The sequence below is a fragment of the Etheostoma spectabile genome, chromosome 3 (genome assembly GCF_008692095.1).
Source record: "Etheostoma spectabile isolate EspeVRDwgs_2016 chromosome 3, UIUC_Espe_1.0, whole genome shotgun sequence".
Taxonomy (NCBI): Eukaryota; Metazoa; Chordata; class Actinopteri; order Perciformes; family Percidae; genus Etheostoma; species Etheostoma spectabile.
Window position 1 is genome coordinate 33,420,144 of NC_045735.1, and position 144,179 is coordinate 33,564,322.

The window sequence follows — 144,179 nt, forward strand, 5'->3', positions numbered from 1 at the left end:
ACATTTGATCTCAATGTAATCAGGATTTGTTATTGTGTAGTAGTTAAATTAAGAAACACTCCTTATTAACATATTTTACCATCTTTATTCATCAATGTTGGCCATAATTTAATGGTTTTTTAATCAGAAATTTAGACTTACAGTGTTTCTCTGTGCTGCAAATGATCTTTAAATATAAACTTTTTGTGGGCATTGTCTTTGTAAACCTAGGGACAAACATTGCTCCAACAAGCAGAAAACCCATTGTGCAGTTATTGGACGAAAAAAGCCCACTATGCAGCCAATCACAACTCTATAAACAAATCTGGTCTTGGTTAGAAAACATCCTGAATTACCTAATCATATTGAACTTTTATGTATTTTTTTAAACTTTTTAACTAAACTCAGCTTTATTTTATTAGCAAACCATTTCACATCACTATTTGAAGCAAAAAAGTCAAAGCCAAATCTAAAGTCTATTCAATACTGAATTCTGATTCGATAAAGGGCTATTCAAACCCAACCATATATAGCACATCCTGCAAAAATAACTAAGCTCTAGTACTAGTAAGCACTAAATTCTTAAAAGCTTGAAAACAATCTAAAACAAACAGAAAGTTAATTATGTGATACTTGATAATCATCTTTAAATCAAATCGATTCCTTGACATTGAACTATGAACACAGCCACTGTGATCTAAGTAGTTGAGCCGTACCGAACAGTCATGGTATGGGGGTCATGATTCAGTCACACTATGAAGAGCACAAATGAGACTCCGGAGCTGGAAGACCCGCCTGCAGGTTCCTGGTCAGCTACAACAGCAGCAGTGAGAGATGTGTCCGCGTTGCTCCACCACTCTAGTGTATGTGAATTGAAACACATCCAACGCACATTAAAAGGCATCACCCAGATGTGCCAATCATTGGGATGATAAATTATTGGGTGCTTTGAATGTTTAAATATATTAAAAGATGTTTTTCAGTTTAATAGCCTTTTGTGACTTGTTCCCTTTTTGTTGTTGACGTTTGGTATACTATTTTCAATATCAAATAGACAATATATCAAATATGCCAGTGTGCAAAATGTTAGCTCAGTCCCTTGCAAGAGGACTTTGTCTGTCTTCGAACACTTGCACTACTCTGTTAAATGAAAATAAACGTATCCTTATGTGTTTGGTTGTTTTTCCCGTTGTACTGCACTTGCATCAAACCATGACACATAAACCAGTGAAAATGAAAAAAAAACTGTGACTTTTGTGTACTGTTACACCCATAGTAAGTGATGACTAGGGGGAGTCATGGGGGCCCATAAGGTCCTATCTTATCAAAGAGTAAAAGTTGGCTAACAGTCAGGGAACCCTTGGCTATTGGTAGTACTTTGTAATACGAACATCTGATGATTAAAAATGTCAGGTGAATGCTTTGCACTTAGTGCAGTAGAGGTTTGCAGGGGCAGTACATGTTATTTCAGTATAAAAGCTTGAAAAGACATTTCAAGTGTTTTTTTAATTCATCCCCACATAAAATCAGAAAGGTGTGGAGGCAAACAAAGCAAAGTTACTGAGCCCAAGAGGTAGAGACCAACATGGTGAATCATTAATATACATTTTCACACAGTGCCGCTGTGGTGAAATAATTAACAATAACAAAAAAGGCTTCTCCCTAATTATATCTACAAATCTGCTGTACACACAAAATACAGTTAACATGACAATTCTTTGAATCATTACAGGATCCTCTGTCCATTACAGATCCCAGTTGCAGGGTTAAAATAAAGACAACATATACATTTGTATGCAAGTTTAAAAATAAAATTAACTTCACAGCCTTAGAAATGTGCAGGCTAATACAAGTTATATACAGTGGTATTGTTCTTTAGGTTGATGTGTAGATTTGCTTCTCTATTTATATACATAATCATACTTTGAGGTGTGAGAAGAATGCATGCCATAGAACACAAGAACAGGAATAGAAAACAGTTCTAAAAATATATTAAATCATTTACTTCAAAGTTTTTTTTTTTTCTGGAGACAGTGTACATGTATGAGTAGAAGCGGGAGCACACTTTAGAACTGCATTTTAGAAAAATAATCCATTTGGGTTTTTCCATTTAGAAAAACCCAAATGGATGAGACCATGCCATCATTTATACGTCATTCATATGCTACTGTTTCCGTTCTATGGTGAGCTTGTCTAATGCAATTCATGATGACATAGTTGGTCAATAGTATGTGGTTATATTCAAGTAGACATAAAGAATTAACAACCTTAAATAATGATATTGCTGGTTAAACTGCTTCTTTACCGTAGTAAGTTTTCTCATTTTCATATTTTGTTCCTAACACAATGACAGCTCCCCATTTGTCCTTATAGTCAAAAGAAGAACAAGCTGAACAAACCTATTTTGACAAAGCAGGCTCCAAAGGAAGACTGGATCTTGACTTTAGTAAGCTACCACAGCCATGCTCGTTTTATGCTTCTGTACTTTTAGAGATTTCTTTACAATCGGGGTCTGATTCTTATACTGTTGGCCATCATCCCCCATCACTTAGGAGAACATCTGGATGACACTCCCAACACCTGTAGCTTTAACACTAACCCAAAGAACAAAACAGAATGAGACAATTACTCAAAGAAACAAAGAAATACACATTTCAGAGATTTGTGTACAACAACGTAATTGGTCTAAAGTTAGATCACACGTGACTGTTGCTAATATGACCCATTAAAATGTTTTAAAAAATCAACAGAGCCGTGTCCATTTATTGCACTGTTTGGAGTAGGATGGATATCTGAACAAGTCTCAAGCTAATTTGGTTGCAGTCTGTTATTTCCCCACCAGAAGAATTCTACTGTTTTCCTCAGGGTCATTATGTAAAGATGAACCTGTCCAATTCAAAAAGATTTGAGATTTGTCCTCCCTGAAATACACCACCATAATTCATTTGTTAAAGCAGTGATTACACCCTATATTTGCGTTTTTAGTGACAGTGCCCCCTAGTAGCCGTAGTAGTTGAGGAGAACAAAGCAGGAAGTAAGGTGAGGAAGAGGGGGATTTGTAAAATAAAGGCAGGACTTTCTCCCAGGACCGGGGATTTTTTAAATAATTCACCCGTTTATCTTATAATTAGGCTTAAACTTCTGCATTATTGAAGGTGTTCCGCTTTAAGTGACAGGTGATCTCCCATCGCAGGAGGCAAGTATAAACTGCAGGTTTCATTCAGCCTGCCTTAGCTCCATCCACTTTTCACTTCTTTTCCTATTTTTGGATTAGACAACTTCAGGCACCGCCAAGATGGCTACAATTGGAGCCACAAGGAGCCACACAATTTGAGCTTTATTTTGGCTCTTCAGAAACCAATGGGTGATGTCATGGAGAATACGTCCATATTTTATACAGTCAATTGTTTAAAACTGTGACCATTAGGGACTGTTTGGTATTTATGGATTGGACCACTGGAGGGAAATAGGGGGGGGTCATGTCTTTTTGTTCTTTGTTGATGGGAAGGTCATCCAACTTTTTTTTTCTAGGGGGGAGGGTGACCCAACTTTTGTATTGAAACAGCAACATTTCTAAGTGACTTGTTTGTTGCATATTTTTCCAAGTAGCTCATCCTTGGCCCCTCATCTCTAGCAAATGGGTCCCTCCCTGTTTAGTCAGCAGAGTCCGTGCGATTTCCCAAACTGAATTAATTAGGCGCACATATAAACACAAAACTACTTTGCTAGTTTCATCGTGATGTAACTAAGACATCTGCTAAAAAAATATTGTATTTATTAGCATGATTGCCATACTGTTTGTGAAAACATCCAAAACACTAAAGTACAGGGCAGCCTCTAGCTTATCCAGTAAGAGTGTTTGCCCAACGTTGGCTGAGTTCTGCAGTGGCTCGGGTTCAAATCCAACCTGTGGCCCTTTGCTGCGTATCAACCCCCATCTCTCTCCCCCTTTCATGTCTATCCACTGTCACTTAAGTAAAGGGAAAAAGCCCCCCAAAAATAATCTTAGCTTTAATTTTTGAAAAGTTGAAGCAAGCTTTCATTTTGAAAAGTCAAAGCTTGGGGACAGCCCCAAATGGTAGGGCATGAGACGAGAGGCATGAGATGGTAGGTCCCCAAGCTGTAGCCATACACTCTTGGCCATCCCCAACTCAAATATTCTTTAGTTCCCAGTGATTATTTATGAAATATAATTCGATAAACAACAAACAAATAATAAACAACAGCCTTTTCAAGTCATTTGAGAAGGAAGAAGTGGTAGCATGCAAGCTCCCAAACTGTTATAGAAAACGCCTCCGGTAGTCCCTTAAAAAAAGCTAACTAGTCCCTTACCTTCTGTGGTTTGAATATGAGGATGTAAAAATGCTCCTGTGGGTTGTATTTCCTGCCACCACCAGGGGTGCTAATTCATGAAACACTCCTATAAGTTGTTAAGAGGGAAAATGTTTACTCAGATGTCTCATGTTCTGTTTGTGGGGTATTAGTTGACAAAAAAGACCATGCTTAAAAAAGATCAAAAGTAAAATGGACAAAACCATTGTAAATAAATGCATCTTATGACCACTGGCCAACATTACGCTCCACAATCAAACTGTTGAGTAAAAGGTTCTTATAAATACCAGGAAGGGTGGCCCACTCTACAGAAAAAAAGATCTTTCCTTTAACTCTAGCTATGGAAAGGCCAACAGGTTTTCATTCAACTCCATTTAGTGGTATGTACATAGAGGAATTCCATTGATCCTGAATTTTTATTCTTCCTACTCTTTGGGGCAAAATTAGTTCAGTTTGGCTGAGTGATTAAATAGTTACTACCAAACAAAGATAGGAGGCACACAAGAAGACAGCTAACTATTCATTCATAAAAATAAAAATGATTTCGCTAGGCTGACAGGATTGTTTAGCCATACACTAGTATTGAACTGAATATTAGCAGTACAAGTAATATGGTAGGTCAAATTAGGGGGCAGAAGTAGTAGTGGAGTAGTAATTTCCTGTTATGCTCCTTTTCCCTTTGTCAGTACAGTACAGCTTTCCGAAGTCAGATTGTTTGTGTCATCTTGTTGGCAGGGCGTATAAGAATAGTTTTTAATCTGATTCCTTTTAAACTTATTTCCTATTCACAGAAATAATCAAATGTTCTTCTTGTAACTTGCAAGTGTACATTTAAACCCTCAACTTCAAGACCGAATTATCTCAACAACAAAACAATTTATCTAAAAACCTAACCTATTAGGGGTATACCTGACCCTTTGCACAATGACTGACTGACAGATTTAAATATTGGGACAGGTTCAACTTAATATTACAAACAATATTTATAAATAAATATTGAGGGGCCTAATATATAAATGTCTGCATACAATCATCAAAATAGCATATACATGCATACATTTACTTGTTCTAATACGTGTGTATTATACATATATGTAAAACTTCACATATGTCTGAACTATAATTACATTCCTGTACGCATGTCCTTATTTTAAGATTAAAAAAACACTTGTTGATTTGTCACCTTCTTTGGTAACAACCGTGAATAGTTGCTACGTCCAAGGTTGCAAATTAGTTAAATTCTATTAATTTCCCTCCAATATATTTAATATAAATAGACAAAAGTGCCATGTTATGGCCTTATAAGTAAATGACAAAAGCTTTGCAGACTGTGACATGGAAGCATACTACTATGAATAGATGACAAACTATGAAAATAAAGAAGAAAGAATGACCTTCAAGTGGGTATGTGCCACAGTGTGACACACAGCCTTGACTTCTTTACCCCTTCTAAAGTTCTAATGGCTAATGTGATGAGTGTTTGCTAACACTCAACAACTAACACTAAACTAAGTGATTCGAACAAAGTGTTGGACCATCTTATAGTCTCTGAACCTTTCCTAAATCAGAAGTGGAGGCGAACTGTAGCTGACAATTCTTGTGACTTAATGTCATGACAAAAAGACACACAAGTGTCTGGATAGAGAACAGTTTGGGGCAGTGTGATTCAGCCAGGTGGAGGCTAAGATGGCAGGCTGCCGCTTCAAGTAAGGCAAGTAGCAACACCTTTGCCTTATCAAAAGACATACAAACTAGTATGTGTCAAACACACTGAATCTCTGAAATGTGTCTGTCCATCCAGACACATGAATATGTATAATTTAAAATATGTGCTTACGGATAGCATTTTATGAATCTCACACCTTGCAAATCTGCCCACAACATTGAAATGTTTGTATAATTTATACATGAGGCTCCTGATCTTTGGCAAATTGAAATTTGCAAAATTGAAATAACACTAACTTGCATAAAGACCTTGAGCCTTTATCTTTAAACCAATAGTGTCATCTAGCGGCCTCAGATAATATATAAAATGGTTCAAGAAGCTTTGTGAGGCTTATTTTGTCCATCACAAAAAATATGGGGAACGTTCAGCTTTCAGATCAATTCCAATCGATTGTCTGATTTAATTTATCAGTGCAGAGGTGAAGCAGGGCATAATAATGCAGAATAGCTTGATTGCATGGGAAATTAATCCATTTGTGATTACAGATATGTTAAAATAGACATCTTTTTAAAATTTATATTAATCTATTTAGCAAAACAAATGTACAAACTATTAAATTGTATCTGCCTGGAAGTAACCAGATGAGTTTGTTTAAAACATTCTGATTTGGTATCCAGAGCATTTGTCCCATTAATTTGCAAAACACCCCAATAAAGCAATTATCAGTGGATTTCTCTTCATTTGTTTCATATTTCAGCATACACACAGCAAACCTGTGAGTCCTGCTCTCCAGCGAAATGCTACGATAGAAGACGTTGAGATGTGTTCTTGTTCCCAGTTTAGCAGCTTGTCAGTTGGGAAAAATTATGACACGGAAGCAGCTATTCCCACACCAGTGGAGATGGAGGCATTTCAGAGGGCTGAGCCACTGTGGAACTGTTCAAAAGAAGGCAAACAAGTGCGTGAAGTTAATATTAGTTAAACATGTGTATTTTTAGAAAAAATAATTTGTTACTTGGTTGAATGTATGTGGTTAGTTATGTTTTGTTCCTCACATGATAAAAAGATGATTGAAGAGAGGCTTATAAATCTCCTAATATACTTCTTGGAAAGTACATAATTGAATGAGCTTAAAGTTTTAAAACTACTTACATGGAAGACAACATAAGGTAATGCACTTACTTGTAGTTACAGCTTTACATGTTGGGACTTTTATAAAGTAGTAGTAGGACAATTTCAAAAGAGTTTTCAAAGTTGCAAAGTTTGTTCTCAAACTCTCATTTGTCATTTCACCCAGAGTCAGACAACACAGTTGCAATCAATGCTATGTAAATGGAAATGGTGTGTGGCTTGTTAGCTTAGCCTAGCACAAAACAGGGAAACTGCAAACCTAGCTCCATCAACTATAAAAAATATACTCCTACAATTCTGAAACCCAAAGTCTGATTAACATGTTGTATATTTAACCTTAAACACATACATAATCTTTAGTTTTAAGTTCTACTTCTGTGTATTAAAAAACCTCATACCTGATAAAGCTTTTAAAAGCAGCTGATTGAGGGTTAATGCAGAGTGGCACTCGACTCCCCTTTTGCTGTTCCAAAATGAACTGATGGATAATCTCTGTGAAGGAAAAACACAGACCAGCAGAAAAAGACCAGTTAACTAATTTGAAGAAATCAATAAGTAAAGCAATAAAGTCCAATACTGTTTTTAACTTTCTTTAAAAGACATTTCTCAAATGTATTCGTAGCCAGAATCTTGGTTGCCTTTCTTCATTACTGTTCTTTTGACTACCATTACCAAAATGAATGTCATTTTCGAAATGCCTTTTAAGTCTAATTTAAAAGTCATCTGACCTTAGTCCAAGTCATTTAACTGTAGTCCAAATCATTTGACTGTAGTCTAAATCATAGGACTTGATTCCAAATCATTTGACTTGTCTGCACCTCTGCTGTGAATATTCTCTAAGTAACTCTAATACCTGATGTACCAACTGAGCTATCAGGGCGCCCAAAAACATAATGCTATTACCCCAAGTGAAGGAGTTTAAATACCTTGGGGTCTTGTTTGCGAGTGAGGGGACAATGGAGCTGGAGATTGGTTGGAGAATCGGCGTAACAGGGGTGGTCTTACATTCAACTTATTGCACCGTTGTAACGAAGAAAAAAATAGAGCTGAGCCAGAAGGCAAAGCTTTCGATCTACTGGTCAGTTTTTTGTTCCTACCCTAAGGTTGGGTCATGACCAAAAGAATGAGATCCAGGGTACAAGCGGCCAAAATGGGTTTCCTCAGGAGGGTGGCTGGCATCTCCCTTAGAGATAAGGTAAGAAGCACTGTCATCGGTGAGGAGCTCAGAGTAGAGCCACTGCTCCTTCGCGTCGAAAGGAGGTGCCTCCCTAGGGAAGTGTTCCAGGCACGTCCAGCTGGGAGGAGGCCTCGGGGAAGCCCAGGACTAGCTGGAGGGATTTTATCTCCAACCTGGCCTGTGAACGCCTCAAGGTCCCCCAATCGGAGCTGGTTAATGTGGCTAGGGAAAGGGAAGTTTGGGGTCCCCTGCTGGAGCTGCTCCCCCCGCAACCCAATACCAGATAAGCGGCCAAAGAAGAAGATGCTATTTCCAGACTTTTCCAGGGCTTCACAGAAAAAGTGCATAATCTTTTTTTCTTTTTCTCGGCTCTCTCATGAAATGGACTGGCTCTAATGTGACACGCTGGTTGGAAGCCTACTTGGACATATTTTCTTTTTTTTGGTAGCATTGTACGGGGAACAGAGCATGTGAAGTGAGAACTGAAATACTTTGAGGATGTGGAACAGCATTTTAGAATCCCTAGGTCAAAATCTTTTTTAGATATTTGCAACTTCGTCATCTGTTTTTATATCCAGTTCTTCAGCCCCAAAGGCACCAGAATGTTTAGATGAGGTGTTGAAATATGGAAAGGTCATGAGGCTTTTGGGGATTATTCTATGCTTATGCAGAACCTTGGGGTTGGAGCCAGGACCGCCCTCAAAAAGACATGGTAAATGGATAAAATGGATGATGAGAAATGGGACAGAATCTGTAAGAATATGAAAACTATGTCACGCAATGTGAGGGTGCGTCTCATTCAGTTCAAGATTATGAACTGCTTCTTGGACTCCTTCCAGATTGTTTAGAATTGGTCTAAAAGTTACACCAAATTGTTGGAAATGTAAGACAGAGGACGGACAATTACATCATTTCTTATGGGCAGGATAAAGTCCAGGAATTTTGGACTGGGATACATGATAACCTTTGTCGTATTGCAGGGACCCAGGTTTCATTCAGTACCTTTCTGGTGGCTCCTCAGAAGCTTGGTGCTCAAGAGAGACGTGTATGATGGGTTTATGATGTTGTCTATTTTAATTACTATTTATACATATGTTTGGTTTATGGTTGATTGTCTATTTTGTTACTATTTTGTTGAATTGTCTTGAATATTGTAGTTACTGTGTCATCTTTTTTGTTATAGTCATAGCAGGTTAATAGATGCTTTTGATTGAAGAACTGTTGTAAATCAATATTGCTCAAGTTGAATAAATTCTATTATACTTTAAAGAGCAGATGTCTGTGATTATTTGTGTATATATTGTCCACTGTTCACTTAATATAAACATGAGATAAATTAATATATATATATCTTTATTTTGAAGAGGACACCACCTTTTAGACTATATTCACAAATCAGTTACTGGTCCCTGAGTCCAGGGTGGCGCCCCGCTTATTATTTATTGATTTGAGTGTTAGGCCTGTTTAATATAAGCTCAATTACAATATTTAAGTGATAAAACTATGTCATTCGTATGCTGATTATTTTGGGTTGAACAAAAGTCTGTCTTAGTCTGAGTCTTATTCCCTCCTGTAATCCTTGTTCACGCACGACTGCCTGGCCACTCACAGCTCCAACACCATCATAAAGTTAGTTGACGACCCAACCATAATTGGCCGGATCAACGATGGGAATGAGACGGCCTAAAATACATCAGAGCCCTAACATGACATGAGTACATGACATGACAACAACCTCTTTCTGAGCATCCGTCTCACTATCTCAACATCAGTAAAACAAAGCAGCTGATCGAGACTACAGGAATCAACAAGGAGAAGGACACAGCCTCTATCTCCATCAACAGGACTACAGTGGAGAGAGTCAGCAGCTTCAGGTTCCTTGGGTTTCACGTCAGCTCCGCGAGAATCTGACCTGGACTCCCCACAATGGCAAGACTGCTAGGCAGGAAGGTTCAAAATGGACTCCAGGATACTCTGCAACTTCTACCGTTGCACCATTATTATATTGAGAGTATGACTATCTGCATCACCACTATAGTATCATCATGGTATGGCAATTGCCCTGCCATCAACCACAAGGCTTTACTGTCATCCATATATATATTTATATATATATATATATATATATATATATATATATATATATATATATATATATATATATAGATAAGTGTGTGTGTGTGTGTGTGTACATGTATACTTTACTTTTCATTGTGCATACATACATTACTACATTCTTTTTTTAATTTCAGTTTTATTCATTTTCAAACTATCTAGCCAAGGCAGCTTTTTTATACAGCACAATTCAGCAACAAGGCAATCCAAAGTGCTTTACATAGCATAAATACACTTAAGAGTAGTTAAAAATAATAGAGGATATAAAGCTAAAAAGCCAAAAACAAATAAAATTGAATAAGACAGGTATGCAATACAATAATAAAAGTTAAAGTGTAGGAAATGAATAATTACTTAAAAAAGCAGCATCAAAAAGAAAATTATATTACTTAATTTATATTTTAATTGTTATATTTTAGCCCTATATCTTAACTTTTACTTGTGATTTTCTTTTTAGTTATCTAATGAGCATTGTTGGAGGTGCCTAAAGTCAACAATTTCTTCTATTATTGTTGAAGAACCTTGAAATACTGGAAACACTTCCTCTTAAACTTCAGGAATTCATGCAAACTGGATTACAATACAGATTGGCATTTTCTAAGAAAAATAATTATATCATATCATGTTGGGGGTGGCATTGGCTCAGTCAGTAGGGTGTTTGGTTTGGAACTGGAGGGGTGCTAGTTCCAGTACACGTACGGACCAAAGCACAAAGTGGGGATTGATCGCTGGAGAGATGCCAGTTCACCTGCTGGGCACTTGGTCTTGAGCAAGACACCGTACCCCCCAACCACTCAGGCTGGTCCAGCACAAATAGGGGCAATTAATGTGCATAAGGTACTGAGCATGTGTGTGTATTTCAGGCCTGTGTATAGTGATTCTAACAAAAACAGAGTGTAAATTGAAATTTCCCCACTGTTAATTCCTCTTCTCCAATAGCAAACAGCAGTCTGCTCTGTGAGCATCATCCACCGTCTCTCACTGGCTCTCTTGCAGTAGGCTACACACCAAACTATTCCACAAAAAAGTGGAACAATACGCAACAAATGTTTTGTTTTTTTCCACTACCTGTTCCCTATTTTTTCTATTGTTGGTTCCCTAGCAAAGATCTGCTGATTGGCTTCTCTGTTGGAGCCCTTATGATCTCTCACTAATTTATTCTGCCTCGTTCTTCCTGATACAAATGTTGTGTCTGCTTCTGTACTTACACTTGCTATTTTAAGTGCATAGTGTGTTTATACTGACAAAGTATAGCAAAATGCAGTGCACTATGAATACCTGGATGGTGTACTCAAAAAGTTGAGTGTAGAGGGAGCCACTAGGCCTCTAGCTCACCCAGTAAGAGTGTTCGCCCCATGTTGGCTGAGTCCTGTAGCGGCCAGGGTTCAAATCCGACCTGTGGCCCTTTACTGCGTGTCGTCCCCCAACTCTCTACTATCCACTGTCACTATCTAACAAAGGGAGACACCCCAAAAAAGTGGAAAGCTGGACACTGCTCAACTAGTAGCCATCTTTGTTATGTTACAATGGAAATGTAGTTTAATGTGAATTATAACGGCCATGAGAACAGCCTTGATCGCTAGCTTACTTTGCCTCAGTTAATGTGTAAAACCACAGCGATTGAAACAGCAAGCTGGTTAAAGGAATTTGTCTGCCAATCTAGCAATAGCAGGGCACCCTCATCCCATCCTGAGTCATTTTGCAGGTAAAATATACTGCTATTACCACAGCCCGTAAGAGGGGATAAAATGCAACCTGATTCAAGTCCCCTCCGCTTTGCAGTGGGCTACTGCATCACCCTGTCAGGGTTGTCTCACTCTACATTATCCCTTATTTAATAATATTCAGGAGGAATAACGTTAGCCAGCTCTATCAATGCATCCATGGAAATGCCCCTCCCTACATCAAAGACCTACTCACACCAAAAACCTGTAGGACCTGACATAATTCCACTGCTTTTCAGTATAAGTATACGTATGTCACTACACAGGTAAAGATTTCTTCAGCTACCTGTCTTTTGGACCACATCCCAACTAGGCAACCTAAAGAAGCACACTTTTTTACTAGATAAGATCAAAATGTCTTTATTAACAGGTTACAGTGGGGCTCGAAAGTTTGGGCACCACAGGTAAAAATTTGTGTTAATGTGCATAAAGAAGCAGAGAAAAGATGGAAAAATCTCCAAAAGGCATCAAAAGACAGATTAGACATTCATATAATATTAATGCTGCTCAAACAAGTCCCTTAAGACTCTCCCACTAATCCAGAATGCTGCAGATATGTACGGACAAGAACTAAAAAAAGATCATACTTTGTCCCGTATTAGCTTCTCTGCATTGGCTTCCTTTAAAATGCAGGTTTTGAATTTGAAATCCTTCTCCTGACCTACAAAGCTCTTTATGATCAGGCACCATCATAGCTTAGTGAGCTCATAGTACCCTATTGCCCCACTAGAACACTATGCTCCCAGAATGCAGTTACTTTTTGTTTCCAAGCTCCAAACTCGCCACTTTGATAAAAGATGATATTACCTTCCTCCACATACTGTAGTGGAGGGTCTGTCTAGTCTACATAGTATTCCAGGATGAGGTAAAAACGTGCTCTGGTTTATTGGCATTTCTTTAAACAATCACAATCGTCTTGGTTGGTTCTAAGCACTGGACACAATAACAGAGAAAACTGTGCAACAGAAAACTCAGACTGGACAGTTTGGCTAGCTGTCTCGATTTACTCAGCAGAGATATGAGGAGTAGTTAACCATAGTCCTCAATCCACCAGAGTTTAGAACGCCAACACAAAGAAAGCGGAAGTGTGTGGGACATCCAGCCTAAAAAGAGGGATATCTGGCAGAACCTGGATAATCCCGGAAGTGGAACATCCTATAACCTAGGTAATCCCAGGCATGGGCCGCGTTGTTTCCTCCACATTCATCCTATGACTGAAGAGAATTTTGCTGTGCTGACGTTTAGAATAAGCGTGTTGTCTCATTTTCCGCTCCAATCTCACAGACACTATTTTTCTGCTCCAGCAAAAACTTACTGATCTCTGCTTTATTGTTTAAATCTGGTGGCTAAGTGTCTGAGTGTATTTAAACACTAGTTATACTCAAGCACTTATAGTTTCATTATCTTACAGCGAGTCTCTCGCTGATCTCAGTTGGTAAAACGCTGTTAGCTACTCCCGCTTAGCCATTAGCAATGGTTAATTCCTGTTCTACTCCTGCTCTCTCTAACTCTGTGTGTCAAATGTTTAGCTATTCCTCTGCCTCCTTTAGTGACGACAGTATATGAAATAAATGTAGTATATTCGCTGCTCGGGAGGCGAGGCTTAGTGAGTTTGAGGCATGGCTCCGCACCATGGAATCAAAATCATAATAATAATAATAATATAATAATAATAATACATTTTATTTGTAATGCACCTTACATTTAAGACAAACCTCAAAGTGCTACAGGTAAGATCATAAAAGCAAGATAAAAACATCAGTTTAAAATACATATAAATAGTGCAACAACATTGGGCTGCTGAGAGGATCTCAGTGAGCGGGCCGAGGTTTAAAACTTCCAGTTCTCACAATAAAGCAGTGCGAGACCCCCTCTCCTCCTGGGTGAGTGGGGTTCACAGATGTAAACAAATCCATACATGGAGGACTGCTTGGTTCAGTTGGAAAAAATCATCGCTCCGCTGACACACCTCCGCGAGACACAGAAAGCCCAGCCCATGGTCCACAGCGAAGTCACCGAAGATCTCACGTTGACCAATCCAGCTTTCATTCGGTTTGACTGACCGTGCATATCCAATCTGGGCAGACAGACAAGCACAGTATGGTCAGTCCAGAGATGGGGGAATATTTTGCCATCCTTGCGAGCCATGTAGATTTTTTGGGCATACTATGGGAGTCGGAGAAAGTCGCGTTGACACAGAATCTTTGCAGAAGGTGCACAGCTCCCCCGTAGCCGGTAAAGTTCACTTATTAAGTATTTCCTCATCCTCCAGCAGATGTAGCCTATGCATGAAGTTATTGTGGGTAAGTAGTCCTACAGGCCTGGGCTGGGGGCTTAGGTAAACTTAACTTGCATCCTCTGGTCACCATGGCATCCTCCAGTCATGTCAGACTCCAACCCCGTATAAAAACAAAATACGGTGGAGAGATGATGAAATGCGTCGCTGTATATAACTATTACTATTGAACTTGAACTAAGTATGAACATCAACTAAAATTATCAACGTTTTTGTGAGAAAAAGTAAAATTACTGAAAATAAACAAGCCAGACGGAGCGGCGTCAATCTTGCCAGCGTTCCCGTTACTAGGCAACCTCAGACTTTAGACTCTGTTGCTCCTCTCAAAAAGAAGATGATGAAACAAAGGAAACTAGCACCTTGATATAACTCACAAACTCGCAAATTAAAACAAATCTTGCAAAAACTTGAAAGTAAATGGTGTTCCACCAAACTGGAAGAATCTTGTTTACATTGGCAAGACAGTATGAAAATGTATATGAAGGCCCTCAGAAATTCCAAATCAGACTATTACTCATCATTAATAGAAGAAAATAAGAACAACCCAAGGTTTCTTTTCAGCACTGTAGCCAGGCTGACAGCTCTATTGAGCCATCTATTCCTATAGCTCTGAGAAGTGACGATTTCATGAGCTTCTTTAATGATAAAATTATAACAATTAGAGATAAAATTCCTTTTGCCCTCAATTTGTAACAGTTCACCTTTAAACGCAATAGCACTAAAAAGAACGACAAGACCTGACAAATACTGACTGCTGATATGACTGCCGGGGGGACTTCCTTTGACACACTGAGTTCCTCTTTTCTCTCCTTTATCTTTCCATTTGCATGTATCCATGTCCCAGAAATGCCTGTTACTAACTAAACTCTGCAGTCATTCCCCGGAGTCCTTATGTTCCTTTTCCCCCAGCATATTTCCTTGGATCAGGGAGGCTCCAAAATCATGGTTGCAGTTGTCGCCGTTGTCCTGCTACACGTCCTGCAATTCCCTGTTAAATCCTGCTACACTCTGCTGCGCCTTGTAATGCCATGCAGTGCCCTGCTATACCATGAACTACTACAAACTACTAGTTTTAGTCACTGTTCCATTATCTTTTACTGTGACTATTATTGCCACTATTCATTTCAACCCCAACCGGCCCGTCAGAGACTGCCTTCCAAGAGCTTGGGTCTGTCCAAGGTTTCTTCCTAAAAGGGAGTTTTCCCTTGCCACTGTCGCACTGTTGCTTGCTCTGGAGGAAACTACTAGAACTGTTGGGTCCTAAATTGTAGAGTGTGGTCTAGACCTACTCTATCTGTAAAATGTCTTGAGATAACTCTTTTTATGAACTTTTAGGAAGGGCGGCTGTGGCCCAGTGGTAGAGCGGTTGCCTGCCATTCGGAGGTTCAATCCCTGGCCCTGCAGTCCCATGTCGAAGTGTCCTTGGGCAAGACAATGAACCCCGAGTTGCCCCCGATGCTGCGCCATTGGAGTGTAAATGTGTGTGAGTGTTTATCTGATGAGCAAGTGGCACCTTGTACGGCAGCCTCGGCCAAAGTGTATGAATGTGTGTCAATGGTTCCTGTACTATGTAAAAGCTCTTTGAGTAGTTGTTAAGACTAGAAAAGCGCTATATAAAAATTTAACTGATACTATAAATAAAATTGAATTGAATCTTAGAATATCAAGTGGAATGTGTAAACCTCTTCTTATTTATTGTATGATTCTCCCTTACTAAATGCATAGGCATTTACAAGAAAGACGCAAAGACACACTGCAAACACTAGCCCAAACAACATGCAGACTGTGACTCCAGCCTGCCAAGTCTGCTTGATAAATACAGCACATTTGGGACCAAATGCATCACATCGGCCCCTGAAAACAGGCACAAAAGCTGCAATTGAAGTGGATTACCCTGAATATCATAATTTGGGATTATTTACAAAAAAACTTCACACCTTTAATTACATGTTCAGTAGCCACAAGCTGGAATTCTCACTAGTGCTACTACCAGATTGCACCAATAGATAAAGGCATGGGTGTTATGAGTAAAGATCTATACAGTAGATGACATAGCTCCAACACCTTGGATGTGCTCCTTTACGTGTCATTTTGATCTCCTTTTAAGATTTATATGAGTCAGCTTTGCCATGGAAGACAAACATTCTGAATGTGCTAATAGCTGCTAGTGCTAGTACTCGGTTTTGTTCTGTTTTCTCTGCATTTCACTCACAAAGAGTGGTGGTAGAATATTTTACAGGCCATGTCTGGCAGATTGTGTTGTTTAGTGAATGTGAATAAAATAGACTGAATAGTAAGAAGCCTGCATTTTGTTATTACTTAAAGGATCATAAGAGTCAAAAACTGCTCTTTTTTAGATCCTTTTGTCAATGTTAAAATTAAATGTCTTAAAACAGCAAACATAAAGGCTACCAGTAACTCAGCTCAGCAGATAACTTACCTTTAACCTGTCTCACAGAGCTCAGATTCTTCTCAAAGCCATCATCAAACTTGGGATTAGTGACAGGCTCAAAGTCACTGGTGTAAACACGGCCAGAGGATGTGGTGTAGCAGCATTTGCACATGCATGTATGGTAGCGCAGTCGACCCTCGTCCAGGTAAGGGTGAGCCAGGGCATCCTTTGCTGAAATCCTCTTTGACTAGAGACCAAAACCACAAGTTGTGTGTGATTAACAAGATTATTAACTACATTTTACATTCATCTAAGCCTCAGAATACATAAAAGAAATCAAATAGAAACTTTGTTCAGCTCCTTAATGACAGAATGAAAATATTGAGGTGAGGAGGGGGCTAAAACTTGTCTTTCACTTTATACAAAAGCAAGAACCTATATTATTAAGAACACCCTCTCCCCAACATTCCCATACAATATTGAATTGGTACAACTTGTTAAAACTATAACAAAATAAGGCAAAGCATAAACAATTTCAGATGTTATCTTAAAACTTAATATGTAAATGGGATAAAAGTTTCATTTTAGTCACCAATATGCATATAATATGGGTTTAAAATGGTAATTGTTAAGTTTATGGCAAATATAATAAAATGGTGTCATTAGTTCTGAATGAATGAACTGGGCACATGTATTTGGCAGCTCTCATCGCAACGCTGTGATGGTTTCTTCCCACCAATCAAATTATGTCAAATCGTGACAAAAATATTAATTAGATCAGATTATGTTAGAGCTTATGTATAAGGTTAGTTGTTTTATAATTAGATCAACATAACGCATAAAGTGGTGGAAAATAAGAGGGGGTGTTCTCCAGGCAGCCAAGTAAAAAATTGCACAGCACTGCAAATATTAAAACACAAGTCAATTACTGTAAGAAAATGTTTCAAATCCACTGCTCACTGACTTAGGTTTTTCTCATGCCGTATACTACCATTAAGCGCTGGTTTTACACATAGCTGAATTAATTTTAGGCACAAGGTGATATGTATAATTATTGCTTTGGTTACCATGCCTTGGTTACAGTTCAGCTCATCTGAGAAAACAGATGATAACAAGTATGTGTGTTCAGATCACCAACACATTGCACATGTATTGCCACAGTAGAATAAGTGGGGAAAGCATGATGCTGAACTTAAAATATAATTTTACTTTACAGTGGTGTGAAAAAGTGTTTGCCCCCTTCCTCATTTCCTGTTCCTTTGCATGTTTGTCACACTTAAGTGTTTCGGAACATCAAACCAATTTAAACAATAGTCAAGGACAACACAAGTAAACACAAAATGCAATTTGTAAATGAAGGTGTTTATTATTAAAGGTGGAAAAAAATCCAAACCATCATGGCCCTGTGTGAAAAAGTGATTGCCCCCTAAACCTAATAACTGGTTGGGCCACCCTTAGCAGCAACAACTGCAACCAAGCATTTGCGATAACGTGCAATGAGGCTTTCACAGCGTCCTGGAGGAATTTTGGCCCACTCATCTTTGCAGAATTGTCCTAATTCAGTTACATTGGAGGGTTTTCGAGCATAAACGGCCTTTTTAAGGTCATACCACAACATCTCAATAGGATTCAGGTCAGGACTTTGGCTAGGCCACTCCAAAGTCTTCATTTTGTTTTTCTTCAGCAATTCGGTGGTGGACTTGTTGGTGTGTTTAGGATCATTGTCCTGCTGCAGAACCCAAGTTCGTTTCAGCTTGAGTACACAAACAGATGGTCGGACATTCTCCTTCAGGATCTCTTGGTAGACAGCAGAATTCATAGTTCCTTTTATCACGGCAAGTCTTCCAGGACCTGAAGCAGCAAAACAGCCCCAGACCATCACACTACCACCACCATATTTTACTGTTGGTATAATGTTCTTTTTATGAAATGCAGTGTTCATTCTACGCCAGATATACTTGGACACACACCTTCCAAAGAGTTCCACTTTTGTCTCATCGGTCCACAGAATGTTGTCCCAAAAGTCTTGGGGATCATCAAGATGTGTTGTGGAGAAATTGAGACGAGCTTTGATGTTCTTTTTGCTCAGCAGTGGTTTTCTCCTTGGAACTCTGCCATGCAGGCCATTTTTGCCCAGTCTTTTCCTGATGGTGGAGGCATGAACGCTGACCTTAACTGAGGCAAGTGAGGCCTGCAGTTCTTTGGACGTTGTTGTGGGGTCTTTTGTGACCTCTTGGATGAGTCGTCGCTGCGCTCTTTGGGTAATTTTCAGAATCAGAATCAGAATCAGAAATACTTTATTGATCCCCGAAGGGACACTCTGTGTTGTAGTTGCACAATATTATAAATAGTGTAGAAATACAAGAAATAAAGAAATATAAGGAATTGGATACGTACGGTATTTACATAAAGGAATGTTATTATACATTATTTACATAATTCACATAATTAAGGATTTGGAATGGTGAAAAGTTAAATAATAATAATAATAATAATAATTGTGGTATTTGAGATTGCACACATGTCAGGCCAGTGTTATTGCACAAAACAGATAATACAGATAATATTGTCCAGTTTCAACCTCTCTAAGTGTGTGTGTGTGTGTGTGTGTGTGTGTGTGTGTGTGTGTGTGTGTGTGTGTGTGTGTGTGTGTGTGTGTGTGTGTCAGACACTTAGAGGGAGGAGTTAAAAAGTTTGATGGCCACAGGCAGGAATGACTTCCTGTGGCGCTCTGTAGTGCATTTTGGGAGAATGAGTCTGTCACTGAAAGTGCTCCTGTGATTGAGCAACAAGCCATGGAGTGGGTGCGAGACATTGTCCAAGATGGCATGTAGTTTGGACAGCATCCTCCTATCTGACACCCCCGACAGAGAGTCCAGATCCACCCCCACGACGTCACTGGCCTTGCGAATCAGTTTGTTGAGTCTGTTGGCGTCCGCTACCCTCAGCCTGCTGCCCCAGCATGCAACAGCAAAGAGGATAGCACTGGCCACCACAGACTCATAAAACATCTTCAGCATTGTCCTGCAGATGTTGAAGGACCTCAGCCTCCTCAGAAATAGAGACGGCTTTGGCCCTTCCTGTAGAGGGCTTGAGTGTTCTTGGCCCAGTCCAGTTTATTGTCCAAGTGCACTCCCAGGTATTTGTAGTCCTCCACGATGTCCACACTGACCCCCTGGATGGAAACAGGGCTCACTGCTGCCTTGGCTCTCCTTAGATCCACCACCAGCTCCTTGGTCTTTGTCACATTGAGCTGTAGATGGTTCTGCTTACTCCATGTGACAAAGTCCCCCACCACAGCTCTGTACTCAGCCTCGTCCCCCTCGCTGATACATCCAACCACAGCAGAGTCATCAGAAAACTTCTGAAGATGGCAGGACTCTGTGTGGTAGTTGAAGTCTGTGGTGTAGATGGTGAAGAGGAAGGGAGAGAGGACAGTCCCCTGCGGGGCCCCGGTGTTGCTGACCACTCTGTCTGATACACAGTGTTGCAGGCGCACATACTGTGGTCTGCCAGTCAGGTAGTCAACAATCCAGGACACGAGGGGGGGATCCACCTTCATCGCTGTCAGCTTCTCACCCAGCAGGGCCGGCCGGATGGTGTTGAAAGCACTGGAGAAGTCAAAAAACATGACCCTCACCGTGCTTGCCGGCCTGTCCAGGTGGGCGTAGATGCGGTTGAGCAGGAAGATGATGGCGTCCTCAACTCCCAACCGGGGCTGGTAGGCGAACTGGAGGGGGTCCAGGAGAGGTCTCACCATGGGCCGCAGCTGTTCCAGAACCAGTCTCTCCAGGGTCTTCATAATGTGGGAGGTCAGTGCCACGGGTCTGTAGTCCTTGGCGTCACTGGGACGTGGCGTCTTTGGCACAGGAACGAGGCAAGATGTCTTCCACAGCATGGGGACCCTTTGGAGACTAAGGCTCAGGTTGAAGACATGGTGAAAGACTCCACATAGCTGAGAGGCACAGGCTTTGAGCACCCCAGGATGGATACCATCAGGGCCTGCAGCCTTATTAGAGTGGAGTCTGGTCAGCTGTCTTCTCACCTGGTCAGCAGTGAGGCACACAGAGGTCACAGGAGGGGTAGGGGGAGGGGGAGTCAGGCTGGAGAGAGGTGTTAACCGGAGGGCTAGAGGAGGGGGAGGTAGGGCTCTCCTGGAAGGAGGACAAGGGACAGTGAGGGGGGGAGGGGGAAGTAGTGGGGTTGGAGGTGAGACAGCAGTTGTGTTAATGGGGGGATGGGCAGGAGCAGGAGCATCAAATCTGTTAAAGAACAGATTGAGTTCGTTGGCCCTGTCCAAGCTGCCTTCAACTCCTCTGCTGCCAGCTGGTCTGAAGCCAGTGATGGTCCTCATTCCGCTCCAGACCTCCCTCATGTTGTTCTGCTGGAGTTTACGCTCCAGCTTCCTCCTGTACTTCTCCTTAGCCTCCCTGATCTTCACCTTCAGGTCCCCCTGAATGGCCCTCACCTCCTCCCTATTCCCAGCTCTGAAAGCCCTCCTCTTAGCATTCAGGATGTTCTTGATGTCCTTTGTTACCCACGGTTTGTTGTTTGGGTAACACTGAACAGTCCTTGCTGGGACAGTGCAGTCCACACAGAAGTTTATGTAATCTGAGATACACTCAGTCAGCCCATCTATGTCCTCTCCATGTGGCTCACAGAGTGCATCCCAGTCTGTCACCTCAAAACATCCCTGAAGTGTCTCATAGGCCTCCTCCGACCATCTCCTCACTGTCCTTGAGGTCAGAGGTTGCCTTTTCACCAGAGGCACATAGCAGGGTTTGATGTGAACCAGGTTGTGGTCGGATCTGCCCAGTGGGGGGAGGGGGGAAGAGCTGTATGCGTCCCTGACATTAGCATACAGCAGGTCCAGGGTCCTCTCCTCTCTGGTATGGCAGCTCACGTACTGGGTGAAGTTAGTTAGTGTGGAGGTCATGGTGACATGGTTGAAGTCACCCGAGATCACAATGAGGGCACTCGGGTGTTGAGTCTGGAGTTGGGCAATGGCGGTGTGGGTGACGTTACACGCCGACGTCGTGTTGGCAGAGGGCGGAATGTAAACAGCAACGGCGATGGCATGTGAGATTTCACGTGGCAGATAATATGGCCGGAGTCCCACAGCGAGCAGTTCAATGTCCGGGCTACAGATACGCTGTTTAACCGTAATGTGACCGGGATTACACCATCTGTTGTTAACTAGAACGGCAAGCCCCCCGCCTTTACGCTTACCGCTCTCGGTGCAGTCCCTGTCGGCCCGAACAGTCTGAAAGCCGTTGATGGAGACGTTGTGGTCGGGAATGTCCGAGTGTAGCCAAGTCTCCGTGAAGCACATTAGACTACACTCCCTGTACTCCCGCTGACTCCGGACTAACGCTGTTAGCTCGTCCATCTTACTAGCCAGTGACCTCACATTGCCCATGATGAGAGAGGGGAGACACGGCTTAAAACTCCTTCTCCTAAGCCTTCGTTGCCTGGACCCCTCTCTCTTCCCTCGCCGTTTCATTCCACCTCTGCATCCTCGATGTGTCCTCCTCCAGATTTCCGTGGGGATGTCTGTGGGCCGGGGCGCCCAAGACGGCGCCTTGTTCGGCTTCAGCGCAATCAGCTGGTCCCGAGTGTAAACAAAGCGGGCATTAAGTTGCTTCGCGACGGTGCCATGGCTTTCCAAAATTCTCCCAACTCGCATAATTTGGGAGAGTGTAGTAAAGTTGTGACTTAGTGTCTGGAAGTCACACACGTAAGAAACAAAAAAAAGACGGTTGAAAAGAAACAAAAAAGACAATTAAAGTTAAAGTAAGAAGACTGAAGACGGAGCAACTACAACAGGCTGCATGCACGTTGGCGCATGCGCACTAACAATTTTGGGCGGCCGGCCACTCCTGGGAAGGTTCACCACTGTTCCATGTCTTCACCATTTGTGGATAATGGCTCTCACCCTTTCCAGACTGATAGATCTCAATTACTTTCTTTCTCAATTGTTCTTGAATTTCTTTGGGTCTCGGCATGATGTGTAGCTTTTAAGGATCTTCTGGTGGACCTTACTGTGTCAAGTAGCTCCTATTTAAGTGATGCCTTGATTGTGAACAGGTGTGGCAATAATCAGGCCTGGGTGTGGCTAGAAAAATTGAACTCAGGTGTGGACAACCACAGTTATAGTATGTTTTAACAAGGGGGGCAATCACTTTTTCACACAGGGCCATGATGGTTTGGATTTTTTTTGCACCTTTAATAATAAACACCTTCATTTACAAATTGCATTTTGTGTTTACTTGTGTTGTCCTTGACTATTGTTTAAATTGGTTTGATGTTCCGAAACACTTAAGTGTGACAAACATGCAAAGGAACAGGAAATGAGGAAGGGGGCAAACACTTTTTCACACCACTGTATGTGCATGGGGCATTTAACTTGACTGTTCTGCTTTCTGCTGTTTACTAGGAACAAATGACACACTGTTTGTAGAGATAATGTTCATTTACTAATTACTACAAAAGTGTGTGTGTAATATGTGTTTGTCAAAACTAACATATTGGTCCCATTACCTGCTGGTAGTAATGTGGAAAATTAAGCCCTGATACAGACAAGATTGTTGTACTTTGCATATGTCAAACCTTTATTCATCATTAGTCTTAACGATCACACTCAGTTCAGTAGTCATTAAGTGTTTTTAAAGACTGGTCCCACAGCATATCAAAGGGGGGAATTTTCATCAGATGTGTGCTTGGCCATCAAGTGCATATCATACTGGACATGCTGCGATGATAGCTCAGTTATGACAAAACACACAGCTCACTTTGTTCTTGTCAATGGAACCATTTGGCAACTTTTAAAAAGTAAACTTTCCATTAAGATTCTTATTGGCATCTATTTTGGTATCTCACACTCCTCATCTACTCAAAACGTAACGTTACTACTCTTTGGCAAACCCAAACAAGTGTGTGTGACGTGGCTGTTGTTTTTGTTTCCGGTCTAGCTAGATCCAATGCTATCAGTAAAGAGAAAATGAAAACCATGGGTGCTGCCTACACTGTGTTATCCTCCTGCTAGAGCCCAACAGGCTTAAGATAGGCAAGTTTTAAACGTGTTTTTAGCCTCTAAACATGTTCAAAATGTCATTTAAAGTGCCTAGGCATGTGCAGTGATTCCTTCCGAGTGAACACAGTGAATCTGACTACTGTAGATGTGAATGAAATGCATGAAAGTTCTGCTAATTCAGCTGTGTTTAGTTCCGGTGTTGATACTGCAAGGAGTGCTTTGGGACCGTCTACAAACTACAACACAGAAAGAAGATAGAAACATATTTTGTAAGTGCTGTAGTAAAACTAGCAAGAGATAAATTATAACTTATAATTATAACTTATAACATTAAATTGATAGCCTACGTATTTTTGTTTTATCTCTTTTCTGTGTTGTAGTTTGTAGACGTCCCTAAGCACTCTAACTGCCGTCTCAACACCGGAACTAAACACAGCTGAATTAACAGAACATTCATGCATTTCTGTCACATCTACAGCAGTCAGATTAACTGTGTTCCCTCGGAAGGAATCACTTCACATGGCTAGGCACTTTTAATGACATTTTGAACATGCTAAGAGGCTAAAAACATGTTGACCGGAATTCTCCTTTAAGTCTGTTGGGTGCTAATGCTAGCACCCATGTTGTAGGCAGAACCGATTGTTTTTGTTTTTCTCTCTACTGACAGCACTCCAAATTTACTCATATCTATACCCTTCACACCCTCATTAATAAACATGCCCACCAAAACAAAAACATTTTCTCTTTTTTTTGTTTTGTAGATTTAGAAAAAGCATTTGACTCAAATTGGCATTATGGTCTGTTCTTAAAATTAATTTAAAAAAGTTGTGATACCTGTGAAATTATGAAAACAATGTATATAAATAATAAATGCTCTAAAAATTGGAAATATGGAAATATATTTTTTCTTTCAAAGCAAAGGGATTCAACAGGGCTGCAGTCTCAGCCCCACCCTGTTTAACATTTATAAAAGTGAATTGAATCATTAGAACAATCAAATATCCCTGGTCTCACCCAGTCTGGCACAGAAATTAAATGTCTACTGATGATCTAATATTGTTACCCCCATCTAAGGAAGCGTTACAAAAGCAACTGGATCATCTACAAAACTTCTGGATCTGGCCCCTGACAGTTAATCTGGAAAAGACTAGAGTTAAGCTCTTCCAGAAACAACCCAGATGTCAGAGAAACCCAACCAGGTTCTTCCTGGGCTCCCCTGACATAGACACATATTTAGGACTGAGAATTACATCTACAGGGGATTTTAATCTGGCATCTAATGATCTCAGGGACAAAAGAAGAAGGGCATTTTATGCTATAAATTTTTTTTTAATTAATTAATTAAATAATTAATTGGGATACAAAAAAGAGCAATTGAATTCTACAAACACCTAAAATAAAGTGACCCTCACTTCTACCATTATAAAGCCCTCCATAGCCAAGAGGAGAACTGTCCCCTCAGCCAGCTGATCCTGAGGCTCACCTCTTCTAACAGAACAGCCCTCACACAATCTGGCCCAACCAAATCATAGCTAAAGAAAAGATACAGTAACTATTGGACATCTACCACAAAAAACTGTAAACAAACTTCACTGCTATTTGCCTCCAACCAGACAGTACACAGTGGCAAACTACCTAAGCACTGTGACTGATCAGAAGCTGAGAAAGACATTAACTATGTATTAACTATGAGTCAGTGATTACACTTCAGGCGTGTTTGTTTCGCATGCACAAACAGGCCGCACTGAGGTAAAAGGGTACAATAGATTGTTTGCTTTAGAGCAACAGAAGTCTGGGACAAAATGAAAGAGTATGGTGTAAAGTTCAATGTCTCTTATAAAACTGTAATGTCATGGACAATAGTGTTTTAGAGAGATATAAGGAGCTTATACAAATAGTTATATGTATAGTATGTTTTAAGTTATGGAAGACAAGGTGCTGTATGACCCTACAACCGACTGTCATAACCAGCGAGGAAGTTTGCAAGCAAGTGCTCACTGAGTTGAGAGGATCATCATCTCTGGATAAAAAACAGCTCCTTCCTTGGGACATTCTTAACTTGTAATGTTTGCACTTTAGCACATGCACTTTACCACATCCATTTTAAGTCACTATTTGCACTTTATCTTGTTTGTCATGTTTGTAAATTGTTGTTTGCTGTTTTTAGTGTTTTTCACTCTCTAATGTAAGCCAACTAATAATAATAATAATAATAAATTTTATTTGTAATGCACTTTACATTTAAACAAATCTCAAAGTGATACAGGTAAGAGCATAAAAGCAAGGTAAAAAACATCAGTGTGAAAAATCTGTAAATAGTGCAACAACATTTTTGTGCAAGGTTAAAACTCATAAGTTCTTTTTTACAAATCTCGATAGTCTGTGGTGCCCTCAGATGGTCAGGGAGGGCATTCCAAGTCTGAGGAGCGGCAGAGCAGAATGCACGATCACCCATGGTGCTGAGCTTAGTTGAGTTTTTTGAGCCGAGGGATTGTGTTGTAGTGAGAGGGATGAGTAGTTCTTTCAGGTAGGGGGGGGCATTTCCATAGATACACTGGTGGGTGAGAATTGAGACCTTATATTCAATCCTAGCAGAGACGGGAAGCCAGTGAAGTGAGTGGAGAATGGGTGTGACGTGGTCGTACTTACGCACTCTCATCCGTATCCTTGCAGCACTGTTCTGAACATGTTGCACTTTCTGCAGACTCTTGTTAGGGATCCCGATGAGAAGTGCGTTACAGTAATCCAGTCTGGAGTAGACAAAGGTGTGGACCAGTTTTTCAGCATCAACTAGGGTGAGTGTAGAACGGAGTTTTGCAATATTTCTGAGATGATAGAAGGAGATCTTGCAGAGGTTTTTGACATGGGCTTCAAAGGTGAGTTGTGGATCAAATCTTACACCAAGATTGGTGACTGTTGTGGAGAGGGGAATGTCTTGACCAGAGATAGTTATACCGGTTATGGAAGATGACTGGACTTGATGTGAGGTGCCAACAAGGATTGCCTCGGTTTTGGAGCCGCTTAACTGGAGAAAATTGTGTTTCATCCACACCTTTATCTCCTCCAGACAGGTGGTGAGTGTTGAAGACGATGATGCTGTTGCTGCAGTGGGTTGTGAGTCATATTTCATGTACAGTTGTGTGTCATGACTCCATGGCGACTGATGACAAGGCCGAGGGGGAGGATGTAAATGATGAAGAGGATGGGGCCAAGGACTGACCCCTGGGGGACTCCGCAGGTGACTGTGTGTTGCCGGGACCTTGCGCTTCCAAGTGAAATGTACTCTGTTTTGTCAGTGAGGTATGATTTAAACCAGTTCAGAACAGTGTCAGTGAGTCCAGTGGCTTGGTGTAGCTGGTTGAGGAGTAAGCCATGATCCACAGTGTCAAAAGCAGCAGACAGATTGAGGAGCATGAAGAGGAAAGGTGAGCCAGCATCAGCTGCCATTTGTAGGTTGTTTGTGACTCTGACCAGGGCTATTTCAGTGCTGTGAGCAGGGCGGAAACCAGACTGGAATTTTTCAAAAAGGTTTTTATGCTTGAGGTGGTCCTGGAGGTGTGCGGCAACAACTTTTTCCAGTATTTGGAGAGGAATGAGAGATTGGAAATGGGCCTATAATGTGTAAGTGTACCGGAATCAAGGGTGGGTTTTTTCAGAAGTGGTCTGGTTATGGCAGTTTTGAGGGCAGATGGAACATTGCCAGACTGGAGGGAGTGGTTTATTACAGTGGTAATCAGAGGGCTTAGGGCAGAGGTGTTTGCTTTGACTAGAGCTGTAGGAGAGGGGTCGAGGGCACAGGTGGTGGGTTTCATCCTTTTGATGATCTTCTCAACCTCTTGCTGGGAGATTTCTGGAAAGCAGTGTAGGGGCTGGAAGTAGACGAGCTGAAAGGACTATTGCCACAAGGATCACCGTTTATCAGTTGACTGAACATAAAATCATTAAGCGTTACAGATTAAGCAGCCATGCAATATTAGAGTTACTGGAGAAATCAAAGATAACACAAAATCTCCGAGCATTCACATCCATTCCAGCAGTTATTAAACTCCTTGCTACATTGCAAATGTTGGCATCAGAATCATTTCAAACAATTATAGCATCAGCAATGGGAATTTCGCAGTCGACACTCAGCCGTATCATAGCAAACGTGCTTAATGCTTTGCTACAGCGCAATTCACGATATAGTGGGCGGAGAAAGGCGCTGCTTAGCCAATGAACTGGAGGTTTGGTAAATGCGATGTAAGCTGTTGAATCACAGCGTGCGCTTTCTGCGGGTTGGCCATGGCGCTGCTAACGCTACATTCGCAAATGTACGTACATCTGGACCTGAGAGACAACCAGCACAACATCTGTTCATCTCCTCACAGCTCTTACCTGCTCATTTAGTCCTGCACTTTGTGTTTTTCATGTGTTTTTTTCTTTCTTACATTTAACGATTTTTATATTAATATACTGTTCTTTATTGACCCTAAACAAATTAGTTATCGACACACACACGTTTTTTTCTTTCCTATAATGTTCTTGTTTTTTATATTTACATATCTCGGTTTACTCAATTTAAACTTAATATATGTATTTTTTTATGCATTTTTTCTCATCATTGAATTGTATTATCCTTTACACTTTGGCAATGTTTTCCTGACATTCAAGCCAATCAAGCAATTTCAATTTGTGAAAGAGAGGGGAAAGAGATAAATATATTACTCTGTTAAGTTCTTTCAATCATCCCATATTACTATATATATATATATATATATATATATATATATATATTAGAATAAAGGTCTAGTGAACCAAGATAATGATTATTTTTTTGACTTATATTGCCTTTATTAATAGGACAGATTAAGTAAGGAAACTGGGAGAGAGAGGAGGATGACATCCAGCAAAGGGCCACAGGTTGTTCCAGGTTGGAACATTAAAGAATATTCACTTTATCATAAAATGCCTGCACTCTACAGCCTAATAGCAATAATTTCTTAAAAATCAAATGATAATAAATTTGGGGAACAACACAACAGTAGAGAACCTGATAGACCACTTTATTTTAATCTCATATCCTGAAGGGTCAGCTACAAAGCTGACTCCATATCGCAATGAAAAGTGTACCAAACCACAAAAACACGTAATCTGGTTCTTAGTAAATCAATAATTTATTTATCTATGAAGAATACACACTACTAAATCAGCATAAGCGTAAAAAATTAATGAAAGAATGGAATGGATGAAAACATAGAAATAATTTATTTCGATGGATAAAATTAACAGATTAACACGTGGACAATAAACAGAAACAAGGTAATTGGCCAGATGTATAAAACCAGCACAGCGGCTCAGATTTAAGAAGGGAGACTTTAATACAGAGAGCCCTAATTTCCCAACTTCTTTCAAACAAAATCCAGCGAGCATCAAATCTGTTTAACAGGTGAGCAAGGTTTGGAGAGATATTTGTAGACACTGCCTGCGGGAGGATGATGGTGAAAGTCTGCGGTGGCGGTTCTGTAATGGCTGAGAACTCACTTTCCTCAACTGGCTTGTCCTTTCGTAGTGGCTTGGCTGTTTCTGTCTCGCTCTGCAGCAGTAGGCAAAGCTTCGGGTCACCATCAGATGACAACCGAACGATTTAGAGCTAGTTCTTTAGTTCCAACTTTTGGCGAGTCAGAACACAAAGATGGAGAAGATGATCTTGGTTGAACTGGAGCAGTTTCTCAAATTATTTGCACTTCCTCAGCCCTTCGTTGGGACTTAGTCCGTCGACACATGGGCAGCTTGTGTTTGAGAAGGGGAAAAAAAGGACAAAAGGATGTCCGGATAAAGGGGTTGCAAGAGAAAGTAAAAGAAGAATATGACATATTTTATTAATCCCCCAAGGGCAAATTACATTTTTACACTCGGCTGTTGCACACATTAAACACAGGCCTTAAATACATACACATGCCCAGGACATACAGTATACATACACTAATTAGAGAGATGTCAGAGTTAGGGGACTGCCCTCCGGTTCCCAAGCCAAATTCCTACGCACTAAGCTACTGTCAACCCCCTCTTCCTTTTCTTTAAAAAGACAAGAAGGAAGAAAAAGAAGCATGCAAGTCATCTCTTACTTAAAAGGTCTTGGTCCGAACAGGGCAGTGTCCAAAGACACCAATCCCTCCCCTCATAACTTTCTGACCCTCAACATATTTTAAACTCAACTTTCTCTTTCTGATATTAAGTATATCTAGACTCACTTACCTAAATCTCCCATAATTGAAACCTAGAGATATTTAGCTGCAAGTAGAAAACAAACATCACTAACATTATTATTCAGCATGAAAACATAATGGAATATTATACATTATACACATCAAAACATTGAAAAGCATCACATAATTAGTGATGAGGTCACAACAAAAAAATGGAGGCACTCTTACGATTATATAGATGACTATATAGATGTATATAAATGTATGTATGTATGTATGTAAGTATATATATATATATATATATATATATATATATATATATATATATATATATATTAGAGCTGGGCAGCGATTAAAATTTTTAATCGCGATTAATGGCATAATTTCCCTGATTAATCGCGATTAATCGCAAAATAAAATAGTGAATTTAAAAGTCGTGTATATAGTGCAATTTTTTTTTAAATGTTCCGCCATATGAACAAAAGTGCCGTAACATTTGTTCTGCAAAAACTTACCAGCATTTTGTTTATAAAGTAGCAGTTAAATAAAATATTTAGTGTACATCTCAACTTAAACATAATGTATTTATCATGTCCAGAGTTGAATTCCATCTGGTTGGAACGTGTTGCATAAGTGACTCCTTCTTATGTCCACGTTCTTCTGTTGTTGGTCTAACTCTGCAGCACTTACTGGACTGGGTTTAGAGCCCCACAACTTTTCTGCACTTCACAAGGACACTGTCCAATGCACTGTTAAGCAGAGACACTATGACAAACGCTGGAGACCGTGCGCAAAGCAGGGGACATGATCAGAAGGCAGAAGGCTCGCAGCAGTGATCAGATTTCATATCTATTCGTACAATCCGTGCTAACTGCGGGGACTTTATTTGACACATTCCACTGCTGTGCAACTTCAATAAAGTGTTCCGCGTATGTTTCAGCATAATGTCTCTCCTCTGTTTTCATTACAGTCAGAGCATGTGAATGCAGCGCCCACATTTCATCAGTATAAAAGCACTGGAACTCTGAGATAATTCTGGTTACCCAGTGAGTCCAGTAGTTCCCAGTATGAGAAACAGCGGGTGCATGTTGTAGGGTGGTCGCTTTTGCAGTCCTCTCCTTTTCATTCAACTGGGAGTCTGATAGTGCGTGTTGAGGGAATCTCATACCTGCCGTCATTGTTGGAATTCTCAGACCGATGTCCTCCACCAGACCGATGTCCTCCATAACACTAATGGGCCTGCAGTCTGTAGCTATCCACGTTGCTATGGCATTTGTTAGCGTCTCTGGCCTTTGTTTATCTAAACTTACCCACACGCTGCATCTAACGTAGCCTGTCAAAGCCTTGCGCCACTGTGTGTTTCGTTGAATGATTTGCTGGTATCAACTGTCAAGGTGATATTTCAGACTGGAAGTACTCCGGTGATAAGAAAATTTAACTTTGCAGTATTTACAAAGCCTGTGAGCAACAAACTTTTACAATAATAAAGAAATAATAACAACTGCGTTACCGTTACATTAATTAATTAATTAGTTAACGCGATAATAACGCGTTAACTTGCCCAGCCCTAATATATATATATATATATATATATAAGAATGACAGATTGGAACTTTAATTATGTAGAAGCTGTAGAGGCAGTGGTTTTTCCACGGGCGCTAACGCTGTGTTAAATGCTATGTGTGAACTTGGTGCATGCATTACTAGGGGTTCAAGCCCGAGGGCCTGGGAACGTTCACACAGCAGGGCTGTGGAACACTGTTGTTTTTCTAAGGATTTTTCTCCATCTCCTCATCTTCCATTATTATTATTCTCCACGTGAAACTAATGCTACAGCCTAAACCCGTTTCCTGTGCCTGTGTGTTGGTTGCGTGTTGGTTGCTCTGCTGCTCACGACATACCAGTTCAGTTTGTTAGATTTGCTATTACAGCGGCTAACTGTCCGCTAAACACTTATTCTTATAGCAGTTCTGCCTAAGCACTCACATATCTTCTCATTTTTTAGCGACTTTTGTTAAATAACAGCTGTTTTAACGCTTGGTAGCTAACGCTACCTTACTTTAGCTTAGCTGCTAACAACTTTAGCTTAGCAGTTAGTTATGTCGGCCCCCTCTCCGACTTTCTCCTGCTCGGTGTGTGAGATGTTTAGTTACTCCTCTGCATCCTTTAGCGGTGATGGCGTGTGTAACAAGTGTAGTTTATTTTTGGACGTGGAGGCGAGGCTTAGTAAGTTAGAAGTCCGGATCCGCACCATGACAGATCAGTCGTCAGTTACTGTAGCTAACCTCCCCCCGGTAGTCAGCACGGGCCGGCCTGAGCCTGAGTTAGCCTCTGGTAGTTCCTCGCGAACTCCGGAGCAGCCAGGACATAGTGGCTGGGTTACTGTGCGAGGACGAGGAAGAGACAGTCGTAAGCTTTCCAAGGCGTCGGACCGCCACCAGCCTGTTAGCGTTTCTAACAGATTTTCCCCACTCAGCAACCCCCCCGCTGAGAAACCAACTCTGGTTATCGGCAGCTCCATTCTGACAAACGTGAAGTTAGCGAAGCCGGCGGCCGTAGTTAAGTGCATCCCGGGGGCTAGAGCGGGCGTTGAGTCTTATCTGAAACTGCTGGCTAAGGATAAACGTAAATACAGCAAGATTGTTATTCACGTTGGCGTTAATGACTCCCGGTTACGGCAATCGGAGGTTACTAAGATTAATGTTGAATCGGTGTGTACATACGCGAAGTCAATGTCGGACACCGTAGTTTTCTCTGGACCCCTGCCAAATCTAACCAGCGATGACACGTATAGCCGCATGTCGTCATTTCGCCGCTGGCTATCGAGGTGGTGTCCAGATAATGATGTGGGCTTTGTGGATCACTGGCAGTCTTTCTGGGGAAGACCTGATCTGATTCGGAGAGACGGCATTCATCCCACTTGGACTGGAGCAGCTCTCATTTCTAGAAACATTGACAAGTGTATTGGTGGACCTAATCCTTGACAATCCATAGTTGGGACCAGGAGGCAGAGTCCCAGTCTAACACACTTCTCTGCTCCTTTATTCCAGGTGTTACCTAGTAAAAATCCCATAGTGACGGTGTCTGCCCCCCGACCATTAAAATTATTTAAATCAAAGGTAAACAGAAGAGGAGCTGTGCATGAAAACCTCATAACAATTAAAACCACAAGTGCAATAGTTCAAAAGAATAGGAGAATTAAATGTGGACTCTTAAACATCAGATCTCTCTCTTCTAAAGGGGTACTAGTAAATGAATTAATATCAGATTCTAATATTGATTTATTTTGTCTTACTGAAACCTGGCTGAGTAATGGAGAATATGTTAGTCTAAATGAGTCCACCCCCCCCAGTCATATTAATACTCACATTCCTCGAGGCACAGGCCGAGGAGGTGGAGTTGCAGCTATCTTTGATTCCAGTCTACTAATTAGCTCTAAACCTAAACTAAATTATAACTCATTTGAAAGTCTTGTTCTTAGTCTTTCACACCCAAGTTGGAAATCAATGCAACCAGTTCTATTTGTTATAGTGTACCGAGCACCTGGTCCATACTCTGAATTTTTATCCGAATTTGCAGAGTTTCTATCGAACTTAGTGCTAAAAACGGACAAAGTTATTATTGTAGGGGATTTTAATATTCATGTGGACGATGAGAATGATAGCCTTAGCACTGCGTTTATCTCTCTATTAGATTCCATTGGCTTCTCTCAAAGTGTACATAAACCGACTCACCGTTTTAACCACACCCTCGATCTTGTTCTGGTATATGGTGTTGAAATTGAACATTTAATAGTGTTCCCACAGAATCCCTTCCTATCTGACCACTGTTTGATAACTTTTGAGTTTATACTGCTGAACTACACGCCGTTAGGCAAAACATCCTATACAAGATGTCTATCTGATAGTGCTGTAGCTAAATTTAAGGATACGATTCCGTTAGCATTTAATTCATTACCAAGTCCCAAAGTAACGGAGGACTCCTATGCTATTAGTCCCTCCCGAATCGATCATTTTGTTGATAGTGCAGCAGGCTCGCTACGAATGACTCTAGACTCTGTTGCCCCTCTAAAAAAGAAGATCATAAAACAAAGAAGGTTAGCTCCATGGTATAACACTGAAATTCGCAAATTAAAGCAAATATCGCGGAAACTTGAGAAGATCTGGCGCTCCACCAAACTGGAAAATTCTCGTTTAACCTGGCAAGATAGTCTTAAAACGTATAGGAAGGCCCTCCGTAATGCCAGAGCAGCGTACTACTCGTCATTGATAGAGGAAAATAGGAACAACCCCAGGTTTCTTTTCAGTACTGTAGCCAGGCTAACAGAAGGTCACAGCTCTACTGAGCCAAGTATTCCCATAGCTCTTAGTAGTAACGACTTTATGAGGTTCTTCAATGATAAAATTATAACTATTAGAAGCAAAATTCACCAAGACCTGCCTTTAACTGGCACTGACTTATCTCTAAACTCAGGAACCTTAGAAACAGCTGTAAAACCAGATACATGTTTTGACTGCTTTGCTTCACTTGATCTTTATCAATTTAATTCAATTATTTCTTCATCTAAGCCATCAACCTGCCTCTTAGATCCCATCCCGACTAGGCTACTTAAAGAAGTTTTACCATTAGTCAACACTTCACTACTAAATATAATCAATTTGTCTTTATTAACAGGCTATGTACCACAGCACTTTAAAGTAGCTGTAATTAAACCTCTTCTGAAAAAGCCAAACCTTGATCCAGATGTTTTAGCCAACTATAGACCTATATCCAACCTTCCATTTCTCTCTAAGATTCTTGAGAAAGCAGTCGCCAAACAGCTGTGTGACTTTCTGCATAGCAACAGCTTATTTGAGGATTTTCAGTCAGGATTTAGAGTTCATCATAGCACAGAGACAGCACTTGTGAAAATTACTAATGACCTCCTAATTGCTTCAGACAAAGGACTTATCTCTGTACTTGTGTTATTAGATCTTAGCGCTGCATTTGATACCATTGACCATTATATCTTATTACAGAGATTGGAACATTTAATTGGCATTAAAGGGACTGCTCTAAGCTGGTTTAAGTCTTATTTATCAGATCGATCTCAGTTTGTTAATGTTAACGATGAATCCTCTGTGCACGCCAACGTTAGTCATGGAGTCCCACAAGGATCTGTGCTCGGTCCAATCCTGTTCACTTTATATATGCTTCCTTTAGGCAGTATTATTAGGAAACACTCCATAAACTTTCATTGTTATGCAGATGATACTCAATTATATCTTTCAATCAAGCCGGATGAAACTAATCAGTTAGCTAAACTTCAAACGTGCCTTCAAGATATTAAAACCTGGATGACCTGTAATTTTCTAATGTTAAACTCCGATAAAACTGAAGTTATTGCTCTCGGACCCAAGCACCTTCGTGACGCACTATCCAAGATATAGTTACTCTGGATGGCATCACCCTGGCCTCCAGCACCACAGTGAAGAATCTTGGAGTCATCTTTGATCAGGACATGTCCTTTAATTCCCATTTAAAGCAAATTTCAAGGATCGCCTTTTTTCACCTACGTAATATTGCAAAAATCAGGAATATCCTGTCTAAAAATGATGCAGAAAAACTAGTCCATGCATTTGTTACTTCTAGGTTGGATTACTGCAATTCTCTGTTATCAGGCTGCTCGAAAAATCCATAAAGACTCTACAGCTGATCCAGAATGCTGCGGCACGTGTTCTGACAGGAACCAGGAAAAGAGATCACGTTTCTCCTGTTTTAGCTTCTCTGCATTGGCTTCCTGTAAAATTTAGAATAGAATTTAAAATCCTTCTTCTCACCTACAAAGCTCTTCATGGTCAGGCTCCATCTTATCTTAAAGAGCTTATAGTACCTTACAACCCTAGGAGAGAACTACGCTCCCAGAATGCAGGGTTACTGGTGGTTCCTAGAGTCTCTAAAAATAGAACAGGAGCCAGAGCGTTCAGCTATCAAGCTCCTCTCCTGTGGAACCAGGTTCCAGTTTGGGTCCGGGAGGCAGACACCGTCTCCACATTTAAGAGTAGGCTTAAGACTTTCCTTTTTGATAAAGCTTATAGTTAGGGCATAGAATCGAATATTGTTAGGGAGTAGTAGTTAGTCACATTGTTTTCAGATTTATCTATCATATAATATAACTAAAGGGAGACTTGGCATACAGCCCGATCCGGTTGGGGAGAGTTCTGGCCCGGCCGGGCTGGAGCTCTCTTTACCTCGTCTCTCTTGGTTTTGTTGTAATAGTTTTAGACAGCTGGGGACTTATTTTGATACACTAGTTAGGGCATAGAATCGAATATTGTTAGGGAGTAGTAGCTAGTCACATAGTTTTCAGATTTATCTAACATATAATCAAGAATATAATAGAACCAAAGGGAGACTTGGCATACAGCCCGATCCGGTTGGGGAGAGTTCTGGCCCGGCCGGGCTGGAGCTCTCTTTACCTCGTCTCTCTTGGTTTTGTTGTAATAGTTTTAGACAGCTGGGGACTTATTTTGATGCACTGAGCTCCTCTCTCCTCTATCTTTCCATCTTTTCATTTATGTGCATCCATGTCCCAGAAATGCTTGTTACTAACCTATTTCTGGGGAGTCATTCCCCGGAGTCCTTATGTTCTTTTTTCCCCAGCATGTTCCCTTGGATCAGAGAGGCTCCGAAATCAGGGTAGCAGCTATTGCCATGGTTCCGCTACACGTTCTGTGATGCCATGTTCAACTGCTACATTGTGGTGCCCTGCTACGTCCTGCTACGTCCTGCTACGTCCTGCTACGTCCTGCTGTGCCTTGTAATGCTGCACAGCGTCCTGCTATGCCATGAACTACCACAAAGAACTGCTACAAACTACTAATTTTTTCTATTTTTGTTATTGCCACTCTTCATTCTAACCCCAACCGGCCCGTCAGACACCGCCTACCAAGAGCCTGGGTCTGACCGAGGTTTCTGCCTAAAAGGAAGTTTTTCCTCGCCACTGTCGCACTGTTGCTTGCTCTGGAGGAAACTAGAACTGTTGGGTCCTTGTAAATTCCGGAGTGTGGTCTATCTGTAAAGTGTCTTGAGATAATTCTTGTTATGAATTGATACTATAAATAAAATTGAATTGAAAATTGAATTGAATTAAACCGTACATGGTGGCGGTGTGCCATTTTCAGGACTGGTCCAAAACTTAGGCGGACCTCAGGCGCAACAATTGACCCACTTACACCACTGGGTGGCGCGATACCGGAAAAATGCGTTTGGCCCTATAACTCCCAAACTGTCCATCAAACATTTAAAAACCATATATTCACGCGTTACGTGGATACAACTGAATCTCGGGATATAGGCCACGCCCACTTACGCCTAGAATTTTATGTGTAAAATATCCCGATTATCGAAAACCAACTTTTTCAAACTCCTTGTAGACCATGCGATTGATCTGCATGAAACAAATTTGGTACAAATCATCTCCAGACCGACCTGACAAGAAGTTGTTAAATTAATATTTATAGAATAAAAATTTTGCATATTACGCACAAACAAATTTGTGTAGCTAACTAACACCAACTTTGCCATATCTCAGCCAAAATAAATCCTGTAAAAGCCAAACTTGACATTATTCTTTGGTATAACGCTCTGAGGCTCCAAAACAAAATTTAACAAGAATTGGCCACTAGGGGGTGTTACAAGTACAAAATCTTTGTATCTCATGAATGGCTCATCCAATATTTACAAAATTTGATGGGTACCATCTAGGGCCACTCCTGAGGCCACCCTTACAGTAGAGTATTGATTGGTTAAAGTGGTCATGGCTTATGGGTCCCATGTTTGAATTAACCACTTACACTAAAGTGAATTACCTTAAATCAACAGGGCAGATGTAGAATGGGTAGTTAACCTGACTTACCAAAAATAACACATGTGGACCACTAGGTGGTGCTACAATGACATCAAATGTGTTATTGCTTATAACTCCCACAATACACATCGCACATTAAAAAAACTTTACACCCACATGTTCAATAAATCAAGTTGAGTTGCCATTTCTGTTCAAGGTTTTTTTTTGCTTTTTCGAACGCATCCTAGGCCATACGACAAACCTGTCTTTAGATGGCCACCACAAAAAGTTATTCACAGAATAATAGCATTTGACGACTAAACAAATTTTCTATTGCAAGCTATCAAACACATATTATATTATTTCTCGGCCAAATTAAATGTTATCAGCAAAGAACTTGAGGGCAGCGTTTCCCATCCCACCCCGATGCTCTGTACCAAATGTGGCGAAGATTGGCCATTAGGGGTCGCTATAATCAACATGTATTGATTTTGTCTAAACTCAATGCATTTAGATGTGAAATATGCAATTGCAATATCTCTGTCACAGTAAATGCTATCAACACCAAACCTGTGGTGACTGTTTGGCATGCTGCTCAGAGGCTCTGTACCAAATGTGGTAAAGATAGGCCATTAGAGGGCGCTATAATCATTGTAGACCATTTCGGGCTATTTTATCCCTTCTGAGGTTTAGTGTGTCGTATATGACGCCAAACTGCACCTCTGATTCCTAACTTTGTAACTTAATAATATAACTAGTAGAAACATACAGTCTTTTGGAGCTAAAAACTAACAGTGTTTTTTTTTACAGAAGGTTTTGTATCCAGCCTAGAAACCCAGAGTTTTTTGTGGTCATTGTGCAATTAATCCATATTGTGACATGCAAGATTCATACACTGTATGTAGGAAATGTGAATAATTTTTCCTTTATATGAGTTATAATGTTCAATATGTTTATTTGGGCACTGGATGACTCCAAATATTTATAATTGTTTTAGACAACACAAATGTTTGTGGGGCATTGCTAGGGCTGCACAATTATTCGAATTTTATTCGCGATCACGATTTTGACTTCCCACGATGAAATTTGCGTGATCGAGCTTATTTTTTTTTAAAGCGTCATTTCATAGAACGCTCCGGGTTTTTTGCATAGCCCATCTAACGCTCCGTTAACCTCTGTCTGATCATGTGCCAATCAGAGTAGTTCCCTGCACCCCGTGCAGCTTAGTTTTTAGATGTAGACAGTCCCAGAGGACAGAGTAACTGGAGGAAAACTCAACAGATAGCAGTCGGTTATACGTCGGTCTCAAGGTTTACCAGTTTACCAGTTAACGCAAAATGTTGTCCCGTCTGTGTTTTTTCAGAAAACAGCAGTGACCAGTGCTAGTAGGTGCTAGTAGCGTCTGTTAGCTGTAAGCTCCTTTAGCGTTGCGTCCTCGCATCCGCTGCATTGCTGTTTATATGGATATGGTTTAATTTTGCGTTACATGACCCATTTCTTCTGTAAAGCTGTGCCTGTGTTTGGATCTCTCCTCTACTCTCTCTCCTCATTCTCTTCGCGCCGCCCGGCCACACAGCGGCCGCCGGTCCACACTTCTGACATTTGTCTACAGTTTTAGTTTTATATTAACACAGCTGTATATTGTTAAGTATGAGGGGCAAACCTGTATTTGTACCAGTGTTTCCGCGGGTAACTGCTATCGCGGTGGCCATGGCGAAGAACACAGAAGAAGTTATTGAATGCAACTAACTTATGGGTCAGCGCAGTGACGATACAGACATTTCATTCACACGCCGTGTGTGTCCGCCATTCGACCCGTGCTGGACCCGTTCATAATGAGTCAACCGTCTCTCTGTGAGTAGCGTCCATCACACTCCCTCTCGCAGTTATAAATAGCCTATGTGACGATAAAATATGTTTTGGTTAAAATCAACAAATAATCGTGAGAATAATCTTGATCAAAATTTTGATCAAAATAATCGTGATTATCATTTTGGCCATAATTGTGCCACCCTAGGCATTGCTGTGTGTGTCATATGAATATATGTCTGTGAGATTCATGTTGTTTTATTTTTTATTTTTTTTATGGTCCTACAACTTTTTTAACATTCAAGTGACCTCAGTGCAGCACAAATATTCTAATAGCTTAATAGTTTTTCCTGAAAAGAAATGATGTTCTTAGATCGATTATGGACAACAGGGTTGAAGCTTTTATAGAAAATGAAAACAGACTGACCAAAAAATCCTTTAGGGCACTGGGATATTTGTTATGCCAATGTACTGCCGACCTAGCGGCTCACACCTCTTGATATTTACTGATGTTTGCATTTTGCATCGTTACGCTTTGGGTTCTGGTTTTGTTGACCAAACAAATTATCCTAGCTAGCTACCAAACATGACATGTATCATATCTCAGTCAATTTAAATTCTATCAGCAAAAAGTTTATAGTTCAACATTGCATTACAATGCGCTATGCCTAATTTGGTAAGTATCTGCCATTAGGGGGGACTTATAATCAATGTTTGTGTTTTGGCCTCAATACATGGACTCGATACCTGAAGAAGATGGGCCATTAGTTGGCGCTTTTGTCAACGTAGATCATTTTTGAATTTTTTCCTCTAATCAGTTCAATTCAATGTTAATTATAGTATTAAATCATAACAGTAATTATCTCAGGACACTTTACAGATAGAGTAGGTCTAGACCACACTATAATTTACAAAGACCCAACAATTCCCCCAAGAGCATGCATTCAGTGTGACAGTGGCAAGAAAAGAACTTCCTTTTAACAGGAAGATACCTCAGACGGACCCTGGCTCTTGGTGGGTGGAAATCTGCCTCGACCAGTTGGGGAATAGGGTATTTGATCAGACATTTGGGAAACTATCATACACATGTTTCTTATAATATAAACATCCTTTTCTTTTAATTGTAGATTAGAATTTCCAGTTGTGTAGCCTGATGCAGTTTATACTCTTCTGGAATGCTGCAGCACTAGCAGGTCTCAGGGTGGGTGTTAACAGGGTCATAAAGTGGAACTTCTGTCCTGGGATGTCCACTGTCCTCTTGAAGTCTTTAACAGACTTGCCCAGAGTTCAGTTCACACTTCTATTTCATCTTTGTTAGGAGTCACACATGCGCAGTATATAGGTAGCTAGCTAGTCAGTTGCAGAGTATGAGGGCGTGCCACGCTAGCAATTAGGCAAGCATTATAACATGTGTTACAAAGTGACTACAATAGAGCTGTTTGGAGCAGTTTGTGAACAGTGTTTTCTTAGAGTCTTTGGGGTGGACTGGGGTTTTTCAATTTGTAAACCTATTACATGCACAAAAAGGCATTAAGATGTCTGAAAACATGGCGGCGGCGCGTGAACAACGCGAGGCTCAGCGTCTCTCCAGGATTTGCTATTTAGTGGTTTTTTATCTATTTTTCACCGGACTTTTTTTCCAGAACAGCACCACGTTGCTGTGCTACAGCAGACAGGAGCTTCTGGAGCTTCGTAACTACAATGCTGACAATTTTATCGCCGATCTCCGACTCATCTCAGAGATCTCCAGAACACCGGAGGCTGCCCACTTCTCCCGGCCGGGCGGAAGGGCACGTAGGCGGCGACGAGAACGTAAGCAAAGGCGGGGTAGGCGCGGAGGAGTGCGAGCTAGGCTAAAACTAACACCACACCGGCTGCCTCTACCCAGCATTTTCCTCGCCAATGTCCGTTCTCTGGCCAATAAAATGGACGATTTACGATTATCCATCACGAATGACAGACGGATTATGGACTCAAACGTTATGATCTTTACTGAAACATGGCTAAAAAACAGCTGCCCGGACAATGCTATCCAGCTAACTGGACGCCATACACACCGAGCTGATAGGATAGCAAATGACTCTGGCAAGACCAGAGGCGGAGGTTTGTGCATTTATATTAATAAAGCTTGGTGCACAGACTCTGCTACTACCGAGAGTCAATGCTCAGAGAATGTGGAGTTTTTAATGGTCAAATGCAGACCTTATTACCTCCCAAGGGAATTAAGTTCGATTATCCTCACTGCTGTGTACATCCCCCCAGATGCTAATGCTAAGCTAGCCAACAAAGAACTCTACGCGGCCATTAGCAAATATCAAAACAAACACCCAGAGGCTGCCTTTATTGTTGCCGGTGACTTCAACCACTGCAACTTGAAGACAGTCCTCCCCAGATTCCACCAACATGTCTCCTGCCACACCAGAGGAGACAAGACCCTGGATCATGTCTATTCCAATCTGGCTGGAGCTTACAAGGCGACACCCCTCCCCCACATCGGACAATCAGACCATCTCTCCCTATTCCTCACACCTCGGTATTCACCACTAATCCAACGTGTGAAACCTACTGTGAGGACATTAAAGGTGTGGCCAGAGGGCTCAGATGCTGTGCTCCAGGACCGGTTCAGGAATACAGATTGGAACACCTTCTATCACACAGATTTGGATCGGTACGCCTCATCCGTACTGGACCACATCTCTGCAACCATTGACTGTGTCACCACCCATAAACGCATCACCATGTACCCCAACCAGAAACCCTGGATGAACAGAGATGTTCGTCTACTGCTGAAGGCCCGCAACACCGCCTTCAGGTTAGGGGATGCACAGACCTACAGTGCAGCCAGGGCTGAGCTGAAGAGGGGAATCAAGAAGGCCAAACACCACTACAAATGGAAGGTGGAGGACCACTTTTCCAACTCAGACTCCCGACGTATGTGGCAAGGCCTTCAGATTCTCACAGATTATAAGAACACAAACACCTGCCCCGTGTCCTCTGATGTCTCCTTCCTCAATGAGCTTAACATCTACTATGCTCGTTTTGAGAGAGGGAACACCACATCTGCAATCAAGGCAGCCACTACACCAGACCAACCGCCACTGACTCTTCTCTCTACTGACGTAGGAGCGGCCCTGAGCAGGATTAAACCCAACAAGGCTGCGGGTCCTGATGGCATACCGGGACGTGTCCTCAGAGCGTGCTCTGGGGAACTGGCAGGAGTGCTGACGGACATCTTCAACCTGTCCCTGGCCCGCGCTGTGGTACCGACCTGCTTTAAGACTACCTCCATCGTCCCGATTCCTAAGAACTCCAACCCAACCAGACTCAATGACTACCGCCCGGTAGCTCTTACCCCCATCATCACTAAGTGCTTGGAGGGGCTGGTCCTAGCACATCTCAGATCCTGTCTACCCCCCACACTGGACCCCCACCAATTTGCATACAGGCAGAACAGGAGCAGAGAGGATGCTATTTCTGTAGCACTGCACTCTGTCCTTTCTCACCTGGACAGCAAGAACACTTACGCCAGAATGCTGTTCTTAGACTTTAGTTCAGCATTTAATACTGTCATCCCATCACAACTCATTACCAAACTTACAGACTTTGGCATCAGTTCACTCATGTGTAACTGGTTGCTCGATTTCCTGACCGGTCGACCTCAACATGTTCGGCTGGACAACCACACCTCATCCACCATCATTATGAACACTGGAGTGCCACAAGGTTGTGTGATTAGTCCCTTCCTCTACTCTTTCTTCACCCACGACTGCAGACCTGTCCATGGCTCCAACGCCATTATCAAGTTTGCAGACGACACCACGGTGATTGGCCTCATTAGAGACAACGATGAGGTTGCCTACAGGGAGGAGGTGGACCGTCTGGCTGACTGGTGCGACAAAAACAACTTGCAGCTGAACACCGAAAAAACCAAGGAACTCATTGTGGACTTCAGGAGAAACGCTGACCTACACCCACCCATCCACATCAAGGGGACAGCGGTGGAGCGTGTGGACAGCTTTAAGTTCCTGGGTGTCCACATCTCTGAGGACCTGAACTGGACGACCAACTGCTCCAAACTTATCAAAAAGGCGCACCAGCGCCTGTTCTTCATGAGGACCCTGAAGAAGAACCATCTGTCCTCAGGGATCCTCAAAAACTTTTACCGCTGTACCATTGAGAGCATCCTCACTAACTGTTTTACTGTTTGGTATGGGAACTGTTCTGTCGCCGATCGGAAGGCACTGCAGAGGGTGGTGAAAACTGCCCAGCACATCGCAGGGGCACCACTCCCTACCATCAAGGACATCTACAGGAAGCGGTGTCTGAAAAGGGCCGGGAAAATCACAAAGGATTCCACTCACCCTGCACATACACTCTTCTCCCTCTTGCCTTCTGGGAGGCGTTACAGAAGCTTACGGACCAGAACCACCAGGCACCGGAACAGCTTCTTTCCTACAGCTGTCACGCTTCTGAACGCCTCCTGATACAACTATAAGAATGGCAACCCCCCCGTCCACCCATACAATAATAATACATGGACTGCCCTCACACGCACACACATACCATGGACTGTCCCACACATACACATATGTATATAATCGTTATATATTCTGTAAATCGAATCTGCCATTATTTATCCTGTATTATAAATCCGCTAATACATATATAATCCTTTTACTAACAATCCTTTTACTAACTCTCCTGTATATTCTGTATAATCTGTGCATAGACCTCCCATAGTTATATTTATACACTACATTTTATAGTCCCTTACAATTATTTACTTTTTTGCTTATACATATACTTTATACTCTGTATAATCTGTATAAATCTGTCATAGAGCTCCCATATTTATATTTATATATTTTTACACAACATTTTAAAGTTCCTTACTATTACATTTGCTTATACATAAAATTATATACAATATTTATACCCTGTATAGCAATTCTGGATAGATGTGGATCACATTTCGTTGCTTGTACTTGTGACAGTGCAATGACAATAAAGTTGAATTGAATTGAAATTGAAAAAGATATAACACAATAAAGGAAAGGGAAAAAGCCAAAAAGTATAATATCAGCACTTATTATCACAAATATTTTATTATGTGTTCATGCTAAATAATAATGTTAACTATATTTGTATTGTAAATGCAGCTAAATATCTCTAGGTTTCAATTATGGAAGTTAGGTTAGTGAAACTAGTGATATTTAATGTCAAAAAGAGAAGGATTAGTTCAGAATAATTAATTTGATCTTTGACACTAATTTTGGAAAAAGACCTTTAAATAGAGACGTCACCAGGATGGCATGCTTTTCCTTCACTTCTTCTCTTTTTACAAATCTGTGCACCTTTCTGTTTGCGTCTCAATGACCCTGTGGCCGAGACCCCCTCATCCCCATTTTTCTAGGGGCTTTACTGTTCTCTTGCACACAATTTTCTTTAACGCAATCAGCCCAAAGTGCCTGTGAGAGACTAAACTCAAAACAGATCCACTGAATTGGAACAAAGCAAAGAAGAAGCTTGCAAATACTTTAAGAAACTGCTTCAGTTTAACTAAGACCATCCTACTCTAGCTTTGTGTTAAGACCCGTCAAGTAGTCAAAGCTGGAGAAACCGTTCTGGTCCATCCTTGTGTTCCCACTCGCCAAAAGTCAGAGCTAAAGAAACAGTGACAACAGCTCTCTGGTAAACTGGTTGTGACCTGAAGCTTCACCTACTGCTGCAGAGAGAGACAGAAACGACCAGGCAAAACTGCTCCACAAACTATGAAAAGCGAGTTGTCAGGCCGTTCAGGACAGCTGCGTCATCCTCCCGTAGGCAGTGTCTACATCCTTCCATCCATCCAAGTTGTTCAAAGTTTGCTTACCTATTAGGGGTGATAATCCAAACAAGTTCATTTAGTCTACTATTTAAATTTATAAGTGATCTTTTTTTCTTACACGACAGGCTTATAGTTTTTTGTCATACCTTGACAGTTTCAACTGCTGACTCTGCAGTCATTTTCAGAAGCATCAAGTGATGTTGCTGTGATGACTACTGTGTGTGTGATGTATACAGTTTGTGTCATTCTACCTGTGTGTTATGCTTCTAAAGAGGACTGCAGTGTCAGGGTATGAAACAAAACTTGAACTCTGTCATATAAGAAAAAAGATTACTTATAAATGTTAGGGTTGATGCTCTCCTGGTTTTGTAGAGATGATTTAGGGAAATTTGGGCTCTCTGTAGTATAGTATATTCTTCAATGTCAGCGGCTGTGTTGGTTTAATACAAACCCCAATTTGTAGGAAGTTGGGACGTTGTGTAAAACGTAAATAAGAATAGAATACAATGATTTGCAAATCCTTTTCAACCTATATTCAATTGAATACACAACAAAGACAAGATATTTAATATTTAAGCTGATACATTTTATTGTTTTGTTGTGAATATTCACTCATTTTGAATTTGATGCCTGCAACACATTCCAAAAAAGCTCAGAAAGGGGACATGTTTACCACTGTGTTACATCACCTTTTCTTTTAACAACACTCAATACGCATTTGGGAACTGAGGGCACTAATTGTTGAAGTTTGGTAGGTGGAATTATTTTCAATTCGTGCTTAAAGTGCGACTACAGTACGTAGTATGCATTGTCGTATTTTGCGTAATGCGCCACACATTTTCAATGGGAGACAGGTCTGGATTGCAGGCAAGCCATTGTAGTACCTCTTCTATTACAAAGCCATGCTGTAGAATGTGGCTTGGCATTGTCTTTCTGAAATTAGCAGGGATATCCCTGAAAAAGACATTGCTTGGATGGCAGCTTATGTTGCTCCAAAACCTGTATGTACCATTCAGCATTAATGTTGCCTTCACAGATTTGCAAGTTACCTATGCCATGGGCAGTAATACTCCCCCATACGTTCACAGATGCTGGCTTTAGAACTTTGCGCTGATCACAAACAGGTGTTTTTTCTTCCTCAACTTTCCCCAGTCTTTTGTTGCCCCTGTTCCAGCTATTTTGGAACGTGTTGCATGCACCAAATTATAAGTATATAAGTATAAGTATTATAATTATTAAGTATTGAATTATGTTTATATTTACCTTTTACACTGTCTCAACTTCATTGAAATTGGGGTTTGTACATCTTGCAAATACCTTGTTTACTGTTTGTTATTTATGCAATAATCTGTTAGTTTTCATTCATTCATTCATTTATGCAGGTGTTTACTCAGTAGTGTGTATTCCTAGTAGTTAAATACATTTTTCATTTACAAAGACCTTGATTACGTGTTCTTGTGTTTGAAAGTATATTACACCACTGTACACCGAGCACAGGTGCCCAAGTTAGTCTCCTCTGTCATACTTTTTTGCTTGCATCAAACAGGCCGTTTTCATAACAAGCACACAGACTGTGTATACTGCTTTAAGCAGAAAATTTTCATAATTAGGACTCACTGAATGAGTTTCATTCATTAACAAAACATAATACAAAACTATGTATAATAGAATGACTCACCGGATCAAATACCAGCATCCTACAGAGGAGGTGGACAGCTTCATGGGTTGCTTGGCTAGATAGTGTGTAGAGAACAGGAAGAGATGGCTGCAGACAAAACAAACATCACAACATCAACCATCGTTCTGTTGTCTTTCTTAGCTTCTGGTATATCTTATAAACATGTGTATCAAATAATATCTCTTAATTTCTTGCAGTTCTTAAAAATGTGTTTGACAGATAAGTGACATTTTAAACTAACCACTACACTTTTGCTAAGGACTTTAAGAAAGAGGCTTTGCTCAATGAGGCCCAGAGCTGGGTGATGCCACCTGTGCACCATGTACAGGGCTTTGCTCTTTAGAGGCTGCTCTTGCATGTGGAGGTGTGGCTTCCGCAGGGAGCATTCTATGGACGACATAGGGAACGTGGTTGCAGGAATCGGCGGTGCCTGATGTTACTGCAGGAGGCGGGGCCTGAACAGACACTCAGGGCCTTATGTACTAACGCTTTCGAACCCACTTTAGGCGTATTTATTTCGCAACGTGCGCGTAAAAGCATGGCGAGGTATGTACACACATGCTGCACTGAGGTGCATCATAATTCAATGTGTTTATGGTTATAGTTTGCAAAAACAGAATTTTTTCCATGCATTTACAGATAACGTTGGAAGAAATCACACATAGCTAGTGGTTTTCCAAAATTATTAGCCACATTGCATTTTCACTAACCATTATTTTGTGGGAAATTACATTTTATTTGAATAAAGTTGACTATGGTGTGCTACAATTAACTTGAACCAGATTTACAACCCTTTAAAATGTAAATGGCCACTGTAAACACCCAAACAAGACTACATAAAATATATAAACCCTGCAGACATAAATTATAAACTATGATAAGCATGAAAACATGCAACCAATTTAGACAGACAAAAGAGTATTGCATAAGGTTTGTATTGCATAAGTGGTGCAGGGCTGTTGAAGATTAATTGAAAGTTGTTTGGATCAAGCGCCTGCATGTCACTCAAGCTGAATTAGCAGCTGGATTGGCTCTTGATCTCAATCTTGTAGTGCTAAACTTAACAGAGGACACTTAACAAGTTTCTGAAATAATAATTATGAAAGTCAACCTGTTTCTCAAGCATCTCTCTTAGGATGCATTTACAAATGAAGCTGTGTGTCCGACAGTAGCTCTATGCTCACATTTTAGAGAATGTTGTTATTTTTCTCATTATTCTCTTATTTCACCGACCCACTATTAATCAGAATGTTAATTTATATTATCCGACCGGCCAGATATAACCATGTTATCTCTCACCCTCTTTTCCTTTCGCTATCACGTCTTTGTTTACATGCCACAGGTGAAAACTAAGTTTTCCGCAGAGGATATAGCTCCTCTGGGGAGCCTCCTCGCTCCTCGATGTGCATTTAAGGAATCGGGACATCCTTCAAGATGGCGTGCTGAGATTAATTTCCAGGGCCCAGTTTTTCAAAAGTAATCCACTAGGATTTTGGATAACGATTTGGATCAAATGTTGAAAATGGGTTTTTCAAAAGAAAAAACGGATTACATAATCGGATTAGATCACATAATCCAATCTTGGTTTTGATCTGGATCAAACCTTTAGTTTGGGTTTTTCAGAACTTTTTTGTAGGATTTGGATCACTTTGATCCAAAAAATCTGGATTAAACTGATCCCATCAGAAGGGTGGACTCAGCGTGGATTTCATGCCCAAAATGTAATGAAAACTTTAAAAATGTATCAAATAATACTATATTTGGATCATGCAGTATCTTACAAAATATCCTATTTATTCATAAGGTTTTAATTTTATTTGTTCATCCGTCAGGCTACAGTGATTAGGTAGGCTTTAACGTAATCAGCCTTTCAGTATAGGCCTACAGCAAAGTAGAAAGAGTTTGGCCTCATAAAATAATCCCCCAAACAGCTGTCAAAATTGACCAAAAACAATAAATTTTGTTCTGTCAATAATTGATATATATATATATATATATATATATATAGGCCTATATATTCATCACAATCGAAAATATTTTGGTTTTTAGAATATTTATTAGTGATGCATGCAATGATTACAGAATAACCAAAAAAATGCAAAGAATGGCAATCACTGATTTTTGAAATCCAAAACAAATCCAAATCAGAAATAGTGTCTAACTATTGCGTCCCTTGTTGCACGTCCTGTTTGCTCGTTCTTGCAGAATGCCGGAGGTTGGTTAGGTCTCCAAGGGGCTCAGTGCATCATTGTCAGCACAGAGAGGGACATTGCGCTTAGTAGCGTGTGCAGGACAATACAGGCAAGGGTTATGTTGCATGCTTTCTGTGGTTCCGCTGTCAGGTAGCAAAGCGCCTCTTAAGAACTCCATTTAAACGCTCAATTGCACATCTTGCTCTGCAATGAGCAGTGTTGAAGCGTGCCTGCGCCGGTGTATTTGCTGTTACAAAAGGAGTCATCAGCCATGGTAGGAGTGGGTAGGCACCGTCTCCTAATATTATGCCATCTGGTCGGTTGGTTTGGAGGTCTCCATATAGGATGCGTGCATCATGGACAGACCCAGGCCACTTGACAACGCAGTTGGTGATGATGAGGTCAGCATCACACACAAGTTGGACATTGATGCTGTGCCTCCCCTTTCTGTTTATAAACTCCCATTCATTCTCACGATGTGCTTGTATATGCACATGTGTGCAGTCGATTGCTCCAATAGTATTGGGCATATTCCCCAAAAGAAAAAAGCTGCGCTTGGCCTGGGCAATCTGGTTGTCCTTTGGAAAAGAAACAAATTCATTGACCAGGCTGGCCAGTGCGATTGACACATCTCTCACCACATCACACACAGCTGATTTCACCACTCCCATATAGTCACCAACAACTTGATAGAAAGTCCCACATGCATAAAATCGGAGAGCAATGAGGATCTGGTCTTCCACAGACAGACCGTGACTCCTTTGGGTTCTGTGTTGAAGTTTTGGCCTGAGAAGGTTCACAAGGTACTCTATATCAGCCTTCCCAAAGCGAAACCGGACATACAGCTCCTCAGTGGTGTATTGCTCCAGTGGCTTGGTACGTTCAACATACACCCTTTGACGGTATCCTCTCCTGGCAAAGTGGTGATGACGGTGGACAACACCTGCCATTTCACTGGCTCTCTGTGAATCCTCTGAGAAAAGCTGATTTATATGGCTGTGTAATTGGTCTTTTTCAAACACACCTGATACAACTGATTAGTTTTGGCTTGTGTTCAATTGAGGCAATTGGACCCAAGGCCTATAATTGATGAACAATGTTCACTATAGTAAAGCAACGGAACCATGGACTCAAGAAGCTGTAACTTCACTGCTGCTGAAACCAATGCACTACTAGAGGGTATTCGGTGCCATTATGGAACAATAGTGGGAAGTTTTAATTCTGCTAAGGATACCAACAAAAAGAAAAATGATGTTTGGATTTTAATCACAGAAAATGTGAATGCCATAGGGTCTGGCCAGAGGAGGACCACAGACCAAATCAAATTGCGGTGGAAGAATCTTAAGGCCAGGGCAACAAAGGACCATGCTGAAGCCAAAAACCCACAAACAGGCAACAAGCCATTTAAGAGGGGAGATTACACAGATGTGGTCCTTGACATCATTGGAGGTGAGAAGTCGCAAGCTCTCCATGGTATACAAGGTGTTATAGGGGATGGCGAGCCTTGGATTGAGGAGGAGGAGGAGAATCTGCCAGTTCCTCCTGAGGCTGATCCAGAGAGCGTATTTATATTGAATCTCAGCTCTGTTCCTGAGGAAGAAGCTGGATCCTCATTGGTTGAGCCAGTGTTAGTTGCCACAGGATCTCAGAGGAAAGGCTTGAAGCGCCCTTCATCAAACAAAGATGATGATTACAAGGCACTTCTGCAAAAAGAGACTGAAAGGGCAGAAGCACAGCTTCGTCTGGCAGAGGAACAACTGACTCTGACCAAACTGCAGCAAACCAAGGCCAGACTTGAGATTCGCCTCCTAAAGGCTACGCTGAGACAAGCTGGTCTCTCCACATCAGATGAGGAAGTCTGAAATTATTGTTGAGTATTTGACATTAAGTCTTTTTTTTTTATTCAATACATCTATATATGAAACTTGTTATAAATATCCTCAATGTACAGTGTTTGTGTTAGTCTCAGATGAGCAGACTGCTGGAAGAGGATGGGGTGGGGTTTTTCTTCTTTTTTATTTTTAATGTGTGTGTTTTCATTTAAAAAAAAAAAACTTATATTGACCCCACACTGGCCATTCTACTTGTTGCTCTTTACATATCTATAGTTCTACATTGTGATTTCCTATCCTGTTTGAGCACTGGTTATCCAGATTTGGTGATCCTGAAAAGTTCCTACCCGGAGCAGATTGATCCAATCCGATGTTGCTTTGAAAAACTGGCTCAAAAGTAAGCTGGATTACGTGATCACGGATTATAAAAAAAAGGATTACTAAATCCGGATCAATTTGATCCAGATTAAATTTTTTGAAAAACTGGGCCCAGGTCACAAATCGGAGGATTAAGGATTAAGGAGTTGACGAGGCACAAATTTGGAAATCAAGAGAGGCGGAGGGTTCTGATTTTTGACAGGAGGCGTGGTTGCAGCAAGGAGCATGACCGAAGCAGAGCATGAAATGTGCCAGGCATGGATTGGCCATTAGGAGTACCGGGAGATTTCCAGATGGGCCGGTCTATTTTAATGGGCCGCACTCCGTTGAAAACGTTCTTGCCATCAGGAGCCAGGCAGCCTTTTTTGACTCTCTTACTTACCACTCAGCTAACTGAGAGTATTAGGAGCTGGTATGCAGGGTTCAAAATTAACTTTTTGTCCACTAGCCAAAATACTAGTGAATGTTAAATGTTTTTTTGGCTGGTAAGGCAAGCAAATCTACCATCCACTTGCATATTTGGTCTGGGTCACAAAAGTCCAGGGCAGATTATTTACCCCAGTCCAGTCCTGCTTGCGGCTGGAGTATCTACTTATGTGGTCATGGCCGAGACCGATAATGGGTGCGGGGAAGCTTCCTAGAGATATTTCCAGACACCATATTTTAGAGATAATTAGAGAGTTAAATGCAGAGGTGCAGGGCTGTAGGGTCTATGCTGTAATATCCTCTACTGGCTGTTGTATGTCAGCGGCAGTTTAAATGCTATTCGCAAAAAAAGAAAACCTCAGTATTATTTAAGCTTTTCAGAAAGTCAGGTGGGAAAGTTCAAACCAAAATAGAAGGCTTACCTGCTTTTGAGGTCCTCTGAGAATGTGTGTACGAGCGCCTTCACACGCCGTCCTCATCGCTTCCATAGAGGGAATCCCCAACAGGTCAGTGATTAAATCCAGCTACAAGCAAAATGGCAAAACACATCACAGACACCAGACTAAGATAAAAAGGTTTGTTTCTGCATGTCAGGACTCAGAAGAAGTTTGTCTTAAAGAACAGAGGCATTTATTTAATACATGTAATGTAATGTCATTTTATTTTTATAGTATTTGAACACCCTGCTATTTTGCAAGTTCTCCCACTTGGAAATCATGGAGGGGTCCGAAATTTTCATCGTAGGTGCATGTCCACTGTGAGAGACATAATCTAAAAAAAAGAAGAAAATTTTAAAAAGTTTTTAACTATTTATTTGTATGATACAGCTGCAAATAAGTATTTGAACACCTGAGAAAATCAATGTTAATATTTGGTACAGTAGCCTTTGTTTGCAATTACATAGGTCAAACGTTTTCTGTAGTTTTTCACCAGGCCCACTCCTCTACACAGATCCCACAAAAAATAGCAGGGTGTTCAAATACTTATTTTCCTCACTGTAGCTCCCCTTTAAGGCCCAGGCTAATGTTAGAAGTCCCTCTAGTGGACAGAACGTAGACTGCTGTCTGTGTGGCGGACTGCACTGCAGTCTATATATATTTTGAATTCTGTAAGCTGCAGAGACATTGTCTTGCTCCGCCTCTCTGCTGAGCCCCATTCAAGTAACATCAGCAGCTAAACAGTATTTCAAACTATGATGGTTAAATTTGTACACCACAGGGGTGGTCCATTACACTACTGTAGGCCTATTATAAAATAGAAAACAATGCACTTCATAATGTTTTGTATTCATAACACTATTATTAGCTACAACAGTAATAGTTACCTTATGTGAGTCACTCCTAAATATTGAAACCAAGGAGTAAAATGTGCTCCTTGGGTAAAAAGATACGTTATTCCCTGTTCATACTAATTAAATGATGTGGACTTTGTTGCCAATTGAAAAAGCCCCCTGGCTATGTGTCCATTGACACCCACCAAACTCCAGATGAACCTGACTGTTGCACCAAGTTCCATCAGCAACTCCTGGTGTGTGCCATATCCCCTGCTCATTCCAATCTGCCACAGGACATTGCTCTCTCCCCTGCTCATCTGCCTCAGCGCTGCCTCTCTTCCTTCATGCCTGTGGACAATCAAGCTGGTCACAAAAGCATAGGCTTCCAACTGCCCCCTGGATCCAGACACGCTTTTGACAGTCCTGGTCAAAGCATGTCTGCCTGTCCTGTGTCCCATCATGGTTGATGTCATCAACTGCTCCTAGGAATCTTGCGTAGTTCCCACCTACTTTAAAACTGTCTCAGTACCCTCATCCTCAAGATGCCAGGTTCAGAGCCGGAGGATGCAAACAACTGATTTCCAACTTTCCATTCCTCTGTAAAATCCTGGAAAAAGCATTTGCCAACCAAGTCTATAAGCATATGCCTTTCCCACAAGCATTACCTCTTACACAGGAAGTAGTTCAGAGGATGATGAGGGCAGCTGGAAGTATTATTTACAAAAGGGGGACGTTGAGATGCCCTTAGGGGGCATTTGTTTTAAGGCGAGTTTACACCAACAATTCACAAAAATACAAGTTTACACTTTAAACTACTTGCAAAAAACAGTGGTCAGCAACATTAAAACCTGCCACTGCAACTGGACAAGACAGTGTATCACAACTCTTCTTCTCTTCTGTGTTTCTGTCAGCTCTGTGCTGCCTTCATGGGAACGGGATGTCAAAGTATCATCTTAAATTAACTCCGTACTGCAGCGTTATGTATCAGTCTTGTTGTGAACTTTAAAGTCTCCATCAAACATTAGCATGATTTATCTTTAATAAGTCTATAAACCTAGCCATTGAACATTTTTCATTCAATTATATGATTTTTTGATAACAATAGTAACAACAATAATAATCATTAATATTCAGGATAACTAGCCTACATCTTATTTGGTTGGGGGGGGGGCGGAAGGGACCTGGATTACGGATAGGGGGGCGCTGGCCCAAAAAAGGTGGAGAACCATTGATCTAAATGCTCCCCCAGCAAAACCCTAGACAGGCTCCAGTATGTCCAAATCTCTGCCGCCAGGGTCCTCATCCACACCAATATGTGGCAGCACTTCAACCCAACGATCATCCATCTTCACTAAAATCCTCCTTCTCTACAAATCCCTCCATGCCCTGGCCCCACTGTACCTCTCTGGCATCCTCCATCCATACACCACACCCCAAAACCTGCGGTCCTCAGATGCTGACCACTCTCCATTCCCCACACCAGACTCTGTACCTTTGAAGACAGAGTCTTTAGTGATGCAGCCCCATCCCTCTGGAACACCCTCCCTGCAGATATTCGAAATGCTACATCCCTGGCAATCTTTAAAAACTCCTGAAACACCACTTGTTCACCACAGCCCACAACCTCCCTTAGTATAGCCACTGTAATTCTGTAAAGTGTCATTGGGTTTCATGATTTTTTTTAAGATTCCACACTCAACATATGCTTTTCTTGCAAAAGACCACATCATGTTTGTTTCTTTTAGTACTGGACATAAACTGTCCTCCTCTTGATGAGATTCCCCAGCACATTAACATTCCAGATGGAGAAATGTATAGAGCCTAAGTTAGACAACAAAACTGTATAATAAAATATCACAGCTATCTTCTGAGAACATAAATACATAGTGGTGAAGACTAAACACACCTAACTCCCAAATACAGTCCATGTGCATTTGAGCCTGAACAATGCACAACTTGCAAAAACCCAACAGTCCATGATCCGTAGTTAATTCACATGCTCAGTTTACAGTGTACTGATACAAAAGAAAATGTGTCCAACCAAAGTTAGAGTTAATTCAATCCTTGGCGTCTATTTGGGGTTTGTGATACTCACCTCTCGCTCATTAAATTTCCTCTAACAATCCGTGAATTTGTAAATGTAAATGTAAATGTGCTGTATTTATATAGCGCTTTTCTAGTCTTTTAGTCTTTTAGTCTAGTCTTGTTATTCCACCATGTCAGCTAACCCTTATTTCACGTTTCACGCAGTACCAGGTCTCTATCCGAAGATTGCAGGAACCTCGCCAGAATTATCCTGGATCTGTGTCCACTCCCAGGTTGTTGGTCGGCAGTTCTATGTGCATGTTCAATCTGTCATTCTCCTTCAATCTCCAGCAATTACTGAATCAAAACCCCAAAATACTTTACTGCCTCTCTTCCTTCTTAGCCCACTGGAATGACCACAAAACTATTAGATCTTTAAAATCTTAATTTCTTTCTTATAGCATTTCCACCTCGCTCTTATTCTCTTGCTGCTGGATTATCTTGTGTTTCTTCTCGGCTGTCCCAAGACATTCCACGCGATTCTTAACTGCATCCATTCTGGTGATGAGGGTGGAGAGTTTTGACTGCATTTAAACGATGGGAGTCGCAAATTTCCTTCAGACACTCCAGATTGACCTAAATCTTCTCCTTGTATTGATGCTACCACACTACCTGATCAATAAAAGAGCTAAGCTACTGTAAAGATATTTGATTCAGAAAACAGCATCGGACATTGACCCAACTCTAATTTTAAGTATGCATGAATATTTTATTTTACTGTGTGCGTATACATAGTGTCTTTATACTATGTATACGAGAAAATCCCTTGAGGGTGAATAAAGTTCTCTCTTGTCTCATCGTGTCCTAAGAGAGTTCTCATTTACCTGCTGAATGGGACTCTGAGCTTGGAACAGGATGCGCCGCCCCAGCAGTTCAGCAAAGATGCAGCCCACAGACCAGATATCGATGGAGTTGGAGTAATGGCGACTCCCCATGAGGATCTCAGGAGCTCGGTAATACTGTGTAACCACTTCCTGAGTCATGTGTCGTGACTCGTCTAACTCCTCCACTCGAGCCAGGCCAAAATCACAGATCTGAAAGACAGTCATTCAGAGGTTACTACAACTGTTATAATCTGTTCTTTTTACCGCTCACAGCTTTCTTCTGACAACCGTTTTTGCTTATGCTGTTTTTCCATTAATGGTACCTGCTTAACTTGTCTCGACTGGGCTTGGCCACGGGGCCCCGTCCTCCTTTTTCCCTTGCAGATTAGTACCGCCTCATGCATGAGGCGAGCCGTGGCTGCTCGTCATAGCAGGAAACTGCTATGTGACACACAAACTGAACGTTGAAGGAGTGTTGTTCAGCCAGAAGACAAATTAGTTTCAAAAGAAGCTGGAGGCCCCCCCCCCCCCCCCCCCCACACACACACACACACACACACACCCACCCACACCACACACACACACACACACACACACACACACACACACACCACACACACACACACACACACACACACACACACACACACACACACACACACACACACACACACACACACCCCACACACACACACACACCTACCTTTTGGTATCGCCTCAGCTTGCTTTGAACTTTGACTGAGGTAGTACTAAAAAAAGTACCTGTTAGCAGGTACCACAGACTTTTTTTTGTAATGGAAAACCAAAAAAGGCGAGTAGAGTCGAGGCGAGTCGAGTAGGTATCATGCAGTGGAAAAACGCTATTATTAAGTATGCATGTCTCCCCTGATCAAATGGAAACAACCACTGTTTGTGTTTTTCATAGGGCACAATGTTACATCATGGAGCAAAGCGTACAGTGTTTCCCACACAAAGACTATACCTTGGCTTTATTTTATGCAATGTAAAGTGTCCATTCAAAAATGCCTTTTTGAAACAGGCTAAATACTTGGAGTGTGGTATTATTGTAGCAAAAGTATTTTCAAATGTGTGTCAAGAGTTGTGCAACTGGATCCTTTTGTGGGTAATCAAAGTTGTACATTTGTAAAATAATCTCTAAACGCGTACTGTGAATGTATACAGTCGGTATTCACATTTGCAAGTGTATTGAGATTTATAAATGTGTGCATAAATAGTTCAGTGAATATCTAGACAAAACTGTAAATTTGTAGTATTTCACTCCAAGAACTGGAAATACTGACAAGATATTAGTCAATACTCAGCAGGCCTCGCAATTCTTTTACATGTGACTTTTGCTACACTTCTGCCGTGACAGAGATCTGCAAATGTGTGGGGAGATTCATCTGTACCCCTCTGCTCACACTGTGCTTCAGTAGCAATACAGCCAATATTCCACCAGATGGCAGTAGCACCCAGTAGGCCCGGGCAAGACTGCCCTGTAAAGGAGTAAACAGGGGAGCTGTGATTTCTTGGGATAAAAAAAACTATTACAGTTACATTTCTCAACTGACTTTAATGAGTTGTTTTATATTGAATAGTTAATAATTGTATGGAGTAGAGAGAAAAAAATCGCATTAGTTTACCTATAGTCACTTATAGATACAACACTGTAACACACAATCCTATCATGAGTGTCTAACAGCTAAGATGAAGCCAATGTGGTAAAGGTTGATGTAGCTGAGCAAAGTCAAGCTTAAAATCACTGGGTGCTACGGCCATCTAGTGGTATGTAGGCTATATTGGTACTGAGGTTTTTTATTTAGACTTTTTCTCCTATTGACCTTCCCCAAATAACTTTAACAATTTCTTTATCTAAGCCATCTACCTGTCTCTTATACCCAATTTACATTGAAGATATATATATATATATATATATACACATACATACTTCCTTTAGGCAATATTACAAAGCACTCCATACGCTTTATTTGTTATGCGGATGACACACAATTATAGCTATCAACCAAGCCACAAGTAACCAGAACTTCAAGCATGCAATAAGTACATAAAAAGCTGGATGACCTACAATTTACTGATGCTAAACTCAAACAAAACTGAAGTAATTGTACTTTACCAAACACCTCCGAAGCTCATTATCTCAAGATATAGCTACTCTAGATGGCATTGCCCTGGCCTCCAGCACCACTGTAAGAAATCTGAGTTAACTGTCACAGATCTATCACAAATATGTCCATAAATTCCACATAAAATAAACTAACTAAAGGACTACCTTTTTTCACCCGCGTAACATTGCAAAAATCCAGCTTATCTTGTCACAAAAAGATGCAGCAAAACTATTCAATGCAGTTGTTACTTTGAGGCTGGATTATCCTAATTCCTTATTATTAAATTGCTCAAATAAATCCCTTAAAATTGTCCAATTAATCAAAAATGCTGCCGCAAATTTACAAACAAAAATTTATTTTTCTCCAGTATTAGTTTCTCTGCACTGGATCACTGTAAAATCTAGATCTAAATTTAAAATCCTTCTCCACACCAACAAAGCTATTCATGGTCATACACCATCATATCTTAAAAATCCCATAATACCCTACTACTCTAATGTAGCTCAGCATAAATTCTTTCAGGAAGACCTAACTATTAATCAATGCTCTCCTTTATCAAATCAGCTGTTATCCAAATAATTGTTAATTTTATTATGCTGTATAACTTTTGAATATCTGCAAACTAGTCTCTCCTGACTGAAATGTAGCTCAGCGTGAATTCTTTCAGGAAGACCTAACTCTTAATCAATGCTCTCTTCCTAAATCGAATCAGCTGTTCGAAGCGTTCACCTTACTGCTAAACCAATCAGAATTGTACACGAATTTCAAGGGCCAATAACAGAATCACAACCCTGCTTTTTAAATCTGTTTTTATCTGAGTTTATTCAGGCTTTATGTCCTTAATGCATGCTTAGAATTTACCTAACTGATTAGTTACTTCTGGCTTGATCGAAAGATATAGTTGGGTAGCATCGGTATAACAAAACGTTTATGCAGTGTTTCCTACTAATATTGCCTAGAGGAAGAATAAATAAGATGAATAGAATTATTTCAAGCACAAAGCCTTGTGGAACACCATGACTACCTTTACCATGTATGGAGCATTCATCGTTAACATGAACAAACTGAGATCAATCTGATAAACAGATCTTAAGCCAGCTTGATGCAGTTCCTTTAATGTCAATTAAATGTACCAGTCTCTGTAACAGGATGTGATAGTGATGAATAGTACTGAATGCAGCACTAAGCTCTAATAGGACAAGTAAAGAGACTTTGCCTGAAGCAATTAGAAGGCCATTTGTAATTTTTACCAGTGCTGTGCTGTAATGCACATTACAGAGATGGCGGATTATACAGAGGTTTCTGTTATTGTTATGTTGTCCTCAGGTTGGATGTGGATTTTGACCACAGTTGTGGTTGTTCAGTTGTCATGAAAAAGGGTAGCCACATAGCCTGTTCCACACACCTTGAGCACACAGTTGCTGTTGACCAGGAGGTTGCCAGGCTTGATGTCTCGGTGCAGAATGCCAGCAGAATGAAGGTATTTAAGTCCTGGTGGTGGGGATGGTGAGGAGTAAGACACAAAGGTACATAATATTACATCAGATTTCAGATATTCTAATCCTATTTTTAAGTTTTTTCAAACAATTGCTAATACTGTGTTTACCAGCACTAATCCAATGGTTGAATATGCTGATTTCTCTTACACAGGAGTTCAAACTGGTGTATGCTTATATAAATGTAATAAATAACTGTTAATCAATGCATATCTAAGCAAATTTATTATTTGTGATATTGGGCTACTACAACTGCGCCAACAACACCAACAGAAAAGAAAGGATTAGAATTGGGAGGTGACCAAATGCAAAAGATGCTTGGACTGATGTATTTACCCTTTTACAGCTACCTAGCCAGTAGGGGTGTGACAGACACCCAGCTTACGAAACAAGACAAGACACGAGATTGGCTTTGCGTGTTCGAGACAAGACTTTAACACTATTTTACAAAAAACTTCATAAAAATAGTCCTTTATTCAATCGAAAGTCACAAAATGAAAAAATGAGCACTGAAAGGTTTTGCCACAAACTCAAATGACTGGCTTCTCGCCTGTATAACTAACAGTTACACTGTTACTGGCAATAGTTATGACCGTTGAGACCAAATGTTTTGTACTTAAACTTGTTGAATTGTTGTACAGTAGAGAGAGAAAAATGATGATTTTTGATCACAGATGATTTTTGTGAAGGCAGATGCTCCTTTCTCCTCCTCTATGTTTTATTAACTGCAGCACTAACCAAGGAAGTATGCTACTCTAGTATCAATGTATGACCATTATAGGACAAATGGAGAAAATTTCTCTGTTTAATATCATTAAAAGTAAAAAGGAGAAGGAAAGACGGGATAATCCAGCTGCTATGTTTTGAGGAGAAATTGAAGATTTAAAAATATAGATCCTGACCCAATAATGTCTGTCCCGTGGGTAAAAAAAGAAGGAGATGGAGTAAAGTTTTTGGGGGAGCTGAATTAGGATAGAGGGACATTGTGAGATTAAACATGAACATAGAACTGCTGGCCAGCAGAATATTCTGGCGAGGTTTCTGCGATATTTAAATAGAGACCTGGCACTGCATAATGCGAGATATGAGGGCAAGCAGACCTGGCAGAATAACATCATAATGCTATTTCCAGACTTCTCCAGGGCTACAAAGATAAAGCGTTAAAGAGGTGTAAGAAAAAGCTTCATGAGCGGGAGATGAGATAAAAAAATAGATGCCAATGAGGGAGTTAAGACATTTGAATGCCCTCAAAAGGCAATGGCATTCATAGATAATATATATATATATGATATATTTCACACAATCAATGTTGACCGCCACATTCTGCCTTACATGCGTTTGCTCTCTCTCTCTCACACACACACACACACACACACACACACACACACACACACACACACACACACACACACACACACACACACACACACACACAACAGATGCTATTCCTCCATGCAGATTAATTAATTCCATTGATTATTCTACCCACTCCAATACAGTAATTAAATTAAATTTTATTTATAGTATCAATTCATAACAAGAGTTATCTCGAGACACTTTACAGATAGAGTAGGTCTAGACCACACTCCAGAAAATGTAACGTAGGTGGGGGTATGAGCCTTAAACTTGGTTTTGGTATAGTTCGTTTTTAACATCTGATGCCATGAGCCATTTGGGAGTAGCCTCGCGCCGCCTATCTGCTGAGGCCTGTCCATGTAACAGCAGCAGTTAAACTGTATTTCACACTATTATAGATACATTTGCAACAATCTGTGGTTCACATGCATGCTGAACTGTAGGGGCAGGGTAGGGTCTGTTACTCTACATCACAGACAATTCATTCATCAATACTTCAAAATATAAAACATCACACTACCACTATTGTATTATTGTACAAATTAGCTGCAACAGTAATACATTTTTCAACTGAGGAGCAAAAGATGCACCTTGGAAAAAAGATACGGTTATGCCCTTTTCATTTTAATCAAATGAACTGGACTTTGTTGTCAGATGCAAAAGCCCCCTTGCCTTTTTACCATTTCATTTAAAATAAATTTTTAATTGTTACCTGCAGAATTTTGTATAAAAATATTCGCAGCACAATTAACATAAGAAGTTTGCACCTCTTTCTGCACGTGCACCCCCCACCCCGAGTCAGCCACCACCACAAATAGAATCTAATTCTCTGGGAAACACTGTATTTTAATACATAGTTATGTTGTCTAACAGGTGTTTCTCCACCTGTGATGTTAATGGGCTGGGGAATCTCATCAAGAGGAGGAAGGTTATGTCCAGTCTTAAAAGAAACAAACATGATGTGGTATTATTGCAAAAAACACATATGTCGACTGGAATCTAAAAAACTTTGTGGAATATGGGATGGATATTATGTTTCATAGTATGGGTTATAGCAGAAGCAGGGGGGTCGTTACACTGATCAGCAGCCACTTGCAATATAAATTGAACAAATTAAGGATAAGTTTGGAAGAGTTATAATTCTGGCTGAAATACAGGGGCAAGAACTCATTCTGGTTAATACATATGCACCTAATGTAGATGATCAGGCATGCTTTTTATAGATTTAGAAAGGAAATTACAAGCTGTAGGAAACCACAATGGGGATCTAGGGGAGGATTTTAACTTGACAGTGGATCCAGTTCTGGACTACAGTAGGGCTGCAGAACACAGGGCCCTGTTGAGATATTTCTATTATTAACAAATGTATTTTATCTAGATGCGTCAAATAATTCAAGTGTCTCATGTGCCTATCTGTGTGTGGGTGTGTGTTCGGTTGGAAAGGTTATGGTGCAGTTTAATGAGGTGATATAGCCTGTAGGAATGTGTGTTTATGCCCAGTCGAAAAGGTCATGAAGAGGCGGAAGGAATGTGAGGGGTTTCTGTCAACCCCCATTTCGAGTAGAAACAGACTTCCTGCTTTCCTGGTGTAAGTGGAGCACCCACACATTCTGAGGACACAGAGGAGGACTACACCCAGAGAGAATAAAAAGGTGTGGAACTTTATGACTATTATAGCACATTATTTGGGAAACATGGGGAGGTCACGGTGGTGGGTCCACATGTGAAGGCCAGCATGTGTATTTGTGTACTATAAAATGCTTTTACTAAAGAAGTATTAACTTTATTCTATTGTCTCAAGTGTTTCTGGTCAAGATGGTCACCAACGAATACACAGGGAATTAGAATTAAAAAGATAAATGGAGTCATATTTCTCTTGTCTCTGGTCCACTTTTTACGAAAAATCCCCTTCAGACCCTAGAGCCTCTCTCACATTACAGAGGATTGGTTAGACTCTGGGCTTGGTGGATATTTAGAGGATTTTGAATCCAGGTGGAAGAAACTATACCTTTTTTCATCAGTGCAAGGGTCAAGATATTTTAGGATAGATTTTTGACACGCAGCAAAGGGCTGCAGGCTGGATTTGATCCTGGCCACTGCAAGACTCAGCCAACATGGGGCAAGCACTCTTACTGGGTGAGCTAGAGGCCGCCCCGGTTAGATATAATTCTGGATAGGGCTGCACGATTATTTTGATCAAAACTTTTGATAGCGATTATTCTCACAATTATTTGTTGATTTTAACCAAAACAAATTTATCGTCACATAGGCTATTTATAACTGCAAGAGGGAGTGTGAGGGACGCTACTCACAGAGACGGCTGACTCATTATGAACGGGTCCAGCACAGGTCGAATGGCGGATACACACATTGTGTGTATGAAACGTCTGTATCTTCACTGCGCTGCATTTTTATGAACTATGATATTCTTGCAATGGGTCACATCTCTGGCCCAGGTCCAGGTCCAGGTCCAGCAGCTCCGTCTCACACGCTATTACTCTACCAACTGAAGTTAGTTGCATTCAATAACTTCTTCTGTGTTCTTCGCCGTGGCAGCCGCGATAGCAGAGTTACCCACGGAAACACTGGTACAAATACAGGTTTGCCCCTCATACTTAACAATATACAGCTGTGTTAATAAAAAATTAAAACTGTGGACAAATGTCAGAAGTGTGGACCGGGCCGCTGTGTGGCGGAGCGCGGAGAGTAAGAGGAGAGAGAGTATTGGAGAGATTCAACACAGGCACGGCTTTATAGACGAAATGGGTCATGTAACGCAAAATTAAACCATATCCATATAAACGGCATTGCAGCGGATGCAAGGACATTAGCACCGGTGCGTCCTAGAGGAACTAACAGCTAACAGACGCTATTAGCACCGACTAGCACTGGTCACTGCTGTTGTCTGAAAAACAACAGATGGGACAAAATGTTGCATTTACTGGTAAACTGGTAAACCTTAAGACCAACGTATAACCGACTGCTATCTGTTGAGTTTTCCTCCTGTTACTCTGTCCTCTGTGACTGTCTACATCTAGAAACTAAGCTGCACGGGATGCAGGGAACTACTCTGACTGGCTCATGAGCAGACGGCTTTACGGAGCGGTAAATTGGCTTTGCAAAAAACCCAAAGCGTTCTATGAAATGACGCTTTAAAAAAAAAAAAAATTGCTCGATCACGCAAATTTGATCGTGGGAAGTCAAAATCGTGATCGCGATTAAAATTCGATTAATTGTGCAGCCCTTATTCTGGAGATGTTTTGTAGCAACTGTAGATATTAACAAGAACTGCAACTGAACTGGCTCTTCTTCTGTTTAGAGATACATAAAGAGGCACTGGAGAAGGGCACAGTGCCACCAAGATTTAGGCTTGATAACTTTGGTTCTTAAAAAAGGTAAAGACTCAGGAGACTAAGAATCAACACCAGATTTTCTTAATGCAGTTAAGTTACGTTTTGGCAAATAGATTAAATAAGGTTATACTTTTTTTAATTGATCCTGATCAGTGGGTTAAATCGAGGGCGTAGTTTGTCAGAGAATATTAGGAATCTCACACAATACATAATACATAATACACAATAGCTCTTCAGTTCAGTTAACGCTTTGGGGTCTGAAGATGTTTTAAGAATTGTTATTATTATTATTATTATTTTGGCATGTTGTGATATTGTCAATTTAAAGTGTAAATGTATTTCAAGATTGTACTTTTTTAATTATTGGTAAATAAACAAGTTGTAAAAAGTTGTTTTAGATGTTTGCTGGAATTTGCCAATGGCCACTTTAGATGATTGTGTGAAATCTGGTATGTATGTAACACGCTCAATCACTTTCAGCTGCTCCATTGTTTAATACAAATAATCTGCCATCTAAAAAAGTATGCCTGTTTTTGAGTTGGCAGAGGGAGTGGTAATTGCTCTGTTCAATGAATATGCAAAAGGTTTGTTTGCAGTTTAGTAGCAGGTTAAATGGGACTACAGAGAGCTTACAGCAGCGTATTAAACTATATTGTTCAGGTAGACAAAGCAAGCTCAGTTACCAGGGGCAGGCTATTTCCCTGAGCTATACTAAATTAATTTTTTTTTTTTAAAACACTGGATTAAAAATATAAATTACAAGACGTTTCAATGTTTATCCAAACACCTTCGTCAGTTGTTTAGTGTGCACAGGAAGTAACTCGGGTCTTAATACACATGGCATTCACTAGTCTCATGGCATGAAGACATGACTGCTAAGATGTAGTCCATTTGTGTTGCCAGAGAAGATTGTGTACCAGCAGCTTCAAATGATGCCCCTCTTCCTGCTTAAGAGGTGGAGAAGGATGGTGTATCTGTAAAGCGTCTGGGAATGGTTTTCAGAACCATGCTGTAGGCTGACCCACCTCCCCTATTTAAAGAGGTTCGCTCCAAATATGGCCTCCTTGACGCCTCTTTCAAACCACCTATCCTCTCTGTCCAAGATACAGACATTTTAATCTTGAAAACTGCGTTGTTTTTTTTGTAGATGAGTATAGACTGCTGAGTCTTGTCCTGAGGAGTTTTTCCGCCTGTGTTGATACATGCGTTGGCTGAGCGGCTGTTTTGTCTCTCCAATGAACAGCTCTTTACACTCCTCCTTCCATTTGATCACATCCGACAGGTTGCTCTTTTGATGTTTTGGAATCTTCTCCCTGGGGTGGACTAGATGCTGTCTCAGTGTGTTCTTAGGTTTAAAATATACAGGGATGTTGTAATTAGAGAACACGCTCTGGAACTTCTAAGACAGCCCAGCAACATATGGGATAACAACATGGCTTCTTCTAACATTATGATTTGTTTCTGTTGTTGGTTTAGAAACTTTTTGGGGGTTCTTGTGTGTTTTAATAAAAACGCCCACTCAGGGTGGTGGTTTTACATGTTTTTGTTCCTTATTCCTGGCCTCCCAATTTGTCAGCATAGTCTTGATGTTGCCAAGTGTGGATAAGTCCCAGTTTATGCTTTAAATGTAAATGTAAATGTGCTGTATTTATATAGCGCTTTTCCAGTCTTAACAACTGCTCAAAGCGCTTTTACATCTACAGGGAACATTCACCATCCACACACATTCATACACTGCGGCCGGGGCTGCCGTACAAGGTGCCACCTGCTCATCAGATAAATACACATTCATACACATTCACACTCCGATGCGCAGCACCGGGGGCAACTCGGGGTTCAGTGTCTTGCCCAAGGACACTTCGACAATGACTGCAGGGGCGGGGATCGAACCACCAACCTTCCGATTGGCAGGCAACCGCTCTACCACTGAGCCACAGCCGCCCTTTAGAGCCATAGGTGTAAAACCCAGGGGGAGTCAGGGTGTCGGGGGGCTCAAGACACACTGAACAACTGATGAAGGTGTTTGGATGAACACTGAAACATCTTGTAAATTAATATTTTGAATCCAGTGTTTAAATTAAAGCTTTGTTGAAACTACAATTATCTTGATGCATCACTTAATCTCCATAGATATGATGAGTGAAGTTTATAAAGAATGCAAACATGGCAAGGAGTCTTTTGTGTGCAAATTTATGGAAGCAAATAAGAGACATAAGTCTTTGAACTTTAACAGCCACCTAACACTTAATATTGAAATATTTGATTTTGAAAAACGCGTATCTGAATTTATTTGTTCTGAATTCACCTCTTTGAAATTATTAGACTTTGTAAACCTTATATCTGAATAGATTTGTTCTCAATTCACCTCTTTGAAATATGAAAATTCTTGATTTCCATTTCAAAAACCTGAATTTTGATAAATAAATTTCAGCTGTCACAAATTCAGATTAAAAAAAAACAACTTACAGAATTTAAGATAAAATATCAGATTTCAAGTCACAATTTTTTAAAGAAAACTGATCAGTCAAATTGGATTGCTCAAATTCAGAACGAAAAATTCAAGTTGAATATTCACACAGTAACATCCGGGCTAGCCAGGATAGGAGAAGCCGTTAAGCTAGCATGCAAACAAACCGACGCCTGGCCTATCAGAACACGGCATGTCTGTCATGTGACCATGTCATTACCATTCAAAGGCTAGGCCAGGCTCCGCCTTAGCATGTTGATGGATAATCACAGACTGGAATATGTCAACTTTTACTCAATACTATTTCAAAACCACTTTTTTCTCCAAAGGCTATAAAATTGAATAAGACACCCCAAAATTAATTAAAGTAGAGATTTGTACTTTCCCAAGAGCATTGTGTGGAATTAATCATGTTATTTTGGGTAGTTGAAAAGAACACTGATATAGGAAAACGGGTCAATTTGACAAACATGAGGGTTAAGGACACCAAACATAAGAAGGATGTATTAAAAAAAAAATGGAAGAAAAATAAGCAGCAATAATTATCATATATTAATAACATTTCAAACCCTAATATTCTCCAAATAAATTAAAAGCAGTTTTAGGGCTCAATGTTCAGAAACTTGTTTAAAGCAATGGCTATTATCTTAGAACTATGATACAAGTGTAGCAGTAACTAGTAGCAGTAGTAGAAGTAAATCACTGAAAATTTCCACACAAAGGATGAATCCACAACTTTAAGCATAATTAATACTATGACTTATCCAGCCGAGTCCCTAAAAGTTATTCACTCCAAGTCTGGCGTGATGTAACTTTATCCTACTCTGAAAAGCGTTTTAGGTGGGATCACTGGCCAGGCTACAGGTATGGTCAATATTGGTAATCTGCATAAATCACACATTGATGGCTCCCAGTCTGTCTCTGCGCTTCTACCATTGAAGTCTTTTTTGCCATTTTCAAAATTGTATTTTGCGCCAAATCAAATGTTTTATTGTCACGATTCACCTTGGAGCTGGGCGGCTTGGTTCAGGGCTTCAAACTTTTTATAGACGTCAATCTAGATTTCAGCCGTAAAAACGTGGGCGGCCACCGTTGAGCTCTAACATTAGCAATCTATAACGTGTTGTCTTGCTGACTTACCTACACAGTGTATATTACAGTCTAGTGTCCGATTGCATGCAGGCTCAACTGCATCTCCTAGCCTGAGTATCCTGGATGTTACCTTGGGAATATTAAACTTGAATTTTTTGATCTGAATTTGAGCAATCAAATTTGACTGATGTTTTCTTTGAAAAATTGTAATTTGAAATTTGAGAACTGTTTTTGATCAATCAAACTTGATCAACCTGAATCTATTTTATCTGAAATTCTGTAAGTTCTGAATTTGTGACCACTGAAAAATATTTCAAAGAGGTGAATTCAGAACAAATAAACTCAGATACGTGTTTTTCTAAATAAAATAGTATTCAGTGGCTGTTAATGTTCAAAGACTTATGTCGCTTATTTGCTTCCATACAAATTAAGTAGCCATGTGGATTTAACAGCTCCATGGTTTGTTCACACCAGTTGCTCAATTTACAAAAACTTTTCAAATTGCAATTTTCTTTCTTAACATTTTTGGTAAAATGGTCCAAGTCAAAAGCGTTACCTTAAATACCTTTGTGCCCTTTAACAGCCTTCCAATCAGATGCATTTCAGCGGCCCAAGCATGGTAGTAGTTTAAAATATTATGTACGGTCTCAAAAATTGGTCGCAAAATGCCATTTGGTTGCAGTTTGGAGCCCTGGATAAGCAGACAGATTATTTTAAAAGAATGAAAGGGTGCCATCAATCCAAGAGTGGGTTTGTGGAATAGCTAGGGTGGCGACGTTTGAAAAGATGTCGTACAAACAGTTTGCCAGAGTGGATGTCTACCCAGGGAAATGGGGACAGTACTTGAGCTTTCCGGAGGGCTCCTAAGAAGATATGCCTATATATGACTTTTTAATACTTTAAGACCATTAAGAATGAAATTTAAGACCTTTATCCCAATCTTAATTAAGCCTTAAATTCAGTTTTAAACAAGCCAAGTATCGCTAAACTTGTACTTCCCCAAAGTTGAAGAATAAAATCAGTTTTATGTCTGTGGTATATCTGAAAAAGACTCGAACCAATAATATTAAATGCTTATTGGCTGCAACATAAGTTGCATGTTGGTCTCATTTGTAGTTGAAATTCAGCAAAATTATATTTAAACTAGCGAAAGAAAAAACTACAAAACCACGGAATAAATAAATAAAAGAGCATTAGAGCTAGCGTTACATGGATGTTGGAAAATTAAGACCTGTTTAAAATTATTAAAGACCTAGAACACAATACTTGAGTACATTTATAACTTTTAAGGCTTAACATTTTAGACTTTTTAAGACCTCGCAGAAACCCTGATGGTGGTCATTGTTATTATAGCTACAACAATTATTTGAATTTAAGTTTTACAGAAGTTCAGAGGACATCAGCTCTTGATTATAAAACTAAATCAAATCTACAGGATTTCTTATTGTCATTATACAATCTACACAAACAAAACATGTACAGTATATGGCCAAAAAAAACGGTTTATTTTTACATTTTGCTCTGTATATTTTGTTTAGCAAAAGTTATGTGCAGCTGTAACTTTCTCATTCACTTCCTTTAAAAACATATGTGCACATTTCTTATGGACATCTAATGAACTGAACTTATAGAAATATAACAGTAAAAAGATGATCTGAAAAAGAAATAAAAGAGAACCTACCTCGTAGAATCTGATAAAGAAAAACTTTGGCGTGGTCTGAGCTCAGAGGCTGTGGTGATACAATGATCTTATGGAGGTCACTTTGCATCAGTTCAGTCACGACATAGCTGACCAACAGGAAATTAAGGGGAAAAATCACAGGGAAAAAAAAGTAGCGCAGGACTGGTCTTTGATCATTGCAGTTTCCTAAGCTTTATTTTAGTAGTCAGTGGATGCGTCTCACAATGACATCTAGGACCACTCTTTTGGGTTGATGGCCAAAGATTTTATTACATTTCTCTAACCTTTCATCTGGAACAAATTCCAGTGTCTGTACCAGAAGCTTCCTCTACATGTCCACTAAACATCTAAATATAAAACTAGAACTGAGTCAAGTTTCATGTTAATCGGAGTAATTGTTGCCAAAATACTTCCTATTTTGACCGTCACCTGCAGGAAGTAGTTCTTCCATTATTTGCAATTTTTTGCAATTGGGTTAAGATCACAGGACCTACAGTATTAAATGGAAAACTCAAACATTTGTTATTTCAGTTTTAAACTATAACATTCTTGTGTCCCATTTTGTTTCCAAGAATCTGTTTCAGAAAGCAGGTTTAACAAACTGAGGCTACATTTACATTGCTACGTTTTGGTTTAAAAACAAATATCTTTTGCTATGTTTACACTGTGCATTTAAACTGCTCTGGCGTTTCAGAGCACAGAACACTTCTGACTGTTTTGGGATTGTAATCTGTGGGATTGTGCCTAATACTTGCTTGATTATTGAAAATAATCCACGCCCTCTAGCCACAGGTTCAAAATGATTGTACAACATATAAATACAGGAATCCATGAATCCATCTTTGAATCAATAAAGGGTAAAGGATACATTTCTTCAAAGAATTCAATGTGTGGAGGTTGTAGTATGTCCAGGGCAGAGAGGACCTGAGGAGAGAGTTAAAACCAAGTTTGTTGTTTTTTTCTTCAGGTTGATACCAGGTGACAAGACGGAGACAGCCAAATACATCTGTAGTCTACTCTTCTGTTGCCTTGCTAACTAGGCTAACATTAATTACTAAAGCTGTTCTAAATCAGTACTAGTAAACAATCTGATATCAGACAATAATTTTGATCTTTTCGGTCTTCCCAAAACACGGCTGGTTCATGAAGAATATGTTGGCCTAAATGAATCCAATCCTCCCATTCATATTAATACTCAAATTTATTGAGGCTCTGGCCGAGGAGGGGAGAGTTGCAGCCATCTTCGACTCAAACCTATTAATTAATCCTAAACTAAATTATAACTTGTTTAAAAGCCTTGTTCTTAAGCTTTCACATCCAACTTGGAAACATTTCAACTAATTCTATTTCTTGTTGCTATTTTATTTGTACCGTGCTCCAGGTTCATATTCTGAATTTTTTTTCTCAGAGGTTTTATCAAGCTTAGTCATTATTGTTGGTGATTTTAATATTCATGTGGATGTTGACGTTGATAATGACGTATTGTGTTTATCTCACTACTAGATTCAATAGGTTTCAATCAGAGTCTACATAAACCCACTCACTGTTCTAACCATACCCTCAACCTTGTGCTAGCATATGGCGAAATTGAAGTTTTAATATTATTGTAATGACTTGCACACAGGCCAGAGTTCAGTTTGCTCGTTTATTAGCCAGAAGCACAACCTACAGGCATTGAATCACAGAGGTCCGAATCTCGGCCGGAACTCCAAGAGACAGAGCTTCCTCTACCCGTTGACTATATCCCCAGGGGGTCCACAGCTTTCCTGAGTCCAGCAGGTGGCCTTTGTAATGCAGGTCTTAGTTTCTGCATTGTCTCGCGCCTGCGTTCTGCAGCTTCACATTTGCAAAGTTGTGGGCTATCTCTAGGCGGTCCTGCAGTCTCCGGGCGTATTCCCGTCCTGGGAGCACAGCTGGGATGTCAAGGGGAAGGCCATTGCTGGTGGGGTACGGAGCTCTCCACACAGCATAAGCAGTGCTGGTGTGCATAAGCTGAGGCATAAGACTCGGGCCATTTGGTGAAGTATTCCATAACAGCCCATACTTGTTTCCGCTGTCAATGACCGGGAGTGAGCCGACTATGTCCACCCCAACTCTTTCCATGGGCGCAACGACTGGGAAATGTTAAAGCCGGGCATGGAACTGTTAAGGGGAGTCTTTCTTTGCAGTGCAGCTGTCACACCGCCTGCAGAAGTCCTCTACGTCCCTCCTGAAGTGCCCCCAGTAGAAGCTCTGTTGTAGGCAACGGAGAGTTTTGGAGACTCCAAAGTGACCAGTCCCCGTGGACTTATGCACTGCCTCCAGTACGACCGGCCTCCCTGCTCTGGGGACCACCAACTGCCACCTCAGCTCTCTGGTTGCTGGAACTTTGCCCACAGCCCTTTTTGGCTGTGGAAAGCAGTGCCACCTCTTCCCAAAGTGGTTGTGTCTGCATCTCCACTCACTAGAGCACTCAACCAGCGGCACACACGTCACTCCCTCCACAGTGACTGGAATGTGGCAGAGGTCTCCAATCGAAGTCCAACCCACCACCGTAAATACCTCCCAGCTAGCCGTGCCGGAGGGTGTATGTGGGGAACTTGGGTTTGTGGTCCGCATTGTCCCCTCTATGTGGACCCCCAATTTGTTTTCCTGCTGGTGTTTGTGGGACCTCAGGAAACATGGGGACTGTTGTGTTCCTGTGGGGGCATCGTGATGTAGGCGCAGGCCATCTCGCTCTCCGATGCCCTCTCCAATGCCTCCTACAGGGACCGTGGGTGTGTCAGCTGAACGTCCACACGCAGTTCAGGTGGTGAGAGGGCTTGCATGAACCGGTCGCGAGCTAACTTGCTTTGCACCCCCGGGGAAAGGCTGCTATATGCGGGTAAGGCTCTCAATGTCATTGGCTAATTACCGTAGTGGCTCGCCATGTCTTCTGTATCTGGTATTCAGTTCATTGAAGAGGAGCTCCGCTCCTGTATAGTTCCTGAACCGTTGTTGGAGAGCACCCACCTGAGTGACATACGTAGCTCTGTCTGTCATCCACATCCAAGAGCAGCTAGCATGCTAAAGTCTCATCAGTGGGGCACATAGTTACACATTGTAACGTTTTGGTCTCTAGCAACCAGTTTTGTGACTTAACAAGCAGTTCAATTGTGCCTGAAAAGCTTTCCAGCTCACGTTACCGTCATACTTTGGAACCTCAGAAATGCCAGAGCCAACTATTACTCATCACTAATAAAAGAAAATGACAACCCAAGGTTTCTTTTCAGCGCTGTAGCCAGGCCGACAGAGAGTCATAGCTCTATTGAGCCATCTATTCCTATTGCTCTTATAAGAGGCAACTTCATGAGTTTCTTTAATGATAAAATGAGGAGGATTAGAGATAAAATTCAACACCTCTTGCCCTCATCTTGTTTCAGGTTACCTTTAAATGCTGGAAAGCTAGAAACAGCTTTAAGACCTGATGTATATTTAGACCGCTTTCCTTTTTCACCATTTAACACTTCGTGACTAGATTTGATAAATATGTCTTTATTAACATGTTATGTGCCACAGTTATTGAAACTCGCTGTGATAAAACCTCTTCTTAAAAACTACAGACCTACAGTATATCTAATCTCCCCTTTCTCTCCAAGATTCTTGAGAAGGTAGTCGCTAATCAGTTATGTGACTTCTTCATAACAATAGTTAGATTTTCAGTCAGAATTTAGAGTTCACTATAGCACAGAGACGGCATTGGTGAAAATTACAAATGACCTAATCGTTTCAGACAAAGGATTAGTCTCTGTACTTGTCTTACTAGATCTTAATGTTGCATTCAAAACTATTGACTAGAAAGTGAATTGGCATTAAACGAGTTTAAACAAGTCCCTTCAGACTTGCCAGTTGATCCAGAATGCTGCAGTGCATGTACTAACAACATTTAAGAAAAAAAATCTTACGTATTTCTCCTGTATTAGCTTCTTCTGATGCATTGGCAAAATCCTAATGGTCAGGCACCATCATAGCTTAAAGAGCTCATAGTACCCCATTGCCCCACTAGAGCACTGTGCGCCTATAATTCAGAGTTACTTTTGGTTTCTAGAGTCTCTAAAATTAGAATGAAAGCCAGAGCCTTCAGCTAGCAAGCTCTTATGCTGTGGTACCAGCTCCCAGTCTGGATTCAGGAAGCAGACACCATACCCACATTTAAAAGTAAGCTTAAAACTCTCTTCTTTGATAAAGCTTATAGTTTGAGTTGGCCCAGGTCTGCCTCTGGCCAGCTTTTAATTATACTGCTATAGGTTTAAACTGCTGGGGGACTTCCTTTGACACACTGAGCTCTTCTCTTTCTCCATCTGTGTGCATTTATGTCCCTTTAATGCATGTTACTAACCTAGCTCAATTCAAGCTTATTCCCTGCAATCCTCATGCTTTCTTGCCTCGCAGACTTGGTGGTCCTGCTCGACGCCCTGCATTTCTACAACTATTATTTCTGGTCATAGTTCTATTATCTTTATGTTAATATAAGTGCCACATAAGTCTACAAGTGTGTTTATATCAGGAGATGACACATTTTAGCATTGCTGTTTACTTACATTTTCATGTTTGAAGAAGCATAGCATCTTGAGCTCACGAAATACCCTCTTGCAAGAAACAAGGTTTTGGAAGACATTGGGCATTTTTTTTAGGGCAACTCGCTTTCCATCTCTGGGGTCTGTCACTGACCTGGGTGAGGAGGAAAAACACAATGTTACTAATATTCAGTGGCTCTTATAAGGGTTAACCACTTTCATATTGTAGGTGGATACATTAACAGCACTCAGAAAGACTATACAAGAAGTATAAAAGTAAAGAGATTGAAAAGACTGGCATCTTGCTTGCTTTTTGTGATCGTAAATAGAATTGCTCCAACCCTAATTCAGAAGGGAGATGACAGGGAAGTGAGGGAGCAGTTAATGAGAGAGAGAGAGAAAGAGAGAGAATTCTAACAAAAAGCTCTAATATAAACTGCATCATGTTCCCATGCCATGTACAAAAGGCCATGTCTATGATAGCTGGTGTAAACATGTGGTTGGACATAAAAGGTGCCACAGCAGAGGACCTTTGAAAACCAAAATGCTTCCTGAATTGCAACCAGTTGTTAATTCTATGGGATAACACAGGCTTGTTGGCTGAGCTGCCTACAGAGATTTGTAAGATAGAGGAGACTAAAGAGTGAATAGGAAGGTTATAAGAAGCTGCAACCCAGTCTGGCACATTGTCATCAGAGTAACCCTTGACCCAGAAGATAGCAATAAGTTGGTATCCCTCCAAATTTTTCTCCCCAGGAAACACCTACTGATGCGTGGCTGAGTATTGTTCCGTTACATTTTGAGAGGATTCATCGATTAGGCAAATTGTTTCTTTGGAATGAATAATGGAATATTTTGGAAGATATAGAAACTTCTGGGGACTATGTTCAGTTTAATCAAATTGATATGACCTGCCATCGATAAGAGTAGGGTATGCCATAGTTATATGTCTTGTTAAAAAGTAATATTTTGCAGTTTGCAGTCCATGTGGATTGTATTTCTTTTTCCTCTAAGGAGTAGGGCCTTTTTGTCAAAATATATGCAGTACATCTTTGGTGCGAGTATATGTGGGTGGTTAGTATAGAGAGAGAGATAGAGAAGCACACAAAGCAAGGCTAAGCAAAACATAAGATTATAATTTCCAGCAGGGAAAATAACCAATCCTTTCATCCACTCAGAGCTCCAGTGTGTACTGCCGGAGTTCTAATATTATGGACGTCATAAAGAAAGTTTATGAACCTTATCTGCTGTAGCACATAGCTAACATGTTCCAATGGTGTGGGATAACAAAATTAATGTAGCGCATTAAAGAACATGAACATACCCTGTGATAAAGGAACTTTAACACAGCAATAAATCAGGACTCATTGGTCCAATTCAAGTAAAGCTGCATTCAGACCAAAAGAAGCAATCCAGCAGTTTTCCACAAGGTTGTGCTGTTGTGGGAGTGTCACTGAAATTACCCATTTGTGTTACATCCTAATGCGTTCTTTAACCCCCCAATGCAGCACAAGTAGGCATATTTCACAGTTACTGTTTTCCATTAGATTGTTTATACATTACACTGTGATAAGTGCTACACCCACCATGTAGGTTTGTAGGTTTATATTTTAAATAGTAGTGATCTAATTTATTGTATCTATTTAATCTTAAAAAGTGTCAACATACCTTGCCTTTACTTACAATGTGTCAGTACATACATAATATATTTTAAATAAAATATAAAAATATATTTTAGTATTAGTAGTTTAGTGTGATTATTGTGTACATGAAGTGAAATAAAAGTGAGTTGACATGCACAATCTATGGGAGTACTTATGTCTGTGATAGCTATATACACAAAAGGTTATAAAAAAACAGGTGTCTGTTTGATCTGGGCAGACACACAACAGGTGTCAGCAGCTTGCTTGCTATTAGCTAAACATTAGCTAACATTTAACTAACAGCTAACACAGATGTGATTGTTGAAGTTCAAGTTTTGTTAACCATTTCTGCACAGAAACAAAGCAGCTAACAACATAATGCACAAAATGCAGCACAAAATAGTAAGGGTGTGACGAGATCTCGTTTTACGAGATCTCGCGAGATTAAAACGTGACGAGATCTCTCGTTGAGGTGAAAAGTTGTCTCGTGAGGCGATGTGATGTCAGCGTGATGGAGCGTGAAATTACTATTGAAGATCCCCCTGCCACTTTTAAATCATTTGTGTGGCAACATTTTTGTTTTCCTGCGGAAATGATAAACGGCGAAAGAGTGACAGACAAGACGAACACAATATGTAAACATTGTAAGAAAGAAATGCCGTATACCGCGGCTAACACGAGCACTATGCAAAAACACTTACAACACCACCACAGCTCTCTACTAACTACTGCACCCGCGACGAAAACATTGAAAGGGCAAACAACTCTAAAAGCCTTTGCATCTCTGCCACCGGTAAGTGCAAGAGCCACGGCAATAACGAGGGACATAGGCGTAACATAATTTTTTTTAAATCTCGTCTCGTTCTCGTGAACCCAATCTCGTGATGTGTCTCGTCTCGTGGAGTAAGCATCTCGTCACACCCCTACAAAATGGACATAAAAGGAAAAAATGGCTATATTACAAAAAAAAGGCTATATTACATACAAACAAATCAGTATACAACGTGAAAATAGCTTCATGACCATATAGCTTCTTTCCTGCTTAAATTGGAAAGTGTAACATAATGTAACAAACAGGTGTAGTAGATGAGCTGCAGTTTGTGTCATCAGCATCCATACCAATTATCAGAGGCATTGTTGATTCACACTTAAAGAAGAACAACTGTCCCATTAATGACATTATTGTCACATCTTTAGAATTAAACAACTCAAGCCCAATAAGCAAGGCTTTCAATCAGGCTGGATCTCTGTCTTCAGCTCTCAAGAGAAGACAGTATATCATACAAAGATTTAACGTTGTGGAGCCAGTGGAATACATTCTTGATCCAAAAGAGAAGAGTTTTCAATACGTTCCAATTCTTGAATCCTTGAAGCAAATTTTGAGCAACAATGATAGGAGGGAAAATTTTATCACAGATGATGGGTGCAGTATTCCTACACAGTAAAGATCATTCCATGAGGGTGCCATTTATTTTATTATGTAGTACAATCGTGGAGCACATTCAATCGCTGGCCTTGTGGAAAATTTCTCAGGACCATGCATTTGCAGATTCTGTCAAGGAGAACGTTCTGATTTCCAAGGAAAGGAAGTGAGACCAGGTGCATTTCTCATCCGGAAAAATTAGCTACTGCCACTCCCTAGTTTTACTTTACTTCCTGTGTTTTCCCGCCCCTGTGATTGCCTAATATTGTTCACCTGTTTCCCAGTCCTTGTGTCACCTGCCTTGTGTTTCCTTGTTACCTTGTGTATTTAGTCTTTGTCTTTCCCTTGTCCTTTGTCAGATCATTTTGTGTTTGTTGCCATGGTGTTTCACTTCCCAGTCTAGTTCCATGCGGTCTTCTCATCCGTGGAATTTTTTTGTCTTTTGGACATCTGTTTCCTTGTTTTATCCACTCAACGTCCTGCTTGGCCCCAAGACGGGATCCGCCTTGGACGGCCTACTCGTTCTCCTAAGGGACTTTTCCCCCACCGTCAGCCTCCAGAGGAGCTTCGCCTTGGCTGGCCTGCTCTGTCACCAGAAGGGTCGTCTTCACTGCTGGCCACAGTACCCCAGTTTCTGAGTGCCCACTGGCCCCAGTTCCTCGGTGCTCTCTCTCCTCAGTGCCCACTGTTCCCAGTGCCACTGGCCCCAGTTCCTGAGAGCCAAATGGCCCTAGTTCCAGAGTGCCCTCCATTCCACGGCCCCATGGACTTTTTGTTCTCCCCCCCCCCCCCCAAACCCTGCTGCCATCCCTGGGTCGTTTTGCTTTGAACTTTCTGTTCGGCCCCCTTCCGGTTCCCCGCCGCCCTCCCTGGGTTGAATTTTGTTTGGTTCCTTTTTTATTTCGGCCATCTGGGATCGGCCCCTTGAGGAGGGGGTACTGTTATGGTTTTGGTACTTTGTCTTGTGGTTTCTTCTGTTCTTGTTTTTTTTATTATCTTGACCTTGTGATTGTGTTATTTTTGGTCTTGTATATGTTCTATTTCCTGCTTATTGTGATAGTCTGGTTTTCTGTGCTGTCTTGTCTAGTTTTACTTCCTGTGTTTTCCTGCCCCTGTGATTGCCTAATGTTGTTCACCTGTTTCCCTGCCTTGTGTTTGCTCGTCACCCTGTGTATTTAGTCTTTATCTTCCCCTTGTCCTTTGTCAGCTCATTTTGTGTTTTACGCCGTAGTGTTTCAGTTCTCAGACTAGTTCCATGCTGTCTTATCATCCGTGGAGTTTTTTGTCTCTAGTTCTTGTTTGTTGGATTACTTTAGTTTTTTGGTGTGTCTGTTTTTCTTGTTTTATCCACTTTCAGAAAAGTGAGTTTTTGTTTAGTAAAAGAAATTGAATAGAACAAAACCACAAATTAATGAATGAAAGGAACTGTATTGCCTGTGTGACGGTGAGCAGGGCGTCAGGAGAATAAATGGGTCACAACCAGTGATGGCAAAGGACTCACTTCCCGTATTTAAAGCATTCCAGTCAATTCCAATATGTAGCTCTGTTTGTAAATTTGGAATATTGTCAGTAGCAAGAAAAATTAAAACAATTGGTGCTGTCTAAACTGTGTTATCCTCCTGCTAGATTTTGCACCACACAGGCTTAAACAGGGCAAGTTTTAAACGGGATTTTAGCCTCTAAACATGATCGAAATGTCATTACAAGTGCCTACCTATGTGCAATGATTCCTTTTGAGTGCACACAGTGAATTTGACTGCAGCAGATGTTACCGAAAGGCATGTTTTGACTAGTGTGTTTGTCATTGGAAAACAGGAAATAAACAGAAGTATGTGCACTGGCGGCGGTTCAAGCCGCAACATCCATAAAGTTCATTGCGGCTTGAACGTTAGCACCATCAAGCCGCAATGATTTGCGGCAAATTAATGCAGAAAGCCGAAAGTGTTGAGTCGTCTTAGTGGTGTGTCAAGTGCAGCGTACAGTATAGTCACATCCAATTAGATTGAATATGATATTGATGACGCAAACAATAATAACATTAACTCCACTGAAATTATTTGAAACTTGCGAGGACTAGATTAGGACTGTATTTAAAGCTGATTCTATTTTCCAACTTTGCCCCAGGTGTGTCTGTTAAAACACGGATGGAGACAACTTCTCTCTTTTGATGCAACATGCAACCTAGCTAACAGGTGAAGAATAGTGGTGGGCGATACTGCAAAATTTGGTATCGATCCGATACCAAATACATATAGGGTCCGTATTGCCGATACCGATACGATACTTTTTACTTAAAAAAATACTTTTGTGTAGGGGAGAGCATTTCATTATTTCAGAGGTGAATGAATGATCAATTCTTTAGGCAATATTTTTTTATTAATGTATTGAAGTGCACAAAATTATTAGTTATTAGGCACTGTAGAATGAATACAGCGAGTCGCTGCTCTTCTGCGCGTTGTGTCAGTGAGTCACGTGACGACACAACAACGAATCACAGCAGAGGAGCAGGAGGGGGAGGAGGAGCAATGTGGGCCAAAATGGGAAAACGGCATTTGCTCAGGAAGGTGGAAGACACAAGCAAAGTATAGTGAACGTAGAGGAGAGATATCTAAATTAAAATATCGATTCAATTACAGTTGTATCGATCAAATACCAATACCAGCGTTGGCATCGATACTATCGATATTTAGATCGATCCGCCCACCCCTAGTGAAGAACACTTTGTGATAGGACACCGTTGGTGCCACATGAAGGCATGTTTAGACATGTCAAATAAAACGCAACACTCATAATAATTTAAAAATGGCTTAATGTGCTCAAAATGCACAGATAAAAAAGTGCTAAATCAACATATTCCACAGTTAAGTGCGTAACAATTATGCAAACAACATATTACACAGCACTGGATTAAGTTTGCATCTTTAAACCATCAAGCTAATGGTTTTAGGGTTAGTGAATGGCATCTTAGCTAGCGCTTCATGTGCGTTAGCGGCTAACACTTAGCATGGTAAAAACAATCGCTCACCAATGCGTTTCTTCGTGAGGGAGGCGTCAGGTCTCTCCGACAGCACTCTCACGGGTCCAGGGCTCCACACTGGATTATCTCAATAAGTTTTTTTAATCCGTTTTAATAACGTCTGTTGAAATATCTTCACAAGGTATCTATCGTTCTCGACGCGGGGTTTTCTCTCCATTCTTCCTGCAGCTCAAAGGGAAGTGAACTCTGCTCAGTGCAGGTCAACAGTCCGAGCTTCTTCCTGATTGGCTGAAAGCAAGTCTCCAACCCATCTCCCTAAAAATAAACTTCCCATTTTTTTCTCTTTATCTCAGTTGAATTGCTTTTTAGACAAATATCAGTTTTTATTAATTAACATTAATAACGTACCTCATGAATTGACTTTTTAATAAAATTCTAGCTTTTAATATAGATTTTTAACCCTGGTTACAAACTGGCTTTCGCCTTCTGGCAGTTTAGGGGTTACTGGCGGACAGCGCTCTTTGTGGCCGTGCATTTGCACGGCATTCAGACACTGCAAATCCTCACCAATACAAAGGGAACTCTGCTGAGTTCAATGATACTTCTCATAAGAGTTTACCTTAAACGGTTCACAAGTTATGAAAGGGTCACGGTCTGTGTACATGGGTGTGGCTCAATACCACATATAGGCCACATATTATAAGTTCCATGTAAATTGGAACTTTGTCAAGATACAAACGTTCCTGTTTCAACAGCCACCTAAGGAAGTTGTTCCTCTATAACTTGCGCATTGAGCATTGTGTTAGCTATCAAAATTCTTGGGATGAGTTAGACAAAGTAAGTTTTCTATATATTGTGATGTGGATAATTACTAAAGAAAATTCTAACAGCACCATCTAATGGCCGATTCACTCTAAATTTGGCATGGATGCTCAAGCTCATCTTTAAAATATCAGAGTCCACAGAATCTACACACACATTTTCGTGCAGATCAGATTGATGCCCTAGAAAGAGTTAGAAAAAGTAGGTTCTGCATGCATTGTGATTTGGCTAATTAATTTGGTAACAGTGTACCATGGACGGCACACTACGTTGCTGTTACCTCCACTCATAAAATAACATATAAAAGTTATAACTTGTAAGCATTAAATCTTCAAAATATACAGTCATGCGACACAAGAATTGAAAGCTTAGCCTCTCATGATTCAATTAAGCCCACACACAAAGTATAAGATTTATAGTAGTTACACAACTGTAATAAATTTGCCATCACACTGGAAGACTGTGCAGCAAGTGTCAAAAGTCGAGTGTGGATTCATACCTTTTCATCTCCCTTTATCCACATCGGATTTTTCATAACTCACCAAGAGTCCAAGGAAATTGGACTTGTATGTGTTGTTGTTATTGTGATTGATATCCCAGATGGTCCCTCATGCCTGTGTTTTTTTTTCTTCCATTCTCCATCAGATTTGACAACTTTGTAGCTTTAGTTTTAAGCAGGTAACTACCGTAACATGCACAGTTCAACAGAGCGAGTCCTAACCAGATGGTTTTCCATAGGAAAAAAATCAATACAATACAGTCCCTGACAAAAGTCTTGTTGTTTATCTATTTTGTAGAAACACCTGCTATTAACCTGACTTTTAATTAATCAATTGGTGTAAGACATAGCTCATATGAAAAGCTAAAACCCTCCCAAATGATGTTCAATGCACTGAAATAAATTAGTTTCACTAAAAAAAGATTTAAACAAGACGGGTCAAATTTTGGCAAGACAAGTTTTGTCGCCTTTACATAAATTGAACAAATTTACTACAAATACTAAAATATGTCAGCCAATTAAATAGCGGTGCTTTGAGATTCAAATTTAATATCTTGTATGACTTCCATGAGCTTGAAGGACTGCATCCATGCGGTTTGGCAAGGATTCATACAATGTATTGATGAAGTCATCAGGAATAGCTAGGAAAGCAGTCTTGCATGCCTCCCAGAGTTCATCAATATTCTTTGGTTTGGTCTTCCATGCTTCCTCTTTCATCCTACCCCACATATGCTCAATGATGTTCATGTCTGGTGACTGGGCCGGCCAATCCTGGAGCATCTTGATCTTCTTCGCCTTGAGGAACTTTGAAGTGGAGATGGAAGTATGCGATGGAGCACCATCCTGCTGGAGAATTTGGCCTCTTTTATGGTTGGGAATATAAGAGGTAGCTAAGATTTCTTGGTATTTGAGACTATTGATGTTGCCTTCCACCCTGCAGATCTCTTGCACACTCCCATACTGGATGTTACCCCAAACCATGATTTTTCCACCACCAAACTTCACTGTTTTCTGGGTGAATCTTGGATTCATGCGGCCTCCAGTAGGTCTCCTGCAATATTTGCAGCAACTGTGGTGTAATTCAACAGAAGATTCATCTGAAAAATCCACTTTCTTCCACTTCTCCAGCATCCATCCTTTTAGCAGGCTGTGGGCCTTGGCAAATGCCACACGGTTTTTCAATTGTCTTTTGTTAAGTGCTGGCTTCTGGGCACTGATTCGACCACGGAGGCCATTTCGAGACAGAATCCGACAAACCGTTCTGGTTGACACAGGGACTTCAGGGGACCAGGTCTGGTGGAGCTCTGCTGCAGTGGAAAATGGGCTGGCCTTGGATTTTTGAGCCAACAAACGGTCCTCTTGAGCAGTTGTCTTGCGGGGTCTGCCTGACCTGGGCTTGTCAAAAACATCTCCAGTGTCTTCAAATGTTTTTTTTAATCCTCGGTACTTGACGCTGAGACACATTGAAGGTGTCTGCCACATCAGCAGTGGATCTGGTCTTCAGCCTCTTGATAATCAAACCTTAGTCTCTGGGTGAATCTTAGGCATGTTTGCAGATGTCTACTTGCAGTTGATGTGAAGGTCTAGTGTACTGGGGTTGTTTTATACACACCTGAGACCTAATTGATCCATTATTAGTCACAGGTGAAGCTCATATGACAAGGTGACAACACTTATGTCTTTTCAAAAATTGACTCAATGGGCTTTGCCAAGCTGTGAATATTAGAATACTTTTTGACAGTTTCTTTTTGCACTGAAACATTATTACAAAAGCTGTTGGGATTAAAATGAGCCATCTCTTGTAAATAAATCTTGATTACAAATATATTTCAGCGGCACTTCAGGTCAATTTTGTCCCTGACAAGACTTTTGTCAGGGACTGTATGATAACACTACAAAGCAGTTAAACTGATCTTTACAAACACACTTTTGACAAAACACAGTGCTTTCTACAGACGGGGGCCGATCAGTTGACGTTATGCAAGACTTGACAAATATGATGCGACTATGTAAATTTGTTGTCAGGGACACCCCTACAAATATGTGCAGAATTGAGAAAAATTAACAATGTTGTAAATGACATAAGTGTCTCATTAAAAAAACTGGTTAGGCAAGTGTACTTTTGCTTTAGTGTGGGACAAGGAAAATACTTGAAACACAGGGCTCTAGCCTAGGGCTGCACAATGTTTTTTTTCATTGTCAACGTGTGCATGCGCGATAGTCACATTGCAGGACGTTGAAATGTTGAATAAATAAGTATTTCTGATTCTGAAACTTTTTTGCTGCTTGATAGTAAAGTAAACTTTCATCGTTCTCCTTTTATATGACTATTAACGGCCAAGCCTTCCCCTTTAAGACAGGTGGTCATGTGGGTAGCGTCTGTATGTGACGTAATGTTGGTCTGACGGTGTTTGAAATGGGAAGTGAGACTCTCCCGTGTGTAGTACAAGGGGGTAAGCCTCTCCTCTCTAAACGTAGCTCCCATGGTGCCATTTTAATGCTAAGAAGCCGTCACCTGCAGTTAGCATCCCATTGACTGCCATTCTTTTTGACGCCACTTCGACAGTGAATAACTTTACATCTGAAGCGTTTCAAGACTCTATTTGTGCATTGTTTATTTCTAAAGAAACACAACAGGGGTAGAGATATTTCCTTCTTTATAGAGCTGTGTAGATTGAATTATAACTTTATGTTATCACTATTATTACTTCAACTTATAAAATTGAAAACGTATAAAAGGCTCCATTACCTCACGTTATGGCTCCGTAGCAGATGTTTTTGTAAAAATAGGCTAACGATTGTGTCATAACCGCGCGTCTTACTGTTGCATAGTTGACAAATCACCGTATTGTCAGGAGAAGCACGCAGACAGTTTGGACTTCCATTAGCTGTTTAGGTTTAATTACTAACGTTAACTAGCATGTTAGTTAGCAATAATTAGCCTAAGATATACCCACGCTCTCCTTCTCTGTTGATTGGGAATGACTGAGATTTCTCTTGGCACTACGTTGTCAAGCTCAGTTAGACGCTGCACAGTAACGCAGTAACGCCTAGCCATTACCGGAAAAGTGGTTCTATTTTCTTCATTTTACCCTGGATTTATAGTATTTTTTAAGACAATGGTGTCATGTCAGTCAGTGTATTTATTCCAAATGTCCCTCTCCAAAATCCCTTCAGAAGAGTAGTCTCTGTCACTACCCGATGTGAGTCGAGTGCAGATGTGAGTTGTGCATGTTCAGATTTAAACGGTTAATATAAACTTTTCTCATTCCAAACAGAAGATGGAAATCATTTAAAAAACGTTTTAATTCATACTTTTTATTGATCCCCTATGAGGAAATTACAATTTACAATCTGTTATTACACAAAACTCACAGACATGAAATACACACACATACTATACCTGGCAGTGCCCAGGAGGTGACCTACCAGTCCACACTATCTATTTTGGGAGTACGGGGACTTGAACCACCAACCCTCCGGGTCCCAACCCAACTCCCTACGGACTGAGTTGCTGCCACTATTTTTTAGCTATCTATGATTAATTGCCAATGTTCAAGTGACAGCTTTTGTTGTGCTTGATTGCTAACTTGTAGCCAGCAGGGAACAAACATCGTTAAGTAGGTCCATTTTTAATGTATTGCTTTTACAAAAGTCTCTTGTTAGCATCTTGTAGGCTACACAACTCGGTGATTACAACTTCTCGAATCAGTCGCTGCAGTGTGCTCTGTCGCATCACACAGTGGCGAGTCTGCGCTCTCAACTTTTGCAACACTTCTTGCAATAAATTTGGTGCAAAACTAATTTGTACCTGTGGACTTAGTCTGTGGAGCTCTGAGCCAACATGACAGCCGGGGACAGCAGGGTTTCTATCGCCAGATGAGGGACAACTCTGTCCGGCTTATTTATGTAGCATGAAATCTAGCGTTAAACCATCAAACTTTTATGGTTTATCTGCAGATCTAATTGATCTAATTTTTTTTCATAGACATCATAGATGAATGACAGTAGGATGGAAACTTTATTATTAATTATTTTATGAGTTTCAGCACTTTTCAGTCTGAATTTCCCACCTCCCAAAGCCAGACAAGACGTTGCAAATGGCCCGCACATATCCACGGCTGCTCCAGAGTTTGAGTGACGACCTGCACAGTCACACTGCAAGTTCTTTCTTTTTTAAATTACACCGTGTGCGTGACAACCAGCGCACGCAACCTTTTCATTTATACATGATTCACTAGTCATTATCATATAAAGATAAACTTGCAGGGACTGTACAGTTTATATACATATATGCTAGGCTATAAATAGGCTATAGGGTATTGGCTAATTTAACCAAAAAAAGCAAGCATTCAGAATTAACAACTATCTCAGATTCCAAGAGGGTTTTTTCAAATTATAGGCTAGAGGCTAGTGAAAGTAATACAAACAAGTAGCTGCCTGGAAGGTAGGCAAAAGGCATTGAGCTAAAACGTTAAATCCTATACATGGCTTGCAGTAAAATGGGCAAAACGTGAATGACTAGTATGGTCAGTTAAAAAAAAGTTGGGCAGTGCACTTACCAGACAACCCCAAACGCCCCATAGCCGATGGGCCTGTCAGGCTCTATATCCAGTTGCTGCTGTAGGTTGTGCGTGTGTTGTTGCTGATGGTGAGCTTTGGCTTGAACCTGGGCAGGAGCCGCGGCAGCCGCCGGCCCGGGGGCTTGTCCGGGGGCAGGAGAGGGGAAGTATGGCTGCTGTGGGCCGGGGTTGAGCATCACCGCCGCTGCGGCAGCTGTGGAGGTGTGCTGCTGGACCGTGTGCACGGCGGCTGCGGAGCCTGGGTGCTGCAAGTGATGCTGGCCCGCGTGGTGGTGAATGTGGGGAGGCGGAAGGTGCTGGAGCTGGTGGTGGTGATGCGGATGATGGGCAGCCACTGTTGAGGAGCCACCGTTGTAAGCAGCCATCATTTTTGTAACATTTGTAGCTGTTGTGCCGCAAATAGCCATTCAATGATGCTGAAATGCCTCCTTTCAGAATCTGCTTCTAAAAGTGATGATACACAAACGGGGTTAAATATCCTGCTCTTTGAATGTGTAGATAGATAAACCATTCCGGTGTAGGCCTACCCCATATCATAATAGCAACAAGGATCTGACCCACTTCTTATAAACTAATGTTCTTGCTTGCACACCATTAGGCTAATGTAAGCTGGGGCTTATAAAGGAAAACATATAGAGCATGTACAGCATTGGCCATGCAAGTCTTAACATCTGTGCAGCCCTAACAGTGCCACTCATGATAATTCCCCAAAAAATTGAAAAGAAAATAAACAGCACCCCCTCAATAACAAGGAAAAGTCACTGGCCCTAGATTTCCCTCATGATAAGAGGTGGTGCCCCTCCCTCCTGAGTCCTGATGAAATTCAGCTTCCCCGTTTGATGGAACAGTGTGATCTAAAGCATGGGAAGCAGCGCATTCATCTTTAAAATCTGGACATGCTCTGGTCCAGAGCTACCACAGGGACTCCACACAGCTTGGAAATTGTATCTATTACGCCAAACTGAAATCTCCTCCTGATGTGTGCGCAGGCCAGACAGGGATAATCTCCAAACCGTAATTAACTCTGCTGATCCGGTGCACAGGAGCTGTATCCAAGCCCAGGCCACAATAGAACAGCGCACGCAGGAAGGCCCAGACTCTCCACTCTACTCACATGTTAATACAATCCAACGAGCCGCGTCCATGGAAAGAAATCCCCATCATACTGACAGAGCTTCGAACATGACTCAAAAAAACGAGAGAAATCCTCGCTGTCAGGAAATTTATTTCCCCCATCGACTGCCTTGTTTCACACTGTCGTCTCGCGGGTGAATCAGCACACATCCAGTAAGACAATAACAAAACCAAGTTGTTTTTTTAAAAAAAATAAAGGAGAGAATATCCAGCTGCCATTGGGCTACAAAGAAGACATTATTAATGTTTAACCTGACATTTTAAGGCTAGGAGTTCGTGCCCCCAAATTACACAAGTAGCCTAACGTTAAGGTTAGTCCTTCCGTCCGTGTCGGTGAGCCCTTCTGTTCGCTGGAAAAGAGGGAGCCACTTGCTTTAGGCTCTACACTTTGGGCCAACGCCGCTCCGTTGCCACTGACATTATAAAAGTATTTGTCGTAAGTAAAATGTACAGTTGATCCAACATGGTGAACACAACCTTAGCTCTACGGCAGCGAGATTGTGCACGAGTTTCAACCAATCGCCTAACGCGCCGCACTGACGTAATGGTAATCTCCTTGATTGACACCGTAGGGAGCCAGTGTGCAAGCAGGCTGGGGTGAAAGCAGGGAATGACTGCTGCTCCGAAGCACCTATGATATCCACAATGAAACAGTGAACAAACTAAGAGTTCAATTAAATAAAGTAGCTGGAGTCAAGTTCTTCCAAATATGTAAAGTGGAATATTAAAAGAAGAATTGAGTAGGCTACAATACAGTGGCAGCTGGTGACGCAAAAAATGTACAGAAACAAAAAAAATTAAAACCGGAATCAAATGGGAAGTAACTGTGTGTGTGTGTGTGTGTGTGTGTGTGTGTGTGTGTGTGTGTGTGTGTGTGTGTGTGTGTGTGTGTGTGTGTGTGTGTGCGTGTGTGATGTTTCACTAGAAGCATGCCAGTCTAACAAGGGGGTGATGCACCCAGTGTGTTACAGTGGGAATTTTACACAACACTCTGATTTAAACAAAAAACATGAAAATCTGGAATTGTTAACCCCGCACAAATTAAGTGTGTTATGAGTTCTTCTGCCTGTGGAAGTGATCAGTCACTTAACATGTTGGGAGATAATCTAAAAGTTGCTCTGAGGCCTGTTGTTGCATCCATCTTCCAAGAGCAAGAGGAAAGGAAAGGCTGGCTGTCTTACGTTGATAGTAAGGTCAGAAGACGTCTAGTCAGTAAAATATCAACACAATTACCAGTTTGTTATATTAGGATTCAGTGTTGTTTATTTGCAGTGTTTAAAATTAATGACTACAATTCATACATTTCTTTTTGTTTTTCATTTAATTTTTTGTTTGATTCAGTGATTTGTAACATAATTTCACTGGTATACCCAAACACTCAACTAAGAAGCAGTGTGTGTTGATTTGTTATATTATATTTTACTTAAACTTTAAACAACTTTTCCATTTATCAAACAGTACATTGACATATCATCCCAAGTTATAAAAACTAAACAGGAAGATTAGTAATACTAGGCAGAGAAGAAAAAACTAAAACCACAAACAACAGCAACATCTAAAACAGATCACCAAAAAAAAGGACCAAACAAATGAAAACAAAGACAAATATGTGCATTCTAGTCTGTTTAAGAAAATAGGACAGATCCCCAATAAATGCATGACTTTATAATTCCAGGCCAGATAAATTATTCATAGTTCAAATCAGTCAGAGGTTTGGAAAAATCTCCTAGCACAACCATTGAGGGTGCATCTGACGTTTTATAGCTTGACATTCATCATCAAATCTTTAATCTATTGGTTATTTGATGGAGGAAATACATTGTTCCATTTAAATAGAATGAAAGGAAAAGGCAATAACTTTCTGGAAAAGAGAAGGAATTTCAGAATCCTCTGAGACTATATTAAATATAGCTATTGTAGGAGACGGCATAATTTTGTGCCAAGAAGACTTGGAGGTACTGTCAAAAAAGGATGACTAGAAAGGGTAAGGTTTTAGGGGAGACCAGAACATGTGGTAGATGGTCGCTGGGCTGTTTGCACCTGTCACATATGCTTAGGTGCGGGAATATTCTGGGAAATTTATCTTTAGAAAAGTGTAGCCGATACCCCATTTTGAACTGTACATGTCTTCAGCATGTAGAAAAGGAATGACTGCTAGAAAGAGCCATGTCCCATTCTTCATCCGAGAGTGGGCCCCTTAGATCAATTTCCCATTGTACCTGATTATGAGATATAGAGGGATTATATCTTTCCACGATCTGTCTATAAATCATTGAGACTCTACCTTTATTTAACATATTGACCCTTAACAAAGAATCCAGGCAGGAGATTGTGAGGATAGTTGGAAAATTAACAAACTAATTTGTAAGTAACAAAAGAAAGTGAATATTAGTCCATCTGAATTTTCTGGATATTTGTAGCTTTAAAGCTGGCAAAAGTGCTATCAATATAAAAGTCCCCAATATGTATTTTTATATATTTGGGTTACAACCATATTTCCATTATTATTGATTACCGATGGCAAAGATGCGCATGTACGTGTTGGCATGTACCTGGCTTTGGTGCCTATGACGTTTGAAGCATGCTCATTTGGAAGTTTCTCCAGTGGGCTATCTACGTGTCAGCCACAGAGTTCGGCATTACCTTGGCCCGCTTCAATGGGCCTGTAACAACTGCAACAGCTAGCAGGTGGTGCTGCCGGTCCTCTGGAGGAGTCCAAAGATCTTTCTCTGCATCAGAGGCTTTCTTCCACTGCTTTCTCAATTGCCTTCTCTCTCTGACCAGCCTTTCAATCTCCTACTGCTTCCTGGATTTTGCTGGACCTGGTGTTACCTTGTTGTTTCTCCTTGTGTTCACTCCAAAGCGCTCTTCACCATAGTGGTAGATGATGTCTGCTGTGCCCACTTCTTGCTCCAGCATTTTTGTCAGGTCATTATTGACTGTTTCCCACTCTCTCTTTTCCACAGCTTTGGGCCACTTCACACTCAGTCTGTGCCCTTTGATCTTCCCCTCCTTTGGAGGTTTCTGTGGTTGGGTAGCTTCCTCCATTAACATTTCTGTGCTTAACGGACCATTACTTCAATTTGGTTTAGTTGTTTTTAGTTTTTTTAAATCAGAAACCAAAACAAGTTTGTTTTTGGTTTGAACAATCCGTGTATCATTTGTTTTTTTCACATTGGGGCGGCTGTGGCTCAGTGGTAGAGCGGTTGCCTGCAAATTGGAAGGTTGGTGGTCCGATTCCTACATATTCAATTGAGGTTCCAAAATCGGAAAATTAAAATGTGGTTCGTTATTCCTATATGAATCTGATACCAAAAAACGAATAATGGGTTATTTCAATTTTATGCTCAAATCAAAAATAGAAAATGAAATAACGGGCCCGGACCCAATTTTGATTTTGATATTTAATTTGTTTGATTTGTGTGAACCGGAAGTTATTGTCTTCTTCGTGTGTTGCACTAGGAAGTTTGCCACTATTTGGAAAACTGTAAAAAGAAGCCTGGAAAACCTTAGTGATTGTAAGTTAATGACTCATTATTTCTTTAGTAATTTCGTATCGACACCATGGCCGCACTGGAACCAAATGCTGATTAAAGACTTATTTGAAACTGGCAAGACACACGTAGAGATTTCCACAAAGCTGCAGCAGATGGGTATCCAGCAATGTTCTGAAATGAGTGTGAGAAGATTATGTGTTCAGCAAAGACATGTATCGGACACAGAACTGGAGAGGACTGTGGTTGGATCAATATATGAAGTAAGTTTTTTATATTTAGTTTTTTTCACATTATGTATCCTGCCCATCTTTCAAATGTTGTAGCGAACTGTATTTTTCCTAACAGACAGGCCCATCCAAGTTTATGACTGGCTATCTGTTTTCAATGGGAGGACACGCCGGAGAATGTTGAGTTGGCAAAATTCTCTGAGAAATTCAATTCAATTCAATTCAATTTTATTTATAGTATCAATTCATAAAAAGAGTTATCTCAAGACACTTTACAGATAGAGTAGGTCTAGACCACACTCCAGAATTTACAAGGACCCAACAGTTCTAGTAGTTTCCTCCAGAGCAAGCAACAGTGCGCGACAGTGGCGAGGAAAAACTTCCTTTTAGGCAGAAACCTCGGACAGACCCAGGCTCTTGGTAGGCGGTGTCTGACGGGCCGGTTGGGGTTATGGAAATAACGAAAATAGAAAAAATAATAGTTTGTAGCAGTTCTTTGTAGTAGTTCATGGCATAACAGGGCACTGTGCGGCATTACAAGGCACAGCAGGACGTAGCTGGGCACTGCAGAGTGTAGCAGTTGAACATGGCACCGCAGAACGTGTAGCGGGACCATGGCGACAACTGCTACCATGATTTTGGAGCATCCCTGATCCGAGGGAACATTCTGGGGAAAAAAGAACATAAGGACTCCCCAGAGCTAGGTTAGTAACACGCATTTCTGGGACATGGATGCACATTAATGAAAAGATAGGAAGATAGAGGAGAGAGGAACTCAGTGTGTCAAAGGAAGTCCCCAGCTGTCTAAAACTATTACAGCAAAACCAAGAGAGACAGGGTAAAGAGAGGAGCCTGGTCGGGCTAGAACTCTCCCCAACCGGATCGGGCTGTATGCCAAGTCTCCCTTTAGTTTTATTATATGCTTGATTATATGATAGATAAATCTGACAACTATGACGAGAAGCAGGTGGGCCGGGTTAGGCGGACGCTGCGACTCCTCATTCCCTAACAATATTCAATTTTATGCCCTAACTATAAGCTTTATCAAAGCATAACCAAGAGAGACAGCCATACCACGAATACCGACGCCAGGTAAGTCACATGCTAAGAATGAAGTAGGCCTACAGTACATGATGTTACATGCATATACTGCAAGAATTTCTTTGATGTAGAAATGGTACATGAATATTCTGGGCTCAAAATATGAAAAATGTCTTCAGGGTGCTCGTAATCTAAATCCCATCCTGTATCATGCGGAATATATGGGCCATAAAATTCACCTAGACCAAAACGAGAAGCTTGTGATGTTTGGAGCAACACACGTAGTAGCAGTTGATGGCGACAGCAGCAAAATTCTTGCCAATGCCACCATGCCAGTAAATAACAACCTTGTGATATATGAGCAAGTTTACAAGTGAATACATTCAGAACCAATGTTTTTGTCATATTTTCTGTGCAATGTATATTCTCTTTTCATTGAATGTAATGTTCTTATTGGATCAGCTAAGTTCAGTGCAGCCCATTGCACATGTACACATTGTTTTATCCCAGATCTGCAGTGGTTAACCATGGGATGTGGGACCAACTCAGAGTCGACCATGGCAGGGAGTTTTACATGCGCTTGTACATGCAAGAGATGCTGTCAAGACATACATGCCCTAGCAGGCCACCATACCTTCAAACAACATCTACAAGGGTGAGGTTTGTACATCATTGTACATATGGACAAACAGTACAACTAATATAATCAAACACCTTTTTATTTTAGCAAATAAGGAGTGAAAGCATTTAAAATGGGAATTAATTTCCCAAACTAATCTATAATCTATTACATTTTCATTCCATCTGAAATCGTGTTTTGTGTTCAACAGAATCTTTGAGTGGAAAGGATTTGGCCTGAGGTGAACAATCACGTTAACTACCCATTGAAACAGACCCTGGTAGACCTGCTGGACCAAGAAGTCCTGAACATTATTTATGACTAAATTCTGCATTTCAAACCTGACATGTCAATTAAGCCAAATTGGACTAGGCAGAGTGGTGCAATCATGGAATGCACACAGGATCCCAAATGCTAAATTGAATATGTACAACACTTGGAAGCAATTATATTCACACTCCAAGCACATACAGCATAAATGGCATTGCTTTATTTGTTTCCTTGTTTTAGGACATAGGATACCCAATGAACTTGCAGCAGGTGGCTGTCCTGCTAAAATCTCTGGAGAGCTGCTGCCCAATGCCTCTGTTGTGGCAAACATGTATGAGCAGGAGTTTGGATCCTCACTGACTTGGGTGTCAGTTTTTGGAACTGACCCATTTTCATCTGAGGAGGACAGGGTGGCTACAGGAATTAACAAGTTAAATTTAAGACTTTTGAAGACTTTTTAATACCAATTCTAAATTAAATTTAAGACCAAACTTACAATGGAAATACAAAGTGGAAATATACAGTTACCTTTCCAAGTAAACACAAAATTAACAGTATGGTAAAATGACAATAATCGTTTGAGTTTAAGAACATTGACTTAATGTGTGTAATGTGAAAGCATAACACAAAAATGTAATTGCTGTCCTAAATTATATTATTACAATATTTTCAGAACATTTTGGTCCCTTGAACAAATCAAGTGAAATAACATCAAGTGAATATTAAAAAAAACACTGTTCCTTTTGAACAAAAAAAATTAATTAAATGCCAATTCCAGACTTTTATATGATTTGTGTGCCTAACAGACAGAGAGAGAGAGAGACTCAGATGGATGGGTTGGAGTTTGTGGAGGACTCATCATGGAGAGAGAGTAGACAGCAGTGTGTGTGTGTGTGTGTGTGTGTGTGTGTGTGTGTGTGTGTGTGTGTTGTGTGTTGTGTGTATCTATATGTGTGTTTTCAGGTCTCCATGTGACCAATTTTTGTTCAAGTTTTGATGTCTACTCCTGAGCTTTTGTGAATATACTTGGAAAACAATTCATATACTATAATAAACAAAACAGTGACTTTGCACTTGAGAAAGCCTTCCCAAAAGAGTGTCCTTACCAATTTATAACGATACACGCACATTGTTTGTTTTTGGTTTTCTGGTTCAGTGTCTCGTCGAACATATTTACAAACGCACCGCATTTTTGGACTTCTGTGATGAGGTCTTTTTTTTATATATGACGCCAATCCAAATTTAGCCACGTATCTTTGCATTGCTTGGAACACGTCTTCAGTCCCGTCATTTGACCTGTATGAATTGTGGCATGTCACGGTCCTCAGCCCCCCCGTCCCCTCTGCTCCGAGTGTTGGCGTAGAGCCACAAACTGCTCGTAGGTCAGCTGGCGTTGTTGCTGTAGATTTCCCATCGTAACATCTAGCGTTGTAGCGTTGACATTGATGCTAGCGGTGGAGCAGAAACTAGCGATGGCGGGTTGCTGGCGTGCCTTTACGTAGTCTCTGTGTTTTTTGCTTTGTACGTACGATTCCGCCGCTCTGATCCCCATTGTCCCAAGTTTGATAATCTTCCGACACATAAAGCAGTTCGCTTCATAAGCATTTTCAGGCACCGACCTTAACCGAGGATACTCGTTGTTTTCAAGCCATTTGTCACTGACTTTCCATTTCCCCATGTTTCTAGACGGATATCAACAATTACTGTATCACCTGCATGCTGCTAAATTACGAATCCTGCGAAATTACAAATCTCACTGACTACGGCCACGTCAACACCCGCCCACGAAGCAGCTTGATTATTGGAGTTAGGCATTTGACCTGGAGTGGTTAAGGTTAAGGATAGCCGATTGGTCAGGGGATAGGACCTGTACAAATGGGCTTATGTTATCGCGACAACGCAGCGCAAAGCCTACCGGAAAAAAAATATTCGACAACAGATTGCCTGCCTTTTCGCGTGACATGACACAAACATATTTAAGACCTACCCAATCTGAATTTAAGATAATTTAATGCTTTTTAAGGCCTTAATTTTAGGAAACGTGATTTAAGACTTTTTAAGGACCCGCGGCCACCCTGGAGGATAGATGTCATGCAGAACAAGACTTTGCAGAAAACTACCCAGACATCTCTCTTCTTTTTAATCATGTGGTAAACAGTGACTATACACCTTTCCAAGATGCCTTGTTGTACCTCATAAATATCACCCAAAGATATGTCTGAAAAAAGTAACTGAATTGCTATGGTGTTAGGGCTGGGCAATATGGAGAAAATCAGATATTGCGATATTCTTGTACTAATACCTCAATGACGATAATGTGGCGATATTATAGGGTTGACAATGGGTGCTTTAACAAAATATCTTTACAATGAGATTTAAGATAAATAATCTTCAGTAATGTAGATATGACTAAGTGGGTAAAGGCAAAAAATGATAACCCTGCCCTAAAAAACAAAAAAACCTAGGCATACAGATTTAATTAAAAATCGTATGTAGCTGCCACTGTACCCACAACTTGTCAGTTGAATAATTTGACAATAAACCTTTGCTTTAAACTCTGTTGTATTGAACTTTTGTAGATGAAATAATATCTTGCGTTCAATGACAAAGTATTGCAGCAGTATGGCCAGAAGGGCAGACATTTTATGCTTAATTTAAACTATGGTAACTTAAATTCTGAAAAATACAAAACAAAAGTGCAAATTTGAGATTGTAACTTAGCTTTCACATCATAGAAATATTGGTATGAAAACTAAAATAACCTTATAAAAGTACATGCATGAAAGTGCTTTAACTGTAGACTCAACATGTCTACAACATTCAAGGAGAAATAGAACACAAGTGACAAAACTACGCTATTGTGAATAGCCTACTTAATGTACAATATTTCAAGAGTTTCCAAATGCAACTGTAGGAGCCATTTGTATCCATCTTGTTTGGTTAGGTTTATTTAGTTATTTATTTTAGCCACTTGGGGGAGTATTGCACTGGGTGTGGTATGTCACTGGGAAGAAGGTATATTTAAAGGTGCGGTAATTAATGAGGAAAGGTGTGGATGGCGGGGAACACACGGTTCTTACCGTAACCGTGAACACGCCGCAACATTTTATTAATCAGCACTAAGTGAAGTACTATTTTATGTGAAGTGACTCTTTTTCTACTTTTATAATAAACGGGAACACCACCCAAAGACAATCAATGCCTGGACTCAAGATCCTTTTCTACGTGTTGATAACACCATGCCATCCATACCGAGGCTTATAGGATAGCCTCCACAACGTAAGAACCAATTCCTCTTTGTCTGGATACGCTTCTGAACTGGACAGGAGCGTCCGGATCGTTTGGATATGGAAAGGATTGTTTACCTGTCGCGGAGCCTGGAAGCCTTAATTGAAAAACTCCTGTAAGTCTTCATGTCACCCAGCGCAGACCGCACCCACGGAAAGTTGGTGGGTACGCTTTCATATATCATTGCCGACAGGATTGGAAAGGATAAACGTGGACTCTCGAAGTTAATATGAAAGACTGTTTCAGTGCCGTTGCTTCATATAATTAGCATATTTATTTGCTGGTAATTGAAAGAAATTCCGACGCTCGGAATATTTTAAAGTGCTGTTGGCGGCTTCCCTAATGTAATTGTGCCGTTTAATAGAGCGCTTTTAACTGACGCGCTTAACGCACAAAGATGAGTGCAGAGGAAGAAAACTTCCAAGACTTCCAAGTCCAAGACTGTTTCTGTGGCTGTAGACGAAAATTATATTCCTGATAAGTCCAGTCCTCTTGTTAATGATTTGGGGAAGCGCACAAGAAAGTTAACAGCTGAAGGATGCACAATTCTGTTTGAAAATCTGAAAAAATAACCTTTCAAACTTCGTCTAATGTGAAGAAATGTCTAAGCAAATATACCACACTGTGCAATGAGGCTTTAGAAACTCAAACTGCTTTTCTGGAAATGCCTATGTCAAACTCTGAATACGACAAGCAACAATACTGGCTCGTACAGAAAACAATGAAGAAAAATATATTTGAGAATGATGTGAAGCAATGGTTGGCTGATGCAAAAAAGGACAATGAGAATATTGATGTACTGTCTATAATAAATAATGACATAAAGCCTGACGATGGTATTTCTAATATTTCAAGTAAAGGATCAACACATAGAGATCATTCTTCCGTCTGTTCAAAGACTTTGAGTGTTATTTCTGCATGTTTACAGGCAAAGGCTGAAAGGGCTGCACTTTTACAGTCTGCAGCTGCTTTGAAAAAAATGCATGACATCGACGCTGAAGAAGAAACCCTTCAAATTGAAAAGGCAAAGCTGAAAAGGGAACAACTAGAGGTTGACACCTAGAGGTTGGTTACAGCTAAATTGTCTGTGTTTGAAAATGCATGCGGTGGGGAAGATGATGAGTATGAAGAGGATAATGGAGAAGATGCCATGAATGCCTATCTTCATGCTCACTTGAAATCACAAACATTAAGTTATTTGAACACAGATCCTGTTTTGCAACTTCCTAAAACTGTCTCCTTCCACAAGGACAATTCACTGCCACTGGCTGCACGGCCTGCAGAGAGGCCGCACAGTCTACAAGCCCAGTCTTCAGTAAGGGCTAGTAACCCTCTGTCTGCAGTGTCATACGTACCATCTTCTCATAGGTCGGAAGGGGGGGACGTCCTTGGACCCAGACCCACCAAAGCTGCACCAGTAGGATTTCGGCCGTCACTCTCTCAAGGGAGTCAACCTACTCGTATGGGTGAGTCTGAAGTGCAGGGAAACGGACCCGGACTCACCAACGCTTCAACAGCAGGATTTCAGCCGCTGGTCTCACAAGGGAGTACACGTATGCAATCTCAGTCTCATCATTCCTCTCTTGACAGTGTTAAACACTCTCTTCTGTACGACCTCATGCAACAGCAAACTAACATCACTGCTCAGCTCGCTCAAAACCAAGCCTTAGCCTCTCTTCCTCCACGAGCTATCCCAGAGTTTGATGGTGATCCACTTAAATACACTACTTTTACTAGAGCCTTTGAGCAAGCTATTGAAAAGAAGACTACAGATAACCAAGAATGCCTGTATTATCTTGAACAATATACTAAAGGGCAGCCAAGAGAACTGGTTTAAAGTTGCTATAACATGGCTCCTGGTCACGGCTATGAGAGAGCAAAGATTCTTTTGAAAGAATATTTTGGAAATGAAATGAAAATTGCTGTAGCTTATATGGAGAAGACTAAGGAGTGGCCAATGATGAGGGCAGATGACGCTAATGCTCTGCAGTCTTTTTCAATCTTTTTAAGGGACTGTTGCAATGTCATGGAAGACTTACAGCATATGGAGGAGATGAACGTGCCATCCAATCTTCGCCTGATAATGATGAAATTGCCATATAAACTGAGGGAAAAATGGAGGTCTGTCGCCTGGGAGCTACAGGAGCCCCGTGGTTACAGAGCTATGTTCCCAGATTTTGTGGCTTTCATTGAACGTCAAGTAAAGATTCTGTCTGATCCTCTCTTTGGTGACCTACAGGGTACGCAACTAGACCCTTCCTCTAAACTCAAGAGCAGATATACTGGAAGAGGCCAAGCTACTGTTGCTGCCATTAATACTGCTGCTGGACCAACTACATCATCACCTTGGCACCAACAACACAAGGGGCCACCTTCACAGAGGAACAACGAAGAGTCGTGCTGTGTGTGTAGGAGCCAGCATTCAGTGGAGAAATGTTCACAGCTTGATCAGATGACACACAGGGAGAAAATGGACGCTTTGAAAGTAGGCAGAGTGTGTTTCAGCTGTCTGAGGAGAGGTCATATAAGCAGGGACTGTGACAAGCCTTTGACATTCAATTCAATTCAATTCAATTCAATTTTATTTATAGTATCAATTCATAACAAGAATTATCTCAAGACACTTTACAGATAGACCACACTCCGGAATTTACAAGGACCCAACAGTTCTAGTTTCCTCCAGAGCAAGCAACAGTGCGACAGTGGCGAGGAAAAACTTCCTTTTAGGCAGAAACCTCGGTCAGACCCAGGCTCTTGGTAGGCGGTGTCTGACGGGCCGGTTGGGGTTAGAATGAAGAGTGGCAATAACAAAAATAGAAAAAATTAGTAGTTTGTAGCAGTTCTTTGTGGTAGTTCATGGCATAGCAGGACGCTGTGCAGCATTACAAGGCACAGCAGGACGTAGCAGGACGTAGCAGGACGTAGCAGGACGTAGCAGGACGTAGCAGGGCACCACAGTGTAGCAGTTGAACATGGCATCACAGAACGTGTAGCGGAACCATGGCAATAGCTGCTACCCTGATTTCGGAGCCTCTCTGATCCAAGGGAACATGCTGGGGAAAAAAGAACATATGTGATATATGTAAACACAAACATCCGACTGTCCTACATATTGGACTTAAAACACAGGAAGTGTCAGTCAATAATGTACTTGTGTCATTGGAGACATGTGGCCATACTGGGGCCGGAAGTGATGAATATGTTCTCTCTATTGTGCCTGTACAGGTGAAGGCCAAGTCCGGGAGCACGATTGTGAACACCTATGCCTTTCTAGATCCTGGAAGTTCCTCTTCTTTCTGTACCCAAAATCTCATGAGAAAAATGAATCTTTCAGGAGTCAAGACTAGCATTCTTCTTCGTACCCTTGGCCAAGAGAGGTCTGTAGATACATTTTTGCTTAGTGACCTTGAGGTTTCTGGCTTGAATGAGGAAAACTTCCTGGACTTATCTGAAGTCTATACTCAGAGTTAGAAAATGCCTGTGAGCAGAAATAACATTCCCACTCAACAGGACTTGGAGGGATGGAAATACCTTGACGGCATTAAAATTCACAGTCTTGAGGCAGAGGTGGAATTGCTGATAGGTACCAATGCGCTGAAGCTTATGGAACCATGGGAAATAATAAATAGTCAAGGTGAAGGACCACATGCTGTCAGGACTCTATTGGGGTGGGTTGTGAATGGCCTGCTGAGAAGTGGCAAACCGTGCAAAAGTAATTTTGGCCATACTACTGTCACTGCTAATAGGATCTCAGTTGCCAAGTTACAGGACTTAATGGTTGCCAAGTACAATCAGGATTTCATTGGGAAATCAGATGATATGTGCCTTTCCAGAGAGGATCAAAGGTTCATACAAATAATGGACTCTTCAATTCAGATTAACGGACACTACTGCTTTGACTTGCCTTTTAAGGCTGAAGCTGTCATTATGCCAAACAACCACAGCATCGCAGAGCAGCGTCTTCTAAGCCTTCACAGGAAGTTGAAGCGGTATAGATGACTTGATCACAGATGTTCTTGGCTCAAGAGAAGATGTAATTTAGATTAGCTCTGCACAAAAGGCTCCTATAGTTTAATCTAGGTAATCTGGGTAATTGTGGTTAAAGTAAAAATTCACAATTATGGGGCCGGTGTGTAGGAGCCATTTGTATCCATCTTGTTTGGTTAGGTTTATTAGGGGTCCAAGCCCGAGGATGCGTGCACCGCGGTATCGCAAGGCGATACGCGGTTCACACAGCAGGGCTGTGGAACCCTATTGTTTTCGGTAAGATTTTCCTCCATTATTATTAGGGGTCCAAGCCCGAGGATGCGTGCACCGCGGTATCGCAAGGCAGCAGGGCTGTGGAACCCTATTGTTTTCGCTAGGATTTTCCATTTTCCATTTTCCTCCATTATTATTATTATTCCGCGCCGCATAAAAGTGGTGCTGCAGCCTAAACCGTACATGGTGGCGACGCGCCCTTTTCAGGACTGGTCCGAAAGTCCGCAAAGACCTCAGCCAAAAAAATTGACCCACTTCCACCACTAGGTGGCGCTATACCAGGACAAAACGCGTTTGGCCCTATAACTCGCAAACCGTACATCGGAAATTTAAAAACCTTACATCCACGCGTTCCCTGGATCCTACTGAATCTCGTGATATAGGCCACGCCCATTTCCGCCTAGACTTTTATGCGTGAAAAATCGCGATTTATCAAAAAACAACTTTTTCTATCTCCTCCGAGACCGTGCAATGGATCCGCACGAAACTTGGCACATAGCATCTCCAGACCGACCTGACACAAAGTTGTATAAAGAATTTTTATAGGATAAAAATTGCGCGTGTTACACGCAAACAAATTTGTGTAGCTAGCTATGGAAACATTTCCTTTGCCATATCTCGGCCAAAATAAATGCTATCAAAGCCAAACTTTAGAATATTACTTGCTATGACCCCCTGAGGCTCTGTGCCAAATTTGACGAACATTGGCCGCTAGGGGGCGCCACAAATACAAAAAAGTGTGCTTTTCATGAAAGTACTTTGCCATATCTCGGCCAAAATAGGTGGTATCAACACCAAACTTGGGGTGATTGTTTGGCATGCCACCCGGAGGCTTTATATCGAATTTGGTAACGATGGGCCATTAGGGGGCGCTATAATTAACATTTGTTGGTTTTGTCGACAAAGTCAATGCATTTAAATGGGGAATTTGCAATTGCAATATCTCTGCCACAGTAAATGCTATCAAATCCAAACCGGTAATGATTGTTTCGCCCACCGCCCGGAGGCTCTCTGCCAGATTTGGTAAAGACAGGCCCTCTACAGGCGGTCTAATCAACATAGGACATTTCCCCGGGTCGCTGGGGACGACTGGCGCGGGGAGGCTTGGACCCCGTTGAAACTGCGTGCAGTTCTAGTTATTTTTCTTCACCACGTAAACCTGGTGCTGCAGCCTAAACCGTACATGGTGGCGACGCGCCACTTTCGGGACTGGTCCCAAACTCCGCAAAGACCTCAGCCAAAAAAATTGGTACACTTCTACCACTAGGTGGCGCTATAGCAGAGAAAAAACACGTTTGGCCCTATAACTCCCAAACCGTACATCGTACATTTAAAAACCTTACATCCACGCGTTCCCTGGATCCTACTGAATCTCGTGATATAGGCCACGCCCATTTCCGCTTATACTTTTATGCCTGAAAAATCGTGATTTACCGAAAACCAACTTTTTCAAACTCCTCCTAGACCGTTCAATGGATCTGCACGAAACCTGGCACATAGCATCTCCAGACCGACCTGACAAAAAGTTATATAAAGATTTTTTATAGGATAAAAATTGCGCGTGTTACGCGCAAACAAATTTGTGTAGGTAGCTATGAAAACACCAACTTTGCCATATCTCGGCCACAATAAATGCTATCAAAGCCAAACTTTACAATATTACTTGCCTTGACCCCCTGAGGCTCTGTACCAAATTAGACGAACATTGGCCCCTAGGGGGCGCTACAAATACAAAAAAGTGTGTTTTTCACAAACGTAATTTGCCATATCTTGGCCAAAATACGTGGTATCAACACCATACTTGGGGTGATTGTTTGGCATGTCGCCCGGAGGCTTCATACCAAATTTGGTAACGATTGGCAAATAGGGGGCGCTATAATCGACCTTTGTTGGTTTTGTCCCTGAGGATCTCTACCAAAGTTGACAAACATTGGCCACTAGGGGGTGCTACAAATACAAAAGAAGTGTATTTCTCATGAACGGCTCATCCGAATTTTACGAAATTTGACAGATAGCATCTAGGCCCGCTCCCGAGGCGGTCCTCGCAGCGGGGTGGTGATTGGTGCGCTCCCCGGGTCGCCGGGGACGACTGGCGCGGGGAGGCTTGGACCCCGTTGAAACTGCGTGCAGTTCTAGTTTAGTTATTTATTTTAGCCACTTGGGGGAGTATTGCACTGGGTGTGGTATGTCACTGGGAAGAAGGTATATTTACAGGTGCGGTAATTAATGAGGAAAGGTGTGGATGGCGGGGAACACACGGTTCTTACCGTAGCCGTGAACACGCCGCAACATTTTATTAATCAGCACTAAGTGAAGTACTATTTTATGTGAAGTGACTCTTTTTCTACTTTTATAATAAACGGGAACACCACCCAAAGACAATCAATGCCTGGACTCAAGATCCTTTTCTACGTGTTGAGAACACCATGCCATCCATACCGAGGCTTATAGGATAGCCTCCACAGCAACAATTTAAGAAAATATACAACATGAAATAGTACAAATCTGAGATTCTACCTTAGCTTTCACACTATTGAAATATGAGCAAAAAAAGTTGACATGTTACACAACTGAATTGAAATTGAAAACAAAGAACAGTGCTATTATGCATGATTGTGTCAGAAGTGGACTTTGACTGATAAATGTAATTGCATGATGATTTCTGTAATGTTTCTGATGTGATGAACTTATGCCATGTGTTTTAATGTTTGCATGTTTTTATTCTATTTTTATTGCATGCGTAAGTTTTTATTTCAGTTATTTAATTGCATGGACTGATTTTACCCTTTTGACAAGACTGAAATTCCTCCCCTCTTTTTAGTTAGACCTAAACGAGCTCAGGTACGTAAGTGAAATCACCTGGGCGAAATAGAGAGCAGGTGTGGTAATGGATTGGCCTGTAAAAAGGGAGACAGAGCAAACCACAGGAGAAGGAAGAGAACAGCAGAACAGAATGAGAGAGAAATGAGACGGAGCACCGGTGACGGAGGTGGCAGCAACGGTATGCGGTGGTACATGACGGAAAGCCGGGAGAGTAGATGTGATGTTGATGAGTGGTCGGAGCGCTGGGCCGGCCAGTGCGCTGACAGAGGCTCGGGCCGGGTCTAGGCGGAAGTGACGGGTGATGCCGAGAATGGAGCAAGGGAAACGGAGGCCGAAGAACCGAAACGGGTAAACGAAAGAACAAATGACACTGAGGAGTCGAGCAGGAGAGAGCGGAGTGGAGCAGAGTGGAGGAGAGATCGACGGACATGGAGGACAGTGGTAGCCAAGACGAAACGATAGGCTGGAGAAGAGCTGACGAAACGAACTGAAGTGCGGTTGGACTCGGGGTGGTGCAGACTGGATTACGTCCTTAGAACCTGACGAAAAGGGGGACTGCAGCCACCTAAACGAGGAGTTCAACGCGAAAATGAAGCTAAGTAAAGGAGAGTCTGCCAGCTGTCCTCGGAGAATGTGTGGGCAAAGAACTGCTTTGTGACTTGTTGATTGAGAGCTCTCTCCCTGTTTCCTCCCAGTGTCAGCCAGGTGGGAACGCAACACGCAACGCGGACCAGTGAGAGGAAGACCTACGTTTCCCGGGCAGGAGCCGGCTGTCCTTACAATAAGCATCACCACGGACTGTAAAGAACACTGAGCATGATTGACAAAGACTTTACTTTTTAAAACATTTTATCTTTTAGTAATTTTATTGTTTTAGCTGTTTTTAACACTCTTTTAACCGGGGTTTTAGAAATAAAGTATTATTGCTGTAAGATGCTTGGTCTGCGTCCAGTGTTTGTCAGTGGAATGAAGAAATTCAATTGCTGGTATACCTATTTTAGCATAGGAACTTTCTACCGCACCTCCTCATCCCTCTCTTGGTCTCCCCGCGCCTCGGAGGGAGGGAGTGCGACAATTGCACAGTATTATTCCCACAGTATGCTTCCCTATGCATCAGAAAGTCCAGTTAGTTTTTGAATGTTGTCACCAAAATCATCAGCTCGACATTTTGGGCAAAAGGTAGAATTATTCTGCCACTCTTCAATGCAGCTCCTACAGCCAACAAGGCTTTGGCAGCACGATGAAACCATGGGCTCAACCACTGGACCTGCCAATTTAAATCAGAAAACAGTTTTAAAAACTACAGTATTTCATTGAAATGAATTGCTATATTTGGTCTATGTTCTTCATGGAAAGAGTTAATTAGTTGTACTTATATATGTGTATATAGACTAAACTTTGTCTATGGTATTAGCTGTTTATTTATTTATGGTTGTAGAACACCTGATCTGGGATTTTCCATATTTATCTAATTATCAATTGTCATTCGTTGCTAAATAAGACAATGCAAAGTGTATTTTTTTAACAACTTCTGAATTATGGATAATACAGTTTTTTTAAAGAAAACAATATAATAAATTGTTACTTTTGCAGACAATACAGGCAAAGGCATCTCTAACAGCTAATGCTTCGTCCTCAGTCAGGGACAGTTTTGTTCTGTGGTTGGAATTTGCAAACTCCATCAGCTCCTTCACTGCAGTGGACACTTCTTGCATTCCCTGGGCTGCCAGGACCACCTCTTCAATTCTATCAAAAACGCCATCGTGGCCTGTATCTTCTCGTCAACAAAATTAGCACAATATACAAAAATCAAATTATATCCAATAAATGCAACAATTTTAACCCTGTCAATAGCTATTAACACATTAAACAAAATCAAAGTACATAAATAATATCAACCCTAAATCTCATGCAGTCCTAGAAACTTGACAGAAGAATTGCAACATCTACACCAAAGTAAATTGTGTATGAGATTCTCTGTAAAGTCTTTCCCTGGAACAATTTGTGACTATTTGTAATGAGGCCTATATTGGCAAAACATCTTACAGTTACTCCTCACCTATGAATTTACAAGAACATAGGCAAGGCAAGGCAAGGCAGCTTTATTTGTATAGCACATTTCAGCAACAGGGCAATTCAAAGTGCTTTACACAAAATCAGTTAAACAGATAAAACACAAGTAGTTAAAAATCATAAGCATTAAAAACCGGTAAAACACATGAATAGACAGTTAAAAAATAGACACATAAAACACAAGAATAAAAGTTACAGTGCAGCATAAGAAATTTAAAGAAATGAGCAGTCATTTAAAGAAAGGCAGCATAAAAAAGAAAGGTCTTCAGCCTTGATTTAAAAGAACTGAGAGTAGCAGCGGATCTACAGGTTTCTGGGAGTTTATTCCAGATATGTGGAGCATAGAAACTGAAAGCTGCTTCACCCTGTTTAGTTCTGACTCTGGGTACAGAAAGTAGACCTGTCCCAGATGACCTGAGAGGTCTGAGAGGTCATAGTGTAGTAGCAGATCAGAAATGTATTTTGGACCTAAACCGTTAAGTGATTTATAAACTAGCAAGAGTACTTTGAAATCAATTCTTTGAGACACAGGAAGCCAGTGTAAAGACTTCAGAACTGGAGTGATGTGATCCAGTCTCTTGGTCTTAGTGAGGACTCGAGCAGCAGCGTTCTGAATCAGCTGCAGCTGTCTGATTGATTTTTTAGGGAGACCTGTAAAGACACCGTTACAGTAGTCAAGTCTACTGAAGATAAAGGCATGGACAAGTTTTTCCAAATCCTGTTGACACATAAGTCCTTTAACCCTTGATATATTCTTAAGGTGATAGTAGGCTGACTTTGTAATTGTCTTAATGTGGCTGTTAAAGTTCAGGTCTGAGTCCATGACTACACCCAGATTTCTGGCTTTGTCTGTTGTTTTTAACATTGTTGTTTGAAGCTGAGCGCAGACTTTTAATCGTTCCTCTCTTGCTCCAAAAACAACCACCTCAGTTTTTCCTTCATTTAATTTCAGAAAGTTCTGGCACATCCATCCGTTAATTTGTTCGATGCACTTAGTCAGTTTTTGTATTGGACTATAGTCCCCTGGCGATAAGGTTATGTAAATTTGTGTGTCGTCCGCATAACTATGGTAACTTATTTTGTTGTTCTCCATAATCTGGGCCAGTGGGAGCATATAGATGTTAAACAGAAGAGGCCCCAGAATAGAGCCTTGGGGAACTCCACACGTCGTATTTGTATGCTTGGATGTATAATTACCTATTGTCACAAAGTAATCCCTTTTCTGTAAGTAGGTTTCAAACCAGTTTAGTACTGAGCCAGAAAGTCCTACCCAGTTTTCCAATCGGTTTAGTAATATGTCGTGGTCGACCGTGTCAAATGCAGCACTGAGATCAAGTAATACTAAGATTGAAATTTTGCCACTATCTGTGTTAAGGTGGATGTCATTAAAAACTTTGACGAGAGCCGTCTCAGTGCTGTGGTGTGGTCGGAAACCCGACTGAAAGGTATCAAAACATACAAATATGCAACCATAATAATGTGCATTTTCCAAATTAAGTACCTCAGTCTCCTCTTTTTACTAGCTTGTAATTGTAAAAGTGTTCTTCCTGCACAACAAATACTTTGATCCTGTATAGAAAAAAGTATAGTCCATTAATTGTGCAAATGGTATAACATGTCTCAGGAGATGGGAAATAACTCCTACTACAAATATGTTAATTTGAAGCATAGATTAAAAAAAAAAGTATGCTGGATTTATATGTACTATTTCAAATTTCTTTCATATAAACAATACACAGTCTTCAGCTATACCTCTGGTTCCTTCCGAGTCCAAGATCTTGTTTCCCTGGCCGTCAGTGAGGATGCGTGAATCCTCTTGTTCAAGGGCGTCATTGACTTTGTTTTGGATGCACATAACAGAAGCCTCAAATTCCGAGAAACGCACAGTCAGTGTTGTGCTAGTCTCCAACTTGCCATCAACAAGCTCAGCAATGAAGATGTTCCTGTATATTGATAATAGAACACAATTATTTTACTCATTGTTTAGGCCATATTCATAATACAGCCTATCAAATGCATCCAAGTGAATTATGCAAATATTGTACAGTGACTTGATAACATAATGTAAACATTCCATTGAAAGCTCATTCTTCTGCAGATATATAGCTCAGTGTAAATTCTTTCAGGAAGACCTAACTTTTAATCGGTGCACTCCTAAATCCTAATGTACTTTGGGGAGTCTAATTTCCAAAGACTTTGTACATTTTATTGAGCTGTACAATATATCATATTTGACACTGATAATATTTCAATCAGGAGAGACATGTTTGCAGATAAGATTAAGTCACACTTGTGAATAAATGTTATAAGTCTGCATGTAGTTATAGCTACCATAACAAGCAGAGCATTGCCTCGGACACAACTGTAATCGTATAACATACTCTTAATATTGGTGTGTTGCTAAGTTTTATTCGTCACCTTTGGAATGTTTTTGTCAGAGTAGCTCGTGGATTTGCTGAACGGTCAGTGTATGTTTGGTCATTCGATTTTCATTTCATGAACAGGTATTAAAAAACAAAAAACGAGTGGTAATTTGATTTTTGTTTTAAAAAACAAAATTGAAAATTGAAATATAAAGCATTTTTCCTTTTCATGGTCAAAAAAGGATGAGCGAAATTAAAAAATATATGTTTGATTTTAATTTTCTATTTCATACAACAAAACACATATTCACTTGAAAACAGAAACGAAAAAAGGCCTGTTTTTTCATATTCTCAGACCGGATGTTTTCATGCGGCAAGAACATTCGCGCGAAAACAGTCTAATTGCTGGTGTAACGTTACCAGCGTTGCTTTTAGCCCACGCTAAAATGGCTTTGGATCCATACTCTGATGTAATTTTAGACATGGCGAAACAAGGCCTGTCATCTGCAGAAATCTCTGCACGCATACAACAGGAAAGTAGGGGCGCAGGAGGATTTTCTGCAAGAAATGTGAGGAGATTTTGCGCTGAAAATGGCTCAAGCTTGATGGGACTCCCAGACGCACATTTGGAGTTGGAGGTGGCAAAAGCTATAACCGAGGTATGAACCTGCTATATTTTCCTTTTGCTACTGATTTGTGTGTGTGTGTGTGTGTGTGTGTGTGTGTGTGTGTGTGTGTGTGTGTGTGTGTGTGTGAGTGAGAGAAATGGATGGAGAGAGTGATTGAAAAAAGAGTAGGCCTACTTGCATACACATAAACAGCACTTATAAATCCTATCACAAGAACACCATATTGCATTGTCTATTTTCATGATAAACATATCAGCTAATATGATTGTGGAATATTAAAATCATGTTAATTTGTTATTTTGTAGACGGGACCCACATATGGAAGAAGGATGTTAAAGGGGTATCTTGCCATGAAAGGAGTGAATGCTGCTGAGACACGAATTGGATCAATGCTCAGAACTATACATCAGCCTTACCATGAAGCAAGACGTCAGGTATGTTACAGTCTCAGCCGTAACATTTTATATCATCAAACTTGTGGAATTTATGTGTGTTGTTTTAGTGTTTAATTGTCAATATTTAGTTTGTATAAGATAAAATATACTGTCCACAGTATATGTATATAATGTGATTGTCTTCCTCTTTTAGGGTGCCCGCAATCTCAACCCCACACCATATCAAGCTGACTACATGGGTCACAAGGTTCATTTGGACCAAAATGAAAAACTTGCTATGTTTGGGGTTACCCATGTTTTAGCCATCGATGGCTTCAGCAAAAAGGTCGTTGGTCATTCTACAATGCCTATAAAAAACAACCTTGCCATTTATGAAGATGTTTTCAGGTAATAGCCAATGTTCTTTGCGGGCACTAAAGGTTATGTAATTTCTTCAAGACAGTGTTTGTTGGCAATTTTATCAATATTATGATATGAGACTATAAATGGTCTGGGACTTGAATGTTGTAATAACCATGACATGACATAAGTGCAGTCTCTTTTAGGTTTTACAGTAAGAGCATGGTTCAATCACATTTTTCACTAGTCATTTACCTTGAACCCACTTATCAAATTAAATTATGCTTTTCAGAAATTGGAGAGAAAAGAGTGGCTGCAAATAATGTAACAAAATAACAAATATTGCTCCCAAATAAATTAAGACTATCCCTTAAATAGTTGTAAAATATTGCATTTAGTCAATATGTCTATGTATAATGACCATTGCTGGAAATCTACATTGTTATGGACCGTATTATAGTGTGAATAAATTATTTGTATAATGAAGCTTGAAAAGTTTTGCACAAATTAAAACCCACTCTTCCATCCAATAGGCCTGCAATACTTACCTATGGGATGTGGGACCAGGTGCGAGTAGATCATGGAAAGGAGTTTTATTTGACCCTCTTCATGCAGGAGCTGCTGTCATCTCATCGCCACAATCAGGAGAGAAGACCTTATTTACAGACTTCATCCACAAGGGTACAGTTCAATTGTTTGTGTGGTTGCTTCAGTAACACACTACTTGTACTGAATACATTATTGTATGATTACTTTTGAGTTTGCTTCAGCAGCAAATTCTAAATTTTAGGGTAAACATAGCTTTAACTTTGGCCAAGAGCAGCTTTCTTTTTTTAAATGTGGTTACAGCTCAACACTAAACTACTGCGGAAGGAACCACATTGGAGTTTATCCAAACTTTAGATTGTAGTTACTTCATGAGCCTTGTTTTTTGTGAGTCCATTTGGGAAAAGGTTCTTTTAAGCAGAACTGGTAAGACTAAATTGACTAGATCAGCGGTAAATTTGCATGTCCAGTTAGGTGGACGGTATGTTTATGTAAGTATAATGACAACTGAGTTGGTAAATATACAGATTTCCATCTCCATTATAAACATATTTTAAGCAATGGGACTTAAATATTGTATCAATTTTTCTTTAACCCACCAGAACAAATTGACTGACAAATCGTTGTGGCAATTTTAGAACCATGTGGTTGAACCAGTCTGGCCTGAGGTGAACAATCGTGTCAATTATCCACTGAAGACAGCCCTTCTGCAGTTGGTGGATCAAGAGGAACTAGACATGGAAGACAACCTTGTCAGATACTGTGTGTCCAGCCTGACTGGCCAGTTGTGCCAGATTGGTCTTACAAGAATGGTTGAGTCATGGAATGCTCACAGAATTCCAGGTAATATAAACCAGTGCTGCAAAGATTAAAATAATTACAACAGACATTCACAAGTTTTAAGACTAACAGTATGTTCTTTTATTTTACAGGTAAAGGTATACCGGATAATTTGGCTGCCAGTGGGTATCCAAAAAAAATACCACAGGAGCTGTTGCCTCATTCAGTTGAAGCAGCAGACCTCTTCAGAGAACAGCTGGGATCTTCACTGACAACCCATTCTACTTTTGGAGTTGATCCATTTTTAACTGAACAGGACAAACTTGCAGTCGAGAATCAGTTTGCAGAGAAATATTCAGACATTTCAAACTTGTTCTCTAGAGCAGTTAACAATGACTTTGCTCCATACAAAGAGGCGTTGCTCTATCTCGTAACAATAACTCAGCGTAATGTGTGAAAAACATTTGCTCTATTTGAACTACAGAATGTAAATTACTGACAAGAGCAGTGACTTGGTAACAATTGGTGTTTGGTAACAACTGTTTAAATCAGTAAAACAGTGATGTCTATAAGAACAGTAGTCACATTTTCAACAAAAACAATTTCACGTCACTTGTACAAGAACTCTGACCAACACATTGAATTGATAAAACAAACGTAAACACAACATGCCTATTTGTGAGTATAAAGTGTAAAATCTTACTCCTCTTCAAAAAAGGATCTCAGAACAGAAAAAGCCTCTGACAGACCATTAACCTGAAGTATGTTGTTGCCTGCTGTGTTCTCTCTGCATTGTCTCCGTGTTTTTGTAACATTATACCATGAGCTGTTACAAAAAGGTTTGCATCAGTAGATGCAGTTAATTGTTGTCGATGAGACAGCTGATCTTGGGTAGAGAATGTAAAAAATGATTTGTATTTGGAAATCTCAAATTCTGTCACACAAAATAAAATGGATCCAGAATTATCTTTCATCTATTGCATACTTACTCATACAGACAACCCAGCAGAGTCCCTGCTTGCTGGTGTGTAGCTGTGTGTGGTTTAGGAGGACCCTCTGAGTGGAGGCCAGGGTGCTGAGCTCTCTGACTGCTGCGGTGATGTCTGCTGGGCTCTGGGAGGCCAGCACAAGCTCTTCTAACTTCTCAGGGACCTCTCCAATACCTGCAGCTGCGTCATCTTTTCAGCTGTTACGAGGGAAAAATGTTAATAAATATGTAGTGGTTGTTTTATTGCAGCTTTGGTTGACTGTGGTGGGGTGGAAGCCTGGTTTAAAAAGTTAGAAAAGGGGAAAGAAACAACAACTTCATAACAAAAGCAAGGGTTTTATTTATGAATGTAGCTTGGCAAAGTCAGGGCAGCTACTTATGTAATTCATCTGTTCAAAACAAGACACTTGTCTAACACAAAACAAAAAAGCAGAGGGTTGGGGATGAGCTTAAATTCTATCTTAGATTATTGGACTAAATAAAAAAAAGTTGACAGGCTCTCAGACACCCTGATAGCCAAATAAATCTCTGGCCCAAACATTATAGAAGTCACTGTACAAAAGTGGTAATGGATAGGGTAGGCCAACGGGTTGATTTAAAAAAAAAAAAAAAATGTAATAGTCACAATAGTAACAAAAGGCAAGAGTAAGTGTACATTAACATTTAAAAACACAATGCATTTCAATGTTTGTACAAAAAAGATTAATATTATAGTTTAAAGTAACATGTCAACACGTTGGGACTTTAGCTTATTCACTGTTTCCCCCAGATTATTATTTTGTCACTTATTGGAAGCAGTAGGATAGATGGAGCTGGTTACCTCCAGGATCTGTGCTAAGCTAGGCTAGAGGTGGGGCAGTCAGACAGAGTTGACACACGCACAGAGATGAAAATGGTATATATACCCTTATCTAACTCTGGTGGATACGGTGAATAAGACAAAGTCCCAATAAGTCACTGTGTTCCTTTAAGATTTCCTCAGTTGCCTCCTTTTTTTACCCTGCAACTCCTGGAATTCCTGTTCTTGCACAGCAAGAATCTTCCGTGCATTCTGTTTCCAGTAGTGTGAACCTTTTGAAATAGGTGTGGAAACCAGGAAAACACACATTACAACTTAGGTGGGTGGTTCAGTCATGTGTAATTATGTATCATCTAATCTTCAAGAAACTAAATGTCACCCACCGGTTGTTCCTTCAGACTCCAAAATAGCATTACCCTGGGCATCAGTCAGTACCATAGGGCCATAGCTTCCAATGGCATCTTGTACTTTTCCTATGATCCCTTGAAGATTAGCCTCACATTCCAAAAACCTGACCACCACCATTCTGCTGGGAATCAACCTCCCACCAACGACCTCAGCCAGGTACAGTGATCTGGAAGAATATTAAAATAATTGATATGACACACACAGGTCATTTATAAACCTGGCAATGGTTAATGGTCATGTATTTTGTTCCCAACAATAACCATATTGTCACTTGAGAGAGTCAGGGGGAAAATTAATGTACATAATGTAAATGAAATGCGAAAGTACTATTCAATGTTATTACAAAACAGCTACAAAGGAGACAAAGAATGGCAACTGTAGTTGATATGAGCATATCAAATGTTAAATAACTATGGGTGTTTTTTAGTGAAATTACATTTACATGTTTATTTATTTCCTATCCTGTCACCCAATTAGAACATTTTAAAATATTAAATCATACCACTGTTATTTAACAACCAATTTAGGACAACATTACCTTTGAAATGTTTTAGTGACTGCTCTGGGGGAGGCTGAGACAGTTGAACTCGCAGTAGTCGAAGGTGTTCGCATGAATGCGAAACGTTGGCCCGTGCTAACATTAGTTGAAGCTGATGAGGCGTCCTCGTCCTCACCGTGAACCTCATAATGACCTCTTGCAGTAAGGTCGAATGAGCTGAACACGCCAGATGCTCCCGGAAACAACGCCACATTTGCATCGTTAGTTAGGTACAAACTACGAGTTGAGACCTGTAAAGAAAGTGTACATTACAAAACCACTCAGTGTATTTTCTCCAGTGAATGCTGAGAGTAAAACTTCTCCAAATTCTAAATGTCTAAATTACGTTTAAATAAGGCTAACGATTAGCGTTAACGATCAAAACAGCTCGTCTAAGGTCAGGTTAACAGGCTAACCCTCAGAGACTGATGTCATAGCCTAGAGAACATACGTATTTTTTACCTGAAATATGCGACTAAGTTTTTCTCCAGTCATGTCTTCTTCCCTGAGACACACTCGTTTATTGTTCCTGAAAACTATGTACTGGTCCATTTCTATCTAACGTAGAAAGTAACAATTTTTAATTTGAACAGAAATATGTGTCACGCTAGCTAGGTGAGCGTTACACATGAAGCAGCCTCTTCTCACTACACGGCGGCATCAGTCTCATTGGCCCTTTTGCGACAACATCCGGTCCGAAAATATGAAAAAACAGGCCCTTTTTCGTTTCTTTTTTCTAGTGATTATATGTTTTGTTGTATGAAATAGAAAATCAAAATCAATTTTTTTTTTTTAAATTTCGCTCATCCGTTTTTGACCATGAAATGGAAAAATGCTTTGTATTTCAATTTTCAATTTTGTATTTTAAAACGAAAATCAAATAACCACTCGTTTTTTGTTTTTTAATACCTGTTCATGAAATGAAAATCGAATGACCAAAACATACACGGACCCTCTTCAAATCTCACATTTTGAAACTGCCGCTGAAAACGGGCGAATCCCAACAAAGCTAAAAGATGACGTCAACATCTCGGGACCTGTAGTTTTGTCACGCCCATGGATGTATCAAGAAAACGGCCACGCCCCACATTTTACATACAGACCATTCACCTGAGACCAGTTCAGAATGTAGCTAGGTCAAGTGGATGTCTGACGCAGAACGCTGCTCTGTGTACTTTGACGGGATTTACAAAGAAGAACGTTTGGAATATTTTCCAGGATATTGACAATGAGGAGGGTCGTAAATGCAGAGTTCCAGGCTGTAAAGGGAATGGAGACACTTTTCATAGTCTTCCCAAGGAACCAAACACTCGACGGGCATGGCTGATGTTTCTCTATAAGGAGATCCCTGTGAAGTTCGACACTCAATTATTAATTTGCTAGATCCATTTCACCAAAGACAGCTTTCAAAACTTTGGACACTTTGAAACAGGATTTGCTAAACTGCTGTTGCTGAAAAAAGGGACTGTTCTGACTGTATGGTTATCACAACCACAAGCTGTAAGTATGATTTTGTCGCTAATATTAACATTAGCAATGCTAACGTATCCTGTAGCTAGCATATGTGGAATGTGTGTTGAAACTGTATTGGCAAAGGGGCATTTCTTTTCTAATGTTGCTAATGTTTCACGAATAAATACCCTGTGTTGTCATGTAGCTACATCTACAGTTTACATGCATGTTTATCCACTTTGTCAGGTTAATTTTGATTATATTTCAGCAAGACAGCTAACTGCAGTTGAGTAGAATCATGATAGTTTGGTTGCTAGCTAAGCTGTAACTTTACTCACCTATGTCATTTGCTTCGACAACAGAACTGGAAACGTTATTATTTCAAATGATATCTAGTCAATCTCGTGAAACCACCTCAAAGCCTTTCACTCTGAATCCAAGTCGGAACCAGAGTAAAGTGTCAGTCCCTGTCTTATCAGTCTTCTATCTTCTGGCCATTTTGTTTCAAACCCAGAGGGATGCGGTGGGGGAAATGGGGACAGGACATTCTCGTGGACTGAGCAATTGAATGAGTTGGAAATGCACACTGGGCGATCACTGCCTGTCTCCTGTGAAATTTTGGGCTGCAATTTATTTATTTGCATGTTTTTTTTTATTATTTCAGAGTACATCACGAGAACGACAACACACGAAAGACGCAGCATGCCAAACAGATACTCCAAGTGTGGCATCCCGTGGCACACAACTGTCTCATAAGACATTAAGACCTCACGTACGAAGCAAAGGTAACCTTTCTAATCTTACAAAACCAGACGTCTTATGGTGTTTGTGTAGCATTATGACTGGGTAGTATTTAGCAGAGCTGTGTTATCCAAGAATGTTACCATGATTACTGAGTAGCTACTTTTATCAAATATGTGAGCCATTCACAACACATTAGTAAACCATTTATAGTAGGAATTGAACTATTCATCTGTATTATCGCTGATTGGTCTGATCTCAATTAATTGCATTTCCTTTTGTGGTGGAGGCTGGAGAAAATAATTTGGACAATAGGTATGAATGTGTTTGTATACAAAAGATATGACTGAATGCTAGATTGTGTGTTGAAAATGCCTTTTGATTTACTTATATTATTGTATCAGAGCAGAACATTGTCCTAAGGCACTAAGCAATCCATAAAACACCCCACTAAAATAGTCTCCCCCTCCCCCATTTGAAGGCATACAGGCAACAGTGATGTGTCAAAGTGTGGCAGTAGGCCCCACTGCTCCTTCAGTCTCTGGGCCATTATCTTCAACTCCTTTGAAGGGTCTGAGGACAGCAAAGAGACCACGTCTTGAATTTGAGGAGAAGGTTGAGGATGTTCCCTATGCAGGCCATGATCCTCAAGATTCCACATTCAATCCTGCACAGTCAGTTACAACGGAAACAGAATCATGTAAGCTTTTGTAAGCAAACTCTCATAAGTAGTTATTTACATACAATGTGTCAGATTCTGATATAGATTTTTGACTGAGATGGACAATGTTGTTTTTTCTTTGTTTCTTGTAGTACATCACCGATATCATCGTATGGTGATGCAAAATACATTGTTTTTGAGCAATGCCTCCTCAGCCTGTTTGAGACCTGCCCTGTGTGCACAAGGGTCTGTAGTGTCCTACCACGCAGAAGAGGGTCCTTCGTAGCTATTGACCAACTATGCCCTCACTGCCAGTTCTTCAGACAGTGGAAGAGTCAGCCAATTACTGGGAGCACCCCTATGGGCAACCTTCAGCTGTCTGCTGCCATTTACTTTTGTGGTGCTTCATTTTCGAAAATGAAAAAGGTACTGTCATCATTGTCCCCTGCAGAATGCGTTTGTCTAACCTTCACTTCCCAACTGATTTACTTTTTATTCTTGTGTAGATTTTTGAGGCAATGCAGCTGAGACACATGTCAGAAGACATGCCAGGACATACCTGGAACCAGCTGTAATCCACAGGTGGACTGAATGGCAAACACAAAAGCTTAAAATGCTCAGTGAGGCAAAGAGTGTCATCATCAGGGGGGATATGCGAGTAGATTCACCAGGTACACATAAGTTCTTTCTGTTTGAATGTATTTGCATTATAACAAGTATTTCAGGTAAGGTGTTGCCTTCCACTGAATAATCTCACTTTCATGTTTGTTGACCAAAAATCAAAAAAACTTTACATTCTAGGACATTCTGCAAAGTATGGGAGCTACACAATGATGGATGTGCACACCAACGAAATCACAGACATACAGCTGGTGCAGGTATTTGAAATCATTAGCACTAAGGGCGGCCACACACTGGCTGTGTCACATGAGCGTTTCAGCTGTGTAGCGTGTCCATTTTTATTTTTGCTCCCATGTGAACAGGTTAGAGCTTGAACACTGCCTGCGTGACACGCACGGCGCGGATTGAACATGCATGGTGTGTGGCTGGCCTAACGCAATAGATCACAGACACATGCACAAGTAGTACTGACAATAGTGTCATTAGAACCCATTATAAGCTTTATCTTCGGCGGCTGTGGCTAAGTGGTAGAGCGGTTGCCTGCCAATCGGAAGGTTTGTGGTTCGATCCCCGCCCTTGCAGTCATTGTCGAAGTGTCCTTGGGCAAGACACTGAGTCCTTGGGCAAGACACCCGAGTTGCCCCCGGTGCTGTGCATCGGAGTGTGAATGTGTGTGAATGTTTATCTGATGAGCATACCTTGTATGGCAGCCCCGACCACAGTGTGTGAATGGTGAATATTTCCTGTAGATGTAAAAGCGCTTTGAGCAGTTGTTAAGACTGGAAAAGCGCTATATAAATACAGCACATTTACATCTGTCTTATCAAAAGTGTGTGTACATAATGTTATGATACAAAATGGAATAATAATAATAATGGGCACCTATTGTATGTGTCTCTCTTTCTACACAGAGCAACAAGGTGGGGGAAGCTCATACATGGAGAAGGAGGGTTTTATGAGAAGCTTGGACCTCCTACATAGAAGTGGTGTGAAGTTGGACTGTATTATCACTGACCGTCAACCTCAGATCCAAAAGTTCCTGAGAGAGCGTAAAATAACCCACTTCTATGACGTATGGCATGTAGCAAAAGGTAATCTGATCATATATATATATATATTAATATAGTTAGTTACATTATATAACATTCAACAATGTGTATATCCTAACTATGTTTGCTATGTGAACTAATTTCATTAGGGTTGTCAAAGAAGCTGGAACAACTTGGCAAAGACGAGGACTGTGCTTTAGTGAAAAAGTGGCATAAAAGCATAGTCAACCACCTGTACTGGTGTGCCACAAACTCCGTCTAGGGGGTCCGCGGAGGTACTGCATGGGGGTCGCGAAAGTTTTGGTTGATTAGACTTTTTTTTTTATATCCCCCCCCCCCCCCCCCCCCCCGCAATTTTTTCCACTAATTGAAATGTCTTTAAATACACATTAACATGAATTCAACACACTGTAGTAAACAGATAAATGGAGGCAGAAGATGTCTTTCAGTCATCAATGCACACATGGCACTATAGGACCAGTTTGATATAACACAATTTTATACAATATATATAATTAATTAATTAATTTGATCCCCTCCATCTCTCTGACCTGCTCTCCTCCACTCTCCACCTGGACTCATCCCTCACCTCACCTGATGATCTCACAAACCACCTCCACTCCGTCTTGTCTTCCTCCCTTAACTCTCTGGCCCCCCTCAAAACAAAAATCGTCACCTTTAACACCTCGTCACCCTGGTACACACCTGCACTTCGGAAAATGAAACAAACTGGCCGCCAACTCGAACGCCTGACAAAAAAATCATCTCTAACAATTCACCATGAAGCCTATAAACTCCACCTCATTGCCTACAAAGAGGCTCTCATTTCTGCCAAATCTGCCTACCTCTCCTCCATCTTCTCAAACCCTTGTCATAACTCTAGAACCCTCTTCTCCACAATGAATAACCTCATCAAGCCTCGGACCAACACCCACCCTACTGCTTCTCCTGATCTCTGCAACTCATTCCTTCACTTTTTTGCAGAAAAAATCAACACCATTTATCAGTCTCTATCCCTGCATCTGACCCCCCAGTATCTACTCCAGCGCCTACCACGGACCCTCTTCTCCCTATCCGGACTGACCTCCCTTCCCCTCCTCCACACTCCCTCCTCTCCCAGTTTGAACTGGTCACCACCCCCGATATCTCTAAACTCATTAGCTCTTCCAAACCCACTACCTGCTCACTGGACTCCCTACCTACTCCTCTCTTGAAGTCATGCCTCCCCGTCCTTTCCCCCTACCTCACTAACCTCTTCAACTCCTCTCTCTCCCTTGGAACTGTCCCCTCTGCTTTCAAAACAGCTGCTGTCACCCCGGTTCTTAAAAAACCTGGTCTGGATCCCTCTTCCCTTAATAACTACCGCCCTATATCCAACCTCCCCTTTCTGTCTAAAACCCTCGAACGTATAGTTGCCTCACAATTACAAACTCATCTCCTTGCCAATAACCAATTTGAACCCTTCCAATCTGGTTTTCGCCCCCTCCACAGCACAGAAACTGCTCTGGTCAAAGTCTTCAACGACCTACTCACTTCTGCTGACACCGGTTCCCTCAACATCCTTATTCTTCTTGACCTGAGTGCAGCCTTCGATACTGTGAGCCATAACATTCTGCTCACCAGACTCAAAGACCTTGGTATCGAAGGTACTGCACTCACCTGGCTCCGTTCCTACCTTTCTGACAGATCTCATTTCATCTCCCTTCATAACCACATCTCTGCTACTGCCTCAGTCACCCAAGGCGTTCCCCAGGCTCCGTACTCGGCCCCCTTCTTTTCATCATCTACCTCCTCCCCCTTGGTCAGATACTCCGCCATTTCAACCTAAACTTCCACTGTTATGCCGATGACACCCAGATCTACCTCAGCACCAACTCCCCCCACAATCCCCCCCTCTCCCACATCAACTCTTGTCTGTCAGCAATCAAAACCTGGATGCACCACAACTTTCTCAAACTAAACAGCAATAAAACAGAATTCCTCCTCATCGGCTCCAAATCCACTCTCTGCAAAGCCAACAACCCCACTCTCATCATTGACGGTACCATTGTCTCCCCCTCTCCCCAGGCCCGCAACCTTGGTGTGATTTTTGATTCAACCCTCTCCCTTGAGCCTCACATCCGTCAAGTCATCAAAACCTCCTTCTTTCACCTTCGAAATATTGCTAAAATCAGACCCTCACTCACTCCCTCTGCTGCCGAAAGACTTATTCATGCCTTCATCTCCTCACGACTCGACTATTGCAACTCACTACTCCTCGGCATCAGCTCAACCTCCATCAAAAGGCTCCAACTGGTTCAGAACTCAGCTGCACGTCTCATCACCCGCTCCACATCCTGGCAACACATCACTCCGGTCCTAAAACAGCTTCACTGGCTTCCCATCTCTCACCGGATCACATACAAGATCCTGGTCCTCACCTACAAAGCCATCCACCACCTTGCCCCGTCATACCTCACTGTCCTGCTCTCCCCCTACCAACCTTCACGGGCCCTCAGATCCACCACAGCCGGTCTCCTCTATGTCCCCAAGTCAAAGCTCCGCAGTTTTGGGGACCGAGCCTTTTCCAGGGCAGCTCCAAGGCTGTGGAACTCCCTCCCCCATGAGATCCGCATCTCTGAGTCCCTCACCATTTTTCAGTCCTGTCTGAAGACCCATCTTTTCGGTTCTGCCTATCCTTAGTTTTTTTTTTTTTTTTTTTTTTTTTTTAAACAAACACTGTCTCTACCCTGTTAAGCGACTTTGAGCTCGGGAAAAGCGCTATACAAATTCAATTTATTATTATTATTATTATAATTAGGGGGTCCCCACTCCATCTCGCCATCAGTTTGGGGGTCCTTGGCCTGGAAAACGTTGAAGACCCCTGGTCTAGAGACATCAAGCCTATTGCCGGCCATCTAAATGCAAATCATTTCAGTTTTAAGCTGCTCCAACTGTAAGTTAACTGGAGTATTTTGCGTGCTGTGTGTATAAAACATAATTATGTTATACAATTATGTTACAAAATGTATGTTTTTTGTTGTAGGTTGTATCTTGCAGCCATGCATTTCAATGAGAATGCTGATCACCCACAACGGAAGACAGCCAAGAGGAAACTAATGTACAGACTTCTGTTCCCAAAGGCCAGAAGGGGAGGTTACACCGTCAAACAAGTAAGGACAGAGCCAACAATTTGTAAGTTTAAACATTTTTTTTTATTACAAACCAAAAATCTAAATTTGCATCATATAGGCGCTAAAAATAACTTTTCACACAGTACAAACAACAAATCCATATGTGCAATGGTGTAGGTGCTAAAAATGACTTTTCACACACACAACAGGCTGTCTTAGACCTGATGCGACTGGTGTTCGAGGAGCTCATCCATGACCCCCTTCCTTATCTGGAAGCAGTATGGCAGATTCCTGTGCCCCAGGACCTGTGTGCTCAGCTCGACAGGCCTTCCATTGACGATGCTGTTGCTGAACATGTGTCACGGTTCAGTTGAGGGGGGGGGGGGTCTGAACCCAACATACTGCCCTAAAACATCCAGAAACTCCCTCCGTATATGCAGCACCACACAAGAGGGGATCACGACACAGACACTTCTTCCAAGAAAACCCCAGCACCAGCTCACACAGCTATCTTTTAAATTAAATGAATAAAAACACTGGATGATTGTTTTGAAACAAAATCATTTTTTTAATTTTGTTGTCTTGATAATACTGTGTGTTTTTGTAATAATGCTGAACCAATAATCAATGGGTATTGTTTTAAACATTTTATCTATATAATTGAACCGCTAACAGTTGTATCAAATTGGCCTCACCTTTCTATCCCTCTAATTCTCAACTGGCCATGGTCAACTCTGTAAATATTCATTGCATTTTGCAAAGAATATTTATTGAGGCAAATGATGAAGGCCAGGATGATCAACCATACAGGTTATCTCCCCAGGAACCTGGGTCATTCTTCTCATGACCTGTAAAAACCAACATAATGAGCCTGTTATTTCCTAATGTTAAAAAAGCAGAAAGTAGCTTGAGTTAATGTATCTGTAGTTTTAGTTACATGAGGTATTTCTCGGCAACATAAATTTTCTCTCTCCTGGGGCATTTGTGCACAGTTTCCACAAGTACACCTGCCAAGGTAAGATGGATGTACCTTAGTTGTAATTTTACATATTACTACGTGTTAAGAAGGTAATAATCTCAGTCAGATGGCCTAATCAGCAGTATAGTAGTTCCAAGATAACAGACCTACTGACACAGGCAACAATAGTTCTATGAATTGCCCACTACAAACTGGCCAACAAAACCAACACACAACCAAACCTATCCTTTATGGAACGTTCCCGCAACCAAATACGAAAGTTCCGGAAACCAAAAATTGTTTGCTGGGAAGGCGATTCAACTGCCAGAAGAAAGAAGAATTCCTTCAGTATCAATAGGGCCTTCGCCGCTGTGGGGCCCTAATCATGGCCACCAAGGGCAAGTCAGTCACAGCCATAGTCACAGCTGTCAATCATTACCTCCTTTTTATAGCATCAAATAACTAATTAAAACCAAACCTATAAGAAAAATAAACACACAAACATACATCAGCGTGATAAGAACTACCTAAAATTACAACAACAAAAAAACTTTAGGAAAACTGTTTATGACGTGTACTTTTTTTAGTTTGGCCCATGTCATGTCCCATGGCTCTGTAACAACCTGTCAAAGAAAATAAGGCTGGCTGAGTTAGCAACATCTTTTAAATTTAGTTTATCCAAATGTCTTAATTTATTTTATGTAATATGACTGTACTGTTACTCATTGTATTCTGGTTCTGTCTCGTTGCCATGCGATCTGGGTTAAGAAAAGTGTTCTCCAAACAATGATGGTGATGAAGATGATTATTATTACCCAGCATGCAACGTTTTATTTTGGAGGGTATGGGCGGAAGTGTTTGTTTTCATGCTAGTAAACTTGAAAGCGGTATGCCTTTCCACTGACTGCCACGTCGAGCTCTGTGAGTAACAGCAGGTTTTTAACTTACTGTACTTTCTCCTTTAACAAACCTGACGTCTGGGAGAAACACTAGAAGAGCGAGCCAAAACAAATTTGTCAGCGTGGAACTGTTAACAACTTGGACTCTGCTTGTAAGATCACGTTAACTCGCAATGACAGAATTATTGAATGGTCAGCAGTATTTTCTCAGTGTTGTAACTTATGCTAACTAGCTCACATTTCCTAAAATTAGTACATGCTAACTAGCATTAGGAGACACCGGATACAGGACCGCACTCTCCCTAAACAACAATATTATAACGTTAAGCATGACAAAGAAGTGTATCCATGTGGCTAACTGATTAACCTAACAGTAAAAGTCCAGTCCGTCATTGGACTTAGCTAGGTTTACTCTTTTAACATTACTTAACGTAGTCACTGGCAAAGTCACTAAGTTAGCTACCTAATTTGTGTAGGGACCAAAGTTATGGCGTGTAATGTTAGCTTGACTGCTTCTGCCGCCGCGTTAACGTTGAAGGAGAATTCCGGTCGATTTTAACACGTTGCTGTTATTTGGAAATTTGGAGTGCTGTCAGTAACAAGAAAAACAAAAACAATGGGTGCTGTCTACACCGTGTTATCCTCCTGCTAGAATTAGAACCCAACAGGCTTAAACGGTGCAAGTTTTAAGCGTGTTTTTATTAATAACATTTATGAAGTACCTAGTTACCCATGTGAAGAGATTCCTTCCGAGGGAACACAGGGATACTGACTGCAGTAGATGTGACAGAAAGACATAAAAATTATCTTAATCCCATAGACAGTTAAAGAAATGGACCAACAGATCCAGTTGTTCTGGATGGAGACCAGTGAAGGAAAAAAACACTTTTCCGGTGGTGGGTAGGCGTTACTGCGCAGCCGCCAACTGAGCTTGATGACGTAGTTTTGACGAGTGCAACATGTCTGAAAGTTGTACGTCTTCTGGTAGCTGTGCCAAGAGAAATCTCAATCATTCCCAATCAGCAGAGACAGAGAGCGTAGGTATATGTTAGGAGATAACACAGACACAGGCTACTTACTGCTAACTAACATGCTAGTTAATGTTAGCAATAAACCTAAACAGCTGATGTAAGTTGAAATTGTCTGCAAGGCTTCTCCTGGCATTACGGTGATTTGTCGACTATGCGACAAGTTGCGTGGTTATGACACAATCGTTAGCCTATTTTTACAAAAACGTCTGCTACGGAGCCATAACGTGAGGTACAAGGTAATGAAGCCTTTTATACATTGTTGTGTTTCTTTAGAAATAAACAATGCAAAAATAGAGTCTTTAAATGCTTCAGATGTAAAGTTATTCACTGTCAAAGTGGCTCCAAAATGAATGGCAGTCAATGGGATGCTAACTGCAGGTGATATCTTTGTAGCATTAAAATGGCGCCATTGGAGCTACACTTAGAGAGGAGAGGCTTACCCCCTTGGTTAATCCATACCTCTGTTTATTTCCTGTTTTCCGGTAAAGTCCACACTAGTCGTTTGTCAAACTTATTCAATCCAATATTCCAAAATGTATTTTTTCCACACACAAAAAAGCATTTACCGTTGTTATGTCCTAGTCATGCCTATGTAGATACAGGCTGTAACCTGACTCCACAGTGGAGCCAGGAGAGCTGTAGCTAGGACAAGAGCTAGCTACGTGCTGCAGCCAGCCGCTCTGCTCTCTGCAACTGAGATTGGAACTTAATGTTGTGGGTATACGATCCGTTCTGCCTGCACGATCCGTCTGGCGCAAAATGCTAGATGGTTGCGCATATAAAAATTATGATATACGACAATTTACGACACTGCACGATCTTTTCCTCAGTAGCGGCCTGCTGTTAACCTCCACCGGGAAGCTAATGTTAGTTTAGCTGATTCGGCTAACCGCTAGCTAAGACCGCATTTTTTATATACATATATATGTGTGTGTGTGTGTGTGTGTGTGTGTGTGTGTGTGTGTGTGTGTGTTATTTATAATATATAACACCTGTTACGTCAGTTCTACTTGTGCTCATTTAAAATACAATTACTCAATACTTGTCTTTGTTATTACTGTAAAGTCTTAAATTAGCTGTAGCTTGCTTTTCCCACTGTTTAGTTTGAGTAACGTTATTTTAGACTTAATCAAGCTGTTAACGGGAAGATAACACCGGGGGAGGCTATACCGTTCTCTTAATACATTCATGAAGTTAACGGCTGACCGCTGCAATTATGACAGATTGTGCTGTATCTGGCTAACCGCTAGCTGCTTGATTCAGTCTAAAATAACATTACTCAAACTAAACACTGGGAAAAAAAGGCTACAGCTAAATTAACCCATTTACTCCTAAAACGCCTGCTAAAAACGCTTCTAAAAACCTATGTTATTCTGGCATGAATATCCTTATCTGTTTTTGTGAAAAAATACTAAGATTGTCAACGTGTACTAAAACTTTAATATCTAAGCCTCTGTAGCCCATAGAAACATGAAATAAAATACATTTTAAAGGTAAGAATCACAGTTGACCCAGGACGCACGTTGGTGCCGCAGTGCTTCAGAGAACACTCCCTGCAGGTCTTCCTCTTGTTATTGATCTGGATCAGCTCATGCTCAGCAGAAGCTCCAGTTGGGCTTGTGAGTAGCATATAGGGGGCACTTCTCACAGTGACGGGGACAATCAGCTCCAGGGTCAGATCCTCCAGCCAGTCCTTGTAGCCGCCCCTCCTGTACGTCCACTCGGCTCGTCGCGCAGATCCGGCAGCCACAAAGGCATTGTAGCATGCCACCGTAGCAAAGTTTAAAAAAAAAAGCCTCCTTCACCAGATTGATGATGGATCTGGTAGTAGCCCACCATCTGGTCCAGAAGATCAACTTCCTTCATATGTTGCTGATAGTCAGCAAGGCATGCTGGCACCCGAACTTCCGTCTGGCGTTGACCATTGGCCTTCCTCCTTACTTCCATAAGCTGTCGGGTCATGGTAGTTGGAGAGGACCATCACTGCCTTCGTGTCTTGCCAAACACAGAAGGTAAGGTCATCCCGCTGTGCCACTTTGAACTTGTGCTTGTTCAACTCAGCCTTCTTTCTGAGCTGGTAATTTTTGGGGAGGTCCTTCCTGTTGGCACGCACCGTTCCACAAGCTTGCACTTCCCGGGCCTTGAGGTCCACCATCAACTTCCCACTGTTACTTTACTTTTTTACGTTTACTGGTGTAAAAGTTGTCCATGTATACAGACAGGTTGGACCCATAATAAGGAGTCACCAGGTTTGAGACTATTCGGTGTGCCAGGTCTTTCTCCGTCTTACCCTGAATGGCACGCGTGTACACCTGGAAATGGGTGACATAGCCTGTTTTGCTCTCCGCCATGACCCACACTTTTATTCCCCATTTCACCGGCTTCATGGGGAGATACTGCCGGAAGCCCAGGCGTCCCTTGTACTTCACCATGGACTCATCCACGGTCACGAAGCCATTGACCTCATTGAGTGCCTGGAATCTAACCAGGAGAAGGTCTGTCCACCGCCGGATCTTCCAGAGCTTGTTTGTTTTGTCCATGTTAGGGTCCATGTTATCTTGGAGATGGAGATATCTGAAAATACATATGATAAGATTAATGATTTTTTACAATAATTACAAGTATTGCCATCATAGTATTTATTTGTGTGTAAATATTAAATTATTGCATGTATTACCATTATCAACCATTATCACCATAATTACATTACTATTTATTATGCTATTACTTCAATATGCTAGTATTGTTTTAAACATTAACATTATTTTATTTATTATCAAACATCAACACTATAATTATATTACTATTTATTATGCTATTATTCACTATGCCAGAATTGTATTTATATATTAACTTTATTGTATGTTCTATTATCATTATCAATCATCAACACCATAATTATAATACTATTATTATGCTATTTATTCATTATGACAGTATTGTATTCATATATTAACTTTATTGTATTCATTATCATTATTATCAACCATCATCACCATAGTTACATTACTATTTATTATGCTATTACTTTAATATGCTAGTATTGTTTTAAATATTAACATTATCATAATTATTATCAATCAACACCATAATTATATTACTATTTATTATGCTATTTATTCATTATGCCAGAATTGTATTTATATATTAACTTTATTCTATGTTCTATTTTCATTATCAATCATCAACACCATAATTGTAATACTATTTATTCATTATGCCAGTATTGTATTTATATATTAACTTTATTGTTTGTATTATTACTATCATTATTATCAACCATCATCACCATTTTCGGCAAGATAACGGAACTCGGAAGAGAGCGCAAAAAAAACAAACCGATCCTTACCTCCAGATCATGTCAAAGCGGTCCCTTGCCATGGCCTTGGGGACGTTAGTCTGGTACAACCATTTGGTCTGCCTCCAGAAATCCCTGCGTGCTGGCAGCTTCAAAATACCGAAGGGAAGACACAGCCCGACAAAAGTCTTCATCTCCGTCTGTTCAGCATACCGATTAGTTTCTGTCACTAATATGTCCCAAAGTTCATCTGTAAAAATCCTTGAAAACACACCCAGAGGGCGTCCACGGGGATCGGCTGTTTCACCCCAGTTTGCGGGTGAACTGCTTTGCCTTGCGCGGCTGGTAACCCTCGGTTTGCCAGTCTACCTGGAATCTTTTAAAGCCATCCTCCTCTTCTCCTTCTGTGTCCCACATATCCCACTCCTGTGCTCTATCCAAAGGATCATTCATCACTTCTTCATCATCAGCTACCACATCCTCCCTCCAGAACTCCTCACTATCTTCCAACTCGATGACACTGCCCTTGCTGTCAAAATCCTCTGTTGTAGCCATTTTCTCGCTTGTCTCTCAAAAATTCAAAAACAGAAGCACATTTATGTCTAGTTGATTGACATGATTTTCAGCGAACCACAGTACATTTGGGTGGTCACATGGCTTTAAATAGCCAACAAGAGCCGCCTCATGTGTATTTTAACCAATGCGTTCTCTGCTGCACGCATCATGAAAAGACAGACGAATACAAAATGCTGCGCCACGCAGCAGCCAGCAGGAGGTTCAGAGTTGCGCAACGCAGTAACTGGCGGTAGATGTAACGTGTCTGCGTGAAGCATCCGGCACAAATGGGTTAAGAATTTACAGTAATAATAAAGACAAGTATTGAGTGATTGCATTTTAAATGAGCACAAGTAACGTAGAACTGACGTAACAACGGTTTTATATATTTTAACTGTTATTTTCAGTTTGGAAGGTCTTTTACATGCTGTCTCAGCTAGTGGTTAGCCGAATTAGCTGTTAGCTAAACTAACGCTAGCTTTCCGGTGGAGGCTAACGGCAGATCGCTACTGTGGAACAGACTATCTTTAACTGTCAACTGTCGATATGTATTGATATCACACACAGCAGTACAAGCTAAGCCAATCTTCTCTCTAAAACACTTGTCATATGTCTTGGGAGTCACACTGCAGAAATAAACATAACTAATATAGGATAAAATGTTTTTTTTCTAAAAAAGTCCAGACGCTTTTGCCCTCATGACATTTACTTATGCCAATGATAGGGCTGCACGATTATGGCCAAAATGATTATCATGATTATTTGTTGATTTTAACTAGGGATGAGCGAGTACGGCATTATCTGTATCTACTAATTACCTCCAATTTCCATCGGTTGCAGAACATCTGCGGATCGGTTCTGTTACGTGTCGGCCGTCAGTACCCACCAGGTCCGAAAATGCTGCGGCCATTACTGACAGCTGAAGTCACGAGGACCCGCAAATTTATTTAGAATAAAACCACAAAACCAACAACAGTTTGTTTCCATCCAGAGGAGTAGAGGGTAAACAACTCCGCCGTGTGCTGAACTGCTGCGGAGCTCTGCTGCGGAGCTCTCCAGGGTCACGGTTATTTTGATCAATATTGTGATCATGATTAATTACCACGATTATTTGTTGATTTTAACCAAAACATATTTTATTGTCGCAAAGGCTATTTATAAGTGCTTTCACATCCATAATATGTTACATTCTTCTTATGTTGAAGTTGTATGTTGGATAGATATACAGCTGCAACACATGTAAATGAAAATTAGCTATCTGAAATAAATAGCGTATAATGTATGTATAATTTTTTTTTAATGTATCTCTGAGAAAGCTCCTTCACTTGTTTTGAACAATAACTGATTAAAAGTGCTAGGGAGAGAGAGGGAGTGGGATGGACGTACTCACAAAGTGAGGCTGACTCATAATGAATGGGTCCAGCACTGGTCGAATGGCGGGGCAGCGGCGTTACACACATTGTGTGTATGAAATTTCTGTATCGTCACTGCGCTGCATTTTTATGAACTGTGATATTCAGGCTATGGTTCACATCTCTCGCCTAGGTTCAGCAGGCTACGTCTCACACGCTATTACTCAACAAACTGAAGTTAGTTGCATTCAATAACTTCTTCTGTGTTTTTCGCCGTGGCGGTCGCGATAGCAGAGTTACCATGGAAACACTGGTACACATACAGGTCTGCCTCTCATGCTTAACAATATAGAGCTGTGTTAATAACAATTAAAACTGTGGACAAATGTCAGTAGTGTGGACCGGCGCCGCGCGGAGAGTTAGAGGAGAGAGAGTAGAGATACTAACACAGGCACGGCTTTACAGAAGAAATGGGTCTTGTTAATTAAACCATATCGATATAAACAACATTGCTTCATTTGTGGAGTGGCAGCGGATGCAAGGACATTAGGTGCACCAGTGCGACCTAGAGGAAAAATATTACTCGCACCGTAGAGCCTTGTGAGCTTTGGTTTAAGGAGCGGTAGATTGGCTTTGCAAAAAACCCCAGAGCGTTCTAGGAAATGCCGCATTAAAAATATCGCTCGATCACGCAAATTTGATCGTGGGAAGCCATGGTTGTTGACTTTGCAGTTGCCACCATCATGGACTCAGCTGTGATGCAATCTTCTACACATGTTGTAGACAGTATTCTTACTTTTACTCTGTAGTGAAAGTTTTGTAAATAAAAGACAATTTGGGTGTATTGATTATTCTTACAATTATATCTTACAAAAGCAAACTTCATTACCAGGTGACATTCGTCAGGCTGAAACTAACGAAGTTTGTTTAGTTAAGAGAGATTAATAAATCTGACTCGGAACACGTATATGAAAAAAACTGACAGACAAAAGTACTAGAGATTTATGAGAAAAGATCAAAAATGTCCTGGTAGAGAGGTCCAATGTCTGATGTTCCAGGTAATGATGCTAGCTGTCTACAACTTTACTTGAAAGTTGACTCATTGTGGTATGTTTCTGTCTCAGCCAGGTTCCTGTGAGCACAACAAGGACAGAGTGAGCAGTCGTGGAGATATCATGAGGCAGCTCAAAGGCAAACCCAAAAAAGAAACGTCCAAGGACAAGAAGGAACGTAAGCAGGCCATGCAGGAAGCCCGACAGCAGGTGGCCACTATAGTACTGCCTACACTAGCTGTAGTGGTGCTGCTCATCGTTGTCTTTGTCTATGTGGCCACCAGGCCTGGTGCTATAGAGTAGACATTGAAGTTCTACTAAGAAGACATGAACTCCTAGACCAACGGGCTTTGAAAACTGACAGTGGCTATACCCAAAGGATTACCCCCATCATGTCTGAAAGCCACCCCCAAAGTGTGTTTCTTTGCTTTAAGGATTCAAGCTGCAGAAAGAAGAAATCAAACTGAGCAGAGAAACAAATGCTCCTTAGTGCCTTCAGATAACATCATCAACATCCATTTAATCCTGTTCATTTTAGAGCAGCACATGTATTCATGTTGATGTCTTACAAAATTATGCAATATCATGCATACCAAAGGACTCGTGCACAGCTTGTCAAGTTTGACCAGAGATGGTAAAAAATGTCTAAACTTTTGACTCGGTGCTATTCTGAATATTTCAAGTCAATGCAACATGAGCCTGGTCTCGGACGTGTACCACTCTTTGGACAGCACCCGCGCCTATCTGTATCAATAGAATGTATGAAAACGGTTTCAGGGACAAGAAGTATTCAGTTTGCTCCTGCCTTGTTGAACACCTAAATGCAGCTCTAGAGTATCTTATTGAATGTAATTGTAAAATATGTTCTCTTAAGTCCAGTATGTTCAAACACACCCAAAGGTCTTCATCTTTAATGTGAAAGTTACTCAATTTGTTTATATTAAGTTATTGACAACTATACCTTTGAGTTATTCATGACATCTGTGCAGATGTAATAAGGTGCCTTAAGAGATTTGCAATTAGTATTTCAGTTAAATAAAAAAATTAAAATTAAATAATTTTGAGTTTGGTTAGTGTTTTAGAAGTCTTGATAGATAAGCATTGAAGCCAGACCATACTTCAGTGTTGAAACAGCACTGCTGAGATCTTTTGACGCAAGACTAAGTAGTATTTAAATGTATTCACTGAGCTTTAGTCTGATTACATGTTCTGATTACTTATATTTTTATTTTTAAGTCCGTCCTGGTAACATTTCTGTTGCTTCAACTTGTTCAGTCACAGTTATGTTGGATTCAGTTGGTCCAGTGGAGGTGGGGATGATCTGGTGTCAAAAGTGTTCGAAGCTTACACACAGTGGCTTTAAAAATATGCATATTAACTATTAGATAGCGTGGAAAGACACAGTGCTTAGATACTACTAAGTATCGTACTGTGTACTTTAATTGTACTTCTGTTGAGAACAGCTACAAGCCTATTGGTTTACAATGAATATGTAAATCTCAATTTTCAAATCAAATTTATAGTTTAATTCTACTCCATTTTTCCTGAAACAATTCTCTACTGCAGACGTTAACAAATGTTAACTTACTCAAACATTATAGTTATTGGGGAAGGACAGTGTATGTGGGATTGAGTCAAAAATAAAGTTTTTTTTGGCAATGAAGGAACATGTCACCCAGTTCATCAGTGTGGCTCATAAATGTGTTTTTGATATACAACAAATAGTGTGTGTGTGTGTGTGTGTGTGTGTGTGTGTGTGTGTGTGTGTGTGTGTGTGACACTCCTGACTGCCAACAATCTTGGAAGATATAGTACAGCTCTCTTCATCCAATCTCCACTATCACCACATCACACTGTATCCTAGGTTAATAATCCTTTTATATATTGTAATCAGGGCTTTGAACCGTTTTGTTTTTTTCCCCAATCGGTTCGTTCCGAACAGAAACGGAATTATAACGTTTCCGGTTATGAGTTCCACCAATAAAGTGATGTTACCGAACCGGTTAGAACAAAAAAAAAACTGTTCCCGGAACGGTTACTTTAGTTCCTGTCAGCTGTTTAATGCTATAGAATTATGTCACATCTTTCTCATCCAGCTTAAACCAAATGTAATAATATTACAACCATTATTAAATAATAATTATATTATTAATAATAATAATAATTAAAAAGGCCTACAATTATTTCAAATGTGTAGTTTATTGTTAAAACAACAAATTCCAACCTGGCATTTTTAAATAAACAACAAAAAAGATTTGTGACTGACATTAGGCCTAACGAGAGTAGGCTAAATCGCCTAGGCTAAATTGCCACGATGCAAAAAAATATGCCTAACAGCCAATAATAAATAAAAATAAAAGAAATCATGCAGTCACAAAAGCAGATTACTCCCCATATCTGACGTTAACCAAGTGCAAATGGGTCAGCCTGCATTCCAAATTGTTTATTCAGGCGGATGAAAAGAATATCCTCCAGAATTTTATCATTCAGGGACGACCTGAGCGGAGAAAGAATAAACTTCAAAGATGAAAATGCGCGCTCCACGCTGACTTGGGTCACGGGGAGGGCTGTGACGGACATTGCGAGTTTGTGCATATCTGCATTTGAAGCGGCCATGGACGCCCAATAACGAAGAACATTCTCGGTGCGCTTTAAACGCGCTTCTCTGCAATAGGCGTCTAACAACGATGCAATGGGAACTCGGCCCTTTTGTATGACAGTGGTTTGTCTTTCTTTAGCCACAAGCAGCTTCTCAATTTCATCATCTAACGCTCAGCTACGCTGTCTGTGTTGGGGGCGGCGGACAGGTTTTGGATCATGTCCCAAGTGCGGCACAGGTGTAATTTCGCAATGTCAGCCTGATTATCTGTCAAAAATAGCCTATACCTAGGGTCAACAAATAAAGCGGCCACAAATGCGTCATTTTCAAACAATGTATGTTGACGTGATTTCATGTACTGGACCAGTCGTTTGGCAAAGGGGCTGTCAATTTTGTCGGTATCTAACACACACTTCAGCCACTGGCCGTAAAAGTCACCTGCGGTAAGCTGTTCTGATTGGATGCATTTGGTTGTAATTTTTGCACATTGACTATATTTGAAATGGCCTGCCACTGGGGTTCACTTAAATGCAGATCATTAACGGTAGGCGACATGTCATCACAAAACGATCTGAGCTCGCAAAGTTGTTCGAGCATGTCGTGTGTGGAATGCCAGCGCGTGGGGCATTCAACTATGGCCCTCCTGTGGCCCATTCTTTTAATAACGGCCACAACATTTGGAGTGCGCAACTTTTTAGCAACACGGCGTGCTTTACCATTGACGTTAGACACCCCCTTCTCTTTCAATGCATCATCTACTGCTAGTTGTAAAGTGTGTGCTGAACAACGCACACTGCGCAAGATCTGCCCCTGAACAACAGAATCAATTTCAACATCAGGTTCTCCTCCCGTGTCGTCAGCTTCTGTGTCTACATCAGTGTCCTCCTCCTCATCATTGCCTGTCGCTTGCAGGTCGGACAAAAGTTGCACTGCTTTTTGCATGTTGGCACCGTTGTCCGCAGTGATCGAGTACACCTGCTTCAGACTGATTTTATACTCTTCCAACACCACAGAAGATATATAGGAGGCCGTATGTCTTTCGCACAGTTCTTGAACAGCCAACGTCCGTAACACAATGTTTTCTCCTTCTGCATATTGCACATTAATCCCCAAAACAGAGCGATCCCTGCAAGTGGCACTGTCGATTTTCAGCAGGATGAGCCTGCCACTAAGCTCGTCTATCAGTTTTCTCCTTTCGCTGTCAGCGAGTGTTGTGACCCTCTCCCGAATGTTGGCTGAATTAATTGCAAAACCATTTCCAATTGCTTGTTGTAGTGGGTCAATTATTTTTCTAAAGCCAGTGTCTTCCATTAAGGAAAATGGTCTGCCGTTCACTGTGACCAGCTCCAAACACGCATCTACGAGGGCCTCCGATGTAATGGGTACATGGAGGAATTTTGGCTTCTTCACAGTAACCTCATCTAAAGTTCTTTGACTTGTGCCAAGTCTTTTTTGTGTGGTAGCAGAAGAATTCGAAGACTTATTGAACAGGTCCGGGTGACGCCTTTGGATATGCCTCTGCAAGTTCCCCCCATGGTTGCCCGCTATTTCGGCTCCACATCCCTCAACTTTGCACTTTGATTTGTTTGTTTATGGGTCAAAGGAAAAATGTTGGCAATTTGGATTCTCTGTATGTCTTCCCATCTACACAAACAGAAAAGGTGCCACAAATGAGAAAGATAATCTGTTTAGTGTGTTACCAAGAATAGCTTGCTGTCTGTGCATTAGGCAAACAGAGGTGTTGGCGCCATTTAGCCAAATGTTCGCTAGTCCATCATTAACGTGGATTCGACAAATATAGCTATTGATATTGTGTTTGGAATGAACGTTTTAATTAACGATGGGTCGTAATTTACCTCTTATTTAAGATGTGGAGTGGAGACACTGCTCTCTCTAGCCTGGGTGTTATGCTCTCTCTCCATTCAGTCAGACTCAGCGAATGTCTGATGTGATGTCACACAGGAAGTGAACCTCAGCCGTCATGGTAACGTGCGCAGGAAAATAATTACTTTTTTTTTTTGTTAATTAGGCAACAGAAACTTTGAGGAACGAAATAAAACCGGTATTAACCGGTTATCATTATTTTTAAATAAGTGTTCCTGTTCCAGAACATAAAAAATAATATCGTTTCCGGTTTCATTTCTGTTCCCTGTAAAATACAAAAAGTTCCAAGTTTTCGTTTTTGTTCTTTGAACCGGTTCAAAGCCCTGATTGTAATTATTCTGTAATCTATTCTGTCTGGGAATGATCTTCCTCCCCTCCTGCAGCAGATAGTGGACCTTAAGTCTAGAAACTTCATCACTTCAATATTGGAAACAGAGCTGAACGATTGAGTTACCATTGAGGACATGGTATGCGAAGGGCATACCATCATAATGAAATTGTTCAGATTTTTATTATCATTAAGGTTCAAACCCCAAAGGGCCCCACTGAGTTTGTGCTGGTTTATTAATATTATGAGTATTAGGTTTGTATTGGGCTTTCAAGCCGGGGCGCTGTGCAAATGCTCTTGGGGAGGAATTGTTGCGTCTTGGATAAATTATAGTGTGGTCTAGACCTACCATATCTGGAAAGTGTCCTGAGATAATGTTATGATTTGACGATATAAATAATTTTAATCGAATTAACACAATTTACCGTAACAACTTTACAAGCTGATAATATCTCAGTGTTGTGTTTGCTACCATAGGTTTCAAAAATTCAATAATGCAACTTTAAAATAATGATAAAGTCTACTCTGACCAATACCACAATCAAGTATAAACAAAAAGACACTGTGGCCATATCAGTCCTTTCTTACCATGTACTGTAGTGCGCCATATGTACTGTCTCAGTTTATTTGAGCAGCCAACTTCTTAGTGTTAAATGTATGTATTAAATTGTGTCTATAATATATATTAAAAATGAATTTAAAAAAAATCCCCCTCTCACCCCTTGTGGGGTGGTATGTGTCATCCTCAAGCTCGGGTCCTCTACCAGAGGCCTGGGAGTTTGAGGGTTCTGCGCAGTATCTTAGCTGTTCTAGGACTGCACTCTTCTGGACAGAGACCTCTGATGTTTTACCTGGAATCTGCTGGAGACACTCTCCCAGTTTGTGGGTCACAGCCCCCAGTGCTACGATTACCACTGGCACCACTGTTGCTCTTACTTTCCACATCTTTTCTAGCTCCTCTATCAGCCCTTGGTATTTCTCATGCTTCTCGTGTTCCTTCTTCTTGATGTTGCTGTCGCTTGGGATTGCCACATCTATCACTACTGCCTTCTTCTGCTGTTTGTCGATCAACACGATGTCTGGTTGGTTAGCCATCACCAGTTTGTCAGTCTGGATCTTGAAGTCCAACAGGGTCTTAGCTTGGTCATTCTTCACTACCTTAGGAGGTGTCTTCCATTTTGAGCTTGGGACTTCCAGCACATACTCGTGGCAGATGTTCCTGTACACTATGACAGGTACATGGTTATGGCGTTCCATGTACGCTCTTCCTGCCTGCATCTTACACCCTGCTGTTATGTGCTGTACTGTCTCAGGGGCATCCTTGCACAGTCTGCACCTGGGGTCCTGCCTGGTGTGGTAGACCCCAGCCTCTATTGATCTTTTACTGAGTGCCTGTTCTTGTGCTGCCATGATTAGCGCCTCTAGACCTTCAGTCCAGTATATTGATTGTAATTATAAATTCTGGCAATGCAATGAAAAACAACGTCCATTTGACAGATGTGAAATTGATATTATGGGACACTTCACCTATTGGCAGTGAACAAGTACTCATATTGTTTACTTAAACATACAATTTGCAATTTTCTGCTTCAAGGTGTCTCCATAGGGGTCTCTCAATCGAAACTGACTTTTTGATAAAGTCATGAAGTTGTGTGGGATCATGGGAATTGTTGTTTTCATTGTTAAAAAACCACAAGAGAGAGCGGGCGCCCATATCACAAAATAACAAAACATTAACAAAAGTTGCCTAATAAAAGGAACGCTGGCAAGATTGACTCTGTTTCGTCCGGCTTGTATATTTTCCGTTATTTTACTTTTTCTCATGAATACATAGATATTTTTAGTTTATTTTCATACTCAGTTCGTTCACAAAGTTTAATAGTTGTATATATATAGCTACGCCTTTTAACATCTCTCCCCCGTATTTTGTTTTTATACAGGGTTTAAGTCTGACATGATGCCTAATGAACGATGCCATTGTTAACTGGAGGATGTAAGTTAAGTTTACCACAATAGCCTAAACCCACAGCCCAGGCCACTAGGACTTCTAACCCACAATAACTTCATGCATAGGCTACATCTTCTTGAGTAAGGATGAGGAAATACTTAATAAGTGAACTTTACCGGCCATTGGGGAGCTGCGGAGCTTCTATGTCAACGCAACATTCTGAAGTGCCCTGAAGTGCAAATCACAACATAAAATAGAAAAACGCAGGTAGCACAAGAGGACGCTGACTTCCTGTTACAAACTGACATGCCTAATTACCCCACAGGGTGAAGGTGTTGCCTTATCTGCATTAGAGAACAGCGCCAAGGCAGTGGCACACTATATAATTTCACAGTATACTATACAATTTCAGTAAACAATTTACTTAAATCCAATCGAGGTCATAGAAGAAACAAACAAGACTTAAGTCAATAACATGCACATTGAATTGACAGACGCAACCTAATCTGGGTATTTTTCAGAGGAGTGTATCTTTCTAAAGATTTATTTGTTTTTGGCCAGCTTCTCCATAAGGTCCTGGAAGGTTGAAGTTGGTCTTCACTGTGAGCCTTCATGGTACAGACTGTGAAGCGTTTTTTCTCTGCAGTCCACACATCGTTCATCAGAAAGAAAAACCTCTCAACCGGGGCATTGCTCCCTGGTAAACAGATTACCACAGATGCCAATTTAGCTAGGTTGGTAGGTGGAATTTTAGTGAGTTCGAAATGTAGTAGCGGTAGCCTTTTCAATTTCCAAGCTCTGAGGCTTCTTTTTCAGAAGTAGACAGTTCAGTAGGGATGAGTGAGTACAGCATTATCCGTATCTGTATCTGTTTACCACATGAATTATCTGTATCCGTATCCATACTCGGACTGGGCGGGGCCTAAACCGGAAGTGGTCAGATTTAACCAGGAAGTGGGTCGGGTTCTCTTGAAATGTGCGGGGTTTTAACCGGTATGTTATTTATGCATGCAATTGATATGAGTTGATCAAAAATTGTTATATTTATTGCTGATTTGAAAACTATTTACATGACAGCATCGAGCTTCAGATCAATGGTGTTGTCATGGTAACAAACAAACTATAAACAGAACGTTTTGCAACAATGAATACAACACATGGGGTTGCAATTATGAAGTAAAATGTAATGAACAAGAGTTTTCATACTCAGTATAACTTTCTTTTTTTAACTTTTAATTTTTTTATGATCAGTGTGATTTTTTTTGTTTTTGGTTCTTTTTTTATTTTTTTTATTTCCACACCAGGTATGGTGTGGTAAAGGTGTTTGTAGGCGCTGTGACTATCACAGAACGCAGCGCGGCCAGTTGAGGATTTGTACTCAATCCGAGCACGGATATTGACTCGTATTACTCGTATAATACTTGTACTCGGCAAAAGTGCTTTATCCGTACCGGATACTCGTTTCAGCCGAGTACTCGGATCATCCCTACTCGCTACCGTAATCGTGCTGTTATCACGAAAGATGCTTCCCATTGAAATACATGAGTTTAAAATTCGTGCTAACCACCACAATTTTCTTTTTGACAATTGTGTCCCTGTACAAGAATCAATAGGTTAGAGGTCCCATGGCATGACAATTTCACTTTATGAGGTTTTTTAACCTTAATATGAGTTCCCCCAACCTGTCTAGGGTCCCCTTGTGGCTAGTTAATGGCGATATGTGTAAACCGTGCCCTGGGTATCCTGCTCTACCATTGAGAAAATGAAAGCTTAGATGGGCCGATCTGGAATCTGGCCCCTTATGAGGTCAAAAGGGGCAAGGTTACCTCCCCTTTCTCTGCTTTGCTTGCCCAGAGAAATTGGCCCACCCATGAGAGAGAGACATCATGGCTTTTCTCGCTGCAAATGACACTAGACTCTATTGCCCCTCTAAAAAAGAAGATATAAAACAAAGATGGTTAGCTACATGGTAAAAACTCGCAAATTAAAGCAAATATCGTGGAAACTTGAGAAGAATTAGCGTTCCACCAAACTGGAAATTCTTGTTTAATTTGGCAAGGCAGTCTTAAAACTTATAGGAAGGCCCTCCATAATGCCAGAGCAGCGTACTACTTGTCATTAATAGAGGAAAACAGGAACAACCCCAGGTTTCTTTTCAGCACTGTAGCCAGGCTGACGGAAGGTCACAGCTCTATTGAGCCATATATTCCCAAAGCTCTTAATAGTAACTTTATGAGCTTCTTTAATGATAAAATTATTTATCATTATTGGAGATTATTTATCATTTATTATTTATTTACTATTGGTAAACAAAATTTACCAAGACCGGCCTTTAACTGGCACAAACGTATCTCTAAACTCAGGAACCTTAGAAACAGCTGTAAAACCAGATAAATGTTTAGACTGCTTTGCTTTGCTCGAGCTTTATCAATTTAATTCAATTATTTCTTCATCTAAACCATCAACCTGCCTCTTAGATCCAATCCCAACTAGAAGTTTTACACTTAGTCAACACTACTAGATATATAACCAATCTGTCTTTATTAACGGCTACGTACCACAGTATTTAAAGTAGCTGTAATTAAACCTCTTCTGAAAAAGCCCAACCTTGATCCAGATGTTTTAGCCAACTATAGACCTATATCCAACCTTCTATTTCTCTCTAAGATTCTTGAGAAAGCTGTCGTCAAACAGCTGTGTTACTTCCTGCATAGCAACAGCTTATTTGAGGATTTTCAGTCAGGATTTAGAGTTCATCATAGCACAGAGACAGCACTTGTGAAAATTACTAATGACCTCCTAATTGCATCAGACAAAAGACTTATCTCTGTACTGGTGTTATTAGATCTTAGTGCTGCATTTGATACCATTGACCATCATATCCTATTACAGAGACAGGAACATTTAATTGGCATTAAAGGAACTGCTCTAAGCTGGTTTAACCCTGGGGGCCCTGAGGCCATTTTAACAGTTTAATTTCCATCTGGATTTATTTTATAAAAAAGCTTGTAAAACATCAACCCTGTTGTCTACAGTCAAGATATGAACATCAATTTTTTTTAGGACAAATTGGGTTATTGGAATATTTGGGTTGCTGTGAGGTCACTTGCATGTTAAAAATGGTTGTAGGGCCTTAAAGATAAATAAATAAATAAATGAATCTTCCAGATATGTATTGATATCACAGACATATAAGTAAAACCTAAGCCATTTTCCATTCTAAAACACTTGTCATATGTCTTGGGAGTCACACTGTGAAGAAATAATCATTATAACTTATACAGTTGACAAAATACATGCATTTTTTCCAAAAAAGTCAAGACGTTTTGCTCTCATGACATTTACTTATGCCAATAATAACATAATAAAGTCATATTTATTGATATTACACCCACAGCAATGTTATACAAGCAAATATGTGTCTAAATAGTGCACCATTTGGCCTTCCATAGAGTGTATAGGCATTTTTGTCCCCTCTGGCCTTCCATACAAGAGGGGTAACTTTATCTCCCATATATGGGCATGAATTTCCTGTGAACAGAGACAGGAGACAAAGGGCAGACGCGGAGGAGCGAGCCAGCGGCAGAAATGAGCCAAAACGCGATGAATTATGGATATAAAGTGGATCAATCTTGGATATAACCGTATGGATTTAAAGCCCAAAGAGGCTGAAGTACCAGGCTGGATAGAAAATCTCCTGTAGAGGCTAGAAAGACAGGGAAAAGACCTCCGTAAACATGAAATCGTCAGGAATTAAACAAAACCAAAAGTGAGTAAATCGCTTGTATGGTTCAAACGTTATTAAACTATGAATCAGAGGTACTTTTTTACTCGTGGGCGAGTGTCTCGGGCTCAGAGGGTTAAGTCTTATTTATCAGATCGATCTCAGTTTGTACATGTTAACGTTGAATCCTCCATTCACCCTTTCTCTCACCCCCAAACGGTCGAGGCAGATGACCGCCCACTCTGAGTCATGGTTCTGCTCGAGGTTTCTGCCTCTTAAAAGGAAGTTTGCCTCTATCGCCTAGTGCTTGCTCTTGGTGGGAATTGTTGGGTTTCTGTAAATAACATCACAGAGTACGGTCTAGACCGGCTCTTTTATGAAAAGTACTGTGAGATAACTATTGTGGTTTGGCGCTATATAAATTAAATTGAACTCAATTGAAAAAAGTTAGAGGTTCTCTAAAGGTTGCAACTAGGGATGAGCGAGTACAGCATTATCTGTATCTGTATCTGTATCTGTTTACCACATGAATTATCCGGATCCGGATCCGTACTTGGACTGGGCGGGGCCTAAACCGGAAGTGGTCATATTTAACCCGGAAGTGGGTCGGGTTCTCTTGAAATGTGCGGGGCTTTAACCGGTATGTTATTTAAGCATGCAGTTGATGAGTTGATCAAAAATTGTTATATTTATTGCTGATTTGAAAACTATTTACATGACAGCATCAGCATTGAGCTTCAGATCAGTGGTGTTGTCATGGTAACAAACAAACTACAGAACGTTTTGCAACAATGAATAGCCTACAACACATGCGGTTGCAATTATGAAGTAAAATGTAATGAACAAGAGTTTTCATACTCAATATAACTTTCTTTTTTTAACTTTTTATTTTTTTATGATCAGTGTGATTTTTTTTTTTTTTTGGTTCTTTTTTATTTTTTTATTTCCACACCAGGTATATGTGTGTGTGTGTGTGTGTGTGTGTGTGTGTGAGTAAGAGAGAGACAGAGAGAGAGGGGGCGGGGGGCAGCTGACAGTAAAAAAAAAAAAATCTCCGATGGCAGAGACACATCGGGAGTTGCATTTAAACCGAGCAACACGTCTGAAACCCCACGTTCACCAGAAATCTACTGGTTACTAAGTATGTAAGTACTATAAACCAAAGTTAAAAACAAACCTGAAGCTGAAGAAACCCTAAACGTTAACGGAACAGATCCGCAGACAGAAATGACTGCCTGCCTGACGGAGCGGGAGTGCGCGCGCGAGAGAGAGAGAAAGAGAGAGAGACAGAGAGAGAGCGAGAGAGAGAGAGAGAGAGAGAGAGAGCGGCCGTGTGTGTGTGTGATTGATCCGAGCGGGTTTGTAGGCGGGGGGGGGGGGGTGCTGTGACTATCACAGAACGCTGCGCGGCCAGTTGAGGAGTTGTAATCAATTCGAGCACGGATATTGCCTCATATTACTCGGATAATACTTGTACTCGGCAAAAGTGCTTTATCCGTACCGGATACTCGTTTCAGCCGGATACTCGGATCACCCCTAGTTGCAACATTAGGGGAACGTTAGGGGAATGTTCCATAAAGGTTGCAACGTTAGGGGAACGTTCTGAGAACGTTTGATGTAACCAAAGACTAACGCTCCCAGAATGTTGAACCAACTTTCCATTACAACCAAAACACAACCAAAACAAACCAAATCTAACCTTTAGGGAATGTTCCCACAACCCAAAACGAAGCTGGGATGAGAGGCTTTTCCACGAGCACAGGTAGAACAAGCCGCTATGTACGCCCGGACATCAGCTTACACTGACGGCCACCAAAAGTGTCTCTTTAACTGTGTAGAGTTTGTTGCATCCCAGGGTGAAATGCAAACGTGCAAGCTGCCTGTTGCAGTGCTCTGTACTGGTGCTTCTGTGACACAGAGTTTCCCTTCGGGGATCAATAAAGTAATTCTGAATCAGTATCTGAAAGCAGGAAGTGTGTACCCAGTAGGGGTGATCCGAGTATCCGGCTGAAACGAGTATCCGGTACGGATAAAGCACTTTTGCCGAGTACAAGTATTATCCGAGTAATATGAGTCAAAATCCGTGCTCGGATTGAATAAAACTCCTCAGCTGGCCGCGCAGCGTTCTGTGATAGTCACAGCCCCCCCCCCCCCCCCCCCCCCGCCTACAAACCCGCTCGGATCAATCACACACACACACAGAACATGGAGAAATGCGCTCCCCCTCTCCCTCTCTCTCTCTCTCTCTTTCTCTCTCTGTCTCTCTCGCTCTCGCGCTCCCGCTCCGTCAGGCAGGCAGTCGGGTCTGCGGATCTGTTCCGTTAACGTTTAGGGTTTCTTCGGCTTTAGGTTTGTTTTTAACTTCGGTTTGTAGTCCTTACATAGTAACCAGTAGATTTCTGGTGAACGTGGGTTTCAGACATGCTGCTCGCAACTCCCGTTGCGTCTCTGCCATCGGAGATTTTTTTTTTTTTTAACTCTCAGCTCAACCCCTTTCAAAAAAGAAAGTTATACTGAGTATGAAAACTCTTGTTCATTACATTTTACTTCATAATTGCAACCACATGTGTTGTATTCATTGTTGCAAAACGTTCTGTATATAGTTTGTTTGTTACCATGACAACACCATTGATCTGAAGCTCAATGCTGTCATGTAAATAGTTTTCAAATCAGCAATAAATATAACAATTTTGGATCAACTCATATCAATTGCATGCTTAAATAACATACCGGTTAAAGCCCCGCACATTTCAAGAGAACCCGACCCACTTCCGGGTCAAATCTAACCACTTCCGGGTTAGGCCCCGCCCAGTCCGAGTACGGATCCGGATACAGATAATTCATGTGGTAAACAGATACAGATACAGATAATGCTGTACTCGCTCATCCCTAGTACCCAGTGCAACACCTGAGACCGTACTGCTTCAGTAACAAAGAGAAAATTGGGGTTCTCCTGGTCCAGGGTCCGTCGCTAGAGCTGTTCTAACAAGTGACTCAATCTCATACTGAACTGCAGCCACAACACAGGAGGAGGATAGGATTGCTTTGCCAGTCTCCTTGGAATCCGTAAACTGGCGGGACAGAGAATGAGGTTTAATGTTACGGGACTTGGGTCTGAACGTCAAAGTAAAATTAAACCTGCAAAAACAGGGCCCATGTGACTTGACGTGAGCTTGGTGTATTGGATGCACTCCAGGTTCTTATGGTCAGTCCAGACCACAAATGGCTGGTCCAGCCAATGCCACTGCCAGTAGATCTCAATTTTCCACATCATAGTTCTTCTCGGCAGGTGACAGTTTCTTTGAAAAGAAAGCACAAGGGTGAAGCTTCTGATCTGAGGGTGAGTGTTGGGAGAGTACGGCTCCCACCCCAGAGTCAGAAGCGCCACCTCCACAAAAAATTGAAGATCAGGGTCAGGATTAATTAACACAGGAGAAGTGGAAAACAGTCTTTTCAGAACACAAATAGCTTGTTCAGCATCAGGGGACCACAGGAAAACAATCTTAGGGGATGTAAGTCTTGTGAGAGGAGCAACCACTAGACTAAAATCCTTAATAAAAGTTAGTGAAACCCAAGGTCTTGAAACCAGGTAGTTGGTGTGGGCCAGTCTGTCACCGCCTTGGAACTCACATTTCTCTGCCTTCACATACAATTTATTCTCC

The 144,179-nt window shown here is 40.9% G+C and overlaps 2 protein-coding genes and 3 long non-coding RNA genes across 7 annotated transcripts; 3 read left to right on the forward strand and 2 right to left on the reverse strand.

Annotated features, from left to right (window-relative positions):
- Positions 1-4,880: 4,880 nt before the first annotated feature.
- Positions 4,881-87,892, reverse strand: nlk2 (nemo-like kinase, type 2). Of its 3 annotated transcripts, none has more exons than XM_032506772.1 (12): positions 87,350-87,892; positions 86,215-86,679; positions 74,313-74,442; positions 70,622-70,677; positions 69,754-69,860; positions 59,714-59,799; positions 56,183-56,392; positions 52,423-52,524; positions 47,173-47,259; positions 16,861-17,059; positions 7,507-7,600; positions 4,881-6,913 (listed from the first exon to the last, which is right to left on the reverse strand). In XM_032506772.1, the coding sequence occupies exons 2-12, from the start codon at positions 86,640-86,642 to the stop codon at positions 6,859-6,861; spliced, it is 1,554 nt and encodes a 517-aa protein (XP_032362663.1). In that variant the 5' UTR covers positions 86,643-86,679; positions 87,350-87,892; the 3' UTR covers positions 4,881-6,858. The 3 variants fall into 3 exon arrangements, with proteins under 3 accessions (XP_032362663.1, XP_032362653.1, XP_032362672.1); XM_032506762.1 differs by having other exon boundaries at positions 86,763-87,892; XM_032506781.1 differs by lacking the exon at positions 16,861-17,059 and having other exon boundaries at positions 86,763-87,892.
- LOC116674490 (uncharacterized) lies at positions 53,302-64,942 on the forward strand. The gene is made up of 3 exons (XR_004328114.1): positions 53,302-53,313; positions 62,018-62,024; positions 64,842-64,942. It is a non-coding gene; the product is annotated as an uncharacterized LOC116674490 (long non-coding RNA).
- Positions 87,893-112,474: 24,582 nt separating the features above from the next.
- On the reverse strand, positions 112,475-113,867 carry LOC116687049 (uncharacterized). Its single transcript, XM_032512137.1, has 4 exons — positions 113,715-113,867; positions 113,253-113,503; positions 112,690-112,880; positions 112,475-112,578 (listed from the first exon to the last, which is right to left on the reverse strand). Exons 1-4 carry the CDS (start codon positions 113,802-113,804, stop codon positions 112,475-112,477), a joined length of 636 nt encoding a protein of 211 aa, XP_032368028.1. The 5' UTR covers positions 113,805-113,867.
- A 627-nt stretch (positions 113,868-114,494) lies between these two features.
- On the forward strand, positions 114,495-117,817 carry LOC116674402 (uncharacterized). Its single transcript, XR_004328093.1, has 7 exons — positions 114,495-114,752; positions 115,369-115,489; positions 115,927-116,155; positions 116,259-116,532; positions 116,613-116,777; positions 116,908-116,984; positions 117,639-117,817. It is a non-coding gene; the product is annotated as an uncharacterized LOC116674402 (long non-coding RNA).
- Positions 117,818-122,706: 4,889 nt separating this feature from the next.
- Positions 122,707-131,697, forward strand: LOC116674396 (uncharacterized). Its single transcript, XR_004328092.1, has 2 exons — positions 122,707-122,898; positions 130,111-131,697. It is a non-coding gene; the product is annotated as an uncharacterized LOC116674396 (long non-coding RNA).
- Positions 131,698-144,179: the final 12,482 nt, after the last annotated feature.

What these genes read in the sequence shown, in the direction of transcription:
- nlk2 (XM_032506772.1), bottom strand. Translation starts at nt 86,642, where the DNA reads ATGGCTATTTGCGGCACAACAGCTACAAATGTTACAAAAATGATGGCT. An exon ending in GGGGCGTTTGGGGTTGTCTG is followed by an intron (nt 74,443 to 86,214) that starts GTAAGTGCACTG and finishes CTCCTCACCCAG; the next exon opens with GTCAGTGACAGACCCCAGAG. An exon ending in GCTTCTTCAAACATGAAAAT is followed by an intron (nt 70,678 to 74,312) that starts GTAAGTAAACAG and finishes CTCTCTCCTCAG; the next exon opens with GTCCTCTCTGCCCTGGACAT.
- LOC116687049 (XM_032512137.1), bottom strand. Translation starts at nt 113,804, where the DNA reads ATGGACCAGTACATAGTTTTCAGGAACAATAAACGAGTGTGTCTCAGG. An exon ending in GTCACTAAAACATTTCAAAG is followed by an intron (nt 112,881 to 113,252) that starts GTAATGTTGTCC and finishes ATATTCTTCCAG; the next exon opens with ATCACTGTACCTGGCTGAGG. An exon ending in GGAGTCTGAAGGAACAACCG is followed by an intron (nt 112,579 to 112,689) that starts GTGGGTGACATT and finishes CTATTTCAAAAG; the next exon opens with GTTCACACTACTGGAAACAG.